We start from the raw sequence: 143,720 nt of genomic DNA, 5'->3' as shown, positions 1-143,720 counted from the left end.
TCCGTTATCGTGACGCCAATCAAGTCGTGGTCATCAAGGAGATTGTAATTAACGATGAAAATGAAGCTGTTCGGGGCTCACAAATCATGAAAACATTGTCAGGTTGATTCTCTTCTTGCCATTGGTCTTAGAGTCTTTACTTCGTATTGGGTTTATGGTTTGCGTAATCAGTAAGGGGGTGCAGGTTTTTTATGCTTTTTGGATATGTTCATGAGAGATCAAGAAATCCTGCTGAGTATTCCTTCATGAATATGTTCATGAATCTCAATCTATCACCATTTAACTAATTTTATCTTTGGAGTTTACATTTTATTTCCTATGCGATGTATAGCTTTAATCATTAGTATGTATGATGGGCTAAGACGTTTATATCAGGTTGCAGAGAATACTGACGTGGAAAAATTACGTGTATCCTTGTTTATGAGTCTTTTACCTCCGATGTCTTCGATTTCATTAGTCAACCAAAGAACTGTAGAGATCATTCATCTCTCTCTTGTATCCCCGGCCAACATATTATTAGCACCTCCGTTATACATCTCTAGTGCTTAATATAAAAACTAATTGATTAATTTAAGTAAATTAAAAAAATTAGTTAAATTAGTTATTTGTAATAAATAAGTATCGTTTTTTCTAAAATATCCTTACTAATTATGTGTATTAATTAGAACTACTATTTGATAAAATATTTAACTTGTACAATTACTACAAGGAATAAATTAAAAAAAATAAATAAATATGAAAGACAAGATAGATTGGGGTCTTATATTTATGATCAAATTGAATGTCAAACTAATTCTCGTATTAAGGGCTACAAGTAATATATGGCGTTTCTTTCTTTATTTCTTTCGTTTATTTTTGGGGTCTCGAAGTTATATTGATGTAAATTCAGTAGTTACAGTTCAATTTAGTTCTATTGATAAAACACGGATATGATTGCCCCATTTGTTTCGTACGACATCAAGGCAACCGAGTGGCAATCTGTGACAGTCTCAGGCATCAAGTGCTGCGACGTGGTAATTAAAATTGATAGCATGAGGACAGACTGGTGAATTCAAATTACTTATTTATATATTTATTTTTGGGTTTTCTTGTCCAAGCAGGACTTTCTGCGTCAGATACTCTCATGGGATTCTCATTGGAGATCTCAAGCCACAGCATATACTCATTGATTTTCCCAATCATTTGCTCAAGCTTGCAGACTTTGAAGATTTTAATACCTCTTCCCCTGTATGATAATACAAATCCTTCCTTCTCCTTTTTGTTCATGCTTCACATATTCATTCTTCTGTACGTAACAAAACATCTGATGAGTAAATGTAGACTTCTTGGTCATTCCTATGTATTATATTTGCCCTTGGCAGATAACATCAATAACTTTGCAGTACGTGGCACCTGAAGCCCTACTTGGCTTCAACGCATGTTGATTGGCAGCTGATATGTGGTCGGTAACTTCTCCTTTAGAAAACATAACTGTTTATGCGCATAAATTACCTGCTTAGCAATCAAAATGACGGGGAAATTTCAATGTGACGTTTGTTAAATACTCCAAGTGAGGATTCCTTCCTTCCCTAAATTTGAACCAATGGTATGATCATTGAAAGTATGGTTGATAAATCATATTTTTATATGTTTTATTCTTTTTATTTGGTCTTTTTAGTGATGAATTTTGACTAATAGAGATTAATTAGACTATTCTATTTTATTATCCATTTTAGTGATGCACTTCAAGTGTAATCACCTGTAACTTTGATGCAATAAAGTTCGGTAATGAGGTTATGTATAATTTTTTTATTTAGTTCATTCCTCTACGGTTCCATGTGAGAGTTTTATGCATTTATCAATTGATTTAGATATTTAGGATTAGGCTAACTGTGATTTGCAATTACTTTATCGCTGTTCTTAGTTGTTTGGCAGTGTGAGTATTGCTAGACTATTTTTTGATTGACATTTTGATTTTGGGAAAGTTTGGTAGTTTGCATATTCACTTAATTATATCAGAACATAAACATTAGTTTAATTGATGAGTTTTGAGATGAGGACGGTTTAGCATCATAGAGCGAAGTTTTTTGATTGAGCTGTTATTTTTTTAAGTAATTTTTTTAGTTTTGAATTGCGCTTTTGTTAATTAATATTAAATCAGTTTTTTCTTACACAAATATATATCTTTTAAAAACCCCAGTGTAATCTATAATTTTTTGTTCATTTGATTTTTCAAGTCAACTGGATAACTTAGCTCAAGATGGTGGCCCAGATTACATTTTACTGCAAATCCAGTTTTATAGTTAGATGCGGATGCGGATCAATGGCTTATTTGATCATAATTAGATGTCATGTTACAGAATCTTTGAAAGCTATGAGATTTTTTACCAGATATCATGTGTGTGTGTGTGTGTGTGTGTGTGTGTGTTGCTCCGCAGGACTTGGCAACCAAATTTCACTGCTTGGAACCAGAAGGCTTTGATCTTATTTCCCTAAGTTTTATCTCTTGCTGCTAATTGCAAGTCGTTCAGAAAAATAATTCCTGTGAGTTAGTATTGGTTATATCCACTGTCAAGTCTAATAAATTAGATCCTCTGTCACTATGCATTTACGTATAGAGTAGTACAAAAAAATACGAGACACAACTTTTATATTTGTCTTCAACTATATATATATATATATATATATATATATATATATATATATAAAACACGAGTACGCACGTAAAAATGCGGATTATGTTCATCATATACAACTTGCTTTTTTTGCGCTATATATAATAGCTATTAAATCTAGCTAGCTAGCAAACCGATGTTCTTTTGTGTCTTAACTTCAGTAGGGCCTAATTTAATTTCAAAAGTTTGGTCATTGATTGTACATAACATTATCAGTCAAAATAAATCGTTGGTCAAGAAGGAAGGCAAACGAAAGATTGGGACACGAAAGAGCCAATCACTGGCCAAGGAGGAAGTAATACCGGAGACCGCGACGAGTTGACAATATATGAGTTGAGATCTTTGTGATTACACATCGTCGTATGGATGCATGGATGCAGTAGAAAGATCGATCGCCTTTTTTTTTTTGTTTTTAAAAAAAAATCATCAATAGAAGTCGTACATTTTTTTCCCCACATGATGACGGTTAAAAAACAATATTATTTTAATTTTTTAGATATTTGCTATCAAAATTTTCAATAATGTGAAATAGCACGCGTGACTGTTATATTTTCAAATTTATAATTATTTCGTTGATTACGTGAAAATATTTCTTTTCTTTTCCAGATAAGAAATCCCCTTCTGCTTTACCTTCCCACACATGTCCGCTGTTATTCTTCATTTTTATTTTTATTTTTGTTGAGGTCTATCCTATAACTAATTTTTTAATTTATGTGAATTAGTTATATATATCTAGCTTTTGATTTAGGACCAAACAATAAATTTACCGTAATCCCCAGATTAACCCCATTAATTAACATCGTCACTGTTAACTTTTAGTCTGTGCTCTTAAAGATCAGAGAGGAATTAGATGCTCTTAAAGATCAGACTAGGCTCTTGTATATTCTCTCCAATCCGTTCTACAAGGATCCATATATATAATACACACAGGTATATGTGTGTGTGTCTCTGTGTGTGTATATATACCCCTTTCATTCAAACCTAACCCTCCCCGTTGTGCTTTCTTGCGTTCTAACTTGAGAAATCGGCATATATGTGTGTCTATATATATACACGCACACATTAAGAACTGAGGCATCTGTTATTATTTCATATTTCTTCAGAAATAAATATATATTAGAGTTAGGTTCATTCATCTGGGTGGCCCGAGAGAAATTACAAAATGATGAATTAATTAAGAACATTGAACTTCATTCCTGACTGCTTTCCCAATTACATGTCTATTAATTTTTCCGTGTATCGCAAAAAAAATCTGCGTATATAGAACATTGAAACTAAAATCTTTTTCCACACCATTCATAGGATTTGAGCTGACATCGTATGTGGAGATATAATCCATAATTATGCTCAAAATTGAAGAGAGGGGATATTTACCTCTTCACGCGGTTATAGATATTTTCCAAATTGAATTTCTTTTTGGTATAGGCCTTGAATTTCTTCCCATAGTAACATTGGGTAATTTGGTCACCGTCGTTTTTTTTCAAAAAAAAAAAACATCGTATTTATTAGGCAGAAAATCAATAAAAATAAATAAGAATGAACAGTATGTAGACAGATTTTTCGATACACATTGCATGAAGTTTTTTTTGGGGCCAAACATTGCATGGAATTTATAGAGTGACACATTGACGGATAAAATGATATATCTGAAAAAGAAGGTAATGTTATGATTTTTCAGATACGATATATGTCTATTTCACCAAAAAAAACAAAAACAAAAAAGGTGAGATGGATAATACAAATTAAATACAAATATTTAATATATTTCCACTTTCATTGGTTTCATGCCTTGAGACGCCAAAACGAACCAATGAACGAACCAAACGTGAAGCAGTTACTTCTCTATCCGTTTTGGCCGGGAAATGTTGTTTTATAAATCTTCGACGATCACTTTCAAGAATCGCAATCGCTAGCTCCCTCTTCACTCTCTGCATTCCCTCTTCACTGATTTTTTCCCAGTTCTCAGTCTCACAATGAGCGGTATCCTTGAACAGACCAACGTATTCAAATCTTTGTAAGTGTTTCTGGAATTTCGATTCCGATCAATCAACTGCTTTCGCTCCTTTTGAGTTACAAGATTCCATGCAAATGACTTTTATGGATAGTATTCTCGATCAATCAATAATGTTGTATATCTTTTTCATTCTTTTACTGATACTCTGCAGGTTGTTGGGCTGTTTGGAATGCAGAATTTGGTATCGTTGGAGGAGTTGCAAAGCAGATCTGAATTTAGATCAGTTCAACATCAGGGTTATTGAGCCAGTAGGATTCGGTCCGTTTAGGAAGGTTTATCGTTGTCATGAACTGGACAGTAATCGAGTTGTGGCAGTCAAGGAGGTTTACGCTGGTGACGAAAGTGAAGAAGTCATGATAGATGACAGAATCGCGTTTCTTAAAGATTGCAACCATCAAAACGTTGTCAGGTTTCCAACATTGTTTAGTTATATTATTGCAAATATAATAATCATTCATGGAAGAAAAGTTCAATTTTCTTGTTTTCTGGAAAATTGGGTCATCAAAACGTTGTCATCAGGCTGATTACTGCATAATCTTTACGTACGTTGGATTTGAATGAAAACACTCGAGAGAATGATATTGCTCATGATATGTATCTCTTCATTTCTTCAGGTTGCTTCATACATTGAAAAGGGGATGTTATCTCTATCTTGTTTTTGAGTATATCAGCCCAAATCTGTACTATTTCATGAACCTACCAGAACACTGTAAATATCCAAAACAAAGAAATGTAAGTTAATCTTCCTGTTGAATATTCCTTGTCCAGCTTACGCTTTATATAGTTTATGAATATTGCTTGTCCTCGCAGTATTTGTTGTATCAGATACTCGCTGCTGTAGCACACTATCATTCTCACGGGCTTCTCCTCCGAGATCTGAAACCGCAGGATCTACTAATGGATTTTCGTGATGGTTACCTCAAGCTAGGTGATTTCGGTTTGTACGGTGCATTCGGAGATCCTGAGCCTTGTGATGTATGATAATACCACCTATCTCTCGATTTTGTACTCCTATACAAAATGTAGAATCACTTGGGGTTTTATGTTTATTTAAATCACGTATATACATAGGTGTTTATATATATAGATATATAGTCGTTTCTACTGCTCATAGCACTTATTTACAGATACCAATTTCCGAGTATACTGCGCCTGAGGTCTTGCTTGATTCATATCAACATTCACCGGCGTCTGATCTGTGGGCCGTAGGTTGTATATTTGGAGAGATAGTCATCGGGAAGCCTCTATTTCATCTTGGCAAAAGCAATCAGGATCAGCTAAGGACCATTTTCCGGTAAGTTCTCTACCTCTGGTACATTATTTTATGTGTGTGTGTGTGTGTGTGAGATAGTTTATGTGCTTGATATAAAGCAATCAAAATGACAAGCGAATTTCATCGTTATGAAGTTTGTTAGGCACTCCAACTGAGGAATCTTGGCCAGGAATTAGTGACCTATGCCCTACACTTACCTTCTATCCCAAGTTTGAGCCACTGGTATATATGATGTCAAAACACAGCTTGTTTTTTCATTCACTTGATGGGTGGTTGTAGAATCCTGAAGGGAACGAAGCTACGAGTTTTGACCATACCATGCATATATCTGTTATATTTTGCAGAACTTGTCTTCAAAGTTTCCTGATTTGGAACCAGAAGGCATAGATATACTTTCGGTACGTAATTAAGGTTTAATTAAATGACTGGTATGATTAATTGTTTATGTTGATACGGATTCTTGCTAAGTTTTGTGCTAATTTTATTGTATGAGTGGCAGAAATTGCTGTGTCTTGATCCAAATAACAGAATTTCAGCGGAAGCAGCTCTTGGCCATGCATTCTTCAACAATGATTTGTGGTATACAAATTTACTGACTCCTTTACACAGACTCAAACACTAATCTGAAAGGTGTGTGTGTGTGTGTGCTCATTTTGGTTCTTCTGGTTCAAATAGAGCTGATTCATTTTTAATTTTCATTGATTGTTATTCGAAGCAAAACACTGATCAAGAGAAAAGTGATCCAAGACGTTGCTGGACCTAGTGGTACAAAGAAAATCGATGGTCATCCCGGAAGCTAATACTAGTTGGACACACCACAGATTAATCATTTTCATTTTACTGTCCCCAAATCATCACTTATGGAACGAGGAATGCAGAAGAAGAAGGGATTAAAAGCTGAGTTTCCCCGTTATATTCTTTTGCTACCGATAGGAGTCCAGGTTTTGAATGCTATGCGTATGTTCGGTTATTGCTTACATGAAAGTTTATGTAACTTTTGTCAGATGTAAGAATGGGGAAGTTTGTAGGGAAAGTTCTTTTGAGAAAGTTATGCAAACACATTCTATAAGTATAGAAAAATTTTGCGTTTTGTGGTTTACATGTAATTTTGAAGCCATGTAAGCTCGAACTTTGGGATATTCAAGTTAAACTTTGGCCTTCAAACATCTCATGTTGATTTTTTGAGGTGGGAGAGATTATGACACAAGAAATAAGATCATCATTATTTTGCATCAACTTTTGTAACTTTCCCATTTCTTTCTATGTCTCTTAAACTTGTGTTATTCCAAGAAAAATTGAATCCAATTCTGCTTCTTTTGTTCTCTTTGCATCACGTCTGTGTTCACTTAATTAGGCAAGTTTGTGGTTTGAATCCCAACTCTTGTATATGTAGCAATTTAGCCGGCGGATTTATGCTTCGGCCTCAATATCTCGACGAACTTTAATTTGTGTTTATCAAAATTTATAACTTTGATGAGTACCCTTTACGTGAAATGATTTGCTATGGAGATTGGTATTTGTTTGTAGAAACGAAATAGTTTAAAGCTTAATTATCATAAAGCACTGCTAAAAATAGATTTCGTTTTAATCTCAAGTAGACTTGCTCGAACGGTGTCATAAAAAGCATTTATCATACAAGTAAGTTTAATGAAAGATGTCTAAAAGAAACTAGAGGTTTTACTCCTTTGTAAAATGGGGAGAGAAGGTCTTCTACTTTTATACTTATTTACAGTCACATAAATCTTTTATATAAATATACAATTTTATTTTCATCTATTATTGTATAGATCATTGTTTTTCTGAAAAGTGTATACACAAAATAAAGGTGAGGTATTAAAAAAAATAAATTTTAAGATACAGTTAATAAAATTGAAGTTTTTATTAATTTAATCCTATAAGAATAGCCCAAAGTTCTGCTAAAAGGGAGTCACCCTCTGGAAGGCGGAGCATAAAGGCTTCCAAAGTATCACCATTAACATCCGTGATGATTCCTCCACACCCCGTTCTTCCAGTGGGGTGTGTGCATGCACTGTCGTCAACATGTATAGTAGCAAAACCTTCACTCAATTCTGGAGGATCCGTTCTTTCCATCCTTTCTGCACCTTTCAGGTTGACTTTATGTAGCTGAACCTTGGCCTGGAGAAATCCCGATACAATTGCTCTCGCTCTACTTAAAATACTAAGCAAGCTCGTGTCTTTATGTTCAAAAATCTTTTTATTCCTTCGTTCCCATAGTAGCCAGCAGATACAGGTAAATCCCGATGCTGGGTTTGGTAAGTGATCTCCACAATGCTGTAATCTCCGGACAGTCTCTGAGAGAATGCCCTCAGTGTGGTGCCCACACCAAATGCACGTTGCCGTTGTCGAAAGTCCTCTTCACCTCCTTTCTTTTATAAGCTCTAAATCGGTCCATTTTATAAGTTTCAGTTTGAATTTATCTTAATATTTAATATATTTTTTAATGTTGTTTTTAATTTTTTTAATCACATTTTTCTACATATTTTTTTCATCTTATTTCTCATTTATTATAAAGACATATTTAAAAATAAAATTGTATTTCAAACTTATTTATTTTTTTAAGTAATTTCAACCAATTTTTCGTTATCTATAAATTATTATTTATTTGAATTTTATAATAAAAATAGGAGGGAGTGTAGTAAATACCATTACGAGATCCTTATTATAAGTCACTTATTATAACTTATTCTCATATGCATTAAATTAATAAAAAAGGTTTAATTTATTCTTATTAAAATTTTTTCTCTTTTCATATTTGCAAATTATTCTTACATCTTTTTCCTATCTTTCTCTATTTTCAATGAGAATTAGACACAAATAATCATTAAATATGCCACTTATGTTTATGACAAAAAACTTCTCCTACAAATAACATGTATTAAGGACTGGGGTGATTTTGAAATGTTTCAAGCCTCATGCATGCTACAGATAAAAGATTAGGTGAAGGCCATTTTATAAATACTCCGAATCTTTTAATTAATTATAATATTTTGAAATCTATCATTAATTATGGTTAAGTGCATTCCTCCAATATTTCCATTCCTAACAGTCATTTCTGTGGATCCGCTGAGTGAATTTGCAAGTGCATGTCCAAAGCAGTGTGCATTAATTACTCCTCTACGTATCGATATTAAAGATTTTAATGACATTAATTTGGCCCCTGAAATTTAATGTCATTAAGTCAACCCCTGAAATCTTATTCCAATTTGAATTTATTATGTTCAAGAAAGTTACATTATTTTTTGTTAATTTACTAAAATTGATTACCATTGCTGCCTGCAGAATTAGTTAATTTGGCGGGAAAAACTGTCACTCGCTTCTTTCAAGCGTTCTTTCTGAATTGCGCCCCGTCGCTCACTTCTTATTACGATATATGCGAGCGATTTCTTCCTAATCTTTTACTCAAATCTCTCTGAGTATCCTCATAGTCCTGAATGTCTCTCTAAAGCATCTCCGTTTCTCTCTCTCCACTCTCTTCTCACAATGTGTGAATTCCTTCAAAATGTCCTGGGTTTCTGCGAATCTGTGTAATTATATCTTCATCTTTATTCTTGAAGTGATTGATGAGTATTTTGCGGCAGGAATTTGTAATTTCTGATGAATCTTGCGGAAGAAAAAGTTTAGTTCCTGGTCAATCAATGCTATATCTAATGGTCCTGTTTTCTGTTCATGCTTTTGATCTAGCCCGTAAAACTGAAAATTTTTCAATTCCGATCAGTCTTGCTGACGAAAATATTTATAGTACCTTCAATATTAGTATCTTTTCAACTCTTTTAATTATCTCTGTATGTAATTTGAAATTTCTGATGTTGGTTTTGTACACAACACAGGGTGACGAGCTGTTCGGAATGGGGAATTTGTAATCCCTGGATTGTATCGGCACCCAATTTAGAGGAATTCCATTACAAGGTTATTGGGGAGGTCAGAAACTGTGCGTTTAACAAGGTTTACCGTTGCTTTCAAACTTACAAGGAACGAATGGTATTCATCAAGGAGATTTTCATTCCTGACGAATATAATGTAAAGGCTCGCAGATCGATAAGTGCTAAATTGAATTTTCTTCGATTCTTCCATCACCCAAACGTTTTAAGGTTGGTCTTTAACTCTTTACTGATCAGTATTTGGAGTTATGGTTTTCGAACAGTAATCAGTCATGGGACGAACATTTCTTGTGTTGGATACTTTGCTGGTAGAGTTGAAGTTTGAGAGAAAAAATGCGTTAAGTATTTAATAATAAATAAAACATTTGATGAAATAATATACGTTGTTTTATGTATCAGGATGGTGGATGCGTTCAGCAAGGGAAAGTGCTTGTATATTGTTTATGAGTATTTTTCCATGGATCTGTACCATATGATTACGTTACCACCGGTCATGAGAGAAGCACAGATAAAAGTAAGTCTTTCTGAGATGTTATAGGTAAAATCTATCTGAAGACATTCTTACTTGCAAGAAGTCATAATACAATATAATTATCTTTTCTGTTCTTTCTTTCGTTCTTTGTTATCAATTTTCCCCCCGAAAATCTAATGCCTGCATTACAGGATCGTATGTGCGAAATTGTTTTGCCTCTTTTTTACATAACAAGTGTGATATAAAAGAACATTTTTTTGTCTACGTTACGGAATTGATAGCTCACATTCTTTTCTTCGTCCAAGAAGTTGGTTCTTCAACAGATACTCTCTGCTGTAGAACAATATCATTCTTATGAGATTATCGTCGGAGATATAAAGCCAGAACACCTGCGATATAGCCACTGTGAACGTTCAGTCAAGCTAGCTGACTTCGGCTTCGCCGGTGCATTTGGAGACCCCTGGGCGTCTTATCCAGTATGATAATATTACTCTTCAATTTTCTTTTTGCATTTGGAGACTGGCACAGTGTATAAAATTGTCTGTATCAGTAACTAAAGCAGCATTATTCAAAGGTAGTTATCTGTATAAGTGTGCTCTATGCAATCAATGTCTTCTTGACAGATAAAAACCTCCCGGTACAGTGCTCCTGAACTCCTGTTTGGGACTCGTCGATTTTCAAAGGCAGTTGATATGTGGTCTGTGGGTTGTATATTTGGTGAGATGGTAATTGGGAAAGCAATATTCCAGGGCACAACTCCAAGGGAACAATTGATGTCAATTTTCCGGTATTTTACTTGTAACAACTCAAAAAACATATATATATTGTTTATGTGACAAATATGGTCTTGAATCATGCTGTTAAAATAACAACGGAATTTCAATATGAAGTTTGTTAGGTACACCAACTGAGGAATCCTGGCCAGGAGTGACTGCGATGTGTAGAACACTTTCACGCTTTCCCAAATATAGACCAAAGGTATATATGATTATCGAATTGAAGTATGGTTTATTTCTTCACTAGATTCCTCAAAAGCTTCACGGTTTTAACCTGGCATCTCTTGTTGTGTAGAACCTGGTAGAAGAGTTCCCTGGTTTGGAACCAGAAGGCATTGATCTTCTTTCCGTAAGTTCAGTTTTCCCCTTCATTCGTACATCACATAATCGTTCTTTGCTTTTCATGACTAACGAATAATTTTATTGTGAGTGACAGCAAATGCTTTGCCTGGATCCAGAAGGAAGAATTTCAGCTGAAGAAGCTCTTGATCATGAATACTTCAATTTAAGAGGGGGTCCGGTGAGGTATATGTTAAATCTTTTTGGCCTCGTGTTCATATAATGAAGGTTTAAAAAGCTTGGGTCTCTATCAGCCCACGGTGTGAGTTATTAAGCTAGAACTGAGTCATTTTCATTAATTGTTATTCAAAGGGTTACGCAGAGAAGGATTCTGCAAACAGCAGAACAGATGGGAAGGTTTAGTCCGCCAGATCGAAGATGCTCGTATTGATGATTTTGGAGTGCAGTAGTGTCATGGCAACATTTTGAAGTTGTAATCAGACATTTCTTTTATCTTCTTTTTTTTTTTTTTTTGAGTGAATGTTATCGGATTTTTCTTCGATTGTGCTCATTCCCTTCACATTTTGGAGCAGTTCAAAGTTTTCTGTCTAATTTCTTGTGGGGTATTCATTATATATATTTTCCTTTTCATTTGAATTTGAATCGCTTAGGGTTCATCTTTTAATGTTCAATGGAAAATAATGAGGGTAAAAAAAATTATTAATCAACTCAAAATTAAGTCTTAAAATATCCCATGTTCATTTGCCTAATCCAATGGATCAGTTGAGACTTGCTAACTAAGTTGCTTGTGGGAAGATAATCTTTCGATTTCATCTGAGCATTATTATTAAATATTTAACCAAGATCTTAAATTCAATTTTCATATCAATATTTAACCATTATCTTAGCCTCATATATGCAAGAAATTATGGGATGAACACGGCTGGCCTTTATATTATGGTTCACAGTACGTAGTTATATATACTATCTTTGATCCTTAATATAAGAGTTAGTTTAACTTTCAATTTAGTGCTAACTATAAGACTCAAATTCACTTTATCTCTTATATTTATTTATTCATTTTTAAACTAGTCCTTATAGTAATTGCACATGTTAAATATTTAGTCAAATGACATTTGATTAGTAAGTGTATTTTGAAAAAGACAATACCTATTTATTACAAATAACTAACTTAACTAGTAATTAATTTAACTATTTTTTTAATCTAGTTAAATTCATCAACTAATTCTTATATTAGTAACAAAAGGTAACATATACTCTTATTTTAGTGTTCACGTCAGCTCCTCATAGATGAATGGACAAGTCGTTTGATTTCTTTTCCCTCTAAAAATCAGTTGTCCGCGATTAAAAGCTAAAAACAGGCAAGACTATAGTGACAAAAGTACTTTTATTTTATCTTCACTTTTACAATTAGCACTTAAAATCAAAACATGGTCAAATTTCAGAAACTAAAATTAATATTAATATAAAAAAATCATATAATAAATATTGGGGGAAAATTAACTGAAAAAAAAAATTAATCATTTGAGATTAATATGTTGTTAAGGGTAGAGTTCTGAAAAAATATCTTATAAAATTAAGAGACCAAAAACTAAAATTTTGTATAAATTATGCACTATAAAGGTGTGCTTTTGCTGTACTATAAGCTTAAAGTAAGATATAGCTATATGTCTCTTCAACATATGTATTAGAAATTCTTAGGAAATTATAAAAGATAGTTTTATAGAAAAGAAAAATGATTGCAAACTTTTTTGGTTGTTGCAGAGGGGTTTGCATTTTTTGTTTTAGTGTTTGGATGGACAGATGGTATATAATATATGCTTATATACATGCATCCACTATGTACTAGTAATCTACAGAAGGAGATTGCCCTGTTGGCAAACAAAAGAAAAAAGAAGAAGAGAAGGGGATTGCCCTTTCTCACGTAACGTCGACGTTTCGTCCCCGTAAATGATGGGGACTCTTTTCATTGATTATAGTATTTATTATTCTGCAATTTATTCAATCAGCCCATCATCAATTGTAGTTAACCTATCAAATTTGATGCCTGAAATTTTGCTTCATTCATTTAACCTATCAAATTTTATTGCAATTAATTAACTAATTTTGCCTTTATAAGCGTATAATTACACATTACACAATTAAGGCGGGAAATTCCGTTCTATTATCTTTCAAACGTTACTACTTCTGAATTGCGCCCCTTCGCTCAATCTCTTCTTACATATATATGACATATGTATGAGTGATTTCTTCCGAGTTTAATCTCTCTAAGTATATCTTCTCACAATATGGGCGTTTTCTCTCCCCTCTCTCTTTTCACAATGAGTGAATGCCTTCAAAATTTCAGACATTTCTGCGAAACTGTGTAAGTATCTTCGTCCTTAATCCTGAAGTGATTGGCTATTTTGAGTTTAGAAAATTTGATCTGTGATTTAGATTGTTGTCTCGGGTAAGAACTTTCTGATAAATCTTGCTGAAGAAAATGTTTACATTCCGGTATTCCGGTCAATCACTGCCATCGGATTGTCCTGTTCTCTGTTCCGTGTAAAACTGGAAATGTTTAGATTCCGGTCAATCTTGATGAGGAAACTGTTTCGATTCCACTCTGTGGAAGTTAAAACTGCAAATGGATTTTATAAACTTTACTTTCAATCTTTGACGTAATTTGAATTTGCTGATCGATGTTGGTTTTCTTACACAACCCAGGGTGATCACATGCGGAATTTGGTATCCATGGTGGTATGAACCACCGCCACCAAAATTGGAGGATTACAAGATTATTGGTGAGGTTAAAGATTGTGCGTTTAACAAGGTTTACCGTTGCTGTCGACGTGATAACGACCGAAAATTGGTAGCCATAAAGAAGATTGTCAATCCTGGAAATAATGAAGCATTCCGACAATCGATGAGTGGAAAAATTGCATTTCATCGGTTGTTAAGTCATCAAAACGTCGCTAGGTTGGTCTCGGACTCTTCACTTTTAATATTTCTTTCAGTATTTCAAATAAACAAATGTTCGATGAAATAATAGATAAGTTGTTTTTGTATCAGGATGCTGTATACAATCCCCACGCAAAATTACTTGTATATTGTTTATGAGTGTTTTTCCGATGATCTGTCATATTTCATAGAGCAACCAAAGAACCTTAGAGTTCCACTGATAAAAGTAAGTTAATCTTTCTGAGATCTTGCAGGCAATTCGTTAGAATCTTCCGCTCTTCTTTAAAGCATTTATTCATAAGTTCGTATAGTTGTACATCTGAAACCAAGTCGTCTTGCCTCTTTTTAGTATAATATACTTGTATATCAGATATAAATTCTTTCTGCGTATACTAAGCGTGTTTTGGTGATTGATGGATCAGCGGTTGTTTCATCAAATACTCTCTGCAGTAGCTCATTATCATACATGTGAGATTGTCATCGGAGATATAAAACCAAAATACTTGCAAGTGACGTCAAATATGGAGATCAAGCTAGCTGACTTCGGTTTCGCCGGTTCATTTGAAGATCCTTGGACAACTTATCCTGTATAACTCCGATCCTTAGTTTTCTTATTGCACACCTTATGCAAAGTCGACGCTGGTTTAGATCAAGTTCTTTGTATTTTCTTATTGAGCGTCATGGTTTTTCATTGGAACTTACAGTAATTATTTTGAAAGTTATACATGCAAACCAACAGTGATATTTGAAAATCAAATTCTATGATGACTTCCCTCTTAACAGATAAAAACTTCAGAGTACAGTGCTCCTGAACTTCTTTTTGGATCACGTCGATATTCAAAGGAAGCTGATATGTGGTCTGTCGGTTGTGTATTTGGAGAGATGGTCACTGGGAAACCTGTATTCCAGGGCAAATCTCAAGAGGACCAATTGAAGTCAACTTTTCGGTAACTTCTACCACAAAAAGTGCGAACTTAGCTTGTGTTTCAGTAATAATGCTATCAAAATTATAACGATGGAATTTCATTATCCAGTTTGTTAGGTACCCCAACTGAGGAATCCTGGCCTCGATTGACTGAGATATGTAGTCGTAGGACGCTTTCATGCTTTCCCAAATGTGAACCAATGGTATGATGATCATCAAAATATGATTTGGTTGCTTACTAGATGTTGTGTTGTGGATTCCTCGAAAGCTAACTGCGGGGTTTTTAACCTTGCATCTCTCGTTGTGCAGAAGCTGGCAGTGAAGTTCTTTGGTTTTGAACCAGAAGGCATTGATCTTCTTTCCGTAAGTCCGTTTTGCCCCTTCGTTCATATGTAGTATATTGTCCAATTCCTGCTCTAATCTAAAGTAATTATTAGCGTTCAATATAAGAACGAGGAAGTATTGCATGAAAGGAAAGTGATTAAGACAGCGGGCAATAAAAACTATTATACATTTTGTAAATGTTCTGTGCTTTTATTGTGCATGGCAGAAAATGCTTTGCCTGGATCCACGCAGAAGAATTTCAGCTGCTCATGCTCTTAAACATGATTACTTCAAAGATTTCAATCAGAGGGGCAGGTATGTTAACTTCTTCTTCTTCTTCTTATTATTATTAGTATTACTACTACTACTATTATTACTATTCCTATAATTATTTATTACTACCATTATTAGCTTGAACTGATACGTGCATTTTCATTAAATGTGGACGCTCCGCAGTATTGTTATCCAAACGAAACCACCCAGCAGGATTTTAAATGCAGAAGCGACGGGAAGTAGCAGCAGCCAGCAATTTAAAAGATTCTCATATTAATGACCTCAGGGTGCAATAGAAGGAATACTGTGGTCAGAAATAATAAAGAAGGATAAATTTTTCAAGTTGTGTTTAGATTTCCCTGTGACTGTGTATGGATCGTTTATATGGCTCCTACACTTGCACGTCTTGATTAGGAAATTAAATATGCATCTTTTAATGTTCTATGAAAAATAATGTACACATTGAAATAGAGTTGGAAAATATTCAAAAAATTATATAAGTTGATTAAATTCCGTTTATGAAAAAAAAAAAAAGAAATTTAATTACCAATGAAACTAAATTTATTTGGCAGCCCCCGCTCTGTCAAATTCAAACCGAAAGATAAAATAGTTGTTTATAATTTAGGATATGTTAACTAAAAATGGATTTGACAACAATAGTTTACGGGCATCCCCATATAACTAGATAATGTGATGATAAATGTTGGGAGTTTCACTAAACGTAGTGAATTCTGAAATTAAGAACGTTAATGGTTAACTAAATACTTAACCGAAGGTAAATACTCCCTCTGACTCTATTTATAAGAACAAACTTTGCGGTATTGACCTTATCTACATCTCATTAATTCAATAATTCCATTCTATTATTGGAGCTAGACCCACATGATACTTTTTTTTCCCTTTTAATTCCCATCAAAGTATGCATTATTCATGACATATTCAGTTCACAAAACAATGGAATTTGTGGGGAAAAAATTCTAATCTAACTGAATTTTTCTTATTCTATAACTTTTTAATATTATTTATACCCAATGATTATGGTTTAATAATTTTAATCCTTTTTTATTTTGATAAATTAAAATAAAATAATTATTTCTAATTTTAAAAATTATTTTTATTGAATTTTTGTCCATCCAATTATTTATTTGTCTATTTCAGAAATACGCATAAAATCCCTTGTACTGTTATGCAGCTGCGTTCTAATGGGCCAAATCAATTGGGCCACATAAACGAAGCTATTGCTGGGCTTTTTTTGTTTTTGAAGCTATTGCTCTTGGCAAATGGCAACTGGGGATTCTGTTATTTCTCTCGTTTTGGCGGGAAATGCGGTTTATTAGCTCTCATTTCAACAATCACTCCTTCTGAGTTGATTTCAGTATTTCATTCTCACTCCTTCCCTTCCAGAGCTATACTCTCTTGCTCTCTTCAATAAGACAACTTTCTCACTCTCATTCCTACGATGATTAATTCCCGTCAAAATTCCTCCATATTCATGTCTCTGTGAGTATCTTTATTTCTTAATTGCTTTAGTATTTTGATTTTGCAAATCGGATCGAGGTTTGGATCTTTTGTTAAATGTGTGTATTTCTTGATACTTGCTCAAGAATATGTTCAGATTCCGAGCAATTATTTTTATCGACCTGTCCTATTCTCTCTGTTGTTGCATTTGAACCGTGTATTCCAGCAAAATATATCATGCCTCTTTTCCCGAGAAATCATAAAGTTAAGTTTGAACCGGAGATTCGTTTTGAACTGGAAATGGTTTTCGGTCGTATATCTTTTTTTCTCCTTTAAATTACCTTCGTAATTTGTATTTGCTGATCTTTGTTTTTTACTCTGCAGGTTGATTCGCTTTCTTGAATGCAGATTTTGGAATCCTTGGAGGAGAAAACTGGACCTTGATCTAGAGGAATTCAATTACAAGGTTCTTGGTGAGATTGGAGACGGTGCATTCAACAAGGTTTACCGTTGCGTGAATCGTGAAAATGAACGTATCGTGGCCATCAAGGAGATTGTAGTTACTGTGGAAAATGCTCGGGCCTTGTTAGATAGAAAAATCTCTTCCCTTCAACAACTGCAACATGTAAACGTTGTCAGGTTGGTTCTCTGTTGTTCAGCTGATTATTTCTGCTAATGGTCTGGGAGCCTTTACTCTTAGTATTTGGAGTTACGACTTGCAGGTAATAAATTAATAATCAATCATGGGATGAAGGTCAGTTACTCGTGTTTTAGATAAGTTGTTTGTATTGAAGAGAGCTTGCCGGTGATAGTTCTGAATATTTGGACAAGTTAATAATAAGGTGAAAGAAGGGATTACGAAGCCTTGCTCACAATTGCTTTATGAATATTTTCAATCTCAATATGTCGCTGATTGAATAATTTTATCTAATTGGAGGGTCATAATCAGTTCACTTTTGATTGGAATGAGGAGTGCGAGTCAGACTGAAAATCGCATAAATATTGACTTATGATCGCCAAAACATTTTATTCAGATGCGAAGTATACTGGAGCCTAAGTCATGTTTAATTATAGCCAAAATACTTGATTAAATACTATATTATGTTTCTATCAGGTTGCTGGATACGTTCAGGAGGGGGCAACGCGTTTATATTGTTTATGAGTATTTTCTGTTTGATCTGCTTTCTTTCATTACTCTACCAAATCATCTGAAGAATCCACTGCTGAGAATCGTAAGTTAGTCTTTCTGTCGTATTCCCCCTTAAACATGTTAGCAAATCCTTCCCGTAAGGAGCCATAATTTAATAAAATCTTTCAGATACAGTAAACTTGTTCTTTCTTTCACTTATATATTTCTCTTAGATCATGTATTGGTGATCAACATAAGCTCGGCAACAGAGGCCGACTCCGGCAGTCTTAAGTGCTATAACGTAATTAAGATTTCTGAACTCACATTAACCTGTTTTGCCTTGTCCTAGCAGAACTTTTTGTATCAGATAATCACTGTTGTAGCATATTACCATGCTCAAGGGATTCTTCACAGAGATTTGAAACCGCAGAATATACTCGTTGATTACTCTTACCATTTAATCAAGCTAGCTGATTTCAACTTGGCCAGTGCATTTGAAGCTCCTGAACAATATTATGCTGTATGGTACCCCATCATCCTTTTGTTAGTTTTTATGTCTTTGTTTACTAGGAGTTGCCAATGAACGAGTGGTCCCCACCCCCACTTTTTCATGCAAATATTATTGTCTCCTTTAAAGCATGGTCCCTGGCTGTAGGAAACCTTTGAACATACTGCTTCGTGTTACAAAATGTTTGATGTTTTCATCGACGTCAAATTGGCAGGGTTATCATGCTGAAAGTTATTAACTAGACGTCACGAGTTACTTGCGACCAAAAGACAAAGTCCCGTCAATTGCATGCCATACATACATACATATATCTTTGTCCATCGCATGCCAGATGCATGTATAAGCATGACATGATGCCTAGTACGTCTGTGGAGTCTTAACTCTGCCAAAACATTACATCCCAGGGGACGTTCATTTAAAATAATAACATGAGCAGAAACGCCGTGAGTTTGTTGGGTGAATACTTTTTTTTTTTCTTTTTCTTTTTGTGATAGGTGAATAGTTTTCTTTTGTTTGCTTGTTTTTGTTTTGGTTGGTAATGAATATTGCATTCTTTTTAATTTTGTAGTTCTGGACATATTGGTCGTTGTTACGTACTCATATCTATCATATAATAATAGCAGCTAACAGCTGTGGAGTACCGCGCGCCTGAACTCTTACTTGGACATAATGACTATTCAAAGGAGGCTGATATGTGGTCTGTGGGCTGTATATTTGGAGAGTTGCTAATCGGGCAAACTTTATTTCCCGGTAAAAGCGAAGAAGATCAATTGAGAAGAATTTTTTGGTAACTTCTGCTTCAGAAACATATTTTCCAGCTAGGTACTAACGATGCAATCAAATAACAAGGGAATTTCAATATGAAGCTTGTTAGGTACTCCAACTGAAGATTCCTGGCCCGGAGTGACTGCACTATTTAGTTCAATTTCTTCCTTTCCCATATATGAACCAAGGGTATGATTATCCTGTTGTAACATCCTGGGAAACTAAAAGGTTTTGACATTGAGTCTGTTACTATGCAGGGCTTGGCAGTAAAGTTCCCTGATTTGGACGACCCAGCAGGCCTTGATCTTCTTTCCGTAAGCTTCTTGCTTTTATTGTGCCGCAATAGCATAGCAATTTTAAACTTCGAACCATTGAAACTGTATTTAGATGGTGTATATTTTATTATAATAATGACCCTTGGGCCTTGGCCTTGGCCTTGGCCTTGCCTACACTGTTTCATTCATACACGTTTAAAACGAATGAAGAAAATTAACAGATCCAAAGGAAAGTTCAAAGACGGACAATAAAAAAATACATGTAGAAAAATTTCTTGCTCTTTTCACTGGCCAATTGTATTTCTTTTCTTTTTGGTGCACGATAGAAAATGCTTTGCTTGAACCCAGACCAAAGGATTTCAGCTGAAGATGCTCTTAATCATCCATATATGATCAATGTACCGAGATTAGGTATACATGTATCTTCATTTTTGGCTCTTCTTTCTCGTACACCTCTTTCTTTAATGCGAAAGGTCTATGTGAATCATTCAAATAAAACTGATTCATGTTCATTTATTGTGCATAGTCAACGAAGCGAACCAAAGAGATTTCCAGGCGCAAAGAAGGAATACTTGAGGTTATTTGAGGCTTGCTAAAAGTCGGCGAATTCAAACCTTCCCTAGATAAATCAATTCGCTGTTCAATTTGTGGTAGGCATGAAAGTATAATACTCTCTTCATACTTGATAGCAGAGTACTTACAGGCAGAAAGCCATGGGGGACCTTTCGCTCAGTAATTCTCAGGATTAATTGGTCACTCCATTTTGTGTTTTTACTCCGACTGGGTTCACTTCACACTTTGGAAATGGTAAAAACCGTTCCAATTGATTGCAGCAGTTCTTCTAATTTTCCCTTTATACTTCGTAGAATTGCTTTATATTATTCTCGCTTGCCTTATGTTCTATTACCTCCAGTTTTTAATATAAGACTTCGTTTGATTTTTATTTTGATCTTAAATATAAAACCCCAATCTATTTTGTCTCCAATATTTATGCATTTTTTTTAAGAGTCCTTCTAACAATAGTAGTTCTAGCCAATACACTTAATTAACAAGAATATTTTAGGGAAAAAAATACCTATTTATGACAAATAACTAACTTAACTTCTTTTCTTAATCCCTTCAAATTAGTCAATTGGCTCTTATAACTAGCATCGGAGGTACTATTAAACTTTTTAAACTTATTTCTTTTAAACCTCTCTTTAAATTGAAATAAGAAGGCTTTATACTGTTGACGAAAACATAAATTAACATTGAAAATTGTAATACATTTGTCAAGTATTAATATTATTCTTAAAAATAGATAAATAGTACCATGATCACCACACAAATTGACCAACTATATTGATAAGTGCTATCTTATCCAAATTAATATGACGGACCAAACAGAACGTTAGCCGCGCTATCAGGTTAGTGTTAACTTTTTTGGCCGGCAGGTTGGTGTTAACTAATCTTTTCTCTCATTGAGACCCTATGCATCCACTGTCACCTGCTATGGTTCAATAAGGCAATTTATGCAATAATGCTTTTATTAAACCAGTATAAACCAATCCAAGAATACAATAGAGCATTAATGGCAAAGAAACTACTTCTCACATTGGAAGAAACGGATAACAAACGGTAGATCAAATCTAGAAAGATGATCATAAAATGGACTGAGATATAAAATTCATTGTCGAACAAAATCCCTAGTTTTTTCCGCGGCTTCTTACAAAGGAGTTGCTTGCTAACAATTTCTGGCTGGGAGCTAAACGGTCACCCTGTGAAAAGTTTACATGTTAAGCTGCATCAAACTTCTAAAACATGCAATGAAAAAGGAAACCCCTACTCTAACGTGCTGCAAAATAAAGCCTTTTTTTTCTCAATAAAATGTTCTTCCATAAGGATGAAAATGAGAGATCTTTATGCATCCAAAGAGATTGCAACGTCAAATTTTATGCTCTCAAGGGCCCCATCATGTGCTAATCACCGCATCTTACTGTAAGCTGATTACATATTTGAAAATGGCATACCAGAAATTGCTTGTGAAGACACTGGATGGTGCTACACACCTTACATGTATATGCCTAGTACAGGCTCTTCCCTATCCTCTGCTAAAAAATGAGCTCTCGACATTCTAGATTTCGGAAGGATGTTCACAGCTCATCAAAGACAGGATTGACAGAGAATTTAAGTGTATATATTCAAATAACTAATCCTACATCTTTGACATCTTGACTGGAACGTCATTCTAAAAATAAGAAGTCCTAGTATAATCAGATTCAGACAAGTAATAGCAGTTTAACTTTCAACTGCTTTCACAAATTCTCGCATCCTAATGTCCGTCTTCCATTGTTCTTGTCACTTGCTCTTACTTGATATGACCGTTTAAAATACCCAAACCCAATCTTGAATTGAATTAAATCTGAAAGTGGTAAATCATTTTAATTAAAAATTAAAGAAACGGAGTATTCCAAAACAGGAATGTTCAACTAAATTGACATCTAAACAGAGTCTTCCATTAAGCAAGGAAATAGGAATATACTGAGCACATAAAAATGAAACAAACCTTGCATAAAGATGCTGCTGACTCAGACTCCACAGTTTGCACTGGAACATGTCCAAGAGACAGGAAAGAATCCAAGGCATCCAAAGTCAGCTGCCACCCACAAAGAGCTGCAGCATCCACGCCAGAAAAGGAGCTAGGACCAGCACAACCTGCAGCTGCAACGTCCCTGTTCACCCAAGGACAATATTCATCGTGTTGTTTAATTGGATCAAACTCCACTCCTCCAGTAATCTTGTCCCTATAAGGAGTCCCTTGGGGAGGGGGAAAAAGAAAAAAGAAAAAAGAGTTTTAGCATTCACATTGTTGTGCATCATAAGAGTAGTGACAGAGAGAAAGCACCGTCAATATAAATTGACTAAAGAAAAATACTAAGACATACCCATATCATCCGCAACTAAACAGCCTGATTCAACACATGCATTGTCATCAATATGAGATGCCTTCCCAGTCTGAGTAACTTCTTCTTTCGATGCTTCATAGGCAGAACAAACAATAGCATTGCAAGAAAGAGATGGATGGGCACCATTTTCATTACCCAACACCTGCATGCTACTGCAAGTCTTCTCACCACTTTCAACAGATTCAACCTTAGTTGAAACAAATTTTGAGCCACTGTCGGTCCTCGCAGTAGATTGAGACACCACTGCTTGACTATCCCCTTGACGATCTTCTTGACTCATTTCTTCAGGCACAAAGTCACCAGTTTGTCCATGAGGCAAATATTCACCAGCCTGACCCTGATGCTCAATTCCTTCAGCTTCTAGCTCGACATCACCCAAACTATCACCTCGATGGACTGAAATATCAGTCCCATGAATTTCTGCTTCATGGCTAGCGCCCATGCCAACACTTCCCCCACTAATACCAAAACTAGGCCCATCCCTAGCAGGTGTAGTCAATGTGTCCGTGTTCAAAACTTCCCCACAGGCATTTGAACTGCTAACACCTGCATCAGCTCCTGCTCTTTCCAATACTGGTTGGGACCAGGCACTATTCTGGGCCTGGTAGCTGCTATTTAATTCTGAAGTTTCATTCAATCCAGCAGAGTTGAAACTGACATCATTAACATCTAGAGGAACATTTTCAACACTTTCCATTGATTCATCATCTGAATTGTGATAAACAGTATCCATTGCAATAATAGAAGATGCATGTGTGGATTCCCTGGTACATGGGATGCCAACATTATCCCTATCTGGGTGAAATCGATTACCTGTGCTTGCATCTGCTTCTATTTGGGTATCCAATGAATGGCTAGGTACTGCACCAAAAGAATCTCTCCTACATGACAATTGGATTTTCTCTGAAAGACTAGGATCTCGGGCACGCTTGCAAGGGCCTGCTGAATACTGTTGATCACCGGTGACTTCATTATTACCACAATCAACACTAATGCCTTCAGCACTGTTTGCCTGCTGCCAGTGTGGACGTGGTCTGTCAACTGTACTTCCACCGTCATCTAGATGACGTTTACGTGTATTTGGGCCTTGTGATTCATAAGAAGCTGCCCGGTCACCAACCTCACTTCCAGAAGGTCTCCTAACCATCGAAAACCTTCCTTCACCAGCACCAGGCACTTGATCTGACGCCAAATTTATGTTCACCTGGGAACAAGATAGCCCATCGGTCACTTTCAGATTTGCATCTAGACTTTTATTGGATACAAGTTGTCTCTTATCAGGTGTAGCGGCCTCGTCATGGTCATCACTACACTCTTTTTCAACACCATCAGCAGCAACCCATTCATTGATTCCACTAGCTGCACTCAATCCACGGGTTGATGTCATTTTTTTGCTCAGTTGAGGGGTATCAGCACTACAGGGAGCAAGATGAACTGGACAGGGAACAGTTAAAAAATCCCAAACTCTAACTGTGGTCCCACACAAGCTACAATCTAGCAAAGGTGTCCTAGACTCACTATTAAATTCTGAACCCAGTACTTCATTGCCCCCCGTATCTTTCCTGGATGTTGCTGAAAATTCCTTTCTGCTTGGTGTGGGATATTGTGCAGATCCTTTGGCTGGATCAGAACAGTAATCGTTTTTGGCAGATTCAGCAGACTGTTCTTCACAGTCAAGCACATTAGGAAGCCACCTCGCCTCCCATCCACAGAGACTTATGAGCTTTTGTGCCTGTTGAAGTAAAGGTTCAAGTAAAATCAAGACAACGATTAAACTAAAAAAATTATACGTATATATAGATAATCAGATATTATAAATGAGATTGATTATTGATATAACTGCAATATCTGAGAGTATCTTACATAAGAATATGAATGAAGACTCTGTTCTCCAGAATAACCAATAGAGCCCATATCTCCAGCTGCCTGAATTTGCAATTGAGCAAGAAAGCAATCAATTTGAGGGCCATGTGTAAGCCGTATCTGCTCAACTGCAGATGAAGATACAACAGGGAGGGAGTAGAACTGCAAGAGTGCATCACACCGATCCTTAAAACCTCCAATTAGAGCTGAAGGTGATGTAGGAGGGAAATGCACCAGGCTTTCTGGACAGCTGTTGCCTCTCCAAGGACAAGTGACATTGTGTCCTCTATCAAGCCCTTCAGAAAATTCTTCACTGGAAGCCTCAGCTTCATCGAATACATGAGAAATGATAATCAAGCTCACGAAGTATAATTGGGATTGAGTAGAATAAAATCAAATGAAAAAAAATGGAATAAAGAATTTGGACACAAGAGTAAAGAATCAAAACAACCAAGAAAATATTTACTTTTCCAATTTGGAAAAACTACATTTGATACATCTACACTCAAAACAAATTATAGGCAATCTCAATTGGCATATTAATATTAGAATATGCCTTTTATTATGTTCAACATCGTCTAGGGGTGTTTAGCTGTTTACTTAGTCCAGTTTTTACACATAATCACTGAACCATTGAGATTGGTTTGATTAGATTTAAGACCGACTGGTTTGATTGAGGAATACTAAACCAGACCAAAATGATTGATTTTGGAGTTTTAATTGGGATGGTACTGCTCATCAACAACCAGATACAACAAAAGGTCCCATTTTATACCACATTTGCAATTTGTATATAATAACAGACTTTGTAACAGATAGAGGAAGCAGTCTCTGGAATAAAGACAGACCAATGAGTAATCTATATCTACATACTTAAGTGGACTCCAGCAGTAAACAAAGGTCAAAAGTTAGCCATTAAACTCACCAAAATTAATAGCAGAAGCTGATGAGGTAAAATCTAATGTCGCACCACATATCTCACACTCAATCTTATTAACATCACTATTCACCCAGCCTCTCTTGGCACAAGCCAATGATCCTGCAACCTGAGAAGGAACAAGATAACACGGGAACATAAGTCTCCACCTTGCCAGACGTCATGCAAAGATAAAGGCAGCAGTGTGTCATCAATTAACAAATGGGAAGCCAAGTTTTCTCTGTGTGTGTGTGTGTGTGTTTTTTTTTTTTTTAATGCCACTGTTCTTCTCTTAGACTAACTGCTTCCAGGATGCTTGTAAGCGTTACAATTCACATGGCCTACAATCCATCCCACATACTTCCAGCAGCTCAAGTTATATAAAGACGGAGGTTTACAGAAAATTGACGACCAGCACTGGACTTGGACAAAACTTGAATTACTTGGAATCCAATGGAGGCATTTTCTTGAATGGTGGAGAAATGGTGCTATCCATAGATATCTAGGAAGACAAATAATTCATAAAAACCTAAACGGACATGTAAGAAAGTGCAATTAAGGTCTATAATAAATAAATGGTTATGGTGATCTCTAAAAATTCTTTCTTTATATAAGGAAAACACAAATCGGATTTCTGGTGATGATTTCTAACAAGGGCTACTTCTACAAGACTTTAGTCAAGACAGCACCCAATCTGCATTTATATAGCCCCAGTTGACGGTTTTCCAAAAAACGCAGATGCAATCATGAATGCCAGTAGTCCGCAGTCATGGGAGCAGTTTCATGAAAGAAGCACTAGCTGAGTCCCCATCAACAAGCTTTGAGAAACTATCTGAAGCTTCTAACAAAAAAAGAAAGATGATATTCATACAACTCGCTTATCATCAAGCGAGCTTTATGCAGGGAGTACTGTGTTTATATCAAAACTAAATATCTTGTATCGCTTTGACAAAATGAATTAGCCGCAGACCTTAGCCTTGCCAGTAAGCTTAAAGGAAGAAAGACGCCTGAGTAAATCCCTTCTCTCCCAAGGCCTGCATGAGATATTTGACCATCCATTCAAAGCAGTCCGTTGTGGGAATGAACCATCATTCGCTTGGGCAGCAGGTGACGAAGCGCCCACAGAACTGCAAAGCGTAAAAGAGAAAAATAAAAGTGTAAAATAAGAACTTCGATTCAATCATAAGACAAAATGTAAAAGCTTGGATTTGGCCCCGGTGAACAGAAAATTATATCAAGAAACATTAAAGAGAAACTAATTGACATTTAATTTTGCATAGTCCTATATCAATGTCAGACAAGGAAAGGAAAATTGGGGCTTTCAGCTACCAGTTTCAAGCATAACTCGCTATGCCCTAGAGAGGCAGAGACAGAAAGAGGAAGAGAGAACCTGGCAGCAGGAGTTGGAGGAGACGAGGGTGGTTTGGGTAGTGATGGATCATTGGCATTAGAAATGTTCTGCTTCGAGCTTACAATGTCTTCCTTCATCCTTCCCTTGCTTCTCCCGTCGACCTAATTGCCAGTTTCGGTAACCTCCTTCGTTGCTTCTCCTTTCCCGCGAATTCATTTCTGTTATTAAATTAATAATTAATAGTTTATTTGGGATAAAAGAAATTGAAAATGTATTATTAATTATTCATTTATTTTATTAAAAAAATGCATTTTTCAACCAACAAAAAAAAAATAATGCGTATATGTGTATAAAATTTAGTATTCCCATTGTTACTTCACTTTTTTGGCAACTCTTCATCCATGTTTTGTAAATTAATATAAAATCTACTTATTCATGGAATTATTGTTTTAAAAAATAAGCCTCCTTATCCGTTAGCCACAACCGAAACCATTTTTCCGCTTTTTATCCATATTTGCCTGACTTCATTTCTAAAACATGTCCAAAAAAAAAAAACTCTTCAGATCCTTAATAAAAGACCTACTTAACTAATTTAATTATATTATGAAAGTTAGGTAAGTTAGTTAATTATAAGAATTAAGAAATATAACATGTTTTTTCTAAAATAACATAATCATCTTTTTTAATATTCTCCCCCTATATTCTATTTCACTGTGGCTGAGAGAGTATCAATAATGATAATTTAAAAAAAAACTGATAAATATGATAAATTTGTATTATATTTAGAACTAAAATTAACTCAATAATTAGTTCTTAAAGACAAGAGGAGTAATGTATTTTTGTATAATAAAAATGAAAAAGACATTGATAACAAGTCATTAAGTAAAATTTTTCAAGTTTGTCTTTAATATATACGAATTTCAGCTACAGGTGAGAAAGTGTAAATTTTTTTAACAAAGTTTAAAGATTTTGCACTTAATATGAGAAACGTAATATAATACTGGGTTTGGATCCTCTCAAAAAAAAATTTTCTCTTTTCCTTCTCAGAATCTCGTCTTCACTGTTGGATTAAATAATAGATGGTTCAGATTTAATATTTTAAAAAAGCAATGTCTACCTTCTCTCTCTTATTTATGTAATGTTATAATAATAGTTTGATAAAGTATGAAATCTAAACCTCCACTCCTTAGTATAAGATTTTGATTAATTTTTGTTTTGGTTTTAAATATAAGATCTCAGTCTATTTTTCTCTCATATTTATTCATTTCTTCCAAAATAATCCTTGTGGTAGTTGTATATGTTAAATGTTCAATTAAATAGTAGTTTTAATTAATACATATGATTAGTAAGGGTAGAGAAGACAACACTTAATTATTACAAATAACTAACACAATAAAAATTTTTAATTTATTTAAATTAGTCAATAAATTTTTATATGAATGACCGGAGGTAATATGATTAAATTGTAATTTGAGTTGTAACAAGTTTTTTGGCCCAGGAGTTTTTAGAATCTGGACCTGAGAAAAATATGGGGCTTCTAAGAGTTTAAGATCCACGAAAAAATTCCGGCTGAGGAAAAAAAGCAACGAAAAGAAAAAGGAAAAGAAATCCTTATCAGATGCACAAAATTTGACAGGCGGAGAACTATCCACACGTTCCCAATAGTTTCGGCTACTCCGGGCCATCCCATATGTTATCCCGATAACCTCAGCCTCAAAATTACATCCTTATTTCCTTTGTTTCTTCATTTTCCTCTTCCACCTACACATCCACGCTTCGCTTCTATGTTTGGGATGTCACTCTGCAGTACCCTGAACATGTTCTACCTGTAATTGACAAAGTTTCAATCTTTGAAGTCGAGGTATCACCCCGTTCTTATAGTGTTAAGGGCAGTAATGTATAGCTCTTAATTTATTTGTTTTCTGAGTTTTTCGTGTCTGGTAGGTTAAATTCTTGTAGTAGGTGGTTGTTTCAATTCACTGAAAATTATACAGAGTGTAGGATGAGGAATTGGTAGGGGTGAGAACACTTGGAGCCTATTCTGTTGTTATTGGGAGTTCAATGCTTATAATGGTTGGTAACGCTCAAGGAGCACTGGCTTATCTTGCTTCCCCGGCCAGTTTGGGAGGTCTAGCTGGAGTGAGTTCGTCTGGGAGAAACCATTCTATTGGAAGGAGAGTTTCTCTTTCTGGAGGAAACCTTAAAGGTAGAAGAACATGGCATTGTGTCTCCTTGTCCCTTTGTAGATATTCAGTGACCACGACTGATTTCATACCAGACCAAGGCAATGCTGTGTCCCTTGACTCTAACAGTGATAGAGGAAGTTCGGGTACTGGAGATAATAATGCTGGTTTTGTCCTTAAGCCACCTCCAAAGCCGGTATTGAAGTCTTCAGAGACCAAGGGTAGCTCCATTTTAGGTGCAAATTCCGAAGAATGGGATCCCTCCAAAGCTAAGCAGTTTGGTAATGAGAAGTTAGATGACGTTGAAGAGAGGAATAAGGTGATTGAATCACTCGGAGAGGTGTTGGAGAAGGCTGAAAAGCTGGAAAATTCAAAGTTGGATGGCAAAAGAAATAATGTACCAGTAAGCAAACCAGCAATATCTAATACAATCACTAATCCTAAGACTGATAAATTGGCAAACTCGACAACAAACCAACAGTCTAGAACTGTGAAGAGCGTATGGCGTAAAGGGGACACAGTTGCTACTGTGCAGAAGGTCGCTAAGGAAGCACCCGCTTCCAAGCCTAAAGCTAAGAATGGAGGAGGGAAATCTCAAACAGGGGGTGGAGGAAAAGTGGCATTTCAGTCTACCACTCAGCCACCATCAAGACCTCAGCCTTTGTTACAAGCTAAACCATCTGTAGCTCCCCCACCCATCAAAAAACCTGTTCTGAAGGACAATGGATCTGCGGGCACACCAGTTAAAAATAAAGAAAGGAAGCCAATTTTGATTGATAAGTTTGCTAACAAGAAACCAGTAGTTGATCCTCTTATTGCTCAAGCTGTTCTAGCTCCTACAAAACCGGGAAAGGGTCCTCCTCCTGGAAAGTTTAAAGATGGTTACCGAAAGAAAGGTGCTCCAACCGGAGGAGGACCAAGGCGAAGAGTGTTAGATGACAATGTTGACGAGATTGCTGATGAGGATACGTCAGAACTTGATGTCTCTATTCCTGGTGCTGCAACAGCAAGAAAAGGGAGGAAGTGGAGTAAAGCAAGTCGAAAGGCTGCAAGACTTCAGGCTGCCAAGGAGGCAGCTCCTGTCAAAGTGGAAATTCTAGAAGTCAGTGACAAAGGTATGCTGATAGAGGAGTTAGCCTACAACTTGGCAATCAGTGAAGGTGAAATCCTGGGTTATCTGTACTCCAAGGGGATTAAACCAGATGGTGTGCAAACTCTAGACAAAGATATGGTGAAGATGATCTGTAAAGAGCAAGGTGTGGAAGTCATAGATGCTGATCCTGTCAAGGTTGAAGGATTGGTGAAGAAAAGGGAAATTCTAGATGAAGATGATCTTGACAAACTCAAAGATAGGCCTCCTGTTATTACAATCATGGGTCATGTGGATCATGGCAAGGTAAGTTACATCACTCTGAATTCTTCCTTTATGTTTGATTTTTCTGCCTGAATTCCTCTGTTTTTCTGATAATTGTTATTGATTGGCAGACAACTCTTTTGGACCATATTCGGAAGAGCAAGGTACAATGAGAACTTAGTAATAGCCTTTATGCTTCTCTCAGATTCTATGAAAAATCGTGGACGTATGTAGTTCATTTTGATGGTTACTTGATCAGCTATTATCATATGTTTTCAATTAGCTTTTACATATTATAATTAGGATAATAAAATGGCTCATATATTAGATTATTGATACATTTTCTAGTATGATTATTTTTTAATATATTGCAGTAACTTCTCTTGACGTTTGATTAATTACACTTCATACCCTGTTGCTTAAAAAAATTGAAATTGAATATGTATTCAAAAACCTAGTTCCCTTGAAATTGAATATATATATACATATATATTCAAAAACCTCCTCCTAATTTATTTTCTATCAATCAAGTTAACTTTTTGAAAGCCGTGCTGTGTTACTTATCTATTTCTAAGGATTTTTCTATGTTGTTGTTTTTTCGTCTTTTTTTTTTTTTTTTTTTTTTCTTTTTTTTTACTGTGCTGATGTTCTTGTCCATGAGTTTAGCTTGCGTAAAACTATTATGGAATCCACATTATGGTCAGAGCTTCATCTTCTATATCTTTTGTCACTCATATATTCATCCTAAGCCTAAGTGCCTGTTGTTAACAGGTAGCTGCTTCAGAAGCTGGTGGAATCACACAAGGAATTGGGGCATACAAAGTTCAAGTTCCTGTTGATGGCAAAAAACTGCCCTGTGTTTTTCTTGACACGCCTGGGCATGAGGTAACCCTAATATCAAAGAGAACCTTTTCAATTGTAATGTCTCCAAATAAGCAAAACTTCTATGTCTAACTGGTGGGTCATAACTGGCATCCTATAATCCGTATCATGACATGCTAAACTATGCTATTCCGGTGATTTCAGATCAACCATTATCTACAGATCTGTATCAATTATATGACATCTACTATGCACTCTCATGTAGGCATTTGGGGCAATGAGAGCTCGAGGAGCAAGTGTAACAGATATTGCTATCATTGTTGTAGCTGCTGATGATGGAATTCGTCCACAAACAAATGAGGCCATTGCTCATGCCAAAGCAGCAGGGGTACCCATAGTTATTGCTATAAACAAGGCATGCCAACATGATTTGACTCAATTTACGTGAAAGGACAAGAAAATATAATTTTGTTTCTCATATTATTTACTTGGTTATATCTTCATGAATTGCTGATGTAAAATTTTTATGTTTGAACCAGATAGATAAAGATGGAGCGAATCCTGACCGAGTCATGCAAGAGCTATCTTCAATTGGTTTAATGCCTGAGGACTGGGGTGGTGACATCCCAATGGTTCAGGTTTATGTTGCCATTAACTGGTGTCAAAGCCCATTTAAACTTAAAACTGAAGTTGTTGAGTAAAAGTTTATGAGTAGATTGTTATAAAATACAGCTCACTCTCTCACACAACCAAGCTTAAAGTGATGAGAAGGTGTACTTAATTTTAATGCATTAGAGGTTAACAAAGTTCAAACTTCTGATGACTTTGGCAAGGAAGGATCTGATATCTTGTCAAAATAACACTTTGACCAGAAGGTTTAAGCTTTTAAATGAAGACCCATTATACTTTTTGTGATAATTATTGAAAATTGCCATCGTTCTTACCTTTTTTTTATGCTTCTTAACTTTTGGTTGCTAATACTTTGTTACTTCATCTTTTTTTTTAACAGATAAGCGCTCTTAAAGGGGAGAATGTAGATGATCTTTTGGAGACTGTTATGCTTGTTGCTGAGGCAAGTCGCTTGTTTACTTTGATTATGAAGTCTCCGCTATTTTGAATTCCTCTGGTCGTTAGATGATTATTTTGTGAAATATATCTTTTAAAAAATGATATTGATGGCTGAAAGTAAGCTGTTCAGGATTATTTCACTCAAATAAAAACCTCTTTTGCATATAAAAGAATGTTGGCCATAATGCTCTAATATCTTGAAGATACAGATTTCTAATAATTTTACTCATGTCAGAACTTCTTAAGGTGGTTAAAATATTCTCTTGTTGAATGTCCCATGATTAAATGTTGCACAAAAAAAGTTTGGGATTTAGGCAATTTTCATCTTGCAGATGCCTGTTTTGGCAGTGAGATTTTGGTTAAATTTTGTACATTTTATGACTCTCTATCTGCTTGCTTCCATTCTGACCTTTGCAAATGATGGTTTAGTTGCAAGAGCTGAAAGCGAATCCTGATAGAAGTGCGAAGGGCACAGTAATTGAGGCTGGTCTGGATAAATCAAAAGGACCATTTGCTACTTTTATAGTGCAGAATGGCATCCTTAAAAGGGGAGACGTTATAGTTTGCGGAGAAGCTTTTGGGAAGGTTGTTAAATGTGTAAATTATAAAATGAGATGCTATAATGATCTTAACTTATTTGAAAAAAAATCTTAAAATTCTAATATAAGTTATCTAATTTTCTTACTTCCCCATTTTTAATCATCTTTTATTTACTTGCAATTCTCTATTAGGTGCGGGCTTTATTTGATGATGTTGGGAAACGTGTCGATTCAGCTGCACCCTCTATGCCCGTGCAGGTTTGTCAACTCAACTTTTTCTATTTTCCCATTGAGAAAATACCATGAAGTCTGTTTGTGTATGTAAATGGTTGTGGATTAGATTTGTCGGGAATTCTCTATTTGTGAAGAATTTCCTAATGAAACAAAAATGAAAACTTTCTTATCTATGTGAGTTCTTAATGTCTATGCTTTTATGTAGGTTATTGGACTGAATAACGTTCCAATTGCTGGTGATGAATTTGAGGTTGTTAACTCCCTTGATGCTGCCCGTCAAAGGGCAGAGTCCCGGGCTGAATCATTGAGAAATGAGCGTATTTCAGCCAAGGCAGGGGATGGAAAGGTCACCCTTTCTTCTTTAGCTTCTGCAGTTTCTTCAGGAAAGCTTTCCGGGTTAGACTTGCACCAACTAAACATCATCTTGAAGGTTGATCTTCAGGTATGCTTTACCACTGCATGTTATCAGAATTTGAAGGGAACCACTTTGTCCGTGCAATGAATTTATGGTATATTAAACTGTTGGATTAACCAAATAAGAGCTTAGTTTGTGTACCTTGTGAAATTACCTGAAATGGTTTGTGCATGCACTAATCACTTGCATCCTTACAATCATCAAGAGGACTGCAAACACCTATCTTTGCAAACAAAAGCATGTTGTGCCTATATGTAGTATAGTACCCTGATGTTGCTATTAAGTGAGAGCGGGTCTAAAATTGGTGTAGTCAGGCTTCCTGTATGCTCTGAATGTGGGTAAATTGGGCAGGACTCTGGGCATGTGCCCTCCAGAGGATTGTATTTGGAAAGGAGATTTCAGTACGGGTTTGTACATATTCATTTGAAGACATTCGATATTTGTATATTTTATGTGTGCCTATTTGTATTTTGAGCCTTACCTCTCTTAGAAGAATTTCTCTTTAACCATCTGTAAGTTTAATAACTCGTCAATAATACACCAAACTCTTTGTCTTCTGTTTTAAAAAATATGCGTCTGTCATATACGTAATATTAAACTCAACTGGTAATTGTGCAAGTCGTCTTTAAGTTTGTTATTTTTCATGAATGATCTGTATTGTTGTTTTTCTACCAGCAATTTTATTTGTTCTTTTTTATCTTGGTTAGGGATCCATTGAAGCCATCAGACAAGCCCTACAGGTGCTACCACAAGATAATGTCACCTTGAAGTTTTTGTTGGAAGCAACAGGTGACGTTAGCGCCAGTGATGTTGACCTTGCAGTTGCAAGCAAAGCTATTATTTTGGGGTTTAATGTCAGAGTACCAGGTTCTGTAAAAAGCTATGCAGAAAATAAGTTTGTGGAGATTAGATCATATAGAGTTATTTATGACCTAATTGATGACGTGCGGAATGCAATGGAAGGACTTCTGGAGCCTGTCGAGGTAAATCAACATATTTTTAAATATGCAGCCAAAGTGTAGATTATCTTCCACACTTTTTTGAGTGTCAATTAAATTCAAGTCTTGATAGCATTAGATATTTATGTACCATGGAATTTGTTAGAAATAAATTTCATTGACATCTAAGATAATTTAAAATAGGGAAAATATGACTTTTGGTCCCTAAAGTTTCCCTCAATCATTGATTTAGTCTCAGAATTCTGACTTAGAACAACTCAAGAGTTTTTTTTTGGCTCGATAGAACTTAATCCCTCTAAATTTTTTACTAAATAAACTACAAGAATTGAGTTGTATTGAGTCAAAGCTTGAAGACTAAATAATTGAGAGAAAGTTTAAGGACTAAAAGTTATATTATCTCTTTAATTTATAATGCTTCGTTTACTCTTTCTGAGCTTCAAGTTTCATGAAGGATCACCAGTAAGACTTGTCTTTTGATAGGATCAAGTAACGATTGGCTCAGCTGAAGTAAGGGCCACATTCAGCAGTGGCAGTGGTCGTGTTGCTGGATGCATGGTTACAGAGGGAAAAGTCTCAAAAGACTGTGGCATTCGAGTCATTCGTAAAGGCAGGGTTGTTCACACTGGTGTGCTTGGCTCTTTGAAACGAGTAAAGGAGATTGTGAAAGAGGTATGATTCTGCATTTACTGGTGCTTGACCATTAATGCACCCATTGGAAGCCGGCTTGTTTGTAGAAGCGTACATTCATGCGCCTATTGGAAGCCATTAAAATATGTGAAGCCTCTTATCAGATGTCCTTAATTTCCTTGTAATTTCATGTACTCAGTCATATGCTCTGTGGTCTGAATGTCAAGTGGATGTTCCTCAGAAGCAAGCCATAAATAACTGAGGGCTGAGGTTGTGACAAAATTACTTATATAACTTGTTCTTTTTGGTCACTCGATGACTTAGATGTGTATATTTCATAGGAATTTTCTGGCCCTTCTTGTTAGATTTTATATGGTGTCTCCATTCATCATGTTCATATAGCCACTACCTGAAAGCATTTTTCACATTTTTCTTCCTTCTGAACAGGTAAGTGCTGGTCTAGAGTGTGGAATTGGTTTAGAAGATTACGACGACTGGGAAGAGGGAGATATTATCGAGGCATTCAACACAGTTCAGAAGAAGAGGACCCTTGAAGAGGCATCGGCTTCAATGGCTGCTGCAGTGGAAGGAGTAGGAGTAGAGTTGTAGAATCACATGCTACCATAAGATTGGTTCATATCATGTCTCTGACATAGTAGCGCAAGTGGGTTTGGCATTTTCCTGAAGCAATCGCTGTCTGTTTTTAATGGCTTGACATTAATGGCCAGATACCAATTCCCACTTCAAAATTCAGGGCGGGCTACTGAAGATCTGAGTTCAAAGTCATTTGTTCCATTGTTGCATACAAGAACAGTGTATATAACAGCGTACATTAGATTCAGCTTCTTGTAAAGAGGGAACTTGTCTTCAAGTCACAAGTTTACCAGCTTGGGCTCTGAAGTGCTTGTAAGTTGTAACAACCACATACGCTGAGAAAGGAAAAAAAATCCAATTTTTGAGTGACTTTTTCATGATGCTCTGAAATGGATGCATTTTCTTATCAGAAGTCTGAGCAATCGTACTTAGTTCTCTATTGGTCCAATTTAAGTATTTGCTTTTGACGTCAAAAGTATTTGCATTTTTCCTTATAATTTAACGAAATGAGATTAAAACATAAGGTGACTGATCCCAAACTGCCCAATATATGGGTTATTACGTTCTAAAATTACAGGATTTAAAATGGATATACGAAATTTTTGTTGAGTCAGTCCTTTCGTCTTTAATCCTTGTGCAGGGCATTGGGTTGCAGGAAATTGAGTTTGATACCTTTTTGTAGGTAACGATCTTAACCATTATGGGGGTTTTTGTACTTTTCACCCGTACATCTGTGCTTTGGGGAATCTAGATTCAGAATCCAATGTTGAGATCAGAAACTCCAGCGTGAATGTAGGTAGAAGAACCGAAGGAGCCCTCGAAAATGCAAAATATTCCACGGTGCACGTGTGTTGCATGGCCAGGGATTCTAAACTAAAACCGCTTGAAATATTTAAAACTTTGGAAGTCAAGTCGCAACGGTCAATTTTACCCACCAAGCAAATTTGATTGTGCTCCTGTTAATGCTAACGAAATTAACGCCATAAAAGTGAAAATGAGAACTTTTATAACGAACCAGAAAAAGCAATGACCCCTTTTCGCTCTTTTTATGCTTTGGTTATTATTACTACTTAATTCAAAGTTTTAAAAACTTGCTATTTTATCGATAGAGGATGATCAACGGCATCCATGTGATGACCTTCATCCACTTCTCACTGTCTCTCTTCAAGAAAAAAGTTTGAATCTTAAGGCCTCTGCCGCCTCCTTCCCATTTAGACATTCACTTTTGGAAGGGAGAACTCAATGTGAAGCTTCCAGCTTCCTACCCTTTTGGCGTATATGTTATTTTCCTTTATTAATTTGCAGACATTTCTAAACGCATCTTTAAGCACTGCTAAGTTCAACAATGGCAGACGTTGAGTCTGAAGTTCATGGCAGCCAAAGTGACGGTAAGCATTTTGAGTGTGATCCGATACAGAATCTTTTCTTGTTTTCAACGTATTCCGTGTTGGATATTAAATGATTTTTAAGGTTTGATTTTCTGAAGTAGAATTTAATCGTAAAAGACGAGGCTTTGGAGCAAATAGTGTCCAATTTGCTGACCCAGTTGTAAGCAATGTGTTCGATGGTAAGAGAGCCTTTGATCTGCATAAGGTGTTCGATTTTTGGAGAAACTGCAATTACTCCTTTGAAAAAATAAGGACCAGGTCTGGCCAAAGAAAGCATTCAGGAATAACAATAAAACTTTCATTTAACTTTAAAGGAAAAATAAATAAATTTTAATTAAAATTTATATTCAAAAAAAAAAAAGACCGCAATTTTGAATGATCTGAAAATTTCTTTTTCGTTGCACTTTGAAATGACTAAAGATGGGTTTTCCTGGATCTTCCCAGCTATGGTTTCTCGAGAATCTGACAGGCTTGGAGATGAATTTTCAGGGCAATCCATCTTGGGACATTCTTTAACGTCCCCTGATTTGGTCATATGTGCTGCTTCACCTGATATTATCAGTAACAGCTATGTGGAGTCCCCTGAGCTTTTGGACAACAGAATTCATCAGAAAGGGGCTATGGAACTTTCTTTGGAGAATGGAATCAATGAATCTGACTCTGGAATTGATAATATCCAGAAGACCCCAACTGCCAAATTTTCTCACTTTTCCCAAAGTCTTAAAGAACTATCTCCTGAAGCCTCTTTTGAGCTTCCTCCTCCCCCTATAATAGAGCATGAACCATCATCAGTGGACCCTTCTGGTGAGTTTGACATTTGCTTACTCATGTTCTATGAGATGAGATTTTGCTCGTCTTGATCAATATTTTACTATTTCAGGAGAAAATGAGTTGGCAGGAGCCATTGAAGCGTCTCAAGAAGATGAATTGGCGACTTCAAATGTATGCATTGTAGAGGATAACCATTTTCTGATACTTGCAAGAAAGTTAGACTAATTTAGCGTGCACTACTTCTTTTCTGGTTAGGATGCTGGAGATGTAGGGATGGAGGATGAGTTTCTGAAACTGAAAAGAGAGTTTGATAGTCAGAAAAAAGAGCTGGCTGAAACAAGGAGGGTTTTGACGGAGCTGAAGAGGGAGAATCAACAGAAGGATAGGGATTGCCAAGAAGCTTGGAAGTCCTTGAAAGAGCTTCAGAACGAGCTCATGCGCAAGTCCATGCATGTTGGATCTTTGGGTATGCACGCACCTTTTCACAGTTCTTATGATTCAGCACTCGAAGCTTGGACAAGATATTAGTGAATTTCTTTTAAGTGTTTACGATATTAGGTTCTTTAAAAAAAATATAACATGTGAAAGTAATTTTTTCTCCACTTGTGATTCTTTTATTGTTTATTCTGGTGGCAAAATCTTAGAAACTGTATCTAAGTGTTCATATTTATTCATCTGACATACTCTTTTCCCTGCTCTGCAGCTTTTGCTGTTGAGGGGCAAGTGAAGGAGAAAAGTAGGTGGTTTTCAGCACTGAGGGACTTGATGAAGAAAGTGAAGGTACTGATAGATTCTTACTGACAACATTAAAGGAAGAAAGATGTATCTACAATGTGTTAATCGATCTTATTGAGCAGATTATGAAAATGGAGCACATCAAGCTTTCAGAGGAAACAGAAACATATAAGAAGTATCTTGCAGATATGAGTGAAGTGGAGCGAATTATTATGTCTAAGGGTAAGTACTTGAAGATCACAGCTATCTTAAATGTTAGCTAGGGTTTTACGTATTTCCACATATCTTATACCTCTCCTTAAAGTAAATGAGCAACAGGAGTCACATGAAGACCTCAAGTCTAAATACCTTGAGGGGGCTAAGCAGCAAAAAGAACTTTATAATAAGGTTTTGGAGTTGAGAGGTAAGCTGCGTGCACTTGATCCTGTACAATAAGATTATACGAGATATGAACACTTGTAATGATTTAGCAACTTTTCTTTCTCACAGGAAACATTAGGGTCTTTTGCCGCTGTAGACCACTAAATGCCAAAGAGATAACAGCAGGACTTACTATGGCCATGGGTTTTGAATCTGCTAAAGATGGTGAACTTACTGTGATGTCAAACGGGGCTCCTAGAAAGACTTATAAGTTTGATTCTGTTTTTGGACCCCAAGCTGATCAAGGTAATCATGAATCAATCCCATAATTTCCAAGTGCGATGTGTCAATATTCTGATATTGAAAACAAATGCTCATGTGGACTGGTTTTATTGTTTTCTGTTCTTGTACATGTAGCCGACATTTTTGAAGAGATGGCACCATTTGCAGCCTCAGTTCTAGATGGGTTCAATGTCTGCATATTTGCCTATGGTCAGACTGGGACAGGAAAAACCTTCACAATGGAGGGTACGAAAGAGGCTCCTGGGGTTAATTTCAGGACCCTGGAGAAAATGTTTGACATAATCAAGGACAGACAGAAAATATATCACTACGAAGTCTCTGTAAGTGTCTTAGAAGTGTACAATGAGCAAATTAGAGATTTGTTGATTTCAGGAAGCCAGCCAGGAATATCAACAAAAAGGTAGGCTCAAAAGTACAAAACCCCTTTGGAATTTTTTCCCATCCCAAATCAGAAAAGATATTTGAATGGAAACTATATCTCAAATCATGCTTATGGGTTTTATATACTATACTGATTTATTAAGTGGAATGTGATCAATTGCAGGCTTGAAATAAGGCAAGCAGGCGAAGGAATAAGCCATGTTCCAGGGTTGGTTGAGGCACATGTGAACAATATGACTGAAGTTTGGGATGTCCTACAGACTGGTAGTAACGCAAGGGTTGTTAGCTCAACCACTGCCAATGAACACAGCAGCCGTTCCCACTGGTCCGCTTTATTTCTAAAACTGCTCTCTTGGAATCTTATTTATTTTTTAGTAAATTACGTTTATATTCTCTGAGTTTATCAAAATGCACACTCATGCTGCTTTAGTTTTGGTTTTATTGTAGAACCCCTATTAGTTCGTCAAAACTACTCTCATACCCCTTATAAATTTAAAAAACTGCCGTAACTCGCTTATGAGTTTTGATTTTAGCTTTTATTGATTTGCACTATACTGGATTTGGCTGTTATAGGTCTGCTTGAGGAATAAACTATGTTTGTCCAATGCTGAACCTCTGAACTCTGATTACTTCAACTATAATCTCGAATCAGTATATGATTTAAAACCTAGGATGGTGGCTATAATTTACTCGTTTCTAAATATAATGATTGAAGGGATATTTGCTTATCAGGAGAATTTTTTTTCTTCATGCAGCATTCACTGTGTTATGGTCAAGGGGGAAAATATGTTAAATGGTGAATGCACAAGAAGCAAGTTATGGCTAGTAGACCTTGCAGGAAGTGAGAGAGTGGCGAAAACAGAAGTGCTAGGTGAACGGCTAAAGGAGACACAAAATATTAACAGGTCTCTCTCTGCATTAGGGGATGTTATATCAGCCCTTGCAACAAAAAGCCAGCACATCCCTTTCAGGTTATTGATATAGATGTTCACCTTTGTTTCCTGAACCAAATGCTGAAATAAACAACCTCTTTCATCTATTGCCAGTATGCACTATCTGATGTTTCTGTTGTTCTTCATAGTGCAGAAATTCCAAGCTTACACACCTGCTGCAAGACTCCTTAGGTACTTATTTCTCTAGTTTCTCTAAAGAAAATTTGTTATTGCTGGCTTCTGTCATGCAATGGCGTATCCTCTAAATGTGATGAACAAACTTGCCTTTTTAGGAGGAGATTCAAAGACACTCATGTTCGTACAGATCAGCCCAAATGAAAATGATTTGAGTGAGACAATTTGCTCTCTGAACTTTGCCAGTAGAGTGAGAGGAATAGAGTTGGGCCCACCAAAGAGGCAATTGGATACTACTGAACTTCTGAAATATAAACTCATGGTATTATTTGTGTTACATCCATTAACTTCTGAACATGTTCTAGCCCATCCCACTGCTTTATTTGTATGTTCAATAATTTTACTCTGCTTTGTTAGGCTGAGAAAACAAAACAAGAGGTAAAGATGAAAGATTTGCAAATCAAGAAGATGGAGGAAACAATTCATGGGTTAGACTCAAAGATAAAAGAAAGAGATACTAGAACCAAAATTATGCAAGAAAAGGTACCATTTTGAAGCACAATCTTTTATTTATCCTTATAAATATTAACTTCAAGATGTCTTAGCTTTATTTTGTGCTCTTGCTGAAGATCAAGGAACTGGAATTACAACTTCTGATTGAGAGAAAGCTAGCAGCAGCTAGTCAACATGTTGATACAGAGAGAGCTGAGAAGCATCAAGAAGAGCAAAATAAAACACCTTTGAGACCAGCACTTGCAAATCAACCAGTAGGAAGTAAGAAGAATTTTAACGACTACCAAGAAAATTTAGCTCGATCACTTATGGAGAATAACATTTTAAAACCATCACTTCCCTTTTCTACAATTGAGAACTCTATTGTGAACATTGATTGCTATGCTGAGAAAGAAAACATCCCAGAGATGGCTGAAAAACCCTTACTGCCAAAAAGGACTGGAAGAGTTTCTATCTGCCCTGTGACACCTAGTATTCTTTCGGCCAATACTTCAAGGAGAAACACTCTGATTCCACTCCCAAGTGCAGCCCATCAACTAACACAATATCGAGCTGATCGGAAAGAAGTCAATAGTACTGAATCGGAAAGCAACGGCTTGCCATTACAGAGCCGTTGTGAGAGTCCAAAAGAAATCAGAGGTGAAAGTAGGAAGAAAGGAAGCAAGCTAAGAAGAAGCCTACAAAAGAAAAATCAGGAAAAGTCCCAAACACAGCAAAACATTAAAAAGGTTGGTGTTAATGTAGGGATGGAGAAAGTTAGAGTATCCCTGGGAAGTCGGGGGAAAATGGGAAAGGGAAGGACTGGAACTAAAGAAAAGCAGCAGCAGAAGAACAGTCAAAAGGAAAAGGAAAGGAGATGGAATGTTGGAACTTTGGTGAAAACCGTTATCTGAAAAATAGAGTTGGCGATGTCCTCTTAGGTTTTGCCGACCCCGTTGATAGCTTTGAGTGTGCATGTGTTGATTCTTTGGATGATTCTATCATCTGTTTGATTGTTTGTAATTACTAAAACGGATTCGAGGATTTACAGAATTTTTTGGTGATTCCCTAACTGCTGAGCATTAAGCATGATAAAAGAGACTATTTCCATGTTCATTCATGATGGATGGTCTAGCATTTTTTCTAACTAAATGTATCTAAAAATTTATCCTTTGTATTCAACCTACTCTGACTAATACACTTGCTGAAAACATGAATGAACAATTTCATGAGTGATGATAAGATAGCTGAAGAGAAACATATTTTAAGTCTAGCTTAGAGCAAATGATTTCCCTTAAAAGAAAAGTAGAAGCACATGGAAAGGAAGTGAAGTTCTTCCAAACCCTTAATAGTTATTGTAAAAAGCAACTCAGCTTCTGCGGGATTCGGGTTTCAGAAGTTGGAAGTTATTGCCACTATTCAGCTTTGGAATATCTAATGCCTAGGCAGCCAATATTAAACAAATTTGCCCAATAGCCTTGTAATCTGGTGGCATGAAATTTTACCTATAAGTAGAAGGTCATAAGTTCAATCATACTTGTGATTTGTTAGTGTTTACCCTTTTAATTCAAGAGTTAAACAAATTCAAAAGAAATGAAAGTAAATTTAATTAAAAAAAATTATGAAATATCATATATCGAATCAGGACATTCGCTTGCAGGGAAAATGTAAGTTGAGGAGTCCTTAAATGGTGAGACGCATGCAATTAAATATCCTCATCTCCCAACAAAAGTTTTGGCTAATCCAGATCATGATAAACTTCTGCTTCTACGAATTTTGCAACATTCTCGTGCACATTATTAAGAACCTTTACCATTACGCCACTCAAACCAGCTTCCTCTTCTTCTATTCTAATCGTGTGAGCCTAAGACGGGTGGTTACCAACTGAAATAACTACGAGCAACTTGTGTAATCATCAGGTTTTATTCAATTGTCGGACTCTTCTAACTGGCATCTTTGAAGCATCTCCTCTTGCCCATATTTTGTTTACTTTCTTCATAATAATACCACCAGCTTGGGATATATATATATATATATATATATATATATAAATATATATATGATTAATTCACCAGACAAAGAAGAGTCTTCAGCCAACTGTGATACAAACCATATTTTCATGATCTGCAGAATTTTTTAAATGAGTCTTAGTTGAGGGCCATGATTAGTTTCCCGGGCCTATCATCTCTCTCTCTCTTATCATTTTGCTAAACCCCTCAAATTTGATTTAAATAATACAAAAGGGATCTGAGTTCATGATTGAAAGCTTCTCACAGGGTGTGAATAGACAATGAAGGTTGATGCATGTGACTGTTTGGGAGAGTTCAGGACACTTTAAACATTAAACAAATGTGGAAAGGTCAAGTACTATTTGATTTATATATAATATGTCTGTGTGTGTGTGTGTGGTTTTTGTGCAGAATAATGCACTAACAACAATTATAATTACATGTTTAGGGAGAGGAGCTAAATACAATGTATCAATCCTAATGCTTTAGCATTGGCTCAAAAAAAAACAAAAGGGAGGGAAAAAAATTCCTAAAGCTATAGGAAGGCCTGGGAGGATGTCTGTCTTGGGTTGTACTCCTTGACTATATGCAACTAACCTAAAAATTCATTATTATCTACAAATTAATTAATTTTGTTACTTTTTGACTTTTATGTTTATATATGCATTTCTTATTTGATTTTTACAAAAAATTAACTTCACATGGAGGAATCTCATATCATTTAGAATTATACCAAAGTGATAATAATATGAAGTTCTATGAACCACTCTGACATTGAATTGTTGATTGTTTCATGAGTTTCAATTTTTGCTTATTGAATATATTTTGATTATTACATTGAATATGGAACATGCCTTAATTTTTATATGTTCTCCAATTTCTTTAAATTATCTTCCTGAATATATGTCTCTTAAGATGCATTATTTTTTTTGTTTATCCAATATATTAAAAAAATTGTTTAAATGTTCTATATTTTAAAAAAATTATCTCAAGATAAGTAGACTAACTCTCTTAATTGGATAATTATCCACCATAGCCCATAGGTCTAACTACCCTACATCAAGGCAATGATCAGTTACCAATTTATCTAATCCATGTGAATAATTGGCAAGTAGTCTTAATTAAATCCAAACTCATGCGCCTTACATTTAGAAATAAATAAATAAATAAAATCACAGTTCAAACACAAACATTTATCTCCCTACGATTCGATCGACTACCCTTATTTTATCTTAAACTTAAAAAAGGTTCCGCATCACAGAGGTATCAAAATTTATGAATACCCATAATTCGATCCCCAAAAGAAAAACAATTTAATGAATAATTGGCAAGTAGTCTTAATTAATTAAATTCATCAAAACTCTTACTTCTCATAATTGGGGGAAAAAAATCACAATCCAAGCACATGCATATTCTTCCTATGATTCAATAACCTTTGATGCGAAACTCAAAAGAAAACAAACGAGTCCTGCGTCACAAGGGTATCAAAATTTACACACACAACTCGATTTAAGAAGTTTAATGAAGTAAAAATAGTAATTAACTAATTATATAGTAAATTTACAATACCTATCAATTCTATTATATTAAATAACATAGATTTCCAAAAATAATGCATAAAACAAAGACTTGTAGGCACAAAAACATTTGAATTAGACTGACAATGATTGGTTAGAATAGAAAAGATTTGAGTATATTGTCTTTAAGTAGTATCGACAGTATAAACCGGGTATAAGTGGAAAAAATAATGAATCATTTTGTAAAAGATATTCACGATATGAGCTTAATAATACTTGAATCTGATTCAATAATTAAACCATATATCAGACAGATTTTTTTTGTTCTTCTAAGGGCTCACTAGGGGCAAGGTATATCTCCAAACTCAAAGAATACTTACAAAGATATACTACCTCCGATCCTCATTATAAGATCTTATTTGTAGATTATAAACGAAGTCTTATAATTAGAACCAGAAGTTGCATATTTATAAATCGCCTACCAACAAAGTCTTAATATCTGTAGCAGAATTCGAACATACAATTTTGTGAGTTATGAGCTGACTCTTTATCGGACTAAAAGCCGAATTAATGTGACTTTGGAGTAATGGCATTGCAACGTTTGTGTTCATCATGGAAATTCAAATCTGACAAGGGGCCACGCGACTTCATGGAGGATTAGCTAAGGTCAAAAGGCACACGTGAACTTATATGTGTGTGTTTTCATGTGAGTGAAGGGGACACATATTGTGCCATGTCTTAAAATGAATTAATTGCACATTCAATGGGGAAGGAAGGAAGAGTCAGCCAGCAAAGTCACCATCCACGCATAACACCAACACAATATGGTGCCTGGCACGTGCTTATGTTAATCAGCTGACCTTAATTATTGACCATAACTATCATTATTATCAATCTTCTCCAAAATTTTAGATAAACATGTGCTTTTGTCTATCAACATATATATGGATGTGTACATGCTGTAGAGGTTTAATTACTATCGTATTCATCATTTATATTCTTTTCATATGTAGAAAAAAGCGACGAGCCCAAAGAATACTGTGGGAATAAAAGCAAATATATGAAAAATAGTGTAGAGAAGAAGCCCGCAATATAGTACACATTATCGACCTAATTATATATTTTCTCTAAGAAAATGATCACTCATCTCAATGTGTGTGTGTGCGCGCGCGCGTGTCATTGAAAAGAAAATTCAATAGCCATGATGTTATTTATTATTGTGGCCTGACTCCAAAACGTTTACAAAATATACATTATTATTAAGGTCGTTTAATTTGCAGCATCATTATCGTCATTATCATATATATATATATAATTGTTTGTACTAGTTGTAATTTCTACATTCACATTTCACTAGAAAATTTGAAAATCTGTGTAATAAATAAAACGTTTATTTGTTTGCGTGACCAAACAGATGCTAAAAAGTAGAATTGCCACACTTGAGTTAAGCCCCGCTAAAGAGGAAGAATCCGATAAGGAGCTTAAACTTACCGATGATAACACTTTAATAAATTTTAACAACATAAGACTTACAGATAGTAATATATTTTTTAAGAATTTCTTATTTGAGATTTAGTAATTTTAAACTTTGTTTTTGTGGGATTCTCCCTAGCCAGTAAAAAGTTGTATTAATTAGTTGTGGAGAAATGGTAATTAACTTCCAAAAACTTCTTATGTAAAGCAGGCTACAGCAGTTTTACATGTTTGTACAGTATTGAAAGTGAGTCACAGTATTTAAAACTTATAAAAAATATACGTTTATATTTTTAAATTATTATATTTGACACAATGACCCAGAAAAGTGGATACAAGGCTTAAAAATTAAAATGAAAGATATGACATAATCTGCTGGGGCGAAATTTATAGAAATATAGACGGAAATTAATTAACACTCACACACACTAGGCAAGCAAGTTAGAAGAGATCACAAGTTATGCCATTGTATCCTATTAAATCTGTAAGTTACTCGTATCAGAATATGGCCATGCACATGGTTGAGCAAGATGCCTGAGTTATATTTTTGTACACTCACGCTGCATGAAAATGAACATTACATATATATATATATGTACGCAGAATAAATATTATTTTTTATTCTTAAACTCATCAGAAAGGAGAATCCCATGTTATCTAAATGTATATATTAATCTTAGCTTAGAGAAATATTAAGCTTAAGAAACAGCTAAGTATTAGTTACTAGCTTCAAGTGCTGGATATTTATTAGAAAACGCTAGTGTATATAACCTTGCAGTACGTCAGAGGAGTATTTTTTCAGTTCCTATGCGCAAAGCACGCAGTCACGAAACATTAAAGCCTAAAATATTATATACTACTATTTGTGTTTGTATATTGGTGCCATGTTCAGTTAAGTTAATTCATAATTGTTTATTTCGGATCAGAGAATACTATGATGATTTATAATTAATTATGCGCTTAATCACACTCCTCTAAGCACTGATCGTAGAAACTTGTGTATGCAAATACAAATATACAGATAGAGAGGCTATTATAGACTAAAAGCCTATTTGGAATAGCTTACAAGTAACTTTTCAATCATGATTTACTGAATACAAAATAAATATGTGAGAAGAATTTTATTTTAATTTGTGTAAAACATGTTTAGTACTTTTGAATATTATCCCAAACAGGGTCTAAACTGGTTGACAGTTAATTAATTCACGTGCGTCTCACGTGATTGGTCTACGGCAGTGGCCAGCGCCTTGCAACGACGATTATTTTACTCAAGTGCACTTTCGGTTGGCTTGTACACCAAAAGAAATTGACAACGTTATGACTCATCATTATGATAAGAACTCAGTCTTAATCTTATAATTAAACTCTGAAAAGTATAGAAATGAGCGTAAGTGTTTATTTAATTTCTAATTCTGTTAAGCCTTCTTATTCTCTAATCATCTATCTCCAATCACATTACGAGAGCAAGAGAGAATATTTTGATTCTTATCTCTGAGTGAAATCTTAATTTTTTGGGTCCTAAATATGGGATAATTTTACTTAACTTGCAAAGATTGAGAAAAGAAATTATAAGGATTTTTTTTATATGTAGAGATACTTAGATAAAAACGAAATTATAGTTTTAAAATTAATTTTACAGTTGCGTGAAAACAATTTGTTAGAAATGTTTTTATAAGGTAACCAAATACCCTGTAATGTGTCAACCGGATAAGTAGTTTTCCTGAAATAGCCCTCTTATTTATTGGACTATTGACTTTCATTTAAATTTGAAAAGATAGTGTACTGAATAGGAATACGTTTTAAAAAATGCTTTATGTGATAGACAAATTAAAGTGAATAATGTCATTTATTAGTGATTAAATTAAATTCTTTAACAAGGTCTCATATGTAAGATCAGGGAGAGTTTTTTTTTTTTGTACAAGGGAGAATAATTTTTTAATCAAGACCATAATGGAAATTTCAAACAGGAAAGGAAAAGAGGGGACATTTCTTTTGTAGGTAAAAAAAAAAGGTATAGGATGTTTAAATATTCTAAAAGTATCTATCAATGAGCACGTAATACCTGAAAGTTTTTGTTGACTCTTATATACACTGAAAGTTTATTTTTTTAGTTTAAATATTTTAACCGTTATCTATCATTAAGTTTATAAATTATATAGTTTGACAGTATGTTTAACTTTCAAACTTTACAATGAATCAAAGTGATGACAGAAATGTTGTGAAATAAAATTTTTAAAACTTTTAAGAATGAAAAAAATTTTAAATACTAGATACTCCTCTGTTGATACTTTAATAGTATGTAACCACCTTATTTAAAAAAAAAAAAAAAAAAAAGTAGACTGAATAATTTAGGGTGAGCGACAATGTAGGGCCAATGTTGACCACGTGGCAGACAGCACCCGCTACGCCCATTCGGCTCTCACGTGGGCCCCAGCCTTTTATGCGCTTAACCGTTTAACTATTGGCCCATCACATGGGGCCATCTCTCTCTTTCCATCATCCCCTTTCCATTTAGGGAAAATGACAATAAAATACCACCTGAATTCCAAAAAGACAAATAAGGGACCTGAATAAGCAAAATGACATATAGGGGACTGGGTACCAATCTGGAATTCAGATTTTTGACCAAAAGACCAAAATGCCCTGTCTGAAAGTGAGAGAAAGGAGAGAGGAAGAAAGCGACGCAGTGAGAGAAAGGAGAGAGGAAGACCGACGGTGATGAAATGCGGGAAGAAGGAAAGAAGAATGTTGGAAATGCTATTATCTTACTCCTTCGCATCACCATTCTGTAGAGATTGTTGATTTGGTGGGTTTTGGTTGTGGGAAAGAGGATTTGTAGTGAGAGAGGGAGTGAACCTGCGGGGAAGATGAAGTGGAAATCAGAAAACAATGACAAGCAATTACGTTACGTAACTGCTGTCATATGCCTGCTGGTTTTTGGTAAATCCCACTACGTGAATGGTAAATCCCACTATGTGAATGGTAAATGTTACTATACATGTAGTTAATTATGAATTTTACAAAATACATATTGTGATTTACAACTTTTGTAGTGAAAGTGACTACTTTGTTAATGGGTTTTGCAACCTGTTTTCAGGAGATAAATAACTTGTTTGTAAAAACTAATAAAATTTCACGCTAAATTTGACAAAACGTATAGTGGGATTTACAACTTCCGTAGTAAAAATGACCACTTATTCAATGGGTTTTGTAACTTGTTTTCAGGAGATGGGCAGCTTGTTTCTAAAAACTAATAAAATTTCATACTAAATTTGACAAAACACATAGTGAGATTTACAACTTTCGTAGTGAAAATGATCACTTTTTCAATGGGTTTTGTAACATGTTTTCAAGGGATTGACAACTTGTTTCTAAAAACCAATAAAATTCTATGCTGAATTTTACAAAACATAGAGTAATATTTACAACTTTTGTAGTGAAAATTACCGCTTCTTAAATGAATTTTGCAACTTCTTTTCAGGGGATGAGCAACTTGTTTCTAAAAATCAATAAAATTTCACGCTGAATTTGACAAAACACATAGTGAGATTTACAACTTTCATAATGAAAATGATCACTTCTTCAATGGGTTTTGCAACATGTTTTCAAGGGATTGGCAACTTGTTTATAAAAACCAATAAAATTATATGTTGAATTTTACAAAACATGTAGTGAGATTTACAACTTTCTTAGTGAAAATGATCACTTCTTAAATGGGTTTTGCAACCTCTTTTTAGGGGATGAGCAACTTGTTTCTAAAAACCAATAAAATTTCACATTGAATTTTACAAAACACACAGTGAGATTTACAACTTTTATAGTGAAAATGACTACTTCTTAAATGGCGTTTGTAACCTGTTTTCAAGGGATAGGTAACTTGTTTCTAAAAACCAATAAAATTTCACGTTGAATTTTATAAAACATATGCTGGGATTTACTACTTTTATGATAAAACTGACCGCTTTGTTAATAGATTTTGCAATATATTTTCGGGGGATGAGTAACTTACTTTTCACCACCAATAAAATTTCACGCTGAATTTTACAAAACACATAATGGGATTTACAACTTTTATAGTGAAAGTGACCACTTCTTCAATGGGTTTTGTAAACCTGTTTTCACCGGAAGAGCAACTTGTAAGCATAAATAAATCATTCAGTGAACGTGCACCTGAAGTACATCACAATAAACATTGAACTATTAAGTTTCATAATTAACTACATGTATATTAAAATTTACCATTCACGGAATGGGATTTACCATTCACGGAATGGGATTTACCAAAAACCAGCAAACATATGACAGCAATTACATTACGTAATTGCTTGCGACTATTTTCTGATTTCTGCTTCATCATTCACCAAATACTGAATATGAACCCTCAAATGCAATAATCCTGTTCCTATTTCACCATGAAACAGCCACAAAAATGAATAATCCAAATCCCGCCATCAACTTCTACTCACTCATGAATAATTCAAATACTTCAGCGACCTCTTCGACGACGACAATTTCAGGGGTACAAGTTATTTCAGACAGGGCAATGTATTTCAGCGATGGTAACCAAATTCAGCGATGGCAATCTACTCCTACGACGACGGCAACGTGATTTCGAAAAATCCTTTTTGGTGATTGCAGGAACTTGGATTTAGTTTCGTAGAAGGAAATCAGTTTCTCCCTTTCTCTATCGCATGAATACACTGCTCAATGTTCAGAGACAATCAGGGCAATTCGGTCTTTTGGCCAAAAATCTATATTCCAAATTGGTACCCAGTGCCCTATTTGTCATTTTGCTTATTCAGGTCCCTTATTTGTCTTTTTGGAATTCAGGTGGTATTTTATTGTCATTTTCCCTTCCATTTATTTCTCCCCTTACCTTCTCATTACTTAACAATATTATAATGGGAAAATGACAATAAAATACCACTTGAATTCCAAAAAGACAAATAAGGGACCTGAATAAGCAAAATGACAAATAGGGCACTGGGTACCAATCTGGAATTTTGATTTTTGATGTCAAAACATGTTGCAAAACCCATTGACAAAGTAGTAACTCTCACTATGAAAGTTGTAAATCCCACTATGTGTTTTGTAAAATTCAGCGTGGAATTGTATTGTTTTTTATAGAAAAGTTGCCTAACCCCTCAAAACAGGTTGCAAAAGCCATTGACCAAGTAGTAATTCTCATTATAAAAGTTGTAAATCCCACTATGTGTTTGTAAAATTAGGCAAAACTTGCTCGGCCCTTCAAAACAGGTTGTAAAACCCATTGACGAAGTAGTAACTCTCACTATGAAAGTTGTAAATCCCACTATGTGTTTTGTAAAATTCAAAATCAAAATCCCATATTGGTACCTGATGCCTTCTTTGTCATTTTGCTTATTCAGGTCCCTTATTTGTCTTTTTGGAATTCAAGTGGTATTTTATTGTCATTTTCCCTATTATAATACCTTCTATTTTAATTATAAAATCTTATTTATAGGTTATGAATGAAATTTTATAATTAGGATAAGAGATAGTATATCATTATTTCTCCTTAATATAACTATCTATCTAATTTAAATAAATTTAAAAAGTTTATTAAGTTAATTATTTATAATAAATACTCCTCCGATCCTTAATATAAGAACCATTTAACTAATTTGATTAGACTAAGAAAATTAGGTAAGTTAGTTAATTATAAAAAAATGTGATATGTTTTTCTGAAAATACCATAATCATTTTTGTTCATACCCCCTCTTTCTTTTTTACTTAATTATAGTTGAGGGAGTATCCATAAAGGTAATTTAGAGAAAATTGATAAATATAAAAAACGAGTCTTATATTTAGGACCAAAATCAACTCAATAATTGGGTCCTATATTAAAGACTGGAGGAGTATGTGTTACCTTTTCTAAAATATCCTTACTAATCTTATTTTTTAACTAGAACTATCATTTGATAAAATATTTAACATATGAAACTACTACAAGGACTACTTTAAAAAAATGGATAAATATGAGGACATAATGGATTAGATTCTTAGATATTAAACTAACTCTTATATTAAAGATCAGAAGCATTAGTACATATAAAAAAAATGCCCTTGATTTGATTAATACTTAATGTTAAAATAATATTCATATATCCCTTTTTTTTTTTTCTAATCATTACTCTAATTCAACCAACCCTTAATATAGAGTCACATAATATTCAATACACCAATAATAGTCATAAACCAATGAACTAATGTCACTGTTATATACTAGTATAGATCATTATTGCATGTTTATAAGTTACATGTAAAATAAAAAAGAAATATATTCACCATTGTTAGATTCAGTAAAACTCAAATGAGTAGTTTTATGATTTTCATTTCATGGTATATTATCCGATCGAATGACCAGTGTGTGCGCGTGTGTGTGTGTCTTTTGAAGTTTTTCCAAAGCTCCACCAAGTGGTGGTTTAATTAATGAAAGGAAAAGGGATCATGTGGGCGCTGTGTACAGATCTATTCAGTGTTGATTTTTCACATTACAATAAATCTAATCATAAGATTTTTATTAGGATATTGTCGAAATATTAAATGGTTTTGAGTACGTACGAAAAAAGTTGGAATTTAATTTTTGGTTAAAAAATTATGTCACGATCACCTTGTTAGTCCATTTAATTAAACGTTAGAATCACAATAAATTTGATTTGATGATATTTTTTCTCTTATATCGTTGAATATCGATCCAAGTTTGAAGTGTGCAAGTTGGAGTAGAAGAATGAATTTTTCCAACTAATAATTATTAAAGGTAATGAGCACAAATAATCAATTGGAGTGCTCATACTTTCTTCACCAACTACAAAATCAATCCCTTTATAAGACTTCCCAATTTTACAAAAGAGCAATATCACGATCATCTAAGAAGAAGAAACTTGCTTTGTCGGCCAGAAAAAAATAAGAAGATTTTTTTTCCCCCTTTTGGCTCGATCAAACAAATATTTTGGAGATTTGTTTGTTTGTTCTGACAACTTACTGTGGAGTCATATTCGAACCTTCAATTATAGTAATTCAATTCATTGAATGACACTGATGTGAACCTATATGAATGGGCGTCGTCCCAAAACACAAAAAGATAATGAAATGAACTAAGACACAGAGAAAAGAAAATCAAAAAAAAAAGAAGAGAACCAATTAAAGTGACACACATGATATGATATGATGAAGTGTGAAGAAGGAAAGCACTATTTTATGATAAATAAATTCTGCTAACCAAAAGTGAAATCCACGTCCTCCTGCGGCTCAACATGATACCCACTTCACTTCTTCACTGCAATTTATATATATAAACACCATCAATCGGCGATATATTAGGAACGAAACACCATCCATGTTTTCTGCTTTCATTATGGTTTTCGAAGTGGACTGTATCTAGCTGCTATATGAGCACTGAAGTCATCAAAACCATGCAAAAAAATATATTACTTCCGATGCTTAATATAAGATCTCGTTTAATTTTTATTTTGATCCTAAATATAATACTTAAATCCACTTTGTCTCTCATATTTATCTATTTTTTTCCAAAACAGTTATTGTATATAGCCAATACACTTGATCAGTAATGATAGTTTACGAAAGACAATACTTATTTATTACAAATAATTAATTAAAATATTTTTTTAATATATTTAAATTAGTTAATTAATTTTTATATTAACGATCAAATGTAATATAATTAATCGAACTGAGCCGCCCAGAAGAGAAAATTAGGTTGTCTTAACAAACTTGAATAGTACACAATCAGATAGGGCTTACCTAGGTGGATCACTCTGTCATTTCAGGACAAAAGACGTAGATATAAAGCCATACCTATTAAATACTAATACATCCAACTTACCCTCTTCTAGTCTTATTCTTTTATTATTATTATACGTACCATTCCCCGATGCACCCATACTCGTTTGCATACTACTCGGATTCCTTCTCCTTCTATCTCCTTGTCATTTATTTTAACACGCAAAACCTCAGTTTGGTCAACCTAACACCTTCATCTGTCACTGTCTTTGTATTTGGGTCAACCGATGTATTCAGTTTATTTTATTTCGTTTTGTGATTATATTATTATTCTCTTTAGTTAATTTCCTTCTCTTTATATATACGAACCAGCCAGTCCATTGGCTTTCACCATTAGAAGTGTTAGCCATGGAAGAGTATACCTTTTACCCTCCCGATACAGATCTCGATCTCAGCTTTACCAGCACCACCTCCGCCGGCACTGACCGGACCTTTGCTTCATCCAGTGCTCGCACGAGCTTGGCTCGCAGCAGCTTGACTCTCAGCTTCAATGAACGTCTGTCCACTGCTTCCGCTACCGCCGGGACTTCCTCTTCTACACTATTCCTCCGACCGCATCGGGCCTCCGATCCTCATTGGTCTGCGATCAAAGCTGCCACCACTCTCTCGTCAGACGGTGCCCTTCACCTCCACCACCTCAAGCTCCTCCGCCATCTCGGCACCGGGAATCTCGGGCGAGTATTCCTCTGCCGTCTTCGTGACTATGATCACGCAAACTTCGCTCTCAAGGTTGTCGATAAGGACTTACTAAGCAGCAGGAAGCTCTCTCATGTACAAATGGAGGGTGAGATCCTGTCCATGCTGGACCATCCTTTTCTTCCTACGCTCTACGCTAAATTGGAGGTCTCTCATTACACGTGTCTGTTGATAGATTACTGCCCCGGGGGCGACCTCCACTCTCTCCTACGAAAACAGCCGGGAAACCGGCTACCGCTCCAGGCTGTTCGGTTCTTCGCGGCGGAGGTCCTGGTAGCGTTGGAATATTTGCATGCGCTTGGCATCGTGTATAGGGATCTGAAACCAGAGAACGTTCTATTGCGGGAAGACGGCCACGTCATGCTGTCCGACTTCGATTTGTGCTTCAAGGCCGACGTGGCCCCCACATTCCGGTGTCGGGCAGAGCCAACGAGGAGGAAGAAGCGCGCGTGCAACTGTTTCAGTGGCGCCAGAGCTAGATCGCCGGCGCAGCTGGTGGAAGCGGAGTTCGTGGCGGAGCCAAACGGGGCTTACTCGAGGTCATGCGTTGGGACGCACGAGTACTTAGCGCCGGAGTTGGTCTCCGGCAACGGCCATGGCAACGGTGTGGACTGGTGGGCGTTTGGGGTGTTCATTTACGAGCTGTTGTACGGGACGACGCCGTTTAAAGGATGGAGCAAAGAGAGCACCCTGCGTAATATAGCATCAAGTCGAAACGTGAGCTTCCACGTGGCGGAAGTAGAGGAAGAGGGCATGGCGGAAGCGAGGGATCTGATAGAGAAACTGCTAGTGAAGGAACCAAGGAGAAGGCTAGGATGCGGCAGAGGAGCGACGGATATAAAACGACACGCGTTTTTTGGCGGGATCAAATGGCCGTTGATCCGAACCTACCGGCCACCCGAGGTTCGGGGGCTAACGATCAAGAAGGGGAGGTCGCATGTGAACAGTCACGTGAGCCATAGGAGAATACGGTGGTGGTGGAAGGGGCTTGATTATATTCTAAAGAGAAATAATAAGGGATATAACTTAATCTCAAACTATAGTAATGGTAATTACTATCGTTACGTTAATGGTAATAAGGCTAGGAAATGTGTTTGAGATTCGCTTACTGGTAAAAAAAAAAAAAAAAAAGATAGTTGATGAGCATCTTATTAGTGAATATATATAAACATAGGAGAGATCGATTGGCCGTAAATATATATATATATATATATATATTTTAATTTGCTCAATTTTGGGTGTGATTTTTCACGGCATGATGAATAGATGGACTGGTTGTATATGAAATATGAATCCTGATGATATACTTTTACCATACATAAGCATTTTCATATGTTTTTGCTAATTTCAATTTGTTTGTTTGTTCGTTTATCTCAATTTTCTGCACTATTGAGTTCACGTCTCTATTGATCAGTGATTCTCATCCAAAATATGTTGCGCGCATGATCAGTTATTTTATATTCAATGGTTAAATAAGCGAGTTTAATATTTCAACCAAAAGAGATGGCAGAACAAATATTTCAACAAAAAATTTTAAATAAATATCTGCCATATAGTTAATATCTGGATTTTGTTTTTCATAATTTACACATCTGTTTGAACTCATACTCTCATATTTAAAGGGGAAAAAAACCGGGGAAAAAGAATGGAGAAGAAGTGCTTATTGTGAAATATTCGGGTTTGCTGATACTTTTAAGTCTTTTCATAGTGTGGTCAAATGAAAAATCACACGCAAATTTTAATGCCCAAATAATACGCTCACATATACAGTAAAAGCATTTTTGAACCTATGATCTCCCCATAAAATGACAAAGTTTAAAGCCACTAAACCCAAAAGTGATTGTTGCTTTTAGGTTATTTATTTCTTGCAATGATAGTGCATATAAAATTCATTAAATATTACCAATTCGTTATGCTTGACATGTTTGATCCCGCAGTGCTAAGCCAACTTGCCTCCTCGTTGCACACTAACCAATTAGGAGATAATAGTCAGGAGAATCCTATAAAAAAAAGTTTAAATTTACTAAATTCTAAGTAAAGAATTTTTACAAAAACTGTGTTGTTGTTTGCAAGTTTAGCATTACCAAAACCCGTTAAAATTTAATAAATTTAATCTTCTTTTTGTGAATTTTTTCCTAATAAATAATCCTTCCTCCTCTACCCAACTACTAATACCATGACTTCTCACAATTTTACAGGAGATAATCTTAAGCTTCCTAATCTTTGTGCTTATTTGGATTCTAGTTAGGCTGGGAGTATATTTTTATGTATTTACCATTATTATTATTTTTTCAATAACACTTATTAATTAGTTTTTGAAAATTATATCGGCCCCACAAATGTTTTTAAAAACAAAAAAGTACCACGCAAGTGTTAAATTCTCCTAATAACTTTTTTTTTTCCAAGTATAAAACTCGAACTCAAATTCTCACTCAAAAGAAACAAACACCTGAGCATTTTTTGTCTAGTGATATATATCAACACTTTCATTTGCCTACCTTGTATAGCTTGAAAAACAAGAATGAAATATCACATGTTTGTTTTATTAGTTATGAGAGATTGCAAAGTATAGTTTATTTATTTGTAGGTCATGAAAAATGAGAAATGTTTCGATTAGTGTTGTATTATTCTCTCAAATCTCAATTACATACGTATAAAATAAGTCAGTTCTTTTTTTTTTTCATTCATTAATTTTCTTCTTTTCTTTTGCAGAGATTCATTGCGTATATTACTTACTCTGTTCTATTATCTCCCATCCGCACCTGTTAAGGTTTTTTTTTGGGCTATGTGTATGTATTTTTTATTAGAGACTATCCTATTTAAGATACTATCGGGTACTAAACGTGAATTCCTCAACCAGTAGAATTTTGAACTGGAAGTTAATGCTTATACACGAAGAAATATGCTTTCAAATAGCAGAACAGGTCTGGGCTTAAAGGGGTTAATGGGCTGGGTGTAAGCCCAATTACTGCTTGACCAATTGTAAAAGCCCATAATTTGACATAAAGAGATCTAATTGAATATTTAACAATGTATTTAGACTTAGGGGGTGTTTGGATGAGGCAAAACCATGGTTTGCAGAATAGCTTATGGAGAATAGATTCTGGAGAGAATAGATTCTGAAAGAATAGATTTTCTAAAAAAGTGATTCTGATAAAGTGAGAGTGTTTGGATAATTAATGTCAGAAGTGCTTTTTGGTATGTGAAATTTACTAAAAAGGACATAAGTTTAAATGATAATTACATATAAGATATATTTCATAATATATGTTTATTTTAAGTAATAAATTTATTAATAATATATATTTTGGCAACATAATAAATAAGATATAAATAATATAAATAATAAAAAATTAGTGTGTATATATATTAATCCTATAAATAAATATGTTTTTAGAAAAATGATTTATTTTGCCAAAGAAAATATTATTATTTCTTAAAGGTTTTAAAGATGAAATCCCTTTTCATTTTAATTTATATATCATGTTCATATCACAATTCGTCGGTTAATTATATCAACTAACATATAGTATTATATTCACCTTAATTATACGATCACATGCTTTAATAAAATTGTATTCCATTATCTACAAGGATCCATCAGCGAATCAATCAATTAATAATTTCAAAAAGAAAAATGAAATACTCCTATATAGCTGCGTTTTTTTTTTCACCGGAACTCCTATATAGCTGCGTTGGGGTTTATATAAAGGCACATTATATTCCCTCGCCTCAGCAACACTCCTAGTTGCAGCACCTCAAAACCCGTACGAATGGATTCTCTGCACCAGCCCCTGCCATTGGCGCTCTTGTTCATCATCCCGCTCCTCTTACTCCTTGGCCTCCTCGCTCGATCTCGCTGGTGCTCGCCCTTCCCGCCTGGGCCAAAGGCCTCCCCATCATCGGCAACATGCTGATGATGGACCAGCTCACCCACAGATGCCTAGCCAAGCTCGCCTCCCAATCGCAGCGTTTTCCACCTCAATGGGCTTCCTTCGCATGGTCGCCATCTCTGACCCCGACGCCGCTCGCCAAGTTCTTTAGGTCCACAACAACATCTTCTCCAACCGACCAGCCACCATAGCCATCAGCTACCTCACCTACGACCACACCGACATGGCCTTCGCTCACTACGGCCCCTTCTGGCGACGGCGATGAATGGGAGAGAAGAGGTGTTCCGGGTTGAATGGCCAAACCGTGAGCTAATGTGAGCTAAACGGACCTCTGCAACCGTGAGCTAATGTATCGTTGGAGCCAATAATTCGCCCCAGAAGCTACCCTTGCAAGCTTATCCCAAACCAAGGTTTTGTTGGCCAAAACCAAGGTTTTGCCACAAACCTTGGTTTTAAAAAAAAAAGGGGTGTTTGGCAAAAAAGCCAAACACCCCCTTAATTAAAGTCTCTAAGTGAGATTATTTTGAACTCCTTAATGTAGAACTATGATGAAATTTAGTTAGTAACGTAAACGCTATCACTATTCACTCTTAAAACTAAAACTTAGTCTACAATACGGTCAAATTTTAACTTTTTATGAGGATATTTCTTATTAACTCAATTCATATTCTTATTCAAAAATCATGGATTTCTTTTAAAGGAGAATAAGAAATATAACATCAGACTAAGATACAATAAATTTTTAATTTCAAGTGATGTTGCTAAATTTCAATCAAGTGAGATGTTTATATCATACTTTTCCGGTCTTTAATATTGGATTTAATTGTTAAGTTGATTTTAGTTCTAAGTATAAGACTTATTTATCATATTTATTAATTTTTCTTAAATTACCCGTATAAATACTCCCTCAACCATAATCAAGTAGAAGAGGGAGAGTAGATGTTAAGGAAGATAATTATGACATTTTAGGGGAAAAAAATGTCATATTTCTTATAATTAATTAACTTACTTAACTTCTTTAATCTAATTAAATTAGTTAAATAAGTCTTATATTAAGAATCGGAAGAGCATGATATAATTATTATTAAACTACATAATCATATTTTTTTGTCATGTTATACGTTTGCCACCCTGGTTAATTAAATTATATGATTAAGCATTGCATAATATCATAAAATTCAACAATAATGGAATCTAGGTAGATCTTGATTGCACAAACTTAGAAGTGGGGCGGGTCAAAAAAGACACTAGAAAGGCTAACTTAGTTTTAAAACCAATACTTAAAAAAATCAATGAAATAATGGATGAGACTATATAAACGTTGCACACCAATAATAAAATAGAACATGAAGTCAATTTTGATATGACAAAAGCAACCCAACTTTATGAAAAACAAATGCTAAACACCCAGTGAGGGGTTGAAGTTTATATATATAGTGTTAGGCACAAAGTGGACCACATCTAGTTTGGGTACAAATGGAAATGCCATTATTAGAATTAGGAGACTAACATAATGCCTAACTTTTGATCTTAAACAATTTAGTTGGTGCACGCAATTTAAGATTTTTTTTTAAATACTATCTAATTTGGAGCGAGTTAGATCTGATGCAAAATTCTTCTAACACATTAAAATAATATTGATTTTTAAGACTTTGTCTAAGGAAATAAGCATACTAATTGATTGGCATATTCCAGAGGTTTTATCCAAATTTTAGTAGGCCATGGAATAAGGTAAGGCGCATTTTAAGAATTTCTTTTCTCTTTTTCATTCATTTTCTGCATTGACAAGAAACGAAAATTGAATTCCTAGAGAAAATGTAACTTAGAAGGCACAATCAATCTCTGGTTTTTTTTTTTTTGGCCTGGACAATCAGTCCTTGAAATATAAAGTGTTTTAACAACTCATCTTAAATTCTTAAGAAATACTACCTCTGATCCTAATTATAAGAGCCAGTTGACTAATTTGAGGAGATTAAAAAAGTAAGTTGAGATAGTTATTTGTCCTATATAGGTGCTGTCTTTCCTAAAATATCCTTGCTAATCAAGTGTATTGACTAGAACTATCATTGTTAGAATGACTACTTTGAAAAATAAATAAATAAATATGAGAGACAAAGTGGATTGGGGTCTTATATTTAGAATCAAAATAAAAGTCAAACATGGTTTTATATTAAGGACCGGAGGTAATAGTATCACAACTTATAAACTGGATAATAAATTATAAATTACCGCCTCTGATCTTTAATCTAATATGGAGTCACTGTCAAAATGATCAAAACTGAGAAATTACATCTCTTATTATGTTTATTGTTTTAAATTAATTTTAATGAACATTCTGGTTTAGGTAATTTGGTTAGTTATAAATTATATTACCTCGGAAACTTAATACCCTTTCAGTTTTTAATATAAGATCTATTTAATTCATTTGATTATATGAAGAAAGTTATATAAGTTAGTTAATTATAAGAAATACGACGTGTTTGTTTTAAAATACCATAATCATCTTTTTTAATATTCTTATTTTTTTTTATTTAATTATGACTGAGAGAGTATTAATATTTTAAAAAAATTAATAAATATGGAAAATGTTTTTGCGGAAAGCTATGTGCACGTTAAAAAGTTAGGAAAAATGAATGAAGTGGCACCACGCCACAGACTGGGAGCAGGAGGGGAAATCATTACTCTCGTGACTTCACAAGGAACAGCGCGAAAAATTCCCACTAGAATTTCCATATTGGCAGGCCCAGCAACAACAATGGCGGGGATTGGGATCCTAGAATTTTCCACGTCTTCCTCCTCTCAATCTGCACCGTTTATTGTTTAAACCCGTCAACTCATCAATCTTTCAAATGCAAATGATAGTAACAGTTGGAGAAGATAACTACTCCTGGTGGAGGATGGCCAGAACACGAAGCAAAAAGAGAAGAAAGAAGAAATCCAACAGAACACAGCAGTTGGTTTCGTCTCATCACTTCACTGTAAAGTGATCATCCCGCGTTGACCCAGCATTTCAATCCCTTCCACAACGTGACTCGAGCGGTTCAGCTCCACTTTCATGCTCCTCATCTATCAATGGTTATGTCTCTGTCACTCTCTGTCTCTCTCCCATATCCCTGCGATTCCTATTGATTGCTTCCGTGGGTTTGTCTGTTTTTCTGTGGACTTGAAATTTGGTTAAGTCTCAACGAGATTTTGGTTCCGTTCACATTACGGTATTTTCTGCTTTCTTCTTCATCTTCCGCTTTGTCTTAAACCTTGAACTTTCTCATGTTCACACTTCTGCTTCTGTAAAAGATTTCTGCACCGCGATTCTTCCATTTTATATATGCTTTCCGATCGTAAAGTTGCTGAATTGCTTTAACAACTTGACTTTTCTGGGCGAAATGGCAATATGGCCAGCTTGCAACCTCAAAAAACGGTTTTGCTTGATGCTAATATATTGTTTTGGCATCTTCCTTGTAAGTTCGATTAATGAAGATGGTTCAAATCTTTTGCGGTTCAAAGCTTCTCTTGCTGACACACGAAATTATCTTCACAACTGGAATGCTTCTGATTTTACCCCTTGCAATTGGAAAGGTGTGCATTGTGATGATTCAATGGTAACTTCCGTAAATCTTCATCAGCTTAATCTGTCTGGTGCTTTATCTCCCACCATCTGTAACCTTCCACGGCTAGTTGAGTTGAATCTGTCGAAAAATTTCATTTCTGGTCCTATTCCTGTGGATTTTGTTAACTGTCGTAGTTTAGAGATATTAGACCTTTGCACAAATAGGTTCCATGGGGAACTTCTGATTCCTTTCAGCGAAATCACCACACTAAGAAAGCTTTATGTCTGTGAAAATTTCATGCATGGTGAAGTGCCTGAAGAGATTGGGAATTTAACTTCACTTGAAGAGCTAGTTATTTATAGCAACAACTTAATAACCGGGAGAATTCCCACATCAATCAGTAGGTTGAAGCAGCTTAAAATCATCAGGGCAGGTGTTAACAGCATCTCAGGTCCAATACCTGCGGAAATAAGCCAGTGTGAGAGCTTGCAGATATTAGGATTCTCACAGAATCAGCTAGAAGGGTCCATTCCAAGGGAGCTTCAGAAGCTTCAGAACCTTACTGAGTTAAATCTATGGCAAAACTTTTTATCTGGTGAGATTCCTCTTGAGATTGGAAATCTTAGTAGCTTGCAATCGCTTGCTTTGCATCATAATTCATTTGGTGGAGCCCTCCCCAAGGAGCTTGGAAAGTTATCAAATTTACAAAGGTTGTACATATACACTAACCGCTTGAATGGCTCCATTCCGGTGGAGCTAGGGAACTGCACAAATGCTATTGAGATAGATCTGTCTGAAAATAGTTTAAGTGGAAATATTCCCAAAGAGTTGGGTCAGATCTCTGGTCTTACATTGCTTCATCTATATGAAAACCTTCTGCAGGGAGAGATACCTCAAGAGCTTGGGAAGTTAAAGCTCTTAAAGAAGTTAGACCTGTCCATAAATAACTTATCAGGTACAATTCCGCTAGTGTTTCAAAATCTTACATACATGGTGGATTTGCAGTTGTTTGATAATCAACTTCAGGGTAAAATTCCTCCTTATCTTGGATCTAATAGCGACCTTACAGTTCTTGATATATCGATGAACTATTTTATTGGTATGATACCTCCCCATCTTTGCCGCAATCAGAAATTGCAGTTCCTCAGTCTTGGGTCAAATAAGTTGCTTGGCAATATTCCTCATGACCTGAAAATGTGCAAGCCTCTTGTGCAGCTAATGCTGGGAGACAACCAACTGACAGGAAGCTTCCCTCTTGAATTACATGAACTTCATAATCTTTCTGCCCTCGAACTTCAGGAGAACCGGTTCTCAGAACTAATAGACCATGGGATAGGTCGACTCAAGAATTTAAAGAGGCTGCTCTTATCATATAATTATTTTGTAGGCTATCTTCCTCCTGAGATTGGGAATTTAACACAGCTTGTCTCATTCAACATTTCCTCTAATTTTCTCAGTGGAAGTATACCTCATGAGTTGGGAAACTGCATAAAACTCCAGAGGCTTGATCTGAGTAGAAATGAGTTCACTGGTGATCTTCCAGATGATATTGGCAAGCTGGTGAATCTGGAGCTGTTGAAACTTTCAGATAATAGACTCTCTGGAACAATACCGAGTGCTTTAGGGGACCTTTCACGTCTTACAGATTTGGAACTCGGGGGTAACTTATTTTTTGGGAGCATTCCTTTTCATTTAGGACAATTAGCTGCTCTTCAGATTGCTCTTAACCTGAGTTATAACAAACTTTCTAGTACAATTCCTGACAGCCTTGGGAGCTTGCAAATGTTGGAAAGTCTTTATTTAAATGACAATCTGCTTGTTGGTGAAATTCCTACATCAATTGGTGACCTTCCCGGTCTCTTAGTATGCAATGTTTCCAACAATAAACTGGTAGGGGTCATTCCAGACACACCGGCATTTCGTAAGATGAATTTTACAAATTTTGCTGGAAACAATGGGTTGTGTCGAGTAGGTTCATATTATTGTCATCCATCTCATACTCCAAGCTGGTCTAGTGATGGTTCATCAAAACAAAAGATAGTGAGCATTGTTTCTGCGGTGGTGGGATTTGTTAGTCTATTTAATTAAACGATAGAATCACAATAAATTTGATGATATTTTTTCTCTTATATCGTTGAATATCGATCCAAGTTTGAACAATATGCAAATTGGAGTAGAAGAATGAATTTTTTTCCAACTAATTATTAAAGGCAATGAGCACAAACAATCAATTGGAGTGCTCATACTTTGTTAACCAACTACAACATCAATCCCTCTATAAGACATCCCAATTCTACAGAAGAGCAATATTACGATCTCTAAGAAGAAACTTGCTTTGTCGGCCAGAGAAAAATAAGATTTTCTTTTTCCTTTCCGCTCGATCAAACAAATGTTTTGAAGATTTGTTTGTTTGTTCTGACAACTTACTGTGGAGTCATATTCGAACCTTCAATTATAGTAATTCAATTCATTGAATGACACTGATGTGAACCTATACGAATGGGCGTCGTCCCAAAACACAAAAAGATGATGAAACGAACTAAGACACAAAGAAAAGAAAACTCAAAAAAAAAAGAGCTAATCAAAGTGACACACATGATATGATATGATGAAGTGTGAAGAAGGAAAGTACTATTTTCTGATAAATAAATTCTGCTACCCAAAAGTGAAATCCACGTCCTCCTGCAGCTCAACATGATGCCCACTTCACTTCTTCACTGTAACTTGTACGTATAAATAAACATCAATCGGCGATATATTAGGAACGAAACACCCTCCATGTTTTCTGCTTTCATTGTGGTTTTCGAAGTGGACTGTATCTAGCTGCTACATGAGCAACAAAGTCATCAAAACCATGCAAAATATATATATTTACTTTAAGAAATGAATTACTAATGAGTACTGTCTCTGATTTTTGATATAAGAGCTAGTTTAATTTTTTAATTTGATCCTAAATATAAGATCTCAACCTACTCTATCTTTTCTATTTATTTATTTTTTTCCAAAGTAGTCATTGTAGTAATGGTAGTTTTAGCCGATACAATTAATTAGCAAAAATAGTTTAGGAAAAACAACACTTATTTATTACAAATAATTAATTTAATTATTTTTTTTAATCTATTTAAATTAGTGAATTAATTTTTATATCGAATGTAATATAATTAATCGAACTTAGCCGCCCATAAGAGAAAATTAGCTTGTCTTAACAAACTTGAAGGGTACACAACCAGATAGGGCTTACCTAGGTGGATCACTCTGTCATTTCAGGACAAAACACATCCAACTTAACCTCTTCTAGTCTTATTCTTTTATTATTATTATACGTACCATTCCCCAATGCACCCATACTCGTTTACATATTACTCGGATTCCTTCTCTTTCTATCTCTTTGCCATTTATTTTAACATGCAAAAACCTCAATTTGGTCAACCTAACACCTTCATGTGTCACTGTCTTTGTATTTGGGCCAACCCGATGTATTCAGTTTATTTTATTTCGTTTTGTGATTATTTATTATTCTCTTTAATTAATGTCATCCTCTTTATATATGCGAACCAGCCCCCTCCATTGGCTTTCACCATTAGAAGTGTTAGCCATGGAGGAATATACCTTTTTCCCTCCTGATACAGATCTCGATCTCAGCTTCACCAGCACCACCTCCGTCGGCACTGACCGGACCTTTGCTTCCTCCAGTGCTCGCACAAGCTTGGCTTGCAGCAGCTTGACTCTCAGCTTCAACGAACGTCTGTCCACTGATTCCGCTACCGCCGGCACTTCCTCTTCTACACTATTCCTCCGACCGCATCGGGCCTCCGATCCTCATTGGTCCGCCATCAAAGCTGCCGCCACTCTCTCGTCAGACGGCGCCCTTCACCTCCACCACCTCAAGCTCCTCCGCCATCTCGGCACCGGGAATCTCTGGCGAGTATTCCTCTGCCGTCTTCGTGACTATGATCACGCAAACTTCGCTCTCAAGGTTGTCGATAAGGACTTGCTAAGCAGCCGGAAGCTCTCTCATGTGCAAATGGAGGGTGAGATCCTGTCCATGGTGGACCATCCTTTTCTTCATACGCTCTACGCCAAATGGAGGTCTCTCATTACACGTGTCTGTTGATAGATTACTGCCCCGGCGGCGACCTGCACTCTCTCCTACAAAAACAGCCCGGAAACCGGGTACCTGTCCAGGCTGTTCGGTTCTTCGTTGCGGAGGTCCTGGTAGCCTTGGAATATTTGCATGCGCTTGGCATCGTGTATAGGGATCTGAAACCAGAGAACGTTCTATTGCGGGAAGACGGCCACGTCATGCTCTCCGACTTCGATTTGTGCTTCAAGGCCGACGTGGTCCCCGCATTCCAGCGTCGAGCAGAGCCAACGAGGAGGAAGAAGCGCGCGTGCAACTGTTTTAGTGGAGCCAGGGCTAGATCGCCGGAGCAACGGCGTGGAGTGGTGGGCGTTTGGGGTGTTCATTTACGAGTTGTTGCACGGGACGACGCCGTTTAAAGGATGGAGCAAAGAGAGCACCCTGCGTAATATAGCATCAAGTCGAAACGTGAGCTTCCAAGTAGCGGAAGTAGAGGAAGAGGGCATGGCGGAAGCGAGGGATCTGATAGAGAAATTGTTAGTGAAGGACCCAAGGAGAAGGCTAGGATGCGCCAGGGGAGCGACGGATATAAAACGACACGCGTTTTTTGGCGGGATCAATTGGCCGTTGTTCCGAACCTACCGGCCACCCGACGTTCGGGGGCTAACGATCAAGAAGGGGAGGTCGCATGTGAGCAGTCACGTGATCAATAGGAGAAGACGGTGGTGGAACAAGGGGCTTGATTATGTTCTAAAGAGAAATAATAACAAGGGATATAAATATAACTTAATCTCAGCCTACAGTAATGGCAATTACTATCGTTACGTTAACAGTAATAAGGCTAGGAAATGTGTTTGAGATCCACTTCCAAAATTTAGGATACTTGGCCTGGTCCAAAAAAAAAAAAAAGATACTTGGTGAGCATCTTAGTGGATATATATATATATATATATATATATATATTTATATAAACATATATAGGAGGGGTCGATTAACCGTAAATATCTATATATTTTAATTTGCTCAATTTTGGGTGTGATTTTTCACGGCATGAATAGATGGACGGGTTGTATATGAAACATGAATCCTGATGATATACTTTTACCATACACAAGCATTTTCATATGTTTTTGCTAATTTTAATTTGTTTGCTTGTTCATTCGTTCATCTCAATTTTCGGCACTATTGAGTTCATGTTTCAATTGACCAGTGATCATCCAAACTATGTTGCGCGCGTGATTAGTTATTTTATATTCAATGGTTAAATAACCAAGTTTAATATTTCAACCAAAAAAGATGGCCAAAAAACAATATTTCACCAAAAAAAATTTTTAATAAATATCTACCATATAGTTAATATCTGGATTTTGTTTGTCATAATTTACACATCTGTTTGAACTCATACTCTCATATTTAAGGGAAAAAACCAGGGAAAAAGAATAGAGAAGAAGTGCTTATTGTGAAATATTCGGGTTTGCTGATACTTTTAAGTCTTTTCATAGTGGGGTCAAATGAAAAATCACACGTAAATATTTTAATGCCCAAATAATACACTCATGTGCGCAGCAAATGCATGTTTAAACCTATGACCTCCCTATAAAATGACAATGTTTAATGCCACTAAACCCAAAAGTGATTGTTGCTTTTAGGTTATTTATTTCTTGTAATGATAGTGCGCGCATATAAAATTCATTAAATATTACCAATTCGTTATGCTTAACGTGTTTGATCTCGCAGTACTAAGCCAACTTGCCTCCTCGTTGCACATTAACCAATTACGAGATAATAATCAGGAGAATCCTATAAAAAAAAATTTTAAATTTACTAAATTCTAAATAAAGAATTTTTACAAAAATGTGTTGTTTTTTTTGTAAGTTTAGTATTACCAAAACCTATTAAAGTATTATTACCAAATTTGATTTAGAATTTAATAAAATTAATCTTCTTTTGTGAATTTTTTTCCTAATAAATAATCCTTCCTCCTCTACCTAACTACTAATACTATGGCTTCTCACAATTGTACAGGAAATAATCTTAAGCTTCCGAATCTTTGTGCTTCTTTGGATTCTAGTTAGGCTCGGAGTATATTTTTATGTATGTATCATTATTAATTTTTTCAATAACACTCATTAATTAGTTTTTGAAAATTATATCGGCCCCACAAATCTTTATAAGACAAAAACAAACCACTTAAGTGTTAAATTCTCCTAACAGCTATTTTTTTTCAAGTATGAAACTCGCACTCAAATTCTCAGTCAAAAGAAACAAACATCTGAGCATTTTTGTCTAGTGATATATACCAACACTTTCATCTGCCTCCCTTGTATTTGTTGAAAACAAAGAATGAAATATCACATGTTTGTTTATTAGTTATGAGAGATTACACAAGTATAGTCTATTTATTTGTAAGTCATGAAAACTGAGAAATGTTTGGATTAGTGTTGTATTATTCCCTCAAATCTCAATTACTAGCAGTATCAACTATTCTCGTCATAGATTAGATATCTAAAGGGACTGCACCCACGAAAAAAAAAAAATCATTTTTACGTACGTATAAAATAATTCAGTTCTTTTTCCTTTTTTTTTTCCAGAGATTCATTGTATATACTCTTCCGGTCCTTAATATAGGACCTAACTCTTGAGTTGGTTTTGGTCCTAAATATAAGACTCATTTATGATATTTATCAATTTTCTCTAAATTACCCCTATAGATATTCCCTCAACCATAATCAAGTAGAAGAGGGAAATGGGGTATTAAGAAAGGTGATTACGGTGTTTTAGAAAAAAATGTGTCACTTTTTTTATAATTAACTAACTTACCTAACTTTCTTAATCTAATCAAATTAGTTAAATAGGTCTTATATTAAGGACCGGAGGAGTATTACTTATTCTGTTCCATCCCCACCTGTTGAGGTTTTTTTCTTGGCTATGCGTATGTATTTTTTTTATTAGAAATAATTATATTTAAAATATTGTCGCGCATTAAATATGCACTCCTCCGAACCGAAAGTTAATGCTCACGCACGAAGAAATATGCTTTCAAATGGCAGAGCGGGTTTGGGCTGAAAGGGGTTAATGGGCTGTGTGTAAGCCCAATAACTGCTTGACCAATTGTAAAAGCCCATAATTTGAGATAAAGAGATATAATTGAATATTTTACAACGTATTTAGATTTAAAGTCTTTAAGTGACCAACAGGGATTGAATCTAGTGGAAGGGGTTAGTTTCTCACAATATGACGAATCAAGGTTTGAATCCCCACTGGAAAAAGTGTCCACATTTAGTGTCTGACAATACCTCGAATAGGATCGCCTCCAATAGGAGTATACCTATTCTTTATTTAAAAGAAAAAAAGTTTATAAGTGAGATTGTTTTGAACTCCTTAATCTTAATGTCGAAAACTTAAAAGCTATGCTATTGTGGATGCAAATATTACGCATTTAATATTCTTTTTTTTAATAAAAAAAAACAGATCACATTGAAAAAAAGACATTTGTATTTAACATTCGAATGTTGAATTATAAAAATTGGGAACAGTTTTATTTTTATAGTATGCACTGTTCACTCTTAAAACTAAAACTTAGTCTACAATATGGTCAAGTTTTAACTTTTTATGAGGATATTTCTTATTAACTCAATTCGTATTCTTATTCAAAAATCATGGATTTCTTTTTAAGGAGAATAAGAAATTTAACATTAGACTAAGATAAATGCAATGAATTTTTAATTTCAAGTGATGTATGCGAAACTTCAATCAAATGAGATGTTTATATGATATAATATAATTATTATTAAACTACATACTCATATTTTTTTGTCATATTATACCTTTGCCACCCTGGTTGATTAAATTATATGTTTAAGCATTGCATAACATTATAAAATTCAAAAATAATGGAATCTGGGTAGATCTTGATTGCCCAAACTCAGAAGTGGGGAGGGTCAAAAAAGACACTAGAAAGGATAACTTAGTTTTAAAACCAATACTTAAAAAAATAACTGAAATAATGGATGAGACTATATAAACGTTGCACGCCAATAATAAAATAGAAGATGAAGTCAATTTTGATGTGACAAAAGCAACCCAACTTTATTAAAAACAAATGCTAAACACCCAATGAGGGGTTGAAGTTCATATATATAGTGTTAGGCACAAAGTGGACCACATCTAGTTTGGGTACAAATGGGAATGCCATTATTTATCACTAAGCCATTATATCAACCACTTCAGTGTGTTGGCACATATAAAATTATCCATCCTTTACATTTTTCAAAAAATTTGTTTTTTAAATTAGAATTAGGAGATTAACATAATGCCTAACTTTTGATCTTAACAATTTAGTTCGTGCACGCAATTTAAGATTTTTTTTTAAATACCATTATGTTCATAAAAAGTTACATGATGTTCTAACTAATTTGGAGCGAGTTGGATATGATGCAAAATTCTTCGAACACATATTAAAATAATATTGATTGATTTTTTAAGACTTTATCTAGGGAAATAAGCATGCTAATTGATTGGTAGGCCATGGAATAAGGTACGCCGCATTTTAAGAATTTCTTTTCTCTTTTTCATTCATTTTCTGCATTGACAAGGAAGGAAAATTGAATTCCTAGAGAAAAATGTAACTTAGAAGGCACAATCAATCGTCTTTTTTTTTTTTTTTTTGTGGGCCTGGACAATCAGTCGTTGAAACAAAATAAAAAACGATACCTATGAATTTAAATTTGACACATTAGATTGAAGGCTCTTAAAATCACACCAAGTTACACCTTATAAGGTGTTTTAACAACTCATCTTAAATTTTTAACAAGTAGTATTATAACTTATAAACTGGATAATAAATTATAAATTACTGCCTCTGATCTTCAATCTAATACTCAGTTGTCAACATTATTAAAACTGAGAAAGTTAGTCATGTCAAGGCCCCCCAAAAAAAAAGGTTAGTCATGTCTAAATGTTTCTCTCTCCTTTCAGAAATCTACCCGTAATTAAATGTTTTTTATGGCGGTAAATTGATTTATTAGGAGTTGGAAAAATAGTTATATATTTAAACACGGTAAAGATGACTATTTTTTTTTTCTTTTGCCAAAATTTTTAAAGATAATAACTCTTAGTTTTAAAATTTTTGCAAGTGTTTGAATATTCCTTCTATGTTATACTTTTTTTAGCTGAAATTTAAATTTATCATTTTTATTTTTACCCCATTAAATACATAAATATATTTTCATTATCACACATTCTCTCATTTAATAAATTATTACATATTTTTTTCTCAAATTTTCCCTTTTTCACTTTCTCTACAAATAAGACTATTTTTTTTAAAAAAATTACATCTCTTATATGTTTATTGTTTTAAATTAATTTTACTGAATGATCTGGTTCTGGTAATTTGATTAGGTATAAATTAGACTACCTCTAAAACTTAATACTCTTTCGGTCTTTAGTATAAGATCTATTTAATTCATTTGATTATATTAAGAAAGTTAGATAAGTTAGTTAATTATAATATGACTTGTTTTTTTGAAAACACCATAATTATCTTCTTTAATATTCTCCCTCACTCTTCTAGTTGATTGTGGTTGAGAGAATATCAATATTTTGAAAAAATTGATAGATATGAGAAATGAGCCTTACATTTAAAAACACAACTAATTGAATAATTATGTGCTATATTAAGAACCGAAGGAGTAGAAGAATTAATCAGAAATTGAATTTGTTTATAAATATAAAATCTCAATTCATTTTATCTCTTACTTTTTTACCAAAAATCCCTATTGACTGTCAGGGGTTTCTACCAATAGATAAGTCCAGTCATCTTATCCATACTTTTAAAAAAACCAATACACATTCATGATAAATAAATAATTTAACTATTTTTTTCTGTGTTTGCAGATTAATTGTTAAGCTTATCTAAGGATTGGAGCTACTGTGCAGGACTAGAGCATGTTGCTAGAAATGTTTTTGCGGAAAGCTATGTGCACACTAAAAAGTTAGAAAAATGAATGAAGTGGCACCACGCCACTGACTGGGAGCAGAAGGGGAAATCATTACTCTCGTGACTTCACAAGGAACAGCGCGAAAAATTCCCACTAGAATTTCCATATTGGCAGGCCCAGCAACAACAATGGCGGGGATTGGGATCCTAGAATTTTCCACGTCTTCCTCCTCTCAATCTGCACCGTTTATTGTTTAAACCCGTCAACTCATCAATCTTTCAAATGCAAATGATAGTAACAGTTGAAGAAGATAACTACTCCTGGTGGAGGATGGCCAGAACACGAAGCAAAAAGAGGAGAAAGAAGAAATCCAACAGAACACAGCAGTTGGTTTCGTCTCATCACTTCGCTGTAAAGTGATCATCCCGCGTTGACCCAGCATTTCAATCCCTTCCACAACGTGACTCGAGCGGTTCAGCTCCACTTTCATGCTCCTCATCTATCAATGGTTATGTCTCTGTCACTCTCTGTCTCTCTCCCATATCCCTGCGATTCCTATTGATTGCTTCCGTGGGTTTGCCTGTTTTTCTGTGGACGTGAAATTTGGTTAAGTCTCAACGAGATTTGGTTCCATTCCCATTACGGTATTTTCTGCTTTCTTCTTCATCTTCCGCTTTGTCTTAAACCTTGAACTTTCTCATGTTCACACTTCTGCTTCTGTAAAAGATTTCTGCACTGCTATTCTTCCATTTTATATATGCTTTCCGATCATAAAGTTGCGGAATTGCTTTAACAACTTGACTTTTGCGGGCGAAATGGCAATATGTCCGGCTTGCAACCTCAAAAAACGGTTTTGCTTGATGCTAATATTTTGTTTTGGCATCTTCCTTGTAAGTTCGATTAATGAAGATGGTTCAAATCTTTTGCGGTTCAAAGCTTCTCTTGCTGACACCCAAAATTATCTTCACAACTGGAATTCTTCTGATTTTACTCCTTGCAATTGGAAAGGTGTGCATTGTGATGATTCAATGGTAACTTCCGTAAATCTTCATCAGCTCAATCTGTCTGGTGCTTTATCTCCCACCATCTGTAACCTTCCACGGCTAGTTGAGTTGAATCTGTCGAAAAATTTCATTTCTGGTCCTATTCCTGTGGATTTTGTTGACTGTCGTAGTTTGGAGATATTAGACCTTTGCACAAATAGGTTCCATGGGGAACTTCTGATTCCTTTCAGCGAAATCACCACACTAAGAAAGCTTTATGTCTGTGAAAATTTCATGCATGGTGAAGTGCCTGAAGAGATTGGGAATTTAACTTCACTTGAAGAGCTAGTTATTTATAGCAACAACTTAACTGGGAGAATTCCCACATCAATCAGTAAGTTGAAGCAGCTTAAAATCATCAGGGCAGGTGTTAACAGCATCTCAGGTCCAATACCTGCGGAAATAAGCCAGTGTGAGAGCTTGCAGATATTAGGATTCTCACAGAATCAGCTAGAAGGGTCCATTCCAAGGGAGCTTCAAAAGCTTCAGAACCTTGCTGAGTTAAATCTATGGCAAAACTTTTTATCTGGTGAGATCCCTCCTGAGATTGGAAATCTTAGTAGCTTGCAATCGCTTGCTTTGCATCATAATTCATTTGGTGGAGCTCTCCCCAAGGAGCTTGGAAAGTTATCAAATTTACAAAGGTTGTACATATACACTAACCGCTTGAATGGCTCAATTCCGGTGGAGCTAGGGAACTGCACAAATGCAATTGAGATAGATCTGTCTGAAAATCGTTTAAGTGGAAATATTCCCAAAGAGTTGGGTCAGATCTCTGGTCTTACATTGCTTCATCTATTTGAAAACCTCCTGCAGGGAGACATACCTCAAGAGCTTGGGAATTTAAAGCTCTTAAAGAATTTAGACCTCTCCATAAATAACTTATCAGGTACAATACCACTAGTGTTTCAAAATCTTACATACATGGTGGATTTGCAGTTGTTTGATAATCACCTTCAGGGTAAAATTCCTCCTTATCTTGGATCTAATAGCAACCTTACAGTTCTTGATATATCCATGAATTATCTTATTGGTATGATACCTCCGCATCTTTGCCGCAATCAGAAATTGCAGTTCCTCAGTCTTGGGTCAAATAAATTGCTTGGCAATATTCCTCATGACCTGAAAATGTGCAAGCCTCTTGTGCAGCTAATGCTGGGAGACAACCAACTGACAGGAAGCTTCCCTCTTGAATTATATGAACTTCATAATCTTTCTGCCCTCGAACTTCAGCAGAACCGGTTCTCAGGACTAATAGACCATGGGATAGGTCGACTCAAGAATTTAAAGAGGCTGCTCTTATCAGATAACTATTTTTTAGGCTATCTTCCTCCTGAGATTGGGAATTTAACACAGCTTGTCTCATTCAACATTTCCTCTAATTTTCTCAGTGGAAGTATACCTCATGAGTTGGGAAACTGCATAAAACTCCAGAGGCTTGATCTGAGTAGAAACGGGTTCACTGGTGATCTTCCAGATGATATTGGCAAGCTGGTGAATCTGGAGCTGTTGAAACTTTCAGATAATAGACTCTCTGGAACAATACCGAGTGCTTTAGGGGACCTTTCACGTCTTACAGATTTGGAACTCGGCGGTAACTTGTTTTTTGGGAGCATTCCTTTTCATTTAGGACAATTAGCTGCTCTTCAGATTGCTCTTAACCTGAGTTATAACAAACTTTCTGGTACAATTCCTGACAGCCTTGGGAGCTTGCAAATGTTGGAAAGTCTTTATTTAAATGACAATCAGCTTGTTGGTGAAATTCCTACATCAATTGGTGACCTTCCCAGCCTCTTACTATGCAATGTTTCCAACAATAAACTGGTAGGGGTCATTCCAGACACGCCGGCATTTCGTAAGATGAATTTTACAAATTTTGCTGGAAACAATGGGTTGTGTCGAGTAGGTTCATATTATTGTCATCCATCTCATACTCCAAGCTGGTCCAGAGATGGTTCATCAAAGCAAAAGATAGTGAGCATTGTTTCTGCAGTGGTGGGATTTGTTTCTCTCATTTTCATAGTCTTTATATGTTGGGCCATGAAACGCCGTGGCTCTTCTTTTGTCTCAATTGAGGGGCAATCAAAACCTCATGTCCTAGATAACTATTACTTCCCTAAAGAAGGTTTCACATACCAGGATCTCTTGGAAGCTACTAGCAATTTTTCTGAAGCTTTGGTTATAGGAAGAGGAGCTTGTGGAACTGTCTACAAGGCTGTTCTGACCGATGGTGAGGTGATAGCTGTCAAAAAGTTGAATTCTCGTGGAGAAGGAGCAAATGTAGACAGAAGTTTCCTTGCAGAAATTTCGACTCTGGGAAAGATCAGGCACAGAAATATTGTGAAGCTGTTTGGATTCTGTTGTCATGAGGATTCTAATATTCTCTTGTATGAATACATGGAAAATGGTAGCCTTGGTGAACAACTTCATTCAGATCCAAACACATGTATATTGGGTTGGAGCAGTCGCTACAAAATTGCTCTTGGAGCAGCAGAAGGCTTGTGCTATCTTCATTACGATTGTAAACCTCAAATTATCCACCGCGATATAAAGTCAAACAATATATTGCTCGATGAGGTGTATCAGGCTCATGTTGGAGACTTTGGCCTGGCTAAGTTGGTCGACTTTTCCTACTCCAAATCCATGTCTGCTGTGGCAGGTTCATATGGCTACATTGCTCCTGGTAAGAAGGGTAACTGATTGTCAAATGTTCTATGCTGATTCTAAATTCCTTTGATGCAATAATGAATGTTGCCAAAAAAGCTTTTTTTGTGATGTGCTTAAGAAGATGATGTTTTAATCGGCTGGCTTATGGCCATAGTTTTTGCTTTTGTTTCTTATAGTTTCCTGGATATCTTTTCAGAATATGCTTACACCATGAAGGTGACTGAGAAATGTGACATATATAGCTTCGGGGTAGTTTTGCTGGAACTAGTTACTGGCAGGTCACCTGTGCAACCTTTGGAGCAAGGTGGTGATCTAGTTACTTGGGTGAGAAGGTCAATTCAAGCGTCAGTACCAACATCTGAATTATTTGACAGAAGATTAAATCTGAGTGCACAAAAAACAATCGACGAGATGTCTCTTGTTCTCAAAATTGCTCTGTTTTGCACCAGTACATCCCCACTTAATAGGCCAACAATGAAAGAGGTCATTGCGATGTTGATTGATGCTAGGGAGTATGTCAACAATTCTCCATTGACTCCGACATCAGAATCCCCACTAGATGAAGATGCTTCGTCCAAAGGTTAGAAACCTTGTATTTACTAATGGAGCTATCTCAGTTTGAATTAGTTCCCCTGTTAGTTTTGAAGGAATTGATCTTCTTTCATTTTGGCCTAGTTGGTGAATTATATTTACGTATACATTTAATAATCTCATTTTGAATTTCAGCTGAGACATTTCTCTTTTGCCTGTGATGGGACTCCGCTCCTCTTAAATTAATTGTCTATTACTTCACATTGAAGGCTATAAAGTTAATTTATCAGTGGATAGTGTCGTTCTTGTGAATACAAACTATAGATCATTGGCTACGAACCATTTCAAAGAGTAAATAAATGCAAAATATGGAGCAAGACATGTATCAGTGATACATAAGACATTCTCAAATAGTTGCCAACGGTGATTTTGTTAATCGTCATGATGCCTATTTGAATTTCAATTCTCGTTAGTTCTTTTGGATTATCGTGCTCTTTATCTAATGCTTCTCTGTGATATGCTTAATAAGCCATACATCTGAAGAGAAAAGCATGTATTCTTCCTTGTCCTAAAGAGTTTCCTTTCTATTGATGCTTCTTTCAACTGGTTGATGTCATGCATATTGGTTCTATGGAATGATCTAAAATTCTGTGTTTTGCCATTGCCTCACCGGACTTTCACCCTGTGACTGTGTTGCTGCTGCTGGTCTTCTATCAGGAGCGACAAATCGTTTTGAGAATCACTGCTGGTCGGTTTTATACTTTGATATGTAGAATTAAAGTCCATAAAATTAGTAAATCCCCTTAGCTTACTATCTTTGCTAAGATACAAGGTGCCAGATTAAATTTGCAAATCCGAGTCGATGATATATATATTCCATAATCAAAACATCTGAGCTTCTTTCGCAAACTTCTTATGATTAATCATCAACAACTCAGAAAACTAATTGGCCTGTGGCGACTTGTGCAGGTGATCTAGAGTTTTAACATTTGAGCTCGCACTTGTCTTAGCCTAATTCCATTGAGGCTAGAAGTAATTATATATAACCATAAAGAAGCAAAGCTTTTGCTTTATCTTCAACCAGATGTCCCACCACTGTAAGTTCTTTTATAAGATATTTCTGGGAACACTTTCTTTCCCAACATCAATAAACTTGAATCTGTCATGATTTGTAAGTTTTTTATGTCTTAATTCAATACAGCAAAATGTGATTGTAAGTTCGCTGTACAATGCCTGCTGGTTTTCTGCAGCATTAGGCACACATTGCAGTAAAATTCTATTTTGTGCTCCCAAAAAGCACTTATTCATGCAACTTGAGACAATTTTTATCGTATATTTACTTCGTATTTTGTAAATTATGATTAAAAAAGTTGTTTTTGAAGGATTCTACCGCTATTCTAAAGAAGCTTTTTGTTTCTCAGTACTTGTATGGAGATTTACATTGTAGTGTCTCAAACGGGAGCCAGTTTGCAGTATAAGGGCAAATTTAAAATGAATCCTCTCCAGTTCCTGGAATGCTGATGAAGAGAAAGGGAAAATATGTAGTTATGGAATCACAATCTATTGCTGCACCGTGAGTGCCTTTAATTGCCGAATGGAGAGGATCTGAATAATGACAAATGGACAAGTTTTGTGGTTTACACTTTACAGAGCCAACACCATCTGTTGTACAAGAAACAAAGAAAGAGAGCCGACACCATTTGTACGGGTTACTAAAATTTTTTTTTGGGGGGGGGGGGGGATATCCCAAAACCATGACGACCCTAGTAAACTATTTTGTCGAAGAACCCAAATAACAGGTAACAATGACTTTGAGAGTTTGTGGGACAACTAAGTTTGCTGGGTGGATCTTGTGGGGAAGGTAAAGATTGTTAAAAATGTTTTTTTTTTTGCCCCAGCGAAAAATCATGGGTTACACTCGCATCTAATGAATGGATCCGATTTTGATATTGGGCTTAAACGAGGGCCAGATTATTCTTAACTTCTAAAGGGATAATGTATATAGTTATACAGGGATTAGCTCATAAGATGACATTCAAAAAGTGTTTGGATAAGAAAATGAATAAAAAGTGTTTGGATAGAAACAAAATTATCGTTTTAAAAGTGATTTTATAGTTATCTAAATCAAGAAACTTATGAGAGCTTCATGGAGTGTGAAAGGGCAACATATTTCCAAAGAACAAAATGAGCTCGCCGATGTTGTGGCCAAACAAAGTCTGTCTGTTTCAACTACCACTTCTGGTTTTAAGACCTCATTTGTAGACTACAAACGGGATTTTATAATTAAAACCGAAAATAGTATTATGGACTCCTACCCTATTAGTTTAAGGAATCTTGTTGGTTTTGAGAGTTTGGGAGCTAATCCCCTTTAGTTGTTCTTTGAGTTTTTAGGCATTTAGCCTTTTCTTGTATTAAAATTTTTTTTAAGATATATGAAATAAATATATAAGAGGAGTTTTATCTTAATTTGTATAAGAGCATCTTTTAAAGTACTTTTTGGATATTTCAAACACTCTCTTAAACTAATGATATCAATGTAAATCTCTATACAACTTGCTAACAGTATCTTGAACATAATTATTTCTAGTTAAAAAATATCTATATTTGATTTAAAAAATGTAAATATTTAATATTTATTTGGCAAAAAAATTTTTAGAGATTAACTTAGCATCCCAATCTAATTTTTTATGCATTTGAAATTTAGAGATTAAACCAAGTAATATGCAACACCTCAAAATATTTTTTTCATTAAACTTCACATTTTAAACTAATTTTTTATACATTCAGCAACACTTTAGTTTAAAGTATATTTTAAAATAATTTTTGATGTATCTAATATTTTAATTTTAAAATGGCTCTCAATATCTTCAATTTAAAGTGCACGTTGCTACTGAGAAAATATTTTAGGACGAAAATTGCATTAAAAAATTATTTTAAGATAGGCGCGAATAAAAAAATATTACTTACGCACTCAAACGCTAGAGGCCATCTTCGAGCGCGGCGGCCGGCTATAAATAATTAAATAATAAGTATAAAAATGTTCAGCATGGTGCGTAGGTTGACACCTAAAAGAAAAAATAATAGTAAAATGTCAATTAATGGCAAAAAAAAAATAAAGTAAAACGTCAATTTTTAGTTCTCTTCGTTCGCTGTGGGGGGGAAAAAAAAATCTCTTCGTTCAATATTATTTTTAGATGGCTTCGATTGATTTCATAATTTTTGTCACTGTCAAACATTGAACTGCTCCCTTCTTTTAGAATTATTCTAGGAAAAATGACGCTTGGTCAGGATTAGTTTTCTAGATAACAGTGTCGGTGAACTCCTAAATATAATTAATTATCATGATGCTATTATTATGAGAGCATGAGATCACCCGAGAATTCTAAGAGAGTGTGAGCTCCAGAGTTCTCTTGTTTCTTCTGGGACCAAGTATCTCCATCTCCGTTGGCTTTGTTTGTTTCGCGAACCTTATCTTCATCTATAAGGGTGTTAGGCCCGGCGAACTTAATCAGCCATTCTCTCGTTTCTTTGATCCTTAAGATATTTTCTTATTCACTGAAGCCTCTCTAACTCTGGTACCTCAAACGTTCGAGAATCGAGCGCAACAATGGCGAGCGAGGTAGTTCTGTTGGATACATGGCCGAGCATGTTTGGAATGAGGGTTAGGATCGCACTGGCAGAGAAAGGTGTGAAGTATGAGTATAAGGAAGAGAATCTGAGGGACAAGAGCCCTCTGCTTCTGCAAATGAATCCGATTCACAAGAAAATCCCAGTTCTAGTCCACAACGGCAAACCCGTCTGCGAATCTGCCATTATTGTGCAGTACATCGACGAGGTGTGGAAGGACAAATCTCCGCTTTTGCCTTCGGATCCATACGAGCGAGCTCAAGCCAGATTCTGGGTTGATTTCATTGACAAAAAGGTAAATTCTATGAGCTCTTCTTATTGAATTGTTCTATTTACCATGCTTGTTGTTCATCTCAGTGCCAAAATCTTTTTATATTTGAAGAGGAAATCTATGTTTCATCTTTATATATCTCTTGTCGTCTGTGAATAAGAGAATTGGGATTGATGGGGATGCAGGTGTATGAGACGTGGAGGAAAATGTGGCTTTCAAAGGGAGAAGAGCACGAGACTGCCAAGAAAGAGCTGCTCGACATATTTAAGCTTCTGGAAGGGGCACTTGGGGACAAGCCCTTTTATGGGGGTGACTCGTTTGGGTTTCTTGATGTTGGTTTGATTCCATTTTCTTGCTGGTTTTACACCTTTGAGACTTATGGTCACTTCAAGATGGAAGCAGAGTGCCCTAAACTCATGGCTTGGGTGAAGAGGTGCGTTCAGAGCAGAGAGAGTGTGTCCAAGACTCTTCCTGATGAGAAGAAGGTCTATGAATATATCTTGGCCTTAGAGAAGGTGATGACTGGAGCTTGAATAAATAAAAAGCACTTTTTGAATGGGCTAATATGATAAGTTAGCCTTGGATCATCAAGTTTATGACTGTTTTGGTTTGTTATGTAGTAGTGTGCTTGCTTGATTGCTAAGAGTTGGGTGTGTCTGCCTTAAGATTGTGAGTTTGATGGCCACTTGGGTGTGTCTGCCAGATTTAATGCTTAGTACGGAATCAAATTATGTTCGTGTTTCTGTGAGATCCGAACGTAGTGAAGTAAATAAAAACCTTTTACCATTGTGATTCTGGGATGAACCTCTTGTGATGTTTTTGTTTAATCTTTCATTATAAAATCTCTTCAAATGAACTTTGGATTCCTTACTGTATTTTGTTCCAAACGAAGTTCGGGTTAAGGAATCCAAATTGATTTGGAGGAGCCGAGTCTTGGGTGTAGTGAAGGGAGGACCCGTACCTTCCAAACTTTCATGGTCAAAACTCAAAAGGCAGAGAATGAATTGAAGGGTCCTCCCCTGCGTCGCCATTCACTCTCACGAGTAGTTTTCAGATAGAGCATATATAATTCACGTGACCGACTCTCCGGAGCTAAGATGGCCAAAAGGGTCCTTCTAATAAATTGAGTTTCATCATCGAGGTGACTGCCAAAACAACCTCGACTTAGTTCTCCATTTACTACAACTACGAGGGCTTTGAAGATTTGGATAGCGTTTTAATAGCCCTTTAAGTTTAGGTCGTGTTCTTCCTATAGTTTTCGTTATGTGGGAGTGAGAAAAAAGAAGAGGGGTATAACAGATTTAAAGAAATGGTTCATGGATCAGATTGTGCTGGATAAGAATATAACAGAGCATGCATTCTTCGTAAAAATACAACATTGGGAATTCTGTAAACGTTGATTGTGAGCCATCACTTGTGCATAAAATTAAGGAGACTGCCATTGGAACAACCCAGTGGTGCAAAAGAGGGACAGCAAGCAAGGCCTACATATTCATGTTTTAGTGCTTCTGTCAGGATAAAGTATAATAAAGCTTTGATTTGCTTATGATCTTTCTGCATCCTCTTGCATTGCTTCTTGTCCCTGTTTTGCAGCGGTGGGTTCTTCGTTCTCCCCAGACTGGGAGAGCTTCGCCATGGCAAATAGGACCACTGTGAGATGCTTGTGCTACAACTTCAGCCGCATGTCTCTGTCCTTCTTTGGCCCTTGCGCAAGCACTTTGAATAATAGGTTCAGATTGAGAGAGTGGTGCAAGCAGACGAAATTGAACGTGAAATTGTTGCAGAAAGTTGGATAATTATGCGTAACTTTACTAAGCACGCTTTTTAAGTTATAAAAATAAATTGCACTATTTATAGTTTGTAAATAATACTGACTCCGGTTCTAATTATAAGATCTTGTTTATATACTGTAAAGGAAGTTTTATAATTAGAAATGGAGGTGGTATAACTTGTATATATTGACATCACATTGAAATATTAATAGTGTCCGAGTTTTTTTTTTTAAAAAAAAAGTTCTACAAATACTTTATAAAACGGATCTGAATGTATATTTAAAAATTTCTGTATTTGACATCACTTCTTGCCGATGACTCATGAAAATCTTCTTGTGAGCGCAACCCGTTTTTGCTGACTTATCCAAATTAAAGTCACCGATTACTGCGTATAATAACAGTAGATAATTGAAAATTTAGGTGTCATAAAAATTTGGTGGCAGAGTTTTGTTCTGCTCATGGTTCCACTCATGAATCCCTCATAATTTAATATAATTTTTAAATAATGGTAATATGATAATGAAATTCATAACACAAGAAAATTAACGACAGATTCATGCCAATAAAGATTACAATGAAATTACAGTCCCAATAGTCCCAGTAGACAATAAATAATAAATAATTCCATACCTAAAAGAACTGACACAAGAGGATCATGCAATCCAAGTCTGGATGCCATCCTTCTAATTATTATTCTTATCTTTAACTTCTACCACACTATATATGTAGACTTGGACAAGCTATTATATCATAGATAATACTGCATCCCCTAATATATGACACACTCGCCGCGGAATCTGATAAACTAGAGCTGATATACTATACGCGTTTGAGCTGTTGCAGATAAATCCCAAGCTGACAAGCTCCAGCTGATAGGATGACAATCAATAATAAAACAGTTAAATCTTACAACTGAACTGATATGCAATTGAGAAAGAAACACTAAGTTAAATCTTTTACTAATAGATAAGAACAGTAATTAAGAAAATATTACCTGTTAGTTGCGGAGCCACCTACGCCATCTTGCCCAAAGAAGCATTGTTGTAAGATAGATAGAGTCTGACACTTTGCCTACCAAATTGAAGTAGGCATGCCTCCATGATCTTATAGCTAATAGTGATCCAAACACTATCCAAAATCCAAGAGCAAATCCCACGCCAAGCTTTCATAGAATCCTCTCATGAAAGGGTCGTCTTCATCTGCAACTTGGTCTGCTTGTTTGTCTCATTCCCTAGCGGATGATCTTCGGAAGGACAAAGCTTGTCCAGTGGCCTCCCGCAGAGGTAAGGATTTCCTTCATAGCGGTACGGCTCAAAAGATTGCAGCTGTGTTCCTGTTGGAATTTCTCCTAACAAGCTGTTGTTTGATAAATCCAAAACGCTGAGTGAAGATATTTCAGCAAGACTCGAAGGAATTTCTCTATGAAAATGATTTCTAGATAGATCCAGAGCTTCTAATGATTTTATTTGTCCTATCTCTGAAATGATTTTTCCACTCAACTTATTTGACAATAGATCCAGAAATCTCAACTCAACCAATTTCCCAATTCCTATTGGCATTTCCGCCTCCAATTGATTGTGAGAGAGATCAATGCTTACAAGCCCAAAGCGATCATCGCACACTAATATAATTCTCTTCCTTTCCACACCATCAGCAACTTCCAGTAAAAAATTCCAATTGCTTTTAATTTTCCGTTCTCAATGAGGATGATATAATAATTGAAATAATTTATAACATATTTTTGAGCCATTGCAACCAGCTTGTCCATGCAACTTGGTATTGGTCCTATAAACTTATTAAAAGAGAGATCCAACACTCTGGCCTTTGTTAAATAGCATAAATGCCGGGGCAAGTTTCCATCTAATTTATTCATCCGTAAGCTAAGAGTTTCCAACTCTTTTAGATTATCTCTTGTCCATGAAGGTGGTATTGCTCCTGAAAAGTTATTTTTTTTCCAAATCTAACATTCCCAGTTCAGTTCCATTCTCCAAGGAGGGCAGTCCACCACTGAAGCAATTGTTTCATAAAACTAACTGTTTAAGTTGACTTAAGGACCCCATAGGGTTAGGAATCCTTCCTGAGAGCTGATTATTGGATAAATCAAGAATCTTTAATGATTTGAAATGATCCCAACAAACAAGAAGTTCCCATGATAAGTTGTTGCTTGAGAGATTTAAAGCTACTAAATTTTCAACAATTGCACTCATTTCCTTGCCACATGAATAAACAACTTCTGAAATTAGATTTTCTGAAATGTCTAAAATTCGGCTCTTTAGTAGGAATGGTGGAACAGAACCTTTAATTTGATTAGAAGCCAATGATATATGATAAACATTAAATTCAAGTGACAGATCTAGAATTACACCTATGAGATTGCTGGATTGTATTCGAAGAGTATTTGCTCCCCTTATAAGTCTCCAAAACCACTTTGGAATAGAATCATTGATTTCAGCATTAGAAATATATAAATATTGTAAATTATTTTGAGTGCGAAGCCATCTAGGAAATCCAGGGCCCAACTTACAATCATCTAATGATAATTGTTGTAATTGAAAAGGAAGAATCCAATCCGTGCTAAATTTGAGGGTCAATAAATTATAAGATAAGTCCAAGTATTTTAACTTCATGATATTATCAAAATGGATGTCACTGATCGTTCTATTTAGCCCATTAGAAGAAAGGTTGAGATGCACTAAAGAGTTCATGTTTTTTCCAAAATCACCTGGAATGGGACCACCTAAGTGATTGTTGGACAGAGAAAGATATGCGACATTGGAGCTTAGATTGAATAGCCAAGGGAATAATGATAAGGTGAGCTTGTTGTAAGCGAGATGAAGACTCACAAGAGATGCAGGAAAATTCATATGGGAAGGAGGAGTTGATAGAATATTATTGTCTCTCAAGCTATAGTTTCCAAGCCATAGCTCTCTCAGGTTTGGAAGCTTTCCAATAATTGGCAACAAGTTGTTAGAGTAATTAAGATTCAAAACACAGCTTAAATCAAGCAAAGTTAACGACCGAAGATTGGAAAGCCACTCAATGGCAACCACACTCTTGTCAACAATTTTCAAACCATCATTGTAGCCAATTTGAAGTATCTCCAAGCTCGAAAGGTTACCAAGTTGGTTAGGAATATTGCCCACTAAATTATTGCCTTCTAGATTGAGCTTGTGCAAACCGGAAAGATTTGCAAGATGGAAAGGTATACTACCAACTAAATCATTGTGGGAAAGATTTAGAACCCGCAAGTCTGAAAGCTTACAAAGTTCAATTGGTATTTTCCCACCAAAAGAGAACCAAGATAGATTGAGGTATCTTAATTTGGTGAGAGAGCCAAAGAATTTCGGGATTTCCCTACCATTAAAATCATTGTAATTGAGATCCAAATAATTTAAGTTTTGCAAGTCCATCAATGATGAGCTAATCTCACCTCTTAAAGGCTGCTGGAATTCAAAATTACCATGAAGATCGAGCATCTCAACATGGCCAGTATGAGGATTACAGAGAGCACCACTCCAGAGGCAACAATCAAGAGAAGAGCCCCATGAAGACAAGAGACCATAATCATCCGCAAAGGCATTCTTCATGTTGAGAAGAGCTCGTCTTTCCTTGTGTAGACAACTAGCGTTGGCATTTCCAAATCTCAAACATGAGCCTGCCATGAAGAACTCAACCTGCAAGAGCAGCGTGAGTATGATGATTGGTTGCAGTAGTTTGACAAAATTTAGATAACTCACACTCATCATTATTGCAGTTCATGCAACAACATGAAACTCAAACAAGTGCATGGCATGAACAGGGCCCAGGCCTCCATATTTATAAACCCGGAGGCAAACGGAAATCTTATAGCGATTAATTAATTATAAAAAATTATAGTACATTTGATAATTTCTAGTTCTTTTTATGCTTATTTATCGCTCCATTCTTCAACATAATACTTCGATTTTTTTGTATAAAATTTTTTATAGTTAATAAAACGTGTTATATCATCAAACAGTTATCAAATATTTATAAAAATACGTCTTATTTGTCATTCAAGTTATGAATAATGATAACAAAAACACACAGCGTCCATGACGTGCGATACTGTCGTCATTGCATTATTTTTACGTTGCAAACTACGAAAATGGCAATTTAAGCTTCAATGTTCAGCTGAACCTTTCATTTACTAATTGCTATCGGGGGAAAGATTCTTTTTGCCTTGTCAGAATGTTCTTTTTCTTTTCTAGTTTTCTTTTATTCTTAAACATATTAGAGGCTGATTATTCAACTGGATTTATTAGTTATTACGATAATATTAGATAATTAGTCCTTGTAGCCCCAGACCTGAACGGTTCTCCCCATCGGCTGGCCATAATCATGAACTTCGAAATACTTTACTGCTTGTTCAGATAAATCTTTTTTTTTTTTAAAAGCAACTTTAAATAAATAATTGTTCACAAAAGTAGATCCACCCTTATAAGTGATATGCGTGCACGCATGCGTCACTTTGGGGATTAAGTAATCTCCCTTTAGCACAATAATTGCATGCGTGCAGGATGTATATAAGTCAAGGTCTTCCGTTAGTATAGCGCACGGCATATATAAATACGAAAAATATCATCAAAACTATATATCGTTCATGGCTTGATGTTGACTAGAAGTTGCGACTAATTGTCAGAAACTTAGACTCCAATTAAATATAGTCCGAGTTAATTACAGAAAACAAAAGACCAAACTGAACCGGCTAGTTCAACTGGAAAACTGGTGAACATGGTAGTGGTCTGATTTGGTTTGGATGTTAAACTGGGGGGAGTTGAATCGGTAACGAACCAGTAAAAATTGGTGTAAACCAGTAATGAATTGGTTTGGATGATTATGTTGTTATTGGTTCTATTTTTTTTGTCATTTAGCTTCTAATGTCTTAGCTCCTATAGATTTAAATAAATTTTAATAATGATTTTGATATCAATAATTATTAATTTTAGTTAATGATGAATCATAAAGATCAAAATTCTCAATGTTATTATACTTTATTATTGTTACAATCAAACTATTGTTATATTTCCTTATATTTTGTTAGTAGTGATTATTGATGTTGTTATATTTTATTATTTTTAATTAAATTATATTATTTTAATACTATCAGTTGGATCTCGAGTTAATCTCGATCTGACTAACTGATCACTCTTAAAGTGTTACCTCAACCGGTTTAGTTTTCGATCCCATTTTTTTTCCTTGGTTAATTATTGCCAATTAATCTCGATCCTTATTACGAATTCATGGCACTGGAATTTACAAAATATTAAAAACAATAAAATGTTACAAATTTAAGGACTCCAAAATTATATATGTACCTAGCTGGGTGCGAATGGAAATCCTGGCATGGCTAATCAAACACAATTTATAATAAATGAACGTACGTTGTACCCCAAAAAAAAAAAGAGAAGTACGCACAAAGGATAATTTTCCTTTTCGATTTTATTTATTAATTTACTAGATTTTTCATAATTGTAAAGATGGGTATTATTGCATTCAAGTTATACAAAAAAATTAATATAATTTTAAAACATTAAATTAATCTAAAACTATAGTTTTTTCCTCTTTAATGGAATTATAATAAAATTTTAAAATTATCTCATTATCCGAAGGCCAATTTGTTTTTTTTTTTTTTAATATACAGCGTCTTTGACGTGTTACATATACACACACTGACGAACTTTCTATTTATTTGCTGCCTGCATGGAAAAGCATTTTTTAACACCTTGTCAAAATGTTTCTTTTTAAATTTTTGGCAAGTGGCTTTATGCTTTTGTATATAATTCCGTTATATCTATTAAACTAAGCATAATTAGATTATTTCGATAGTGCTTGTGTGTTTGTGAAAGTAATATTTTAAAAACGAATTCAATATATATTCTATTAAATTCGATATTTATTTAAAAATGATATACAAGGTAAGAAAAATATTTTATAAGCAAAAAGATCCCATTTTTGGAATTCGCTTGAAATAGTTATAAAAAATGAGATTACAAAAAATGGAATAAAATTTTAAGAGTTTCAGACGATTTGAGCTGCGTGCTGACTGTTGAGCATCATGAATATATTTCATATAAATTTTTTATTAAATTATTGGAAAAATTAAAAAATAGTTTTTTGTTCAATGCATTTTACAACAGTAAATAATCGTTGGAATTATTTTTCATAATCCCTGTATACGTGCGCAGTTCGAAACCTCTCCTCTTCCTTTCCTATCCTCTTTCTTCCTTTTCTTTTTCTACCCATTAGATTAACATATTTTAATGGTTTATATTTTAATTTTTTATAAACTATCTATAAAAAATTTTAAAAACATTTAATGCATTTGCAAACCATTATAATTAAATTTTAATATAGTTTGTTATTTATTATTTATTTATTTTTATAATTTAATATTATAATAATAGTTTTAAAAGGATTTAAATTTGAACAGTTAAAATATTAATCTAATGATTAAAAAAAAGAGAGAATTAAAGAAAAAAAAGAAAGAGAAGAAGTTCCGACCGCGTGCGAAGGGTGCATTGTTTGGTCAAAAGTTCATTATTTTGTGAAGAGTACTTTGCCGTGGTGGTCCCGCTCTATTGCACGTGGCGCGGGGCTAGGGATTTGGAATTTTTTTTGGACTGAGGATTTGGCATTAAAGCCAAAGACTCCAAGCAACCAACAAAAGTCAAAGTCTTTTGTGACACCTCATCCAAAGTACTTGTATACTTAGCATCAAGTCGGTACTCACAAGGGTTTAAAGATTTTCCTAAGGACATATGCAAAACCCCAACAAATAATATTCAAAGTAATAAGGTTAAATTCTTAAAATACTTTAATTAACTTGAATAAAAAAGTTCTTAGAATCATGACAATCAAATATAATTACAATACGTGTTCAAAGAGCACACTAGAACCATCGAACTCACTCTTCTGGTACCTTTCCTTATATCTTACGGGATCCTTTATCTGAAAAATGTTAAATAATTAGATTAAGCACCAACGTCTTAATAACCCAGAGTTTACCCATGCACATACAAACTATCACGCAAATAATAATTGTCTAACATTCATGCAGTTATTGAAATAACTTAAATAATTGTTAGTAGACAGTGTCACTAAAATTCTTAGCCAAAAATATAACATATCTATATGCAATGGATGCTTCTTCCCTTATTACTTTATCCAACTTTATTTTGCTGACTAGAAACATAGGTTTATCCTGGGCCACATATTGGATCGACCAAAGTTATTCTAGTATTTAGGATGTACCCAGCCAAAAGTATAAAGCCCAAGCATAGACTATGGTTCCCTCCTTAACAAACAAACGGGGAGGTGTCACAGTCCCACATTCTCCCACTACAAAGCTATCCAGTAAGTACTACCTCCGGTCCTTAATATAAGATCTTGTTTGACTTTTATTTTGGTTCTAAATATAAGACCCCAATCCACTTTGTCTCTCATATTTATGCATTTTTTTCAAGATAGTCTTTCTAATAATGATAGTCCTAGCCAATATAGTTGATTAGTAGGGATATTTTAGGAAATGCAATACATATTTATTACAAATAACTAATTTAACTTCTTTCCTTAATCTTCTCAAATTAGTCAATTGAGTCTTATAATTAGGACCGGAAGTAGTATTAAGCAACGGGGCTCTAAAAAGACCAATCACTATGTGCACAGTGGAAGCAAATCATGTGGTTACAATATCTCATATGAATCAATATCATAAACTCCTCAGCTCAACTACCAATGCATGTAATGCATATGTAGCAATTCCAGTACATACAAGCACGCTTGAAAGAATTTAGAGTATCTCATGAGTCAATTAAAAAAAAATACAAGCATGCCTGAAAGAGATAGACTACTCTATGATTTCATTTCACATATGTATATCTACCACATGCACAATATGCTTAACAAAAATTAAATAACAATGAAAATTAATACGTCAATATCATTTTCTTTCATTGTTTTCCAGTCTCAATAAACTGCGTACCTGTGTTACATCTAACCACGTAATATCTCATATGTTTATCCCTACATATTCAATCATAACAAACATGTTGGCATATACATAAGAAAAAAAACACCAAAAACCCCAAGTTACTTGTCCTCTTTTTAAGGTACAAGTGGTCAAATTAGCGAATCCAAACGGTTAGATCTCTTAGTGAGAGTCTACAAAAAATCACATATATATGAAAACATTAATTTATAACTTGAAACTACTAAATTTATCCTAAGGTTACTCTAAAGCTACCTATAACATATAACTTTAATCCCTTTTTGGTAAATCCTCCGGAAAAAATGTTGGACTCATATAATAAAATTATGAGAGTTTATATTTATCTATATTTTTTGTAAAATAACTATTTATAAAGATATGTTATGTAATTTTCTACCATTTACAAAGGCATAAAATACTAAAATAAAATAAATTATTGTGTTTATTTATTTACTGTCCAATTTATTTATTCATCTTTATATTTTTGTTTGTTTTATTTTATATAAAGATATTCGCATTATAATATGTTAATAGAATTTTCATTTTTGAAAACTAAATAAAATACTTTATTGATAGATACTATAATAATTATAACAAAATAATTACAAAACATAGTATCTAATTCTTAAAGCTATTTTAAAACCCTAAGAACCTATTCTTTAATGATAAGAATCAAGTTTATAGCATTTGCCGAGAATTTCTAGCCTTTGTGACAGAGCATGCATACTTCGGCTTATATGGAAGATCAGTAGGAATGACTTCCAAAATAAAAACATCAGGAATTCTGTGAAAATAGTTTGTGATGCGTCGTCTGTACATAAAACTAAGGAGGCTGCCATTGGAAGAACCCACTGGTGCAAAAGAGGGACACCAAGCAAAGCCTACAAATTCATAGTGCTTCTGCCAGAATAAAATCTTTCTCCATCCTGTGTTTTGCTTGCTGTCCCTGTTTTTGATAGATAGTTGAGAATGCAGCTTTCATAAAAATTAGGAGGGAGAGTTTTGTATAACTCATGATTTCGTCATAGTCTAATGTAATTTCTGAGTATAGATAATATGACAATAAAAATCATACCGATGAAGGTTACAATAAAATTACAGCCCCAGCACATTATTCCAAAGCTAAAACAACTAATAAAAAAGGATCATGACATACAAGTTTGGATGCTATTTTTACCCAATCTCATGACATACAAGTTTGGATGCTATTTTCACCCAATCTCACTAAAATGGATTTGTTTAGTCTCAAGTAATAAATAATCCTTTATACTGAATACTCTTTTAATAGGTTTTTTCCAATCTCAATCCCAACACTTACTTTTCATTATCCACACTTCATACCAAATGGGACCGAAGGGTTTTGGTTTGGGTCTAATTAAAGACACTAAGCCCAATGGAACTCAAGAGAATGGCAGTTCTGCCCCAAGAACATTGGATCCCCAGAAAAATGCGACCCCGCATCAATCTCAGGCTGAGTCTCTGATTTTTTTTTTGCCCCCCAGCTAGGCATAGGTATCTTTTTATTAGAGATAATTCTATTCGAAATTCTGTTTGGCACTAATTGTAAGCATCTCATTTAAAGATTGATTCATCATGTGAGAAATAGACTCAGCACTTTAGCTTCCTATACCTCTTAATTGTTATCCTAGCTGAGTCCGTCATGAAGGGTTTACAGTAAGTGGCCCCTACTGCGCTGCATTGATTGCTTCGGCCTAAAAGGAGTCCAATATAAACATCAGGAACCAGATCCAAGAGAAGAAACTCTGAGAGCCAGTTTTGGCCTACCAGAAAGCATCTGAAAGCAAATTACTGCGCCCATAGTATTCCATGTATGCTACCAAATCAGCAAGACGGCTATCTTTGTTTACAATGCACCAGAAAGCATCTGCAAGCAAATTACTGGGTTTGTCTACTTATTGTTAGTCTCAATAATTGACCTTTGTTCCTCGTATGGAATTCACTAGTTTGTCTGTTTCTGTTAAATTATTAATGAAACATGAGTGACAAAAAAGACAGGAAAAGCTTTTAAAAAAAAATATCCGTGCGTTCTCCTGCAAGAAATTTCAGAGCATTAGTGGCATATTTAAGTCTCGTCTCAATTATAGGACTTCAAATCCTACATTCACGTGTTAGGTAATCGAAATCATTGACTTTTAATTAAAAAAAAAAAGAGAAATACCGAATGAGCAACGTGGAGTTGAAGGGATCTGCCAGAAAAGAGCAGCAGATGAACAGAGAATATATAACAGGGGGGGAGAAGAAGAAAGAACGACACGTGTCTTTCAGCTGTTGAGATCTATTGCCTATAATTTCTTCCTTCGTACTTGTTATGTTCTGCAGAAAGTGAAAGGTTCATTGAGCTGAATAATGGCAGAGCAAGAGTTAGTGTTATTGGACGAATGGCTGAGCATGTTTGGGACGAGAGCCAAAATAGCGTTGGCTGAGAAGGGAATCAAATACGAGTACAGGGAAGAAGATCTGAGGAACAAGAGCCTTTTGCTTCTGCAAATGAACCCAATTCACAAGAAGATCCCTGTTCTTATTCACAAAGGCAAACCCATTTGTGAATCCCTCATAATAGTCGAATACATCAATGAAGTCTGGAAAGACACTGCCCCTTTGCTTCCCTCTGATCCTTATCTCAGAGCTCAAGACAAATTCTGGGCTGATTTTGTCAACAAGAAGGTAATTTCCCAATGTTTCAGAACTTCTCGATCTAAGTCTCTCTTTTAATCATGGTAATAAAATGCAGGTGGGAGATGTTGGAGGAAGGATATGGGCAGGAAAGAAAGGAGAACACGAAGAGGCAAAGAAAGAGATAATAGCGAGCTTGAAGCAATTGGAAGAGACACTTGGCGACAAAACTTTCTTCGGAGGTGAAACCTTTGGGTTTGTTGACATTGCTCTGGTTCCATTCTATCCCTGGTTTTACACTTACGAGGCATTATGCAACTTCAAGGTGGAAACACATTGTCCTAAGCTCATTTCCTGGGCTCATAGATGCGTCCAGAGGCAAAGTGTTTCCAAATCCCTTGCTGCTGAGAAGGAGATCTACGATTTTGTTATTGATTTCAGAAAGAAAAGTCAATTGGACTGAAGAAACACATGAAGAATACAAAACTTGTGCCAAGAATAAACAGAAATAATAAGTGTCTGATACAAACACTGTTTTTAAAGTTTGAGTTTAGCGTGGTGGATCCTTTGGTGTGTCAGAATGTGAAATCAACTTGGTTGTGTCTGGTGATTATGCAGTAAAATAAATTGTTTGTAAGAATATGTTCTTGATGTTGTTTTACGATGAAAAAACTCGGTTGTGTCTTCGACATTTGTTAACGTGTGGTTCCTCAAATGTGGGAAAAGCCAAACCACGGACTCACCCAAACCCATTGCATTCTCCATGAAACGTGTGCTCTGGATAATTCATAGTAGAAACTAATGAAAGACACAAAATAACCAGTTCCTACCTCAAATAATTCAAAACCCCAATAAAAGACTTGTTGATAAATGTTAAAAGTCAAATAGTATGTTCCTCTAATTATATGAAATTTCTAGACTCATAGTATCCACAAGGTTTGTGGCTGAGCACGATGAAAAGTTTGTGTACTCGCATAACGTTTACTACAAGAGCTACTTTGAAGAAGCAACAAGCGCGACATAAAGGATGGGATGGTCCCAGAATTCCACTTCCCACAAAGAAACGATAAGAAAACATAAGCTTGTGGACTATGTTTAAATACCGACAGGCAAAACCGAAGGGTTACGGATCATCCACTCTTCTTTAATATCTTTTCTATTCTCTGTTCTTGAAATATCCAGTTCTTGTCTGTAACTTTTACTTCACTGTTTCATTCTTTCAACTGGAGATTTCAGTGGCCGTGTTTGATAATGGCAGACGAGGTTGTTTTGCTGGATGCAAAGGTGCATGTTTGGGATCTGACCAACAAAAGCCCTCTGCTTCTGCAAATGAACACGTTTCACAAGAAAATCCCGGTTCTGATCCATAACGGCGAGCCCATCAACGAATCCCTCATAATCGCGGAGTATATTGATGAGGCATGGAAGGGTCAAGCTCCATTACCTCCATCTGATCCTTATCAGAGAGCTCAAGCCGAATTCTGGGCTGATTTTATTGGCTCCAAGGCTAGTGTCAGTTGTATTATTTAAATCACCGTCTAATGAAATTTATCAGTACTGAAAGCGTTATTACCAAAATCTGTAGATTCCTAGGGCTGGCAAGAGGATTTGGGCTGGAAAAGTTGAAGAGCATGAGCAAGCGAAAAAGAATTGATTTTGAATTTGGAGGTGATACATTTGGGTTCGTGGATGTTGCTTTGATTCCATTCTATAAATGGTTCTATGTTTATGAGACAATAGGGAACTTTAAAGTGGAAGCAGAGTGTCCTAAGATCATTGAATGGGCAAAGAGATGCTTGAAGAGAGGAAGTATTCAAAAGTCACCTGCTGATGGGAAGGAGATGTACGAGTTTGTCTGGGGCTACAGGAAGAACCCCCAGTTGGACTAAGCACCCAACATCTAAATGAGTATTCTGGTTTGGGAAGGTTGGGTTCATGGATAGACACTTAATAGAATATAGAAACTCGTTTTACTGATGAGTTTTCCAATGGCCCGTAGCTAAATGTGTAATGGCTTGAAGTTATTAGCTGGCCACATCTTATCTTTGTGGCTTTGTATTGTGTAAGATTCAGGTATATTTGTGTCTTAGTTATTACTATGAAGAAAATAAAAAACTGGCTTTATTGATTTGAGAGTCTTCATAGCTTCGAAACTTTTCCACTTTTTTTTTGGCATCCTCTTCTCTCCTTTTTTTTTTCTTTTTTTCTAATAATTGAATTAATATTTTAACGGTTAAGATTTAAATCTTTTTAAAACTATTATTAAAATATTAAATTATAAAAATAAATAAATAATAAATTACAACAAGTACTTTATTATCCCCGTTGAAAGTCCATTCTCTGCGGCGACTTTTTTTTGTCGCCGCTAAAAGTCCACTTTTGCAGTTTTTTTCACTGCTGAAAGGTGTACTTTTGATAGTGACTCTTTAGGGTAGCCGTTAAAAGTATAATCTAATAATATATATTATTTTATAATAATAATAAACAAATTCAATCCTGCTCAACAGCAAGACGATTGGATACAAAAGGAGGTGGTCGCAAGTTTGAACTCTGAAGAAGACACATTTAAGGTGAACTGAAAATATTTGGTGATGACGTGGCAAGGAGGGTGATGTGGCAACAACGTGGAGGCGGCTGACGATGACATGGAGGTGGCTAAATGGTGACGTGGCATCTAGTCGGTGATGATGTGGCGACCGACAGCAACGAGGTGGAGGTGGCCAGTGATGACGTGGCGTCGACGGTGATGACGTGGCGTCAGTAAAACCAATTTTTCCTAGGTATCACTTTTTGTTGCAGCTGAAAGTCACTTAACTGTCGCCCCCAAAAGTTCTTTCAGCAGCGACAATAAAGTCATCGCCAAAACAAGCTTTCAGCTGTGACAAATGTTGCCTTCTAAAAGTCACTGCCGAAAGTGTCTTTCAGCGGTGGCTTTTTTTGTCACTGCTAAAAATTTTCAACCACAGTCGCTACAGCAACGACTTTTCAACGGTAACAAGTCGCCACTGAAAACTTTCAGTAGTGACTTTTATACTTTCAGCAGCGACAAAATGTTGCCGCTGAAAGTCAATGTTTTTGTAGTGATTGGAGCTTATATTGAAAAGCCAAGGGAAGACGATGTGAGCTTGTTTTGACTGAGACCAAGAGACACAAGAGAAGGAGTAAGATTTAAATGGAACAGAGGAGTTGATAGAATATTAATATCAGTCAGGCTACATTTTTCTAGGTATAACTCTCTTAGGTTTGGAAGCTTCCCAATCATTGGTAACAGGTTCTTAGAGTAATTAAGATTAACATCACTTAAGACAAGTGAAGTTAACAATTATAGATTGGAAAGCCACTCAATGCCAACCGAGCTCTTGTCATCAATTTTCAAATCAGCATTGTAGCCAATCGAAAGTATTTCCAAGCTTGAAAGATTGCCAAGTTGGTTAGGAATATTGCCCACTATGTTATTCCCTTTTAGATAGAGCTCTTGCAGACTTGAAAGGTTTGCAAGATGAAAAGGTATGTTATCAACTAAGCCGTTGGAGATAAGATTTAGAACCAGCAAGTTTGAAAGTTTACAAAGTTCAATAGGTATTTTTTGACGGAAAGAAGAACTAGAGAGATCGACGTATCTTAATTTGGTGAGAGAACCAAAAAATTCGGGGATTTGACTGCCATTAAAATCATTTTAACTAAGATTCAAATAATTTAAGTTATGCAACTTCATTAATGATGGGCCAATCTCACCTTGCGAGGGCTAATCATCACCATGAAGATCGAGCATCTCAATGTGGCAAGTATGAGGATTACAAAGAATACCACTCCATTGGCAACAATCAGGAGAAGAGCTCCATGAAAACAAAAGACCATAATTGTCCACAAAAGGCTTGCTTCATGTTGAGAAGAGCTCGTCTTTCCTTGTTGAGGCATCTGGCGTTCGCATCTGCAATTCTCCAACATGAACCTGCCATGAACAACTCAGCCTGCAAGTGGAGCATTACTGTGATTATAAAATTTAGACAACTCACACTCATGATGATTGCAGCTCATGCAGCATGGAACTCAACTCAACCCAATCTTGGCATGACTAATCAATCATAATTTATAATAAATGAACGTACATTGTACCCCCAAAAAAAAAAAGAAAAGAAGTACGTGCAAATGATAATTTTCGTTTTCGATTTTATTTATTAATCTACTAGATTATTCATAACTGTGAAGATGATATTATTGTATTCAAGTTATAGAAAAAAGTAATATAATTTTAAAACATTAAATTAATCTAAAACTATAGTTTTTTCTCTAATTTGTTTTTTTAAATATACAGCGTCTATGACGTGTTAATGCATACACGCATACTAACGAACTTTCTATTTATTTGCTACCTGCATGGAAAAACATTTTTTTAGCACCTTGTCAAAATGTTTCTTTTTAAATTTTTGGCAAGTCGCTCTATGCTTCTGTATATAATTCCGTTACATCTATTAAACTAACAATAATTAGATTATTTCGATAGTGCTTGTGTGTTTGTGAGAGTAATATTTTAAAAATGAATTCAGTATATATTTTATTAAATTTAATATTTATTTAAAAATGATATAGAAACTAAGAACAACATTTTAGAAGCAAAAAGACCCCATTTTCGGAATTCACTTGAAATAGTTATAAAAATGAGACTACAAAAAAAGAAATAAAACGTTAACAATTTTCATTGAGATTTGAGCTACGTACTGGCTGTTGAGCATCATGAATATATTTTATTCATTTCATATACTTTTTTTATTAAATTATTGGAAAAATTTTAAAAATAATTTTTTGTTCGATACTCCCTCCGTTCCTTATTATAAGAGACGAATAACCGAATTACGTTAATCAAAAAAGCAGTTAAAATTAGTTAAGAACAATCAATGTGTAAAAAATGTAATTTTTTTTCCAAAAATGCCCTCATTAATAAGGAGAGAGAGTATGAGAGAAAACAATTAAATTATTGAAAGAAAGAGAAGTGGGAGGGGGAGAGAGTGTGAGTTGGAGACAATAAATATGGGTAAAATAGGAAATCAATACAAAAAAGTAGAGACAACTTTTAAGTGTCTCTTATATATGGGAACATGCCATAAACATCAAATGTTTCTTATAATAAGGAACGGAGGGAGTAGTAAATAATCTTTGGAACTCTTTCTCATAATCCCACTAGTGCACACACCCATATGTGTGTGGTGAAGGGTGCATTGTTTAGTGTGCGCGCGTTGCGGGTTCGAGCCCGTCCCTTTGTAACTCCAAAAAAAATAAAAAGACTCCAAGCAGCCAATAAAAGTCAAAGTATTTCACCCCGTCAAATGTACAAGTACTTTCAAAGCGATGAAATATCACTTAGGAGATGTTTGGAATTAAGAAAAAGCATTTTTTTGAAAATATTTTTATACAATTTGAGATAAAAATTCTTTTATATCCTTTCTATTTAAATACTTCAAGTCAAATACACCTAATATATATATATATCACGTTATAAATTAATATTATTTTTTATGCCACACTGCGGGATTTAGTATATGGAAAAATTTACGTTCTTTTAAAAACAACATAAATTCAGTCAAATTAATTCACCATATAATTAATTTCCACATATTGTCTTCCCAAAACCATTTACTGGATGGAGCTGCCGATCACTCTCGGTAATTTCTAAAAATATGTGATCCACATTTTTAAAACACTTCATACTATATTTCTTAATAATTCATTATTCAGCTGTCAAAATGGACAATTTTTTTGCCAATGGGTGGTCTTGATCTAAGTTCGATATTCAAACATCTGCTAAAAAAAGCGTTCATATTTAATATTTGACAGTACTTTAAATATAATTGCTTTCAATAGGAAGATAAAAGTAGATAATTTTCTTTCACAATCAAATTTATTTATCTCTAAATTTCTTAATCGTGCTTATTTATTTAATCATAATTATTACATTATATCCAATCGTGTTATTTATTTAATCCTGGCCACTTTTAGTTAACTGATAACAACCAATAACTTTGAAATTTTCTTACTAACTCTAAATTTTTAAGTCACTAAACAAATTTTTAAACCCGCCCTAGATTGCAAGGGCCAAGAGTTGTTCCCGTTCCTTCATGATTTATTGGCGTGATGATTGATTATGGAAATTCAGTCAACAATATCCATAAACTCATATCAAACATTGTTTGCATCCACTCTTGTATATTTGGATTAGCAATAAAAAATAAATCTTACAGTCAATAAATAATTTAGAAAGAAGAAACAAAATGTAACTAGTCTATCTGTAAAATAAAAATGGCATGCAAGCAAATGATTTGTCCCTAATAAATGATTTTCGACTCAAGGTAAGTTGGATTGATCAATGTTGTGCGTGTGATGTTTGAACTTTGAGCCAACCTAGCAATTTATAGGACCAATATAGTCATATGAAGAAGTAATATCTATTATTCCTCCGGTCCTAAATATAAGATCTTTTTTATAGTATAATTTATACTATTAAAAGGGTCTTATATTTAGGATTAGAGAAGTATCATTTATCTCAAAGAATGCTACTTGAAAGCTAAGAATAAAACAAGAACAGCAAAAGCAAGAGCAGAGATGGTTGAAGGAATCTTCTAGAAACAGACAACATCAGAAAAGAATTTAAAGCAGAGTAAAAAAACAGAACAACACGAGTTCATTACAAGAAATTGTTTATAATCTAATATATCAAATATATATAATCCTAGTCACTATTAATTGATTTATCACATCCAACGCTGCAATAACTTCTTGTTTTATTCATTTTTTCTCTTTTAGTTTCTCTAGTTGTAAACCAGTTCTTACACATTAAGGATCGGTTGGTAACTGTTAGGAAAATGTGGCTTTTAGTGCAGGGATAGTGTGTCCAAGACTCTTCCTCATGAGAAGAAGATCTTTGAATATATCTTGGCACTTTCTGAACGAGCTAACCTGACAATTAGACCTGGATAGTGAAGTTTGTGACTGTTTTGGTTTATCTGGAAGATAAGTAGGAATGACTTCCAAAATAAAAAGACCAGGAATTATAAAAATGACACATGTCAATGAATTAGTTTTCTAGATAACAGGGTCAGAGAACTCCTAAATGTAATTAATTATAATGACGCCATTATAGGAGCATGGCATCACCCAAGAATTCTGGAGGGTGTGGGCTAGAGAATTTTCCTGTTCCTTTTGGGCCTAAACATCTCTGTCTCCATCTGCTTTATCGCCAACCTTATCTCCATTTACAGGGTATAAGGCTGGTTGAACTTAATCAGCCCTTGCCCGTTTATTGATCTATAGATATTTTCTTATTCACTGAAGGTTCCCTAACTCTGATACCTCGACCGTTCGAGGATCGAGCGCAACAATGGCGGGCGAGGTAGTTCTGTTGGATACATGGGCGAGCATGTTTGGAATGAGGGTTAGGATCGCACTGGCAGAGAAAGGTGTGAATTATGAGTATAAGGAAGAGAATATGAGGGACAAGAGCCCTCTGCTTCTGCAAATGAATCCGATTCACAAGAAAATCCCAGTTCTAATCCACAACGGCAAACCCATCTGCGAATCTGCCATTATTGTGGAGTACATCGACGAGGTGTGGAAGGAAAAATCTCCTCTTTTGCCTTCAGATCCATACGAGCGAGCTCAAGCCAGATTCTGGGTTGATTTCATTGACAAAAAGGTAGATTCTATGAGCTCTTTTCTATGAATTGTTCTACTTACTATGCTTTCTGTTCATCTCATGTCAGCACCAAAATCTTTTTATATTTGAAGAGGAAACCTATATTTCATCTTTATATCTCTTGTGATTTGTGAATAAAAAGAATTCGGATTGATGGGGATGCAGGTGTATGAGACAATGGGGAAATTGTGGCTTTCAAAAGGAGAAGAGCACGAGGCAGCAAAGAAAGAGCTGCTAGACATATTTAAGCTTCTCGAAGGAACACTTGGGGACAAGCCCTTTTATGGGGGTGACTCATTTGGGTTTCTTGATGTTGGTTTGATTCCATTTTCTTGCTGGTTTTACGGCTTTGAGATTCATGGCCACTTCAAGATGGAAACAGAATGCCCTAAACTCATGGCCTGGGTGAAGAGGTGCGTTCAGAGCAGAGAGAGTGTGTCCAAGACTCTTCCTGATGAGAAGAAGGTCTATGCATATACCTTGGCTGTGACGACTGGAGCTTGAATGAATAAAAAGCACTTTGTGAATGGGCTAATATGATAAGTTGGCCTTGGATCATCAAGTTTATAACTGTTTTGGTTTGATCTATAGTAGTGAGCTTGCTTGATTGCTAAGACTTGAGGCTGTGAGTTTGGTGGCCACTTGGGTGTGTCTGTCAGATTTAATGCCTTAATAGGGAATCAAATTATGTTCTTGTTTCTGTAAGATCCGAACTAAGTGAAGTAAATAAAACCCTTTTACCATTGTGATTTTGGGGTGAATCCTTTGTGATGTTTCTGTTATTATTCTTTCATCATTTATATAATCTCTTAAAATGAACTTTGGATTCCTCACTGTATTTTGTTTCAAACGAAGTTCGGATTAAGGATTCCAAATTGATTTGGGGGACGCGAGTCCCGGGTGTAGTGAAGGGAGGACTCATGCGTTCCAAAATTTCAGAGTCAAAAGACATGGGAATGAATTGAAGGGGCCTCCCCGGTGTTGTCATTCGTCAAGTAGGCCGGACTTCATTAACAATAAGAGAGAAGGGAAAATGAGGTAATGTCAATTTTTCCTTTTGAGATTTTTTAATGGCCAACTACTTGACACACATACATACTCATGAGTTGAAAATTAAAAAAAAAAAAAAAAGAAGAAGAAGAAGAAAAAACTAAGTTGATGCTTTTGGAAGCATTAGTGCGAAACATTTTCAATTGAGAACTTATTTATTTTTATTCTTCAGTCATTCTGTTGGTTTATATAGTTATGACAAATAACACCAAAACTATATATCATTCATGTGCTTGATGTTGACATGAAGTTGCAACCAATTCTCAGAAACTCAGACTCTAGTGAAACATAGACAGTTAATTAGGGTGTTATTGCCAATTAATCTCGATCCTTATTACAAATTTATGGTATTGGAATTTACAAAACATTAAAAACAGTAAAACATTACAAATCTAAGGACTCCATAATTATATATGTACCTAGTTGGGTGCAAAATATTGGAAATCTTGGGCTCTTAGCATGACTAATCAATCATAATTTATAATAAATGAACGTACATTGTACCCAAAAAAAACAAAAGAAGTACGTGCAAATGATAATTTTTGTTTTCGATTTTATTTATTAATTTACTAGATTATTCATAATTGTAAAGATGGGTATTATTGTTGCTGGTAAAAAAAAGATGGGTACTATTGTTTTTTTTTTGGCCAAAAGGTACTATTGTACTCAAGTTATAGAAAAAAGTAATATAATTTTAAAATATTAAATTAATCTAGAACTATAGTTTTTTTTCCTCTTCAACCGAATTATAATTAAAATTTCAAAATTATTTCATGATCCGAAGGTCAATTCTTTTTTTTTATAGAATATACAGCGTCTATGACGTGTTATATACAGATACACGCACCGATGAACTTTCTATTTATTTGCTACCTGCGTGGAAAAACGTTTTTATTTTTTATTTTTTTGGCAAGTGGCTTTATGCTTTTGTATATAATTCCGTTATATCTATTAAACTAAGCATAATTAGATTATTTCGATAGTGCTTGTGTGTTTGTGAGAGTAATATTTTAAAAATGAATTCAATATATATTTTTACTAAATTTAATATTTATGTTAAAAATGATATACAAAGTAAGAACAACATTTTATAAGCAAAAAGACCCTATTTTCAAAATTCGCTTGAACTAGTTATAAAAAAAATGAGATTACAAAAAATGAAATAAAATTTCAAGGGTTTTGATCGATACTACCTGCTAACTATAGAGCATTATGAATATAGTTTATTCATTTCATATACAATTTTATTAAATCATTGTAAGCTAAGGATAAGAACAGCAAAAGCAAGAGTAAAGATGGTTGAAGGAATCTGCCAGAAACAAAGAGCATCAGAAAAGAGAAAAGAACTTAAGCATCTTAAAGAAACAGGAAAACATGAGTTCATTATAAGAAATAGTCTATGATCTAATATATGAAATATATATAATCCCAGTCACTATTAATTAACTTATCAAATCCAACGCTGCAATAACTTCTTATTTTATTCATTTTTTCTCTTCTAGTTTCTTAGATTCAAACCAGCTCTTATATTAAGTATCCGGATAGTAACTGTTAGGAAAATGTGGCTTTCAGTGCAGGGAGAGCGTGTCCAAGACTCTTCATGATGAGAAGAAGGTCTACGAATATATCTTGGCACTTTCTGAATGACCTAATATGACAATTTGACCTGGATAATGAAGTTTATGACTGTTTTGGTTTGTGATATAGCAGTGTGCTGCCAGAAAGCCTCGACTCAGTTCTCCATTTACAACAACTATGAGGGCTTTCAAGATTTGGATAGCACTTTAATAGCCCTTTACGATCAGGTTATGTGTTCTTCCTAAAGGTTTTGTCATGTGTGAAAGAGAATAGAGAAGAGTGGTACAACAGATTTGGAGAAATGGTGCATGGATCTGATTGCGCTGGATAAGAATATGAAAATCTTTCTATGACCGCCACACGCCTCCGTTGACTTTTCCAAATTCACGAATTGCATGTAATAACTACTTGTAGTTCTACTCATGATTCGTCATAAGGTCTAATATAATTTCTGAACATAGGTAGTATGATAATAAAATTCATCACAAAAGAAAATTCATACCGATGAAGATTACAATAAAATTACAATCCCGATACATAATTCCAAAGCTAAAACAACTAATAGAAGAGAACTATGACGTGCAAGTCTGGATGCTATGCTTTTTTTTAATTCCTGTGTTTAATTAATTGCTATCACACTACATGTCTACTTCCACAAGCTATTGTATCACAGATAACATTGCAGCCGCTAATATATGACACACGCAGCCGAATCTGATAAACAAGAGCTATACTTGAGCTGTTGCAGATAAACCCCACGCTGACAAGCTCTAGCTGATATGATGACAATCAGTAACAAAACAGTTAAATCTTACAACTGATATATCATTGAGAAAGAAACGCAAAAGTAATGTAAATCTTTTGTTGATAGATAACAACCGTAATTAAGAAAATATTACCTTTTAGTTGTGGAGCTGCCTACGCCATCTTGCCACAAGAAGCACTGTTGCCACATAGATAGAGTCTGACACCTTGCCTACCAAATTGAAGTAGGCATGCCTCCATGATCGAATAGCTAACAATGATCCAATCAGTATCCAAAATCCAACAGCAAATCCCAGGCCCAAGCTTTCATAAAATCCTTTCATGAAAGTGTCTTCTTCATCAGCATATTGGGTAGCTTGTGTTGCGTTCCCTAGATGATCTTCAGAAGGACAACGCTCGTCCAACGGCCTCCCACAGAGGTAAGGGTTCCCTTCATAACGGAAGGGCTCAAAAGATTGCAATTGCGTTTCTGTTGGAATTTCCCCTGACAAATTGTTGTTTGATAAATCCAAAGTCCTTAGGACAGATATTTCAGCAAGACTCAAATGAATTTCTCCATTAAAATGACCTCTTGATAGATCCAGAGCTTCTAGAGATTTTAGTTGTCCTATCTCTGAAATGATTTTTCCACTCAACTTATTTGATGATAGATTTAGGAATCTCAACTTGACCAATTTTACAATTCCTATTGGCATTTCCCCTTCCAATTGATTGTGAGAGAAATCAATGTTCATAAGCCTATAGCGGTCATCGTACACAATTTATGTTCCCTTCCACATCATAAGCAACATCCAATAAAAAAATCCCACCTGCTTGAACTGTTCCATTCTCAACGAGTCTGATATAACAAGTGGAACCATTTATAACATATTTCTGAGCCATTGCAGCTAGCTTGTCAAGGCAACTTGGTATTGGTCTTAAAAACCTGTTAAAAGAGAGATCCAACACTTTGGCCTTTGGTAATAATATAGATGGAAGGGCAACTTTCCATCTAATTTATTCATTCGTAGGCTAACAGTTTCCAACTCTTTTAGATTGTCTCTCGTCCATGAAGGCGGTATTGGTCTTGACAAGTCATTTTTTCCCAAATCTAACATTCCCAGTTTAGTTGCATTTTCCAATGATGGCAGTCTACCCCTGAAGCAATTGTTTTGCAAAGCTAAATGCTTAAGTTGACTTAAGGACCCTATAAAGTTAGGAATTCTTCTTGAGAGTTGATTATTGGATAAATCGAGAATCGTTAAAGATTTGAAATGATCCCAACAATCAGGAAGTTTTCCTGATAAATAATTATTTGAGAGATTTAAAGTCACCAAATTTTCAACAATTACACTCATACCCTTGCCACATGGTGGAAGAAGAAATTTTGAAATTACATTTTCTGAAATGTATAAAAGTCGGCTCTTTAGTAGGGATGGTGAAATAGAGCCTCTAATGTGATTGGAAGCCAATGATGGGTCATAAATATTAAATTCAAGCGGCAGATCCAGAATTACACCTGTGAGATTGCTTGATTCTATTCGAAGCCTCTGTGCTCCTTTTACAAGTCTCCAAAACCACTCTGGTATAGAATCATTGATTTCAGCATGAGAAACAAATAAATATCGTAAATTATTTTGAGTGTGAAGCCATCTGGGGAATCCAGGGCCTAGCTTACAGTGCTGTAACCATAACCATTGTAATTGAAATGGAGGAATCCAATCGGTACTGAATTTGAGAGTCAACAAATTATTAGATAAATCCAAGTATTTTAACTAGGTGAGATTATCAAAATAGATGTAACTTATTGTTCTATTTAGATCGTTACCGTCAAGGTAAAGAGTCATTAAAGAGTTCATGTTTTTTCCAAAATTGACCAGAATGGAACTACCCAAGTGATTGTTCAACAGAGAAAAGTATGTGAGATTGGAGCTTAGATTGAATAGCCAAGGGAAATGATGATGTTAGCTTGTTGTGATCGAGATTAAGAGTTGAGAGAGATGTAGAAAAATTCAAATGGGAAGGAGAAGTTGATAGAATATTATTGTCTGTCAGGCTACAATTTGCAAGCCATAACTTTCTTAGTTTTGGAAGCTTTCCAATAATTGGCAAAAGTTGTTAGAGTGATTAAGATTGGAAACATAACTTAAATCAAGTGAAGTTAACAACTAAAGATTGGAAAGCCACTCAATGGCAACCAAGCTCTCGTCATCAATTTTCAAACCATCATTGTAGCCAAGACAAGGTATTTCCAAGCTCAAACGATTACCAAGTTGGCTAGGAATATTGCCCGCTAAATGATTCAAATCTAGATGGAGCTCTTGTAGACTTGAAAGGTTTGCAAGATAGAAAGGTATATTACCAACTAAACCATTGTAGGAAAGATTTAGAACCCACAAGGCTGAGACTTGCCAAGTTCAATTGGTATCTTTCCACCAAAATAAGACCAATATAGATCGAGATATCTTAATTTGGTGAGAGAACCAAAAAATGCGGGGATTTCAGTCCAATTGAAATCATTGTAACTGAGATTCAAATAATTTAAGTTTTGCAACTCCATCAATGATGAACTGATCTGACCTCTTAAAGGCTGCAACGTTCCTTGATGATCGCTGAGATCAAGCTTCTCAATGTGGCCGGTTTGAGGATTACAAAGAACCCCAGTCCAGCATCAACAATCTGGAGAAGAGCCCCATGAAGACAGACGACCATAATCGTCCACAAAGGCATGCTTGATGTTGAGAAGAGCTTGTCTTTCCTTATGTAGGCAACTCAGCCTGCAAGAGCAGCGTGAGTATGATGATTGGTTGCGGCATTTTCACAAGATTTAGATAACCCACGCTCACGATTATTGCAGCTCATGCAACAACGTGAAACTCAAACAAGTACATGACGTGAACAACTCTAAGGCCTCCTTATTTATGAACCTGGTCGCGAATTGGAAATCCCAGATTGACTAATTAATTATAAAAAAATTATAGTACATTTGATAATTGGGAGAATCCCAATAAAATATGGTTGAAATATACTTATACTTTTAACAAATTCTCAATGAGGCCATGAGGCCTAATTTAAGATTTTTGAATGTGTCAAATGACTAAAATGGCTCTCTTTAATTAAAAATAAAAATTAATTATTTTACTCTTCCTAAGTAATCTCTCATCTCTTATGATAATTTTTTAGGAGTAAAAAGGACAAGTAATTTTATAATGTTTAAAATGTGTATGTATCACTAAAAGCTTCAAAAATACTCCAATAAAACATTTTTAATTAAAACATAAATAGCCTTGAAATAAATATTTTTTATTTTTTGTTGGTAAATATTTATTTTAAGATTTTAAAGTATCCTAATTACAAGAAATATTTATTATTGTGTTCTTAGAATTTTGTTATTTACTCAAGCGATTCCAACCCAGAAACGTTATTTATAACAACTTAATCTTGGAGGCTAATCGTTCACCATGATTTATTAGTTATTACAATAATGTTAAATAATTAGTACTTGTAGTTCCAGACCTGATCGGTTCTCCCCATCATCGGCTGACCATAAAGATAAACTTTGAAATATTTTTATATATAAATGATATAAAATTGGAAAAGAAAAAAATTTGTAAAGAGGAAAAGTGAACGTAAATATCCATGTAATATATAAAAATGAGACGTAAATATATAACAACTACAAAATCAAATTTATCACGATATGATGTATTTTATAATTTGTCAAACTTCTTTTCAACGTTACAAAGTGATTTATTTTGTAAGTTTTTGTGTGTGCTAAAGTAGTCAAATTTCCAAGTGGTGAGCACTATCTATTGAATATTCATCATTTCATAAAGAGCTCTATTTTATTAGTTAAAGTCACAACAAATATTAGTCTCTCCGGCCCACCCATTTTCTATTGCTGTATTTATCAATGCAGTTAGGGGTTGGCATAAAAATTAGGTAGATATGAAACGATAAATGAATATTCCGTTGGAGCAAAAAATGCAAATCATGCTGACATTATTAAAACTACTTCATGTTTTGCGATCCCCCCTCATTTTATGAGATCACCATGCCCAACACGGGCTTAATAATATATAGTGTCCACCGCGTAATCATTTTTTCGAAGTTTCAAGCATAGTTTCCATATATGATGTAACGGTCTTCATTATCGTTTTATGAGAAAACGAGCTTTGTGGAATATGTATAATAATCTTTTGAATTATTTCTCCTAATTCCACTAATACAGACACCCACATGTGCGTAGCGCTGGGGCAATTGGCTTTTCTTTTTTCCTTTTTTTCTTTTTTCCTTTTTTTGGGACTTGTCATGCAGATAGTGGACGATACAAAGTTTAGTCAATTACCCAATTACCTATAAAGCTCCCATGATACCTTTTATGACGTCTAATTAACCACTTTACGTGACTTGATAAAATTAGTTAGTTGATAGTTAAAAATAAGTTTCTTTCTGTAAAATTTTGAATTGATTCATAATAAAAATTATTAGTTAGATGAGTTTTGTAAATTAGTTAAGAAAGTTTATAATGAATAAGAGATGCTAAGTGGAAAAAACATTAATACTTTGAACCAAACAGGCTACATTATGAATCATATGGTAAATTCTTATAATAAAAATAAAAGGGAGTTTGTACTAGTATTTTCATTCAAAGTTATGAATAATATATAGTGAGATCACAAGCTTCAATACTGAAGAATCAGTATCCGGCAAACAAAGAAAAAGTTACTGAACAATCAGTAAAGAGAAATAAAATAACACAAGTAAAATATAGTGACAAATCAAATTGTTGACGCTCGTATGAAAATCGTTAGTATATGAATCAAACATATAACAAGTAAACTATAATAGCCAAACATATATACAAAATTTCCAAACTTCTGTTTAATGTAATGAAGTGATTTTTTTTTATATTTTTTGGCGCACTAAAGTAATATTCAATATATGCATGTAATGAAAATGGTGGATATAATATGAATTAAAAATTAATAAATAAATTCGAAAATGTGTTTTTTCCCCCTTGACATGTATTACACAGCACAAAGCACGGAGAATTTTCAAGGTGCTGGGCTCTATCTAGAGGCATCATGCTCAATGTCACTATAAGTCAAAAAAATTGCATAGACTTTTTGTGGGATAAACAATTACATGGACTTTAATTTGGAAAACATGACAAAAAAATACCAGTTAAATTTTAAAATGATAAATAGGTAACACTGAGTCAAAATCTGTCAAAACCATTTATTTATCATTTTAAAATTCAATACGTATTTTTTTTTGTTATTTTTCCTTTTCTTCGCCTATAATTTCTTCAGATAGGTCACGAAAATGAAAAATTGCAAGAAGTGAAGGAGGTTACCTCGTTTTGCGGAAAAGTGATTCTGAAACCTAGGTCACGTCAAAGGTTTATTTGGACTATACATAAAGGTGTACTTTTTGGCCGTGGTCATCCCGCTCCACGGCGCGTGGGGTTATGGATTTGGAATTAAACCAAAACCACAAAACACTCTGAGCGACCAACAAAAGTCAGTCTTACTTAAATTCTATACATATTTTTTTAATATTTTTAAATTAGTTATCTAAATTCAATATTTAGAATCAGAGATATAATAAAATACTCCTCTGATCCTTAATATAAGATATAATTATTGAGTTGATTTTGGTTCTAAATATAAGACTTATTTCTTATATTTATCATTTTTTCCTAAATTACTCCTATGAGTAATTCTTCAACCATAATTAAGTAGAAGGGGGAGAAAAGATATTAAGGAAGATGATTATGGTGTTTTAGAAAAAATATGTCATATTTCTTATAATTAACTAACTTACCTAACTTCTTTAATCTAATTAAATTAGTTAAATAAGTTTTATATTAAGAACCGAAAGAGTAATATTTATGGTTTACTCCTATGTTTGAATCCGGTAGGTATAGAATGTATTTTTATGATTTTTCAAACTGCTGTTGAATGTTACAAAGTAATTTTTGTAAGAATTTTTGTGTGCAATATATATATGTGATGACTAATGGTGGATATAATCAATATAAATCAAAATTTAATAAATAGAAATCCAAATTATTTTTTTGAGAAAATAATAGAAAAATACTTGTTAAATTTTAAAAAGACGAATAGATCTTGTTGACTATTCTTGTAATAGTTTTGACTATTCAAAATCTATCAAAATCCCATGTTTATCATTTTAAAATTTAATAAGTATTTTTCTGTCATTTTTCTATTTTTTCCTTGAAGGTTTTTAATAAAAAAACTAGTTTAATTTTTAATTTTGTCCTAAATAAAAGACCACAATCCATTTTATTTCTTATATTTATGTATTTTTAAAGATAATCCTTGTAATAGTTGTACATGTTAAAGGTTATATTCAAGGCTGTCAAACTCACGAGTTTAAACAAACTTGTGATAATAATGTAAATTCGGATCATAAACTCGAATCGTAATAAATGATTTTCGACAAAAGCCAGGTTAGATTAGATCAGTGTCATGTGCTTGTAATGTTTGAACTTTAATTGGAACCAACCTAGTACTTTAGAGGACTAATATAATCATATCAAAAAGTAAAGATCTATCATTTACCACAAAGAAGGCCACTTGTAAACTAAGATACAACATGAACAGCAAGAAACAGAAAGCATGGGAAAAGAATTTAAGCAGAGTATAGAAACAACAACCCGAATTTATTAGAATAAATAGTCTATAATCTATCAAAAATATATATGTATATATAATGCTGGTCGCCGCTAATTAATTTATCACATCCAACGTTGCAATAACTTGATGTATTTAACCCTACTTTGAGGGGGTTGCTCCAATTTCTCTGTTAGCATGACGATTGATTATGCGAATCAATTGTCTATTTGGCAGCATTACAATAAGGAATCTTCAAATCTTCAAAAATAAAATAAAAGACAAGCGTTAGGAGGGAAGTGCGACTTGTGAATGACTCTCCTTCGTAGAATGAAGCTTGTATCTAATTAATGGCCGATGAATCACATGAAAATCTTTTTGCGAGCACAACCCGTTTCTGCTGACTTTTCAAAATTCACAGATTATTGCATATAATAACAGTAGATAATTGAGAATGTAGCTGTCATTCAAAAATTTGGTGGCAGGGTTTTGTTCTGCTCATGAATCCGTTACAATTTAACATAATTTTTGAATACTGGAAGTATGATAATGAAATTCATAACACAATAAAACTAACAACAGATTCATGCCAATAAAAATTCAATAAAATTACAATCCCAATACAGAATACATAATCGCAAAACTAAAAGAAGTAACAAAAGAGGATGATACAGTAAAAATTTCTTATTCTTCTTGCCTTCTATTAATTTCTGCCACACTAGATGCCTACTTGCACAAACTACTATATGACATTCACCGCAAAATCTGATAAGCAAGAGTTGTGTTTAGGCTGTTGCAGATAAACCCCAAAATGCCAAGCTCCAGCTGATATGATGACAATCAGCAACGAAACAATCAAATCTTTCAATTGAGATATAACAAAGAAAGAAACACATAAGTAATGTAAACCTTTTGTTGATAGATAACAACCGTAACTAAGAAAATATTACCTTTTAGTTGCGGAGCCACCTGCACCATCTTGCCACAAGAAGCACTGTTGGCACATAGATAAAGTCTGACAACTTGCCTACGAAATTGAAGTAGGCATGCCTCCATGATCGAATAGCTAACAATGATCCAAGCACTATCTAAAATCCAACAGCAAATCCCACGCCCAAGCTTTCGTAGAATCCTTTCATGAAGGTGTCGTCTTTATCAGCAACCTGGGTAGCTTGTGCTGCATTCCCTAATGGACGATCTTCAGAAGGACAGAGCTTGTCCAACGGCCTCCCGCAAAGGTAAGGGTTTCCTTCATAGCTAGAGGGCTCAAAAGATTGCAGTTGCATTCCCGTTGGAATTTGTCCTGTCAAGTTGTTGTTTGATAAATCCAAAGTGCTTAGCGCAGATATTTCAGCAAGACTCAAAGGAATTTCTCCATCAAAATGATTTCTTGATAGATCCAGAGCTTCTAGATATTTTAGTTGTCCTATCTCTGAAATGATTTTTCCACTCAACTTATTTGACGATAGATTCAAGAATCTCAACTCGACCTATTTCACAATTCCTGTTGGCATCTCCCCCTCCAATTGATTGTGAGAGAGATCAATGTTCATAAGCCCATAGCAGTCATAGTACACCAATTCTCTTCCTTTCCACACCATAGGCAACTTCCAATAAAACAATCTACTTGCTAGAAATGTTCTATTCTCAAAGAGGATGATATCATATTCAGAACCATTTAAGACATATATTTGAGCCATTGCAACCAGCTTGTCGAGGCAACTTGGTATTGGTCCAGTAAACTTGTTAAAAGAGAGATCCAAGAATCTGGCTTCCAGTAAATAACATGCATGCAAGGGCAGCTTTCTATCTAATTTATTCATCCGTAGGCTAACAGTTTCCAACTCTTTTAGATTGTCTCTCGTCCATGAAGGTGGTATTGGTCCTGACAAGTCATTTTTTTTCCAAATCTAATATTCCCAGTTCTGTTGCATTTTCAAAGGAAGGCAGTCCACCATTGAAGCAATTGTTTCACAGAACTAACGGCTTAAGTTGACTTAAGGAGCCCATAGATTTAGGAATCCTTCCTGAGAGTTGATTAGTGGATAAGTCAAACATCCTTAATGATTTGAAATGATCCCAACAACCAAGAAGTTTCCCTGATAAGTTGTTGCTTGAGAGATTTAAAGCTACCAAATTTTCAACAATTGCACTCCTTCCCTTGCCACATGAATGACCAAATTTTGAAATTAGATTTTCTGAAATGTCTAAAAATCGACTCATTAGTAGGAATGGTGGAACAGAGCCTCTAATTTGATTGGAAGCCAATGATATTTCATAAACATTAAATTCAAGTGGCAAATCCGGAATTACACCTGTGAGATTGCTCTATTCTATTTGAAGCGTATCTGCTCCCATTACACGTCTCCAAAACCACTCTGGTATAGAATCGTTGATTTGAGCATCATAAACAGATAAAGATTGTAAATTATTTTGAGTGCAAAGCCATCTAGGAAATCCAGGGCCCAACTTACAGCCCCATAGCTATAATGATTTAAATTAAAAGGGAGGAATCCAATTAGCACTGAATTTGAGGGTCAACAAATTATCAGATAAGTCTAAGCATTGTAAATTGGTGAGATTATCAAAATGGATGTCACTGATTGTTCCATTTCGCTCATTATAGGAAAGGTCAAGAGTCACTAAAGAGTTCATGTTTCTTCCAAAATCATCCGGAATGGGACCACCTAAGTGATTGTTGGACAGAAAAAGGTGTGTGAGATTGGAGCTCAGATTGAACAGCAAAGGGAATAATGATGATGTCAGCTTGTTGTCATCGAGAGCAAGAGTTAAGAGAGATGCAGAAAAATTCAAATGGAATGGAGGAGTTGATAGAATATTATTGTCTATCATGTTATAGCTTGCAAGCTGTAACTCTCTTAGGTTTGGAAGCTTTCCAATAATTGGCAACAAGTTGTGAGAATAATTAAGATTGGAAACATAGCTTAAATCAAGTGAAGTTAACAACCGAAGATTGGAAAGCCACTCAATGGCAACCAAGCTCTTGTCATCAATTTTCAAACCATCATTGTAGCCAATTTGGAGTATCTCCAAGCTTGAAAGATTACCAAGTTGGTTAGGAATATTGCCCACTAAATCATTCGAATCTAGATGGAGCTTCTGCAGACTTGAAAGGTTTGCAAGATGAAAAGGTATACTACCAACTAAAAGATTGGAGGAAAGATTTAGAACCCGCAAGTCTGAAAGCTTGCCAAGTTCAATTGGTATCTTTCCACCAAAAGAAGACCAATATAGATCTAGATATTGTAATTTGGTGAGAGAACCAAAAAATTTTGGGATTTGACTCTCATTGAAATCATTGAAACTGAGATTCAAATAGTTTAAGTTTTGCAAGTCCATCAATGATGTGCTAATCTCACCTCTTAAAGGCCGCCTGGGGTGATCATCACCATGAAGATCGAGCATCTCAACGTGGCCAGTATGACGATTACAAAGAGTACCACTCCAGTGGCAACAATCTAGAGAAGAGCCCCATGAAGACAGGCAACTATAATCATCCACAAAGGCATTCTTCATGCTGAGAAGAGCTTGTCTTTCCTTGTGTAAGCAACTAGTGTTGGCATCTCCCATTCTCCAACATGACCCTATCATAAACAACTCAGCCTGCAAGTGCAGCATTATGAGTATGATGATTGGTTGCGGCAGTTTCACAAGGTTTAGATAACTCACGCTCATCATTATTACAGCCAGCTCATGCAACGTGAAACTCAAAAAAGTACATGAGATGAACAACCCTGGCCTCCTTATTTATAACTCAAGGTCTTCCTAATGATGTGAACAATTATTGCGTGTCTGCACCAGACGTACACCATAAGTCAAGGTATCCCACGGATAACATGATTGGAAGGAATTCAAATTGAGTTTTTGCTCTCTTTTAATGACTTAACATTTAAAACAGTGTACTATCCTAACATTAAGCCATTTTCATTGTCCTTTTCCAAGTCAACTCCTAAAAGCCACTTGACTCAATCTCCTCCTCTTGCTCCTCGTGGTTTCTTTTCAAGCTGGATTCCTTGCTTTCACTTGAGCTTCTTCCCTCCCCCCTAAAACGGCGCGGGGGGTTTCGGAAGATTGGTTGCATTGAGGCCCAAGTAATCGTTTTAACCTTATAAATTAAATAAATTTGGCTCTTTCTACCAAAAAAAAACCTCCTTCTCCTCATCTTCATCATACTACTACTACTATCATTGTTATGTAAATAATCGTAAAAATGAATAAATTTTTAAGGGTCTAGAACGATTTGAGCTATTGAGCACCATGAACATGTTTTATTCATTTCACATACCATTTTTATTATATCAATGAATAAATTGATGGCAGAATTTTAGATAATAATAATTTTAAATATATTTTTAAATAATGCTATACCAACAGTATGAAAACGAAAAATATTAGTAGTTGAAAAATTATATTTTAAAAATATTTAGTATTTGATACTACTCCAGTCCTAAATATAAGAACTATTTTGTAGTGTAAATTTAAGACCTATTTCGTAGTGCAAATTTGTACTAGAAAATAGGTTTTATATTTAGCACCAAAGGAATATTATTTTTATGAAAAGTATGTCGAATTCAAGCTTCATGGAAATAGGCGTAAGAATATATTTAAATAATTATGCGTAATGATATTAAATAATAATTGTAATTAGTTTGGTTAACATAAAATTCTTTATAAACAGAGCCTGCACCTATAAGAATTGACGTATATTTGATGAGCCTGCAGCAAATCCTGCAAGGTTTGGGTCTAATAGAAGGCACTGAGCCATAATATTCCATGCATGTTTCCAAAACAACAACGGCTATCTTTGTTTCCAATGCACCCAAAAGCATTTGAAAGCAAAATAACGACGAGAAGAGTTATTATGGTGTTGTTGATGATGATATAAATAACGACGAGAAGGCCATGTGAAACTCGTATTCATACACCAGCAAACACTATTAAAAAAAAAAGACTTTAGGCGACGACTTTTGTCGCCGCTGAAAGTGAACTTTTAGCGGCAACTTTTTTTGTCGTCGCTGAAAGTTCACCGCTGAAACCAAGACTTTTAGTAGTGACTTTTCTTGTCGCCGCTGAAAGTTCGCTACTGAAACTAAGACTTTCAGCGGCGACACTGAAAGTGGACTTTCAGTGGTGACTTTTTTTGTTGCCGCTGAAAGTATATCTTTGAGAATCATTAGATTCACTTTTAGCAGCGACATTCTATTGTTGCCACTGAAAGTAGACTTTCAATGGTGACTATCAGTGTCACCGTTGAAGGTCTGACTTTCAGCGTTGACTTTATAATGTCGCCACTGAAAGTGTAATATAATAATATATATTTTATTTTACAATATTAATAAACAAATTCAATCTGGCTTAGCAGCAAGAAGATTGGACATGAAAGGAGGTGGTCACGAATTCGAACCGTGAAGAAGACACATTTAAGGTGAAAATATTTGGACGATGACATGGCGTGGAGGAGTGATGTGGTAATGACGTGGCGACTGGCGATGATGACGTGGTGGTCAGTGACGATGATGTGGTAGTGGGCGGTGATGACGTGGCGTTGGTAAAGCCAATTCTGGAGTGATGTGGCAGTGACGTGGCGGCCGGCGATGATGACATGGCAGCGAGCGGTGATGACGTGGCATTAGTAAAGCTAATTCTTCTTAGGCGTTACTTTCAACGGCAACAAAAAAGTTGCCACTGAACATCCCTTTCAGCAGTGACAAGAAAGTTGCCCAATTCTGGAGTGAAAGTGTTTTCAACGGTGACAAATGTCACCGCCAAAAGTGTCTTTCAGCGGCAACCTTTCTACTTGCCGCTAAAAGTTTTCAGCCACAGCTGCTATGGCAACGTGTCGTCATTGAAAGCTTTTAGCGGTGACTTTTTGTTGCCGTTGAAAGTCAATTTTTTTGTAGTAAAAGTAACAAGCCTATGCTTCAACTGCAAGCTAGCATTCTTAAGATTCCACCTTCCCATTACAGAAACCAGATATATTGTTTTCATTTCATATTTCATTTAATAATTATTTATTAATATAGCCTCCAAAAAAAAAAGTTCTACAAATACTTTATAAAACGGATCTGAATGTGTAATTATAGATTCCTGTATTTGATATCACTTCTTGCCAATGACTCATGAAAATCTTTTTGCGAGCGCAACCCTTTTTTGTTGATTGACTCAACAAATCAAAAGTTACCACTATCATTATAAAAGAAAAGAAGATATAAGAGGTAGATCCACCATTAAGTGATATACACTTTTGGAATTAAATAATCTCCTTTACCTTATATATAAGACTATAAGAGCTTGTTTGGATTAACAGTGAACACCAATAATTTTATATCATCGTGATTTTTATAAATAACACTGCTAAGAGTGATGCTATTTAATCGTTATTTAATCTCCTATCTATACTTTTTTTTTTCCAAGTGATATTGAGAATATAAATTATGTTTGGATTTTATTTATTAAAATCACTTATAAATATATAGTTACCAACAAAAAGCAATAAGGATGGTTAAGAGAAATATAATTCTTATAATCAATTATTATTATTTTAATATAATTTCAATTTAATAATTGTTATTAATAAAGGTAGATAGGAGAAATTCTAGTTGCAAAACCTCTACTGTGATTTTTCAATAACAAAAGCTACTCCTAGTAGCTTATGCTCAAATATGCCATTAGGATTAAAATTATGATTTATCAAGATTTTAAAAAAAATTGAGCCAAATGGAATAAATGGGCTCTATAATGACTTATTTGAGTTTGAACAGGCTTATTTGAACTCTCACAACTTAACTAAACAGGCACTAAGTCAAGGTCTTCTATTAGTTTTTTTTGTTTTTTGCTTTTGCCAAAACAGGTCTTCCATTATTATAGTGCATGGGATATATAAATATGAAAATAACATCAATCTATAACTAGCAGCATATTTATTCTAAGGAAAAATTGGAATGAGATCCCATAAAAAAACAAAATATTGCAAAATATTCATATTGATTTAATAATTGCTTTAGAGTTACAAAAAGACTTGACTACAATGATGAAAAAGGTCAAAAGACCTTGTTGCCCCTAGTACTAAAAAAGTGTTAAAAAATAAAAAATTGTTAATGTAAGTCGCAATAGTTGTTAATATTACTAATTTCTTTATCGATTTATTTACTGATATAAATTTGGAAAAATATGATTTCAAGTTACATAATGAGAAATAATATTAATATATCTTGTGAAATAATACTTTTTGATGATAAAGTGATATAATATTACTATCAAAAGTCAATTATCACTTACAATGTGAAGAGTTAATTAATAACAATTGATTTCACAATTTTATATGAGTGATAATTGACTTTTAATAACAATATTATATGTATTATTATAAAACAAAAGTATGTGATATTTGCAAAAAGGTTTTATTTTGGGTCAGAACATATAGAGCCTTTTGAAAGTTTTAAGAAAATGCAAAACAACAATCAAGATCTTCTTTATCCATATTCCTTTTCCAAATTTTTATTCGGCGTGAACAAAATAGACCCTTTACAAACTCCGATGTTTGCGCTACCAAAAAAGATGGATATCACTTTAATAAGACTCCAACAACAAAAATACAGAAATACTCGTCCGATCCTGAATATAAGACTCTTATACCAGTGTATATAAAGGTTCTATATTTAGAACCGGAAAAGTAATAATAAGTTCGCAAGAGATCACTCCCTACAAATGTAGGGGGAATTCTTATAATTCCGAGCATGTTTTAATTAAAAAAAGGTATTAAATAAATATAATTAGTGTTATTTATATATATGATATAAGATTTGAAACGGGAAAAAAAATTACAAAGAGGAAAAGTGAACATAAATATTCATATAAGATATAAAAATCATAACAACTACGAAATCAAATTTATGACGATATAGTGTATTTTACAATTTATCAAACTTCTTTTCACTGTTACAATTGATTTATAAGTTTTTGTGTGCGTTAAAGTAGTAAAAATGATGGACATAGTTAGTGTGGATTAAAATTTAATAAATAAATATCCAAAATGTGTTTGCTTCCTTTTGGGGGATATCGTTAAATGGGAAGCTACCGTCTTAGAGCACAAGGAGGAAGAAATTTCCTATCCTCGTGGTGAGCACTATCTATTGAATATTCCTCATTTCATGAAGAGGATGATATTGTTCTCCTCCACTCGTTCTTCTGCATCTATCGAAATCATTACCATCAAGTAATTAGATGATATTTGCAGAATACTCCTTTTTTTTTTATAACATTTATAGGTAATTTTTTTATATATGTTTCACTGGGAAAAAAAACTTAAATCTCGTTAACTCTGTCTTGCAATTAATAACTCTTCAGCTTTATTTTTATTCAGTATATAAATTTTTAAGAAAATAATAGGCTATGGGATAATACTAATTCATGCTAAATATTAAATGATATGACTGGAGAATAGAACTGAATAAAATCTTTTCTGTATCTTATAAATAGAATAAGAGAAACATGTAAATAATCTTTGAAATTATTCCTCTAAATTTCATTAGTACAGACACCCAATATGTGCGTAGTGAAGAGTGCACTGTTTAGTCAAAAGTCTACTTGGACTATAAACGTGCACTTATTTTTTAATTATCTAGTAATTAATAATCAAAGCACACTTTACAGAACTTTCATTCTTTTAATTTTAATATTCTGTAATTACTTTATTGCCGTGGTCATCCTGCTCCGTTCGTGGGTCTACGGATTTGGGAGTAAACATAAGACTCCCCAGCATACTTTACATTACGGATTTGGACTCATGAATCTGTCGCAATTGAATATAATTTTTGAATACTGGAAGTATGATAATGAAATTCATAACAAAATAAAACTACCAACAGACTCATGCCAATAAATATTACAATAAAATTACAGTCCCAATACAGAATACATAATCCCAAAACTAAAAGAAGTAACAAAAGAGGATGATGCAATACAAGTCTGGATGCCATCCTTCTTATTCTTCTTGCCTTCTATTGATTTCTACCACACTACATGGCTACTTGCACAAACTATTATATGACACTCGCCGCAAAATCTGATAATCAAGAGTTGTGTTTGGGCTATTGCTGATAAACCCCAAGCTACCAAGCTCCAGGTGATATAATTACAATAGGCACGAAACAATTAAATCTTACAACTGATGTGCACAAAAGTAATGTAAATCTTTTGTCGATAGATAACAACCATAATTAAGAAAATATTACCTTTAGTTACGGAGCCACCTGCGCCAATTTGCCACAAGAAGCACTCTTGCCACATAGATAGAGTCTGACACCTTCCCTACGAAATTGAAGTAGGCATGCCTCCATGATCGAATAGCTAACAATGATCCAAACACTATCCAAAATCCAACAGCAAATCCCACACCCAAGCTTTCACAGAATCCTTTCATGAAAGCGTCATCTTCATCAGCATCTTGGGTAGCTAGTATCACATTCCCAAATGGATGATATTCAAAAGGACAGAGCTTGTTCAACGGCTTCCCACAAAGGTAAGGGTTTCCTTCATAGCTGGAGGGCTCAAAAGATTGCAATTGCGTTCCTGTTGGAATTTGTCCTGTCAAGTTGTTGTTTGATAAATCCAAAGTGCTTAGCGCAGATATTTCAGCAAGACTCGAAGGAATTTCTCCATCAAAATGATTTCTCGATAGATCCAGAGCTTCTACCGATTTTAATTGTCCAATCTCTGAAATGATTTTTCCACTCAACCTATTTGATGATAGATTCAAGAATCTCAACTCAACCAATTTTACAATTCCTGTTGGCATTTCCCCCTCCAATTGATTGTGAGAGAGATCAATGTTCATAAGCCCATAGCGGTCATTGTATACCTGTTCTGTTCCTTTCCATACCATAGGCAACTTCCAATAAAAAAGCCCAATTGCTTGGGTTGTTCCGTTCTCAAAGAGGAATATGTCATATTTGGAATCATTTACAACATATTTCTCGGCCATTGCAGCCAGCTTGTCAAGACAACGTGGTATTAGTCCAGTAAACTTGTTAAAAGAGAGATCCAAAACCCTGGCCTTCGGTAAATAACATAGATGCAAGGGCAGCTTTCCATCTAATTTATTCATCCGTAGGCTAACAGTTTCCAACTCTTTTAGATTGTCTCTCGTCCACGAAGGTGGTATTGGTCCTGACAAGTCATTTTTTTCCAGATCCAACATTCCCAGTTTAGTTGCATTTTTGAAGGAAGGCAGTCCACCACTGAAGCAATTGTTTCGCAGAACTAACAGCTTAAGTTGACTTAAGGACCCCGTAGAGCTAGGAATCCTTCCTGAGAGTTGATTATTGGATAAGTCCAGAATCCTTAATGATTTGAAATGATCCCAACAACTAGGAAGTTCCCCTGATAAGTTGTTGCTTGAGAGATTTAAAGCTACCAAATTTTCAACAATTGCACTCCTTCCCTTACCACATGAATGAACAAATTTTGAAATCAGATTTTCTGAAATGTCTAAGAATCCGCTCTTTAGTAGGAACGATGGAACAGAGCCTCTAATTTGATTGGAAGCCAATGATATGTCATAAACATTAAATTCAAGTGGTTGATCCGGAATTACACCTGTGAGATTGCTCGATTCTATTTTAAGCCTATATGCTCCTTTTACAAGTCTCCAGAACCACTCCGGCACAGAATCACTGATTTCAGCATAAGAAACAAATAAATATTGTAAATTATTTTGAGTGTGAAGCCATTTAGGGAATCCAGGGCCCAACTTACAGTGCCGTAATCGTAAAAATTGTAATTGAAAGGGAGGAATCCAGTCGGTACTGAATTTGAGGTTCAAGAAATTATTAGATAAGTCTAAGCTTTTTAACTTGGTGAGATTATCAAAATGGATGTCACTGATTGTTCCATTTAGCTCATTGACTTCAAGGTCAAGAGTCACTAAAGAGTTCATGTTTCTTCCAAAATCATCCGGAATGGGACCACCTAAGTGATTGTTGGACAAAGAAAGTTGTGCGAGATTGGAGCTTAGATTGAACAGCCAAGGGAATAATGATGATGTCAGCTTGTTGTCATCAAGATAAAGAGCTAAGAGAGATGCAGAAAAATTCAAATGGGAAGGAGCAGTTGATAGAATATTATTGTCTGTCAGGCTACAATTTGCAAGCCATAGCTCTCTCAGGTTTGGAAGCTTTCCAATAATTAGCAACAAGTTATCAGAGTAATTAAGATTGGAAACAGAACTTAAATCAAGTAAAGTTAATGACCGAAGATTGGAAAGCCACTCAAGGGCATCCAAGCTCTTGCCATCAATTCTCAAACCATCATTGTAACCAATCCGGAGTATCTTCAAGCTCGAAAGATTACCAAGTTGGCTAGGAATATTGCCCTCTAAATGATTCCCATCTAGATGGAGCTCCTGCAAACTTGATAGGTTCGCAAGATGGAAAGGTATGTTACCAACTAAACCATTGGAGGAAAGATCTAGAACCAACAAGTTTGAAAGCTTGCAAAGTTCAATTGGTACTTTCTCACCAAAAGAAGAATCAAATAGATCAAGATATTGTAATTTGGTGAGAGAACCAAAAAATTTTGGGATTTGACTCCGATTGAAATCATTGGAACTGAGATTCAAATAGTTTAAGTTTTGCAAGTCCATCAATGATGGGCTAATCTCACCTCTTAAGCGCTGTGAGGGCATCACACCGCCATAAAGATCGAGCATCTCAACGTGACCAGTATAAGGATTACAAAGAACACCACTCCAATGGCAACAATCTGGAGAAGAGCCCCATGAAGATAGACGGCCATCATCATCCACAAAGGCACTCTTCATGCTGAGAAGAGCTCGTCTTTCCTTGTGTAGGCAACTAGCATTGGCATCTCCCATTCTCCAACATGACCCTATCATGAACAACTCAGCCTGCAAGTGCAGCAGCATGAGTATGATGATTGGTTGCGGCAGTTTCACAAGGTTTAGATAACTCACGCTCATCATTATTGCAGCTCATGCAAAAATGTGAAACTGAAACAAGTACATGATGTGAACAACCCTAAGGCCTCCTTATTTATAAACCTGGTAGGGAATGGAAATCCCAAATTGATTAATTAATTATAAAACATCATAGTAAATTTGATAATTGGGAGAATATCAATAAAATATGGCTGAAATATACTTGTACTTTTAACAAATTCTTAATGAGGCCACGAGGCTTAATTTAAGATGTTTTAATGTTGTCAAATGATTAAAATGCCTCTATTTAATTAAAAATAAAAATTAATTATTTTACTCTTCCCAAGTAATCTCTCATCTCTTATGATGATTTTTTAGGAGTAAAAATACAAGTAATTTTATAGTGTTTAAAATTTGCATGTATCACTAAAAGCTTCAAAAATACTCTAATAAAACATTTTTAATTACAACATAAATAGCCTTGAAATAAATATTTTTTATTTTTTATTGGTAAATATTTATTTTAAGATTTTAAAATATCTTAATTACAAGAAATATTTAATATTGTGTTCTTAGAATTTCGTTAGTTTTATTTACTCAAGCGACTCCAACACAGAAACGTTATTTATAACAACTTAATATTAAATATTAGAGGCTGATCGTTCACCAGGATTTATTAGTTATTACAATAATCTTAAATAATTGTACCTGTAGCTCCAGACCTGATCGCTTCTCCCCATCATCGGCTGACAATAAAGATAAACTTTGAAATATTTTTATATATAAATGATATAAAATTGGAAAAGAAACAAATTTGTAAAAAGGAAAAGTGAACGTAAATATCCATATAATATATAAACATGTGACGTAAATATATAACAACTACGAAATCAAATTTATCACGATATAATGTATTTTATAATTTATCAAACTTCTTTTCAACGTTACAAAGTGATTTATTTTGTATGTTTTTGTGTGTGTTAAAGTAGTCAAATTTCCAAGTGGTGAGCACTATCTATTGAATATTCATCATTTCATGAAGAGCTCTACTTTATTAGTTAAAGTCACAACATATATTAGGGTGTGTTTGGGTGACACCCCAAACCATGGTTTGGGAACCCAAACCATGGTTTGGGGAATAATCTACCCAAACACCCCCTCCAAAAACCAAAACCATGGTTTTGGGTCAAAACCATGGTTTTGGAAAAAGCAAAAATTTTTTGCTTTTGGAGAAAAAAGGGAGAATGTGAGGGCCTATATGATATATATCTTGTTATTTTTTTTATAAACATATTTTTTTATAAATATATTTAATCTTATATTTTATAAATATATATACACATTAATTATTTATTAATTATATTATCTTATGTATTATTAATTATGTTGGTAAAAAACATATTATTAACAATTTTATTCTTTCAAATTAAAATATATCATAAAATCTATTTTTTCTGTAATTATCATATTAACTTATGTATTTTTTTTAGTAATTTGTATATATAAAAAGTGCTTCTGATAACAACTATCCAAACACTCTCACTTCTCAGAATCACTTTTTTACAAAATCTATTCTTCACAGAATCTATTTTCCCCAGAATCTATTCTCCAGAATCACTTTTTCAAACCACGGTTTGATTTCATCCAAACACACCCCGGCCCACCCATTTTCTATTGCTGTATCTATCAATGCAGTGGGTGTTGGCATACAAATTAGATAGATATGAAATGCTATATTAAATTAGATGAAAATAATGAATATTCCTTTTTTCTCCTTTTAAAAAATAGCAAAAAATTCAAATCATGCTGACATTATTAAAACTATTTCATCTCTTCTTCTTCTTCTTGGTTTTTTTTTTTTTTTTTTTTTTTGCGATGCCCCTCATGTTATGAGATCACCATACCTAACACGGGGTCAATAACATGTAGTGTCCAACACGTGCTCCTTTTTTCCAAGTTTCAAGCATAGTTTCCATAAATGATGTAACAGTCTTCATTATCGTTTCATGAGAAAACGAGATTTGTGGAATATGTATAATAATCTTTAGAATTATTTCTCCTAATTCCACGGATACAGACGCCGCATATAGCACTGGGGCAATGGGCTTGTTTTTTGTTTTTTGGGGACTTTTCATGCAGACACTGGAGGATACAGAGTTTAGTCAATTACTCAATTACCTCTAAAGCTCCCATGATACATTTTATTAGGTTTAATTAACCACTTTACGTGACTTAATAAAATTAATTAGTTAATAGTTAAAAATAAGTTTCTTTCCGTAAAATTTTAAAATGATTCTTAATAAAAATTATTAGTTAGGTTAGTTTTGTAAATTAGTTAAGAAATTTTATAATGAATAAGTGATGCTAAGCGGGAAAAAATTAATATTTTGAACCAAACATGTAATATTATGAATCATATGGTAACTCCTATAATAAAAATAAAAGGGAGTTAGTACTATTATGATTGTATACACATATATAGGTATTATTTTCATTCAAAGTTACGAATAATAGTGAGATCACAAGCTTCAATACTGAAGAATCAGTATCCGGCAAAAAAAAAAAAAGAGAAAAAGTTACGGAAGAATCAGTAGAGAAATAAAATAAAACAAGTAAAATATAGTGATAAATCAAATTGTTGACACTCGTATGAAAATCGTTAGTGTATGAATTAAACATATAACAAGTAAACTATAATAGCCAAAGATATATAAAAAATTTCCAAACTTCTGTTTAATGTAATGATTTGATTTTTAAAAAAAAAAATTTCAACGCATTAAAGTAATGTTCAATATATGCATGTAATGAAAATGGTAGATATGACATGAATTAAAAATTAATAAATAAATTCGAAAATGTGTTTCTGTCCCCTTGACACATGTTACACAGCACAAAGCACGGAGAATTTTCAAGTCTGGAGGCACCATGCTCAATGTCACTGGGTCAAAAAAATTACACAGACTTTTTGTGGGGTAAACAATTACATGGACTTAAATTTGGAAAACATGACAACACTGAATCAAAATGTGTCAAAACCATTTATTTATTATTTTAAAATTAATAAGCATTTTTTTGTTATTTCTCCTTTCCTTCGCATATAATTTCTTCAATTCAAATGAGTGACACTTGATGTGGTGGAAATGAGGACAGGTCACGAAAATGAAAAATTACAAGAAGTTGGTGAGTTGGATTATTTCTCCCAATTCCACTAAAAGTCTAATGCAGTTTAGTCAAACTTTTATTTGGACGAGAAAAAATGTAAAGGTGTACTTTTCGGCTGTGGTCATCCCGCTCCGCGGCGCGTGGGCCTGTAGCATTTTTTTTTTGGGGGGTCAAAGTGGGGTTACGGATTTGGAATTAAAACAAAACCACAAGAGACTCTAAGTGACTATAATACTTTTTTTAATATTTTTAAATTAGTTATCTAAATTTAATATTTAGAATCAGAGATCTAATAAAATACTCTTCCAATCATCAATATAAGATTTAGATTAAAGAAATTAGATAAGTTAGTTAATTATAAAAAATATGATATATTTTTTCTAAAATATTATAATCATCTTTCTTAATATTCTTCCTCCTTTTTTTATTTTATTATGGTTGAGGGAGTATCATAGAGGTAATGTAGGAAAAAATTAATAAATAAAAGAAATAGATTCTATATTTAGAACCAAAATTAATTTAATAATTAAGTATTATATTAAGGACAAAAAGAGTAATATTTACCGTGTACTCCTATATTTGAATCCGGGAGGTATATAATGTTTTTTTACGATTTTCCAAATCGCTGTTTAATGTTACAAAGTAATTTTTGTGAGATTTTTTGTGTGCAATATATATATGTGTGACGACTAAGGGTGGATATAATCAATGTGAATTAAAATTTAATAAATAGAGACCCAACTTAATTTTTTAATAAAATGACAGAAAAATACCTGTTAAATTTTAAAAAGATAAATATCTCTTGTTAACTATTCTTATAATAATTTTGACTACTCAAAATCTATCAAAATCACTTGTTTATTATTTTGAAATTCAATAAATATTTCTCTGTCATTTTTCCTATTTTTCTTAAAAGCCCTTAATATAAGAGTTAGTTTGAGTTTTAATTTTTTTATAAATACTAGTTTGAGTTTTAATTTTGTTATAAATATAATACCATAATCCATTTTATTTCTCATATTTATCTATTCTTTTAAAATAATCCTTGTAATAGTTGTGCATGTTAAAAATTCTATCAAATGGTAGTTATAACTAATACATATGATTAGTAAGAATATTTTTTTAAAAAATAACACTTATTTATTATACTCCTTTTATCCTTAATATATGACCTAATTTTTGAGTTGGTTTTGGTCCTAAATATAAGATCCATTTCTCATATTTATCAATTTTCTCTAAATTACTCCTATAAATACTCCCTTAACCATCATCAATTAGAAGAGAGAGATGATATTAAGAAATATGGTTATGGTATTTTAGAAAAAAATGTATCACATTTCTTATAATTAACTAACTTACCTAACTTTCTTAATCTAATCAAATTAGTTAAATGAGTCTTATATTAAGAATCGGAGAAGTAAATAACTAACTTAGCAAATTTTTGTGATTTAAGAGGTGTTTGGATAGAAACAAAACTATAATTTTAAAAATATTTTTATGATATACAAAATAAATATATGATTGAATCTGTCTCGAGCTGTACAAAAAATATTTCTGCGAAGTAAATATTTATGGTATAGGGACATCCTAAGGACAGGAGGAAGTAGCGTATTGTCAGCTAGGAACCTACAGTGACCGAGCACAAGCAGGAAGAGAGAAATTTCCAAGTGGGGAGCCCTTTCTATTGAATAATCCTTATTTCATGAAGAGCTCAATTTCATGGAAGTCACAAAAAATATTGGTATCCTCCACGCATGTTCCTTTGTGTCTATCAGTGCAATTACCATCACGAAATTAGGTGACTTTTGTAATAAAAGTTAAATAGAATAAATGTATATGAAAAACTATCCAAAAAAAATATATAAATCATGTGGACATTATTAAAACTATTTCATCTCGTTGCTATCTATTTTGTGATGCCCTTTTTTTTAGGATCATCATTCCCAGCACAACTTTAATAATATATCGTCTCCAACACGCATTACTTTTTTTTCCAAGTTTCAAACATACTTTGTATGTGATGTAACACTAGTCTTGAGTACTTTTTTGTGAGAAAACGAGTTCTGTGGAATATGTATAATAATCTTTCTAGTTATTTCTCTTAATTCCACACATACAGACACCCACACATATATAGGCCCAGCGAAGGATGCACTGATTAGTCAAAAGTATGTTTGGACTATATATAATGCGTACTTCTTTTTATTGGCCAATAATAGTCAAAGCACACTGTACATAATTTTGATTTTTTAAGGGGAAATCTCCCAAAAAAATGCTAATTTAAAAATTTTAAATCAGTCTTGTTTATTGCATTTTAATAGCAATCGACTATATTTGAAAACGAATTGACAACATATTTTTATAGTAATTTGTTATTTGAAATTTCAAAATTTAAGGGTTTTTTTAGATTTTCTCTGTTTTCTTTAAAAATATTCTGTAATTACTTTATGAATGGTTCTCTGCGTGGGTCTGCCGGAGACCTATGATTTTTGGAATTAGAACAGTAGACCCCGAGCAATTACCAAAGTCTTCCAGTGATGAAATGTCATTTATAACCCTTCTATTTTTTTGTCCAAGCATATAATCCTTTTATGTATACAATTCGAATCAATAATATTATATGTTATGGTATACTCTCATATTAGGAATATCAAAATATTTGGATAAAAGTATAGCTTTAATCTTTTAATTTTGTACAAATTTTTATTGTAATTCCTTCATTTTATAAAGTGTTTCTTTATTGGCAAAATAAAATTCTAAAATCCGTATACCCAAACGTATTCCTCGAACGACAGGAGATTGTTAATTTCCATCTTTTTAACTAGGGTGCTTCAATCATGGTTATTTATTTAATTCCTGCTCCCTTTCAATTTACTGACAATAACCACCAATAAACTTCATATATTTTTTTTTAAACTAATGGTTGGTTCGGTGTGAGGGAAATGGATGGAAGGGAATGGGAGGAAAATTTTGACCACCTTGATATAAAAAATTGGGTAAGCAAGGTAAAAGCTTTTAATTAATTCTTATTACTCTTTGATTTATATTTTTTATTAAATTTTATAACCTTATCTCTTTAATTTTATAAATTGAGCTCATAAACATATTTTCTCCTCTCCCTTATATTTCCCTCATATTAAACATATGGTAACTCTAAATTTTTAAGCCACTAAAAATGTTTTCAAACCCGCCTTATTACATTGAAAAGTGCCTTCTTGATTTATTGGCTTGATGATTGATTGAACAAATTTAGTTGATAAATAATTTAGAAAGAAAAAACAGAAAGCAACTCTTCTATTTGCAAAATAATAACGACATGCTGCTAGCAAATGATTTGTCCCCAATAAATGACTTTCCGCAAAAGCTGGGTTAGATTATTAAATCAGTGTCATGTGCTTGTGATGCTTGAACGTTAATTGGAACCAACCTAGTACTTTATAGGACTAATATAATCATATCAAGAAGTAAATATCTATCATTTACCACAAAGAATGCAACTTGTAAACTAGGGATACAGCATGAACAGCAAGAAACAGAGACCATGTGAAAAGAATTTAAGCAGAGCATAGAAACAACAATCCGAATTTATTAGAATAAATAGTCTATAATCTAATATATCAAATACACACACATATATGTATATGGTCCTCGTCGCTGCTAATTAATTTATCACGTCCACCTTTGCAATAACTTGACATGTTTACCCCTGTACTTTGAGGGGTTGCTCCAATGTCTCCATTAGCATGACGATTGATTATGCGAATCAGTTATCTATTCGGCAGCATTACAATGAGGAATCTTAAAATCTTCAAAGATAAAATAAAAGAAAAGCGTTAGGAGGAAAATGCGACTTATTGTTATCATAAGAGTTAGTTTCATACTCATGAATCACTTGTGAATGACTCTACTTAGTAGAATAAGATGTTAGTTTCATAACTCATGAATCACTTGTGAATGACTCTACTTAGTAGAATAAAACTTGTATCTGATGGCCGATGACAATATGAAAATCTTTTGCGAGCACAACCCCGCTTCTGCTGACCTCTCTAAATTCACAGATTATTATACTAACAGTAGATAATTGAGAATGTAGCTGTCATCCAAAAATTTTTGGTGGCAGAGTTTTGTTCTGCTCATGAATCTGTTACAATTTAACATAATTTTTTAATATTGGAGGTATGATAATGAAATTCATAACACAATAAAACTAACAACAGATTCATGCCAATAAAGATTACAATAAAATTACAGTCCCAATACAGAATACATAATCCCGCAACTAAAAGAAGTAACAAAAGAGGATGATACAGTAAAATTTCTTATTCTTCTTGCCTTATTAATTTCTGCCACACTATATGCCTACCTGCACAAACTACTATATGACACTCGCCGTAAAATCTGATAAGCAAGAGTTGTGTTTAGGCTGTTGCAGATAAACCCCAGGATGCCCAGCTCTAGCTAATATGATGACAATCAATAACGAAACAATTAAATCTTACAACTGAGATATAACAAACAAAGAAACACATAAGTAATGTAAACCTTTTGTTGATAGATAACAACCATAACTAAGAAAATATTACCTTCTAGCTGCAGAGCCACCTGCGCCATCTTGCCACAAGAAGCACTATTGCCACATAGATAGAGTCTGACAACTTGCCTACAAAATTGAAGTAGGCATGCCTCCATGATCGAATAGCTAACAATGATCCAAACACTATCCAAAATCCAACAACAAATCCCACGCCCAAGCTTTCAGAGAATCCTTTCATGAAGGTGTCGTCTTCATCAGCAACCTGGGTAGCTTGTGCCGCATTCCCTAATGGACGATCTTCAAAAGGACAGAGCTTGTCCAACGGCCTCCTGCAAAGGTAAGGGTTTCCTTCATAGCTGGAGGGCTCAAAAGATTGCAATTGTGTTCCCGTTGGAATTTGTCTTCTCAAGTTGTTGTTTGACAAATTCAAGGTGTTGAGGGAAGATATTTCAGCAAGAGTCAAAGGAATTTCTCCATCAAAATAATTTCTCGATAGATCCAGAACTTCTAGAGATTTTAGTTATCCATCTCTGAAATGATTTTTCCACTCAACCTATTTGATGATAGATTCAGGAATCTCAACTCGATCAATTCACAATTCCTGTTGCATTTCCCCTCCAATTGATTGTGAGAGAGATCAATGTTCATAAGCCCATAGCGGTCATGCACACCTGTTCTATTCCTTTCTATACCATAGGCAACTTCCAATAAAAAATTTCAATTGCTTGAGCTGTTCCGTTCTTAAAGACGATGATATCATATTTTGAATCATTTACAACATATTTTTGAGCCATTGCACCAGGTTGTCAAGACAACTTGGTATTGGTCCAATAAACCTGTTAAAAGGGAATCCAAATCCTAGCCTTTGGTAATAACATAGATGCAAGGGCAACTTTCCATCTAATTTATTCATCCGTAGGCTAACAGTTTCCAACTCTTTTAGATTGTCTCTCGTCGGCTGTATTGTCCTGACAAGTCATTTTTCCAAATCCAAATCTAACATTCCTAGTTTAGTTGCATTTTTGAAGGAAGGCAGTCCACCACTAAAGTGATGTTTCGCAGAACTAACTGCTTAAGTTGACTTAAGCCCCATAGAGTTAGTAATCCTTCCTGAGAGTTGATTATTGGATAAGTCAAAATACTTAATGATTTGAAATGATCCAACAACCAAGAGTTCCCCTGATAGTTGTTGCTTGAGAGATTTAAAGCTACCAATTTTTCAACAATTGCCTGTTTCCCTTGCCACATGAATGACCAAATTTTGAAATTAGATTGTCTGAAATGTCTAAAATCGGCTCTTTAGTAGGAATGGTGAACAGAGCCTTAATTGATTAGAAGCCAATGATATACCATAAACATTAAATTCATCAGTGGCAGATCTGAAATTACACCTGTGAGATTGTTGGATTCTATTCGAAGCCCATGTGCTCCCTTTACAAGTCTCCAAAACCACTCTGGTATAGAATCATTGATTTGAGCATCAGAAAACATATAACCTTGTAAATAGTTTGAGTGCGAAGCCATATAGGGAATCCATCCCAACTTACACTGCTGTAACCATAACAGTTGTGTATTGAAATGGAGGAATCCAATCGGCGCTGAATTTGAGGGTCAAGAAATTATCATATAAGTCTAAGTATTTTAACTTGTGAGATTATCAAAATGGATGTCCTGATTGTTCCATTAGCTCATTACCCTCAAGGTAAAGAGTCACTAAAGAAGTTCATGTTTTTTCCAAATCTCGCTGGAATGGGACCACCCAAGTGATTGTTCAACAAAGAAAGGTGTGGAGATTGGAGCTTAGATTGAACAGCCAAGGAATATATGATGTCAGCTTGTTGTCACCAAGCTTAAGAGTGAAGAGAGATGCAGAAAAATTCAAATGGGATGGAGGAGTTGATAGAATATTTTGTCTGTCAGGCTACAGTTTGTAAGCCATAGCTCTCTCAGGTTTGGAAGCTTTCCAATAATGGCAACAAGTTGTCAGAGTAATTAAGATTGGAACATAGCTTAAATCAAGCAAAGTTATATGACCGAAGATTGGAAAGCCACTCAATGGCAGCCAAACTCTTGTCATCAATTTTCAAACCATCATTGTAGCCAATCCGGAGTATCTCCATGCTTGAAAGATTACCAGTTGGCTAGGAATGTTTCCCACTAAATCATTCCCACCTAGATAGAGCTCTTGCAGACTTGAAAGGTTTGCAAGATGGAAAGGTATGTTACAACTAAACCGTTGTAGGAAAGATCTAGAACTGACAAGTTTGAAAGCTTGCAAAGTTCAATTGGTATTTTTTCACCAAAAAAGAACTAGATAGATCAAGTGTCGTAATTTGGTGAGAGAACCAAAATTTTGGGATTTTGACTCCCATTGAAATTATTGAAACTGAGATTCAATAGTTTAAGTTTTGCAAAGTCCATCAATGATGGCTAATCTCACCTTTAAAGGCTGCGAGGTCCACCCACCATCATCAAGATGGAGCTTCTCAACATGGCCAGTGTGAGGATTACAAACACACCACTCCAGCGGCAACAATCTGGAGAAGAGCCCCAAGACAGACGACATAATGATCCACAAAGGCATTCTCATGCTGAGAAGATCGTCTTTCCCTTTCTGGCAGGCAACTAGCATTGGCATCTCCCATTCTCCAACATGAACTATCATGAACAACTCAGCCTGCAAGTGGCAGCATCATGAATATGATGATTGGTTGCGGCAATTTCACAAGTTTTGATAACTCACGCTCATCATTATTGCAGCTATCTCATGCAACGTGAAACTCTAACAAGTACATGAGATGGACAACCCGGCCTCCTTATTTATAAGTCAAGGTCTTCCTGGTGATGTTGAACACAATTGCGTGCCTACCCAGACGCACACTATAAGTCAAGGTCTCCCACGAATAACACAATTGGAAGGATTTAAATTGAGTTTTTGCTTTCTTTTAATGGCTTAACATTTAAAACAGTGTGCTATCCTAACATTCATTTGCTTTCCTTTTCCCTTTTCATGTCAACTCCTATCAACCACTTGACTCAACTCTCCTCCTCAGTTGAATTTAAGTCTTTGCTTTTCACGTGAGCTTCTTTGGTTTTTTTCCCCCCTTCCTGTTTCGAAAGATTGGTTGCATTGAGGCCCAAGTCATATGTATCGGTTTATCCTTATACATTAAATAATTTGGCTCCTATTACCAAACCAAAAAAAAAAAGGACTTCTCCTCCTCCTCATCATCTTCATCATGCTACTACTACTATTATTGTTATGTAAATAATCGAAAAATGAATAAATTTTTAAGGGTTTAGAACGATTTGAGCTACTGAACACCATGAATATATTTTATTCATTTCACATACCTTTTATTTATATTAATGAATAAATTGATGGCAAAATTTTAATATAATATTTTAAATATATCTTAAATAATATTATACTAACGGGCGTAATAAAAATGAAACGAAAAGTATTAGTATTTGAAAAATATATTTTAAAATATTCAGTATTTGATATTATTTTTATGAAAAGTATGTCGAATTCAAGCTTCATTGAAATCGGCGTCAGAATATATTTACATAATTATGCGTAACGATATTAAATAATAACTGTAATTAGTTTGGGTTAACATAAATTCTTTATAAACAGAGTCTGCACATATAGAATTGACGTATATTTGATGAGCCTGCAACAAATCCTGCAAGGTTTCAGTCTAATAGAAGGCACTGAGCCATAATATTCCATCCATGTTTCCAAAACAACAACGGCTGTCTTTGTATACAATGCACCAGAAAGCATCTGGAAGCAAAATTACGGTTTGTCTATTAATTGCTGCTATCTCAATAATTAACCTTTGTTTCGCCATCTGGAATTCACTAGCTTGTCTGTTTCTGTCACTACAAAAAAATTGACTTTCAGTGGCTACAAAAAGTTGCCGTTGAAAGTTTGTCGCCACGAAAAGTCATTGCTGTAGCAACCGTGGCTGAAAACTTTCAGCAGTGACTAAAAGGTTGCCGCTGAAAGACACTTTCAATGGCGACATTTGTCGCCACTGAAACACATTCGACGGTGACAAGAATGTCGCCACTAAACGACACTTTCGGCAGTGACATTCTTGTCGCTGCTAAAAGACTTTTTCAACAACGACAATTTGTAGCCGCCAAAAGAGATGTTCAGCGATAACTTTTTTGTCACCGCCAAAGGGATGTTCAACAGCGACCTTTTTATCGCCACTGAAGTAATGCCTAAGAAGAATTGGCTTTACCAATGCACGTCATCGTCACCGACCACCACGTCATCACTAGCCACCTCCACGTCATTGCCACATCACTCCTCCCCGCCACGTCATCGTCCAAATATTTTCACTTTAATATTGTAAAATAAAATATATTTATATTTACACTTTTAGCGGCGACATCATAAAGTCGTCGCTGAAAGTCAGACTTCAACAGTGACACTGATAGTCACCGTTGAAGTCTACTTTCACGGTGACTATAGAATGTCGCCGCTAAAAGTGAACCCATGATTCTCACAGGTATACTTTCAGTAGCGACAAAAAACGTCACCGCTGAAAGTCTACTTTCAGCAGAAACAACAAAGTCCACTCTTTCAACGGCAACATTTTTGGTCGCCATTGAAAGTCTTAGTTTCAGCGGCAAACTTTCAGCGACAACTTTTTTTGTGGCCGTCGAAAGTTGTTGCCTAAAGTCTTTTTTTTTTTTTGTAGTGCGTAAACTAAAATTACAATGAAACGAGTGGCAAAAAAAGAAAGCCAAAGCTTTGAGGAAAAAAAAAGATGAATATCTGTGTATTCTGGTGAAAAAATTTCAGCGCATGAGTGGCATAATTAAGTCTTGTCTGGATTATATGACTTCAAATCCTACATTCACATGTTAGGTGATTAAGAGTTTGTTTGAATTGATTTATAAGTAGCTTTTTAAATATGATTTATGGAATACGAGATAAATATGTTAAGAGAGTTTTGTCTTCATTTACGTAAACTTATTTAAAAGTCTATTTTGAACGGAACTTCAAACAAGCCCTAAATTGTTGACTTTTAACTGAAATGGAGAAAAATAGGTCGAGCAAAGTGGAGTTGAAGGGATATGCCAGAAACAGAGCAGCAGATGAGCAGAGGACAGCCAAGAAGGAAAAATGAGAAAGAATGACACGTGTCTTTCAGCTGTTGAGATCTACACAGCTTCTATGGCGTGCTGTGCCGTCGTCCTTGCATTAAACGTCAATGTTCAACTGAACCTTTCATGTACTAATTGCTATCGGAAAAAAATTCTTGAGAGAATTGCAATTAGGTCCCACTCAAGAGAATTAAATGCAAAAGGTCCCTTGAAATCATGAAATTATTCTAAAGTCGCAAGGGACTTTTTTGCAATAAATTTTATTTGTTTAATTACTAAATTACCATTCTTTTTTTAACTTTGTTTTGACAACTAAAAGAGCAATGGTTGACAACTCAGGGTGCAAGAATTGATAACTATCGCGGCTGGTTTGACAACACATTTTCTCAGCATATCACACCATAAGTTGTCAAACCAGCTGCGATAGTTGTCAATCCTTGCACCTTGAGTTGTCAACCATTGCTCTTTCACTTATCAATACAAACTTAAAAAAAAAGGGTAATTTTGGTAAGTAAACAATAAAATTTAATGCAAAAAACATTTTGGTACTTTAAAATAATTTCATGATTTCGAGAGACCTTTTTGTATTTAATTCCCTCCTGAATGGGACCTAATTGTCATTTTCCCAAATTCTTTTACCTACGTCAAAATGTTCTCTGTGTCTTTTTTTATTCTTAAACATATTGGAGGCTGATCGTTCAACTGGATTTATTAGTTATTACAATATTCTCAAATAATTACTACTTGTGGTTCTAGGCTTGATCGGTTCTCCCCTTCATCGGCTAACCATAAAGATAAACTTTGAAATATTTTTATATATAAATGACATAAAATTTGCAAAGAGAAAAAGTGAACGTAAATATCCATATAATAATAAAAATGTGACGTAAATATATAACAACTATGAATCAAATTTATTACGATATAATATTTATAATTTATCAAAATTCTTTTCAATGTTACAAATGATTTATTTTATGAGTTTTCGTGTGCTTAAAGGAGTAAAAATGATGGATATAATTAGTGTGAATTAAAATTTAATAAATAAAAATCCAAAATGTGTTTGCTTCCCTCTGAAGAATATCGTTAAATGGGAACCTAGTGACCTACCGTCTCAGAGCACAAGGAGGAAGAAATTTCCTGTCCAAGTGGTGAGGACTATCTATTGAATATTCGTCATTTAATGGAGGCTCGATTTTATTAATAATTAATGTCACAACAGCTATTAATTTTTCTGTATCTATTGCAATCATTACCATCACGTACTTAGATGATGTTTGTGGAATACTCCTTTATTTTTCGTATTTATAAGTAATCTTTCATATATGTTTCACTGGGGAAAAAAAAACCAAGATTACGTTAACTATGCTTTGAAATTAATAATTCTCTAACTTTACTTTTATTTGATATATATATTTTTTAAGAAAATAATAATCTATAGGATAATTATATACATTCATGCTGGATATTAAACGATATGACTTAGAATAAAACTAGGTAAAATGGTTTTGGTATCTAATAAATAGAACCAAAGAATATGTAATAATCTTTGAAATTATTCCCCCCAGATCCTCAATTCCATTAGTACATACACCCAATATGTCGCCTAGTGAGGGGCGCATCGTTTGGTTCAAAGTTATTTGGACTATAAACGCGCACTAATTTTTTTAATTAGGTAATTAATAACCAAGCACACTTTACAGAACTTTGATTCTTTTAATTTTAATATTCTGTAATTACTTTTGACAGTATATTTAAAGACTTGGTTTTACATATAGCTTAATGATATCGCGCGATTCATATAGCTAACCTCATCTAATAGACTTGGTATTGGTCTTGTAAGCTAGTTAAAAAAGAGATCCAAAACCCTGGCCTTAGGTAAATAATATAGATGCAAGGTAACTTTCCATCCAATTTATTTATTCATAAGCTAAGGGTTTCCAAATCTTTTAGGTTGTCTCTTGTCTACGAAGGTAGTATTGTTGCTTACCTATCATTTTTTCCCCCCCAATCTAACTTCTCATTTTATTTGCATTTTCTAAGGAGGGTAGTATGCCACTGAAGCAATTGTTTTGGAGAACCAATTGCTTTAATTGACTTAAAGACCCTATAAAATTAGGAATCCTTTCTGAAAGTCGATTATTATATAAATCGAGAATCCTTAAAGATTTGAAATGATTCCAACAATCAAGAAGTTTCCCTAATAAACTACTACTTTCAATCCTAATTATAGAACTAGTTGACTAATTTGAGAGATTAAGAAAAGAAGTTAAGTTAGTTATTTGTCATAAATAAGTTGTTGTCTTTCCTAGAATATCCTTACTAATCAAGTATATTTGCTACAATTACTATTGTTAGAAGGACTATCTTGAAAAAATACATAAAATTAGAAACAAAGTGTATTAGAGTCTTATATTTAGAACTAAAATAAAATTAAAGGAGGTCCTTTATTAAGAACCGAGGTAGTATTACTTGAGAGATTGAAGCTACCAAATTTTTAACAATTGCACTCATTCCCTTGCCACATAAATGAACAAATTTTGAAACTTGATTTTCTCAAATGTCTAAAAATTGAATATTTATAAGAAAAGTGAACATAGCATTTAATTTGATTTGAAGCCAGTGATATATCATAAATATAATTCACCAAGTGGCAGATCTGAAATTACACATGTGATATTACTGGATTCCATTTGAAGTTATGAATAATAGTAATAAAATATAACAGCGTCTCTGCGTACTATGCGTCTGTCGTCATTACATTATTTTTATATTGCAAACTACGTAAATGGCAGTTTAAACTTCAATGTTTTGCTGAACCTTTCGTTTACTGGAGGAAAAAAATAGAAAAAGAAGCCCGAAACTGTCATATCCCAATTCAGGCATGTACATTTCAAAATGAGAGATAAAAGTAACCCAAATTGAGATTTTAAATTAAAAAAAAGATTACAAAATGCTCCTTTATTATTCTTTAAAGAAAGTTTGGAATACAAAAATTGAGCCTTTATTTTAATGGGGCATTTTTGTAATTTTTTTAAATTTTAAAATTTCAATTGGAGTTTACTTACTTCCCTATCATTTTCAAGTGTTAGGTGTCTGAATTGGGATACTATAATTTCAGGCTTTTTTATCTGTTATTTTCTTTTTACTAATTACTATCAGAGGCTGATCGTTCAACTGGATTGATTGGTCATTAGTTATTACAATAATGTTAAATAATTAGTACTTGTAATGTAATCGGTGCTCGCCATCATCAGCTGACCATAAAGACAAACTTTGAAATATTTTACTCCCTGTTCAGATAAGTCTGTCTTTTTCAAAAGCAACTTAAAAAAAAAAATTGTTCACAAAAGTCAATAATTTAGCGTTTAACCTGTATACGCGTCCTTCCTCCGTATTAATTTAATCAGGAAAATTATAAATACATCCTTTTTTTAGAAAAAAAAACATTTCAAAATAAAACTAAAATAAAATAAAAGCCTACTTGTGATAATGATGATTGAGTGACCAAATCAAAAGTTCCTTCCGCAAAAGAAAACAAGAAAGACTAATCTAAAGTTACCACTATCATTATAAAAAAAGAAGAAAGAAATATGAAAAGTAGATCCACCATTAAGTGATATACATGCATGCATGCTTCACTTTGGGAATTAAATAACTAATAACTATTTTCATGATCAGGAATAGAGCATCGTTGGCCCCATAAGAATTTTTGTAATATCTCCCTTTAGCACAATAATTGCATGTTTGTAAGACGTATATAAGTCAAGGTCTTCCATTAGTATAGTGCCCGGCATATATTTGCCCCCTGAAACCATTTTTTAACACCTTGTCCAAATGTTTTTTTTTTTAGGGGAAAAATTGGGCACGTCGCTTTATGCTTTTATAAATTCGCCATATTCCTTAAATTAAGTATAATTAGATTATTTCGATTGTTCTTGTGTTTTTGTTATAGCAATATTTTTTAAAAATAAAATGGTACATTATGTTTTTTTAATTAAATTTCATATTTATGGGAAAATGATATAAAAATAAGAACAATTATTTCATGAGCTAAAAGATCCCATTTTCGGAATAAGCTTTGTGTGTGTGTGTGTGTGTGAATTCAGCATTCATGATTTACTAGTTGATTCAAGTGTGGTTGTTAGGAACTGCGTTGAGAAAAAAGTTGCTTGTTAGAAGAGTTCATCGTTTTAAGACATTGATTAAAGCAAATTAATCTGTTTTAAGTCATAACAACCAACTTTTCTTTTTATGATTTTATTAGTTATTACAATAATACTGCCCCTCAATTCTTAATATAAGAGCTTATTTGATTTTTATTTTGATCATAATATAAGACCATATCTACTTGATCTCTCATATTTATCTATTTTTTAAGTAGTTCTTGTAATAATGATAGTTCTAACCAATATACTTGATTAGTAAGGATATTTAAGAAAGACAATACCTATTTATTATGAATAATTAACTTAACTAATTTTTTTAATATACTCAAATTAGTTAACTAGCTTTTATATTAAGGATTGGAGTTGGTATTAAATACTTAATGAGTACTTGTTGTTCTAGACCTGATCTATTATTATCCCATCCGTTGACCAGCATAAAACTGTTTCCTCCTCCACTTTGAAACATTTTACTCCTTGTTCTCGTAAATCTATCTCTTTGTAAAAAGCAGCTTTAAAAAAAAACAAAAACAAAAGTGAATCCCAATTTTCTTTCACCATCAAAATTTATTTTAAAATTTGCTAAAACTATAATTATAAGACCCTAATGTACTTAGTCTCTCATATTTATCTATTTTTTGCAGACCTTTTCTGATTTTTTTTATTAGGCTGAACAAAATAGAGCCTTTCGAAATTCCAATATTGTAACCAAAAAACATAGATGTAATCTAAAATAAGACTCAAACAATAAAAATATAAAAGAAATAATAAGTTAACGATAAACCGTATTAAATTAATAATAATATAATAATAATTAATTTTTTTTATAAATAAATGACACAAAATTTGAAAAGAAAATGAAAATTCTGTAAAGAGGAAAAGATGAATGTGGATATCCATATGTTACCTCTAGTCCTTAACATAAGAATTAGTTAGAAATTGAATTTTGGTCATAAATATAGGACCATAATGTTTTGTTTTTTTGGTGTGTTACAGTAGTATTCATATGCTTAAGCAAAAAAATAGCGGATATAATAGGTATGTAATTTCTCTTGTTGAGTTAATAATGACAAAAAAATGAAAAATAATAAATATTTCATTTCTAACTTTAAAAATAGCCCCAGAAAAAATAACAGAGGAAGAAGAAGAAGTAAATCATGTTGATATTTTAACACTTTTTGTGTTTTCGTGATGCCCCTTTTTCATAGGATGACACCAAAACACGACCTTAATACTATATGGTATGGTCTCCGCAACGTAATAAGTGGAAATAAAGGCTTTAGAAGGAGAAGAAGTTTCAAGTTTCAAGATAGTTTTGTATATATGATGAATGGGTCTTGATTATCGTTTCATGGGAAAACGAATTTTGTGGAATACGTAAATTTTCTCTGGAATTATTTCTCTTAATTCCACATATACAGCCGCCCATTTGGGCCCAGTGTGGAGGGAATGCTCTTTTGTACTTTTAATTCCACATATCGTTTTGAAATTCAATAGATATTTTTTTTGTCATTTTCACTACTTGTTTCTTGAAAATCTTTAATATAAGTGCTAGTTCGACTTTCAATTTTATTCTAAATATAAGATCCCATCTATTTTTATCTTTCATATTTATCTATTTTTTTAAAGTAATCTTTATAATAGTTGTATATATTGAAGATTTCATTAAATAATAATTCTAGTTATAGATATTTTAAAAAATACATATTTATTATAAATAACTAACTTAATATATTTTTTAATTTACTAAAATTAGTTAAGTAGCTTTTAAAAACTAAGAATAGGAAGTGGTATATTGTTAACTAGGAGCCTCCGGTGACTGGGCACAAGCGGGAAGAAAGAAGTGTCTAAGTGGTGGGCCCCATCTATTGAATGTGGGCCCCATCTATTGAATAATCTTTATTTCATGAAGAACTCAATTTCATGAAAGTCACAAAAAATATTGGCCTCCTCCACCTATTTTTCTCTGTATCTATCAATGCAATCACCATAACGAAATTAGAAAATATTTGGAAATTGGAATACAAACTAAATAAAATAAAATTATATGAAAAATAAGGATTATTTCATTTACACTTTTAAAAATAAAGCAAAAAAATATAAATCATGCTCATTTTATTAAAATTATTTCATCTCGTTGCTATCATTTTTGCGATGCCCCCTCTTTTCATGGGATCATCATTCCAAGCACAGCTTTAATAACGTATCGTCTCCGCCACGCAATATTTTTTTCTCCATAGTTTGTTATGCGATGTAACAGTAGTCATGATTATTGTTTTATGAGAAAACGAGCTTTGTGGAATATGGATCATAATTTTTGGAGTTATTTCTTTTAATTCCACGTATACAGACATCCACATAGATATACATCTACGTGTGTGTGCGGAGCCGCGCTAGTGAAGGATGCACTGATTAGTCAAAAGTTCGTTTGGACTGTATATAATGTGTACTTTTTCTATTGGGTATGATAATCAAAGCACGCTCTACATAATTTTGATTTTTTAAGAAAAATATCAAAAAAAAATTCTTATTACAAAAGTTAATTTACTAATTTTAGTTGATTAATAAAACTAGTTTAAGTTATTTATTTGTAATAAATAGATATTTCTTTTTATAAAATATCTTTACTAATCAAGTGTATTGTCTAGTACTTCCATTATTATAAGAATTTCCTTTAAAAAAATGAATAAATATATATAAAAAAAAGTGGGTTGGGTCTTATATTAAGAATCAGAACTAGTGTTAATTTTAAAATTTCATTTGTTTATTACATTTTAATAGTGATTGACTATATTTGAAAAGTAAATAACAACATATTTTTATAGTAATTTCTGATTTGAAATTCTAAAATTTAAGAAATATTTTTCCATATTCTCTCTCTTTTTTTTAAAAATATTCTGTAATTACTTTATGGATGGTTCTCTGTGTGGGCCTGCGGGGGACCTGCCACTTTTGGAACTAGAACAATAGATCCCAGGCAATTATCGAAGTCTTCCGGTCCGACAAATTTTATGGATGCTTCCAAAGTGATGAAATGTCATTTATAACCCTTCTATTTTTTTGACCAAGTATATATGTGATGACAAATGGTGGATATGATCAACATGAATTAAAATTTAATAAATAGAAATCCAAATTATTTTTTGGAGAAAATGACAGGAAAATGCCTGTTAAATTTTAAAGAGATAAATAGGTCTTGTTGATTATTCTAGTAATGATTTTGACTATATTTGTGATACTTTTTACTACTCCAAATATATTAAAATCACCTGTTTATCGTTTTGAAATTCAATAGATATTTTTCTATCATTTTCACTATTTGTTTTTTGAAAGTCTTTAATATAAGAACTAGTTTGATTTTAAATTTCATTCTAAATATAAGACTATAATTCATTTTATCCATCATATTTATCTATTTTTTCAAGACACTTCTTATGTTTTATCAAATAGTAATTATAACTAATACACATGATTAATAAGGATATTTTAAGAAAGACAACACCTATGTATTACAAATAACTAGCTTAATAATTTTTTTTAATATACTAAAATTAGTTAATTAGTTTTTATATTAATGATGGATTAGGGGCAGAAGGAGGAGGGATATTGTTAACCAGGAACCTACGGTGGCTAAGCACAGGCAGGAAGGAAGAAATTTCCAAGTGGTGGGTCACTGGGTCCTATCTATTGGTTACGTTTGGTAGAAAGCATTGAAAATGAGGGATTGAGATTGAAATTACAATTGAAAAAATCTATTAAGAGAGTGTTTAGTATAAGAGATTGTTTGATATATGGGATTAGCCAAAACCATATATGTGGGATTGGAGAATACCATGGGGGGAAGTGGTATTCCCCAATCCCACCTTTATGGGTATACCTAATCCCATATAACAAACAATTATTCATACTAAGTACTATTTTAATGATTTTTTCAATTGCAATTCCAATCCCAATCCCTCATTTTCAATGTTTCGTACCAAACGGGACCATTGAGTTATCCTTATTTCATGAAGAGCTCAATTTCATGAAGGTCACAAAAAATATTGGTCTCCTCCACCCATTTTCCTCTGCATCTATCAATGCAATTACCATCACAAAATTAGATGAGGTTTTGAATACAAGTTAAATATATTACTGAGCACAAAGCACAGAGAATTTTCAAGGTGCTGGGCTCTATGCCCAATGTCTCTAAG

At 34.4% G+C, this 143,720-nt stretch overlaps 13 protein-coding genes, 1 long non-coding RNA gene and 2 pseudogenes across 21 annotated transcripts; 12 read left to right on the top strand and 4 right to left on the bottom strand.

Annotated features, from left to right (window-relative positions):
* The first annotated feature begins 14,847 nt into the window (after positions 1-14,847).
* Positions 14,848-16,155, top strand: LOC114719128 (cell division control protein 2 homolog). Its single transcript, XM_028904590.1, has 6 exons — positions 14,848-14,915; positions 15,112-15,275; positions 15,363-15,456; positions 15,563-15,616; positions 15,804-15,892; positions 16,034-16,155. Exons 1-6 carry the CDS (start codon positions 14,850-14,852, stop codon positions 16,125-16,127), a joined length of 561 nt encoding a protein of 186 aa, XP_028760423.1. The 5' UTR covers positions 14,848-14,849; the 3' UTR covers positions 16,128-16,155.
* Positions 16,156-17,173: 1,018 nt separating this feature from the next.
* Positions 17,174-20,670, top strand: LOC114719524 (cyclin-dependent kinase A-1-like). Its single transcript, XM_028905040.1, has 9 exons — positions 17,174-17,178; positions 17,693-17,947; positions 18,423-18,540; positions 18,790-18,957; positions 19,569-19,732; positions 19,812-19,899; positions 19,968-20,024; positions 20,312-20,396; positions 20,512-20,670. Exons 1-9 carry the CDS (start codon positions 17,174-17,176, stop codon positions 20,559-20,561), a joined length of 990 nt encoding a protein of 329 aa, XP_028760873.1. The 3' UTR covers positions 20,562-20,670.
* An 815-nt stretch (positions 20,671-21,485) lies between these two features.
* LOC114719660 (uncharacterized) lies at positions 21,486-27,254 on the bottom strand. 3 transcript variants are annotated; one of them, XM_028905176.1, is made up of 7 exons: positions 27,100-27,254; positions 26,680-26,836; positions 25,719-25,839; positions 24,794-25,119; positions 22,910-24,662; positions 22,531-22,781; positions 21,486-21,742 (listed from the first exon to the last, which is right to left on the bottom strand). In XM_028905176.1, exons 1-7 carry the CDS (start codon positions 27,195-27,197, stop codon positions 21,671-21,673), a joined length of 2,778 nt encoding a protein of 925 aa, XP_028761009.1. In that variant the 5' UTR covers positions 27,198-27,254; the 3' UTR covers positions 21,486-21,670. The 3 variants fall into 3 exon arrangements, with proteins under 3 accessions (XP_028761009.1, XP_028761015.1, XP_028761022.1); XM_028905182.1 differs by lacking the exon at positions 21,486-21,742 and adding an exon at positions 21,844-22,386; XM_028905189.1 differs by lacking the exon at positions 21,486-21,742 and having other exon boundaries at positions 22,567-22,768.
* A 1,486-nt stretch (positions 27,255-28,740) lies between these two features.
* Positions 28,741-36,267, top strand: LOC114719240 (translation initiation factor IF-2, chloroplastic). Its single transcript, XM_028904712.1, has 12 exons — positions 28,741-30,639; positions 30,729-30,761; positions 31,369-31,482; positions 31,685-31,834; positions 31,959-32,057; positions 32,429-32,491; positions 32,917-33,072; positions 33,219-33,284; positions 33,466-33,702; positions 34,383-34,658; positions 35,115-35,303; positions 35,709-36,267. The coding sequence occupies exons 1-12, from the start codon at positions 29,122-29,124 to the stop codon at positions 35,868-35,870; spliced, it is 3,063 nt and encodes a 1,020-aa protein (XP_028760545.1). The 5' UTR covers positions 28,741-29,121; the 3' UTR covers positions 35,871-36,267.
* Positions 36,268-37,046: 779 nt separating this feature from the next.
* LOC114719704 (kinesin-like protein KIN-14Q) lies at positions 37,047-42,424 on the top strand. Of its 2 annotated transcripts, none has more exons than XM_028905224.1 (16): positions 37,047-37,243; positions 37,345-37,422; positions 37,733-38,047; positions 38,124-38,185; positions 38,270-38,480; positions 38,718-38,794; positions 38,872-38,971; positions 39,054-39,152; positions 39,239-39,415; positions 39,527-39,812; positions 39,957-40,118; positions 40,549-40,764; positions 40,880-40,917; positions 41,019-41,182; positions 41,278-41,403; positions 41,490-42,424. In XM_028905224.1, the coding sequence occupies exons 1-16, from the start codon at positions 37,201-37,203 to the stop codon at positions 42,264-42,266; spliced, it is 2,931 nt and encodes a 976-aa protein (XP_028761057.1). In that variant the 5' UTR covers positions 37,047-37,200; the 3' UTR covers positions 42,267-42,424. The 2 variants fall into 2 exon arrangements, with proteins under 2 accessions (XP_028761057.1, XP_028761048.1); XM_028905215.1 differs by having other exon boundaries at positions 37,342-37,422.
* A 12,096-nt stretch (positions 42,425-54,520) lies between these two features.
* LOC114719612 (serine/threonine-protein kinase WAG1-like) lies at positions 54,521-56,114 on the top strand. Its single transcript, XM_028905128.1, has one exon. It carries the CDS (start codon positions 54,521-54,523, stop codon positions 55,964-55,966), a length of 1,446 nt encoding a protein of 481 aa, XP_028760961.1. The 3' UTR covers positions 55,967-56,114.
* A 5,845-nt stretch (positions 56,115-61,959) lies between these two features.
* Positions 61,960-64,397, top strand: LOC114719518 (leucine-rich repeat receptor-like serine/threonine-protein kinase At1g17230). The gene has a single exon (XM_028905027.1). The coding sequence runs from the start codon at positions 62,145-62,147 to the stop codon at positions 64,395-64,397; it is 2,253 nt and encodes a 750-aa protein (XP_028760860.1). The 5' UTR covers positions 61,960-62,144.
* Positions 64,398-65,904: 1,507 nt separating this feature from the next.
* On the top strand, positions 65,905-67,248 carry LOC114719509 (serine/threonine-protein kinase WAG1-like; annotated as a pseudogene).
* A 5,270-nt stretch (positions 67,249-72,518) lies between these two features.
* Positions 72,519-94,181, top strand: LOC114719596 (leucine-rich repeat receptor-like serine/threonine-protein kinase At1g17230). Of its 3 annotated transcripts, XR_003737924.1 has the most exons (5): positions 72,519-72,837; positions 73,338-76,055; positions 76,236-76,619; positions 77,540-77,853; positions 94,167-94,181. XR_003737924.1 is itself a non-coding variant. In XM_028905114.1 (3 exons), exons 1-3 carry the CDS (start codon positions 73,145-73,147, stop codon positions 77,554-77,556), a joined length of 3,312 nt encoding a protein of 1,103 aa, XP_028760947.1. In that variant the 5' UTR covers positions 72,519-73,144; the 3' UTR covers positions 77,557-77,858. The 3 variants fall into 3 exon arrangements, 1 of the variants encoding a protein (XP_028760947.1); XR_003737923.1 differs by having other exon boundaries at positions 72,519-76,055; XM_028905114.1 differs by lacking the exon at positions 94,167-94,181 and having other exon boundaries at positions 72,519-76,055; positions 77,540-77,858.
* LOC114719622 (glutathione S-transferase 3) lies at positions 79,985-81,272 on the top strand. Its single transcript, XM_028905137.1, has 2 exons — positions 79,985-80,492; positions 80,654-81,272. The coding sequence occupies exons 1-2, from the start codon at positions 80,178-80,180 to the stop codon at positions 80,999-81,001; spliced, it is 663 nt and encodes a 220-aa protein (XP_028760970.1). The 5' UTR covers positions 79,985-80,177; the 3' UTR covers positions 81,002-81,272.
* On the top strand, positions 86,871-103,551 carry LOC114719631 (glutathione S-transferase 3-like). Of its 3 annotated transcripts, XM_028905153.1 has the most exons (5): positions 86,871-86,882; positions 87,581-87,585; positions 97,038-97,043; positions 100,334-100,569; positions 100,735-101,388. In XM_028905153.1, exons 4-5 carry the CDS (start codon positions 100,363-100,365, stop codon positions 101,071-101,073), a joined length of 546 nt encoding a protein of 181 aa, XP_028760986.1. In that variant the 5' UTR covers positions 86,871-86,882; positions 87,581-87,585; positions 97,038-97,043; positions 100,334-100,362; the 3' UTR covers positions 101,074-101,388. The 3 variants fall into 3 exon arrangements, with proteins under 3 accessions (XP_028760986.1, XP_028760994.1, XP_028760978.1); XM_028905161.1 differs by lacking the exons at positions 86,871-86,882; positions 87,581-87,585; positions 97,038-97,043 and adding an exon at positions 103,192-103,551 and having other exon boundaries at positions 100,168-100,569; positions 100,735-101,004; XM_028905145.1 differs by lacking the exons at positions 86,871-86,882; positions 87,581-87,585; positions 97,038-97,043 and having other exon boundaries at positions 100,169-100,569.
* Positions 92,616-93,407, top strand: LOC114719651 (probable glutathione S-transferase parC). Its single transcript, XM_028905168.1, has 2 exons — positions 92,616-92,933; positions 93,001-93,407. Exons 1-2 carry the CDS (start codon positions 92,616-92,618, stop codon positions 93,343-93,345), a joined length of 663 nt encoding a protein of 220 aa, XP_028761001.1. The 3' UTR covers positions 93,346-93,407.
* Positions 94,134-94,771, top strand: LOC114719507 (probable glutathione S-transferase parC; annotated as a pseudogene).
* Positions 103,552-113,081: 9,530 nt separating the features above from the next.
* Positions 113,082-114,221, bottom strand: LOC114719501 (receptor-like protein 43). The gene has a single exon (XM_028905010.1). The coding sequence runs from the start codon at positions 114,219-114,221 to the stop codon at positions 113,082-113,084; it is 1,140 nt and encodes a 379-aa protein (XP_028760843.1).
* Positions 114,222-119,838: 5,617 nt separating this feature from the next.
* LOC114719492 (receptor-like protein EIX1) lies at positions 119,839-122,583 on the bottom strand. Its single transcript, XM_028905004.1, has one exon. It carries the CDS (start codon positions 122,581-122,583, stop codon positions 119,839-119,841), a length of 2,745 nt encoding a protein of 914 aa, XP_028760837.1.
* A 7,295-nt stretch (positions 122,584-129,878) lies between these two features.
* On the bottom strand, positions 129,879-130,783 carry LOC114719190 (uncharacterized). The gene is made up of 2 exons (XR_003737892.1): positions 130,284-130,783; positions 129,879-130,158 (listed from the first exon to the last, which is right to left on the bottom strand). It is a non-coding gene; the product is annotated as an uncharacterized LOC114719190 (long non-coding RNA).
* Between the last annotated feature and the right edge of the window lie 12,937 nt (positions 130,784-143,720).

Source organism: Neltuma alba, unplaced genomic scaffold (genome assembly GCF_004799145.2).
Source record: "Neltuma alba isolate B1F8T4 unplaced genomic scaffold, ASM479914v2 tig00002178_pilon, whole genome shotgun sequence".
NCBI lineage: Eukaryota > Viridiplantae > Streptophyta > Magnoliopsida > Fabales > Fabaceae > Neltuma > Neltuma alba.
The sequence above is the reverse complement of the archived record's forward strand: the minus strand, read 5'-3'. Positions and strand labels throughout refer to the sequence as shown.

Coding starts and splice junctions, on each gene's coding strand:
- LOC114719518 (XM_028905027.1), top strand. CDS start 62,145: ATGGCAATATGGCCAGCTTGCAACCTCAAAAAACGGTTTTGCTTGATG.
- LOC114719660 (XM_028905176.1), bottom strand. CDS start 27,197: ATGAAGGAAGACATTGTAAGCTCGAAGCAGAACATTTCTAATGCCAAT. Junction 24,663..24,793: donor GTCTTCATTCATATTCTTAT/GTAAGATACTCT, acceptor TTACTTCAACAG/GCACAAAAGCTCATAAGTCT. Junction 22,782..22,909: donor TTTAGTTGCGGATGATATGG/GTATGTCTTAGT, acceptor CCCCTCCCCAAG/GGACTCCTTATAGGGACAAG.
- LOC114719128 (XM_028904590.1), top strand. CDS start 14,850: ATGGAGATCAAGCTAGCTGACTTCGGTTTCGCCGGTTCATTTGAAGAT. Junction 15,276..15,362: donor CAATTGAAGTCAACTTTTCG/GTAACTTCTACC, acceptor TTCATTATCCAG/TTTGTTAGGTACCCCAACTG. Junction 15,893..16,033: donor GATTTCAATCAGAGGGGCAG/GTATGTTAACTT, acceptor GACGCTCCGCAG/TATTGTTATCCAAACGAAAC.
- LOC114719612 (XM_028905128.1), top strand. CDS start 54,521: ATGGAAGAGTATACCTTTTACCCTCCCGATACAGATCTCGATCTCAGC.
- LOC114719240 (XM_028904712.1), top strand. CDS start 29,122: ATGCTTATAATGGTTGGTAACGCTCAAGGAGCACTGGCTTATCTTGCT. Junction 33,703..34,382: donor TCTTGAAGGTTGATCTTCAG/GTATGCTTTACC, acceptor TATCTTGGTTAG/GGATCCATTGAAGCCATCAG. Junction 35,304..35,708: donor TAAAGGAGATTGTGAAAGAG/GTATGATTCTGC, acceptor CCTTCTGAACAG/GTAAGTGCTGGTCTAGAGTG.
- LOC114719704 (XM_028905215.1), top strand. CDS start 37,201: ATGGCAGACGTTGAGTCTGAAGTTCATGGCAGCCAAAGTGACG. Junction 40,119..40,548: donor CACAGCAGCCGTTCCCACTG/GTCCGCTTTATT, acceptor TTCTTCATGCAG/CATTCACTGTGTTATGGTCA. Junction 40,765..40,879: donor AGCCAGCACATCCCTTTCAG/GTTATTGATATA, acceptor TTCATAGTGCAG/AAATTCCAAGCTTACACACC.
- LOC114719596 (XM_028905114.1), top strand. CDS start 73,145: ATGGCAATATGTCCGGCTTGCAACCTCAAAAAACGGTTTTGCTTGATG. Junction 76,056..76,235: donor ATATGGCTACATTGCTCCTG/GTAAGAAGGGTA, acceptor ATATCTTTTCAG/AATATGCTTACACCATGAAG.
- LOC114719492 (XM_028905004.1), bottom strand. CDS start 122,583: ATGATGAGCGTGAGTTATCTAAACCTTGTGAAACTGCCGCAACCAATC.
- LOC114719524 (XM_028905040.1), top strand. Junction 17,948..18,422: donor CAACATGTAAACGTTGTCAG/GTTGGTTCTCTG, acceptor TGTTTCTATCAG/GTTGCTGGATACGTTCAGGA. Junction 19,900..19,967: donor TTCCCATATATGAACCAAGG/GTATGATTATCC, acceptor GTTACTATGCAG/GGCTTGGCAGTAAAGTTCCC.
- LOC114719651 (XM_028905168.1), top strand. CDS start 92,616: ATGGCAGAGCAAGAGTTAGTGTTATTGGACGAATGGCTGAGCATGTTT. Junction 92,934..93,000: donor CTGATTTTGTCAACAAGAAG/GTAATTTCCCAA, acceptor AATAAAATGCAG/GTGGGAGATGTTGGAGGAAG.
- LOC114719622 (XM_028905137.1), top strand. CDS start 80,178: ATGGCGAGCGAGGTAGTTCTGTTGGATACATGGCCGAGCATGTTTGGA. Junction 80,493..80,653: donor TTGATTTCATTGACAAAAAG/GTAAATTCTATG, acceptor ATGGGGATGCAG/GTGTATGAGACGTGGAGGAA.
- LOC114719501 (XM_028905010.1), bottom strand. CDS start 114,221: ATGCTGCACTTGCAGGCTGAGTTGTTTATGATAGGGTCATGTTGGAGA.
- LOC114719631 (XM_028905161.1), top strand. CDS start 100,255: ATGGCGGGCGAGGTAGTTCTGTTGGATACATGGGCGAGCATGTTTGGA. Junction 100,570..100,734: donor TTGATTTCATTGACAAAAAG/GTAGATTCTATG, acceptor ATGGGGATGCAG/GTGTATGAGACAATGGGGAA. Junction 101,005..103,191: donor GCGTTCAGAGCAGAGAGAGT/GTGTCCAAGACT, acceptor TGTGGCTTTCAG/TGCAGGGAGAGCGTGTCCAA.